The 121,896-nt window shown below is 45.0% G+C and overlaps 1 protein-coding gene across 2 annotated transcripts; it reads right to left on the reverse strand.

The window, feature by feature from the left end:
* Positions 1–47,981: 47,981 nt before the first annotated feature.
* WBP1L (WW domain binding protein 1 like) lies at positions 47,982–115,870 on the reverse strand. Of its 2 annotated transcripts, none has more exons than XM_044297825.1 (4): positions 115,662–115,870; positions 58,143–58,245; positions 52,450–52,611; positions 47,982–50,233 (listed from the first exon to the last, which is right to left on the reverse strand). In XM_044297825.1, exons 1-4 carry the CDS (start codon positions 115,725–115,727, stop codon positions 49,545–49,547), a joined length of 1,020 nt encoding a protein of 339 aa, XP_044153760.1. In that variant the 5' UTR covers positions 115,728–115,870; the 3' UTR covers positions 47,982–49,544. The 2 variants fall into 2 exon arrangements, with proteins under 2 accessions (XP_044153760.1, XP_044153761.1); XM_044297826.1 differs by lacking the exon at positions 115,662–115,870 and adding an exon at positions 82,413–82,714.
* Positions 115,871–121,896: the final 6,026 nt, after the last annotated feature.

Below are 121,896 nucleotides of genomic sequence, written 5' to 3' on the forward strand. Positions count from 1 at the left end.
TCTTTGTAGCGCTTGATGGTTTTTGTGACTGCACTTGGGGACACGTTCAAAGTTTTCCCCATTTTTCGGACTGCCTGACCTTCATTTCTTAAAGTAATTATGGCCACTCGTTTTTCTTTACTTAGCTGCTTTTTTCTTGCCATAATACAAATTCTAACAGTCTATTCAGTAGGACTATCAGCTGTGTATCCACCTGACTTCTCCACAACGCAACTAATGGTCCCAACCCCATTTATAAGGCAAGAAATCCCACTTATTAAACCTGACAGGGCACACCTGTGAAGTGAATACCATTTCAGGTGACTACCTCTTGAAGCTCATCAAGAGAATGCCAAGAGTGTGCAAAGCAGTAATCAAAGCAAAAGGTGGCTACTTTGAAGAACATAGAATATGACATTTTTGTTATGTATATAATTCCACATGTGTTAATTCATAGTTTTGATGCCTTCAGTGTGAATCTACAATTTTCATAGTCATGAAAATAAAGAAAACTCTTTGAATGAGAAGGTGTGTCCAAACTTTTGGTCTGTACTGTGTATATATATATATATATATATATATATATATACTGTATATACTTAACTTGTGTCTGCAGCACGAAGAATGCACAAAGTCAATTAGCCAATGGTCAGATTAACAACTGGTGGTTTAATGGAAACCAGACACTAGTATTATGCACATTTATAATTAACTGCTCGCTGCTCCAGTAAATGTGGCAGATGCTGATGTCAATTATTTTCTCTTGGCTGTGGGATCTAGGATTTTGCTAGAAAGCAGAACATTTCTTATACAAGTCCCCAGTTTTTCTATATGGTTGATTCAAAAATTATCGGCACTCTGTAGAATTTATTTTAATCAACTTTCAGAAAATACAAATACATAATTTTTTGACATAATCTCCCCAGTCACCGCTGTTCAGGTTAGAACGTGTTACGTCAGTTCATTTATGACTGTGGTGCGAGAAACAATGGCTTCCCCACTAGTGATATACACGGAAGAAGAGCAGTGTGCAGTGATTCGTATTTTGTGGTCAGAGGGTGTCTGGTGCCCATATTTAGAGAAGACTTTGTGCACAGTATGGAGAAAGTGTTTTGTGACAAAGAAGTGTGTATTAATGGATAGAGAAGTTCAAGGAAAGTCGCAGAGGTGTGAGTCATAAGGAAGGAACTGGATGCATCCACGACTGATGACAATAATGAGCGTGCACATGAACTGATTCTGTTGTATAGACGAGTGACAGTGAATTATGTGGCAAAGAAGCCCTACAAGGACGTTGATTCACGTCTGATGAAGAGGTGAAGACAGTGGTGCATTTGTGGCTCGCAGCTCAGCCTAAAACATTTTTTCATAAGCAAATATGTTATATGGAGGCTTGTTGACCAAAGGATAAAAATTGCTTCCGCTCAGGATATTAAAGGTCTCAAGAAAGTAGGAAAAAAAGTGTCTTTTATATAAGAGTCTCTGGTCCTGTTGTTAGCAAGCCAGTTAGATCTGATGATCCAAGTTCTTGAAGTCCGCTAAATTTTTCGGCAGAAATAATTGCCAACAGGAAGGAAACCTTCTAAGAGACATGCGACAATGAGAATATTTTTTTTTACTGAACTCTGTTTCGATTCCAAGTGGTACCTTGGAACCGAACCCGAGTTCGGTAAAGGGTTTTTTACAGTAGAAATTAATTTCTGAAGTTATTACCTAAAGTCTCGCAAGACTTTGCGAAGTAATAACTTTGGCTCATAGAAGCCAATACATTCTAATACTGTACGGAGCGCTTGCTCCATACAGTATTCTAAAAAATGCTAATCGACTTTGGATGTTTTATCCGAAGTTGATTCGCTCATCCCTATTTATAATGTCAGAGAGCAGAGATAAGGAGCCCGTCAGATTAGCTGGCTGACAGAACAGAGAGAAAATTCTGATTATAGATCCAAAGTCAATTTGTTAAGAAACTTTGTAATGCTGTTTCCGTAAAACATTAAAATGTATGGGCTCTATGTAGCAAAACTTCATTTCGGCCGAAGTTACACAAGACTTCTGTGAATTACTTCGGTATTTCTATCTGCGTATAACTTTTAAAATAGGAATCAGAAGTTGGCTTTGGTACTGGCTGGTACCTCGGTACCAAAGCAGACTTCTCCTAGGATCTTTAGTTGGTCCTAAGAAGGTTGTGTGAGCCTGTTCAGGAATTCTCATTGTCGCATGTCTCTTAGAAGGTTTCCTTCCTGTTTGCAATTATTTCTGCCGAAAAATGTAGTGGATTTTAAGAACTTTGATCATCAGATCTAACATGCTTGCTAACAACAGGACCAGAGCCTCTTATATAAAAGACCCCAGACACTTTTTTTCTACTTTCTCAGACCTTAATATCCTGAGCGGAAGCTAACCAGGAAATCTTACAAGGGCACTCAGAAGTATGGCAAGTTTCCAGTGTATCACTCTCTATATATAGGGAGCATAGTTTTATTCTTCTGGATGTCATGCCGATGCCATGGAGTGTCAGTCCGGTGACTATTTTTTCTCTAGTTGTAAAGTACAGCAGCATTACAGCTCTCATAGTCAGAATTTCATGTAGGCCCAGTAATGTGTAGGTTATCATACTCATGTAGATAAATTATGGGAGAATCGGTTCTTTCAGAAAACCAACCTTGTCAACCTTCACAAGTCGTTCATATTACTACTGTTATCATAGAGACTGTCTCATGCCAGATAAAAACAGAACATTTATAATAGGTCTTCTGGATGGTGTATGCCTCACAATTGAGGCAAGGGTTGAGCATGTTGCTGGTCCTACATTCAACACCAGTTTTGGTTCATAGACTCTAATGAGTTTATCATATACTTATGTAACACCAAGACACTTAAAGACCTTTGCACAGCATGTGCCTACTCTCATCAGACCCTGTTCCCAGTCCTACAGGCTATATAAATTATTCCTTTATTTGATAGTATCTCAGATCCCTTTTTCCCTTTAAAGGGACACTGACAGGCCCAATAACCATAATTAGCTGTACATATCCATGCACAGGTCTTCTAATGTGCATTAAAAACATATAAGTATAACCCCTGTCCACATTATGAATACAGTAAACTCACGTTTTATAACCTGAAGTAACCGTTGTTCTTTCTGCCCAAGGGGCGGGGTTTCAGCTCCACTTGCGCCCAGCCAGCCTCAGCCCAACCGCCGTTTTGAAGCGCCGCCCAGCTCATCAATATTCACTTCGCTGGGCGGCTTCTGCTGTCCCCGACCTTCCGAGATCCGGCGCATGCCCAATACAAAGCTATGGGCATCGGACTCGCTTTCAGCTTTTGCGCATGCGCCCGGCACCCATAACTTTCTATTGGGCATGCGCCGGATCTCGGAAAGTCGGGGACAGCAGAAGCCGCCCAGCGAAGTGAATATTGATGAGCTGGGCGGCGCTTCAAAACGGCGGTTGGGCTGATGCTGGCTGGGCGCAAGTGGAGATGAAACCCCGCCCCTTGGGCGGAAAGAACAGCGATTACTTCAGGTTATAAAACGTGAGTTTACTGTATTCATAATGTGGACAGGGGTTATACTTATATGTTTGTAATGCACATTAGAAGACCTGTGCATGGATATGTACAGCTAATTATGGTAATTGGGCCTGTGAGTGTCCCTTTAAACAAAGAAGTCAGCAACTACATTTGCCCAGAAGAGATCACAGATTTCCAGAGTTTATTGCCTCACCCCAGCACAAATGGTGAGCTCGGTGGGGAAGATAAATTGTCAGAAAAACTACAGTAGTTGTCTGAGGGGTCTGCCTTTATAATACCTCACAGCTCTGTAGCCATACAAGATGATGGAGGTCATTTTAGTAAAGAAATACACTGGTCCCTCAAGTAACAATATTAATTTGTTCCAAGAAAACCATTTTATGATGAAACCATTGTAAGTTGAGTAATCAGTTCCAAAGCCCCAAAATGTCATCCAAGATAAGAGAAAATAAAGATTGAGGAAAAACAAGAAGAAAACAAAGACTAATAAAACAAGTTCTTGCATATAGCAGTCAGGAATAGCTTCTAACTAGTAACTAATACAAATATTTTACCAGAGAAGTGGCATTGATTGGGTGGATCTGAGTCTGAGGCAGGGGTGTTGCTAGGTTAAAACATTCGGGGCCTAGGCCCCTGATGTTTTGTCCCAGGCCCAGAATGTCCTTTCTGCCAGATAGATACAACTGTATTGCCGTCCTCAGGACGGCAATACAATTGAATCTAATGCCCTGCAAGACCTGAAGGACCTGTGGTGACATCACAGATCATGTGATCAGTTCTAAATGCAGTAGCTGAAAAGGACCTGTGATGATGTCACCATCATGTGACCATTGCAGGAGTGGATGGCTCAGCAGTGAATAGAAGTCCTGGGAAGAAGCTGTGGTGAGGTCTGCTACATGAGGAGAGGTAAGTGAAGGGAGAGGCAGAGCAATGCTGGGAGTTATGGTTATTTAACTGGGACTGTATGTTAGGGCTCAAGGGAGGGAAGTTATTTACATGGGACTGAAAATTGAGGGGGTGATGTTATTTACATGGGGCTGTATGTTGAAGGTGGCTGGGGAGGGAGTGATGTTAGTTACATGGAACTGTATTTTGGAGGGGGCTGTAGGTAGACAGGGATGTTATTTACACGAGACTGGAAATTGGAGGGGGCTGGAGAGGTGGTGTGATGGTATTTACATGGGACTCTATGATGGAGGGAGGGAAATAATGTTATTTACATGGGACTGTATGGAGGAGGGGCTGAGGAATTATAAGTTCTGAGGACACTAAACGGAGGAATATAACTACAGGGGGAACTGCAGGGGGCATTATAAATATTGGGGCGCTTCAAATGAGCATTATAACAGTAGGGGGCAGTATAAATACTGGGGGCACTTTAGGGGCATTATAACAGTAGGAAGCGGTACAAATACTGGGGCACGTCAGGGTGAGCATTATAACAGTAGGGGGCAATATGAATACTGGGGGCACTGTAGGGGCATTATAACAGTAGGAGGAGATATAAATACTGGGGCACTTCAGGGTGAGCAGTATAAAGGTAGGCGGCGATATAACTATGGGGGCACTGTGTGCGCATTTTAAATCCAGGGGACATTAGGCGTTCTTATTACTACTGGGGGCTCTATAAGAGGGACTTATAGATCTGCATTATTTCTACTAAGAGCACTGTGGGGGCCTTATTACTATTGAGGGTTCTGTAGATAGCTTTATTACCACTGGAGGAACAATAGGGGGCTTTATTTCTACTGGGGGCTCTGTGATGGTATTATTAATTCTGGAGGGCTCTTCTACTAATGGAGGCACTCTTGGGGAGCACTATCACTGTTTGGGGCCCGGTAGGGAGCAGTATTACTAATGAGGGCATTCTAGAAGGGAGTTACTATAGGTGGGACTATGAGGAGCACTATCACTATGGGGAGGATTATCTGTATGGCACTCATTTTTCTTCAGAATAGTATTTGGGGGTACAGAAAAGTGAGGAACCTAAGATGTGCGTGTGTCACATTCTGCAGAGACAAAGCGGCTGAGAGAAGTTGTCCGGACGGAATGGAGAAGATGATGACAGAGAAGATCTACATGAGATGAGACGTCACCTGGGAGGCACTGGATGTGAGAGGTATAGCTGTATAGCAAGTACAGTAAAATGTCTTCAGTGCTAGTTTGCTGTGGTGGGGGGTTGAGGTCGGTTGGTCGACTTAGAGAATTGGTCAATATGCATTGGGGCTTGGGCCCCGGATCTTTTGAGACCCTAGCAATGCCCCTGGTCTGAGGCATTGTATGCTGAGTCTAGCTTCAACTTACGATGGCCCAGAAAAGACCAGTGTATCTTGCAAATATTGTATCCTTAGGCCATTGTATCTTGAGGGACCACTGTATAGTGAATATATTTATGCCCAATTGTAACAATTTGTAACAATTAAATACAAACTTAAGTTCTTAAAGGGTTAGCCATAATATGCTACCTTTTCCCATAAGTCCTATTAGGGCATATAGATGTCATATTGGTTTATCTCACGCCTAGAAACCCCTCTTTGTGCCAGAACAGAGAGCGCCTCTGTTATTTGAATAGCGGCATGTAATTTTACAAATGTGTGACTGTCCATGGCTGACGTCGGCGATAACAGCTGATCATAACAGCTGGACTCGTCATTCCTAGAGACAGGTTCTGTTTATGGATAGGCCTCAGACGAATGACAAACATCTGTACAGGATCCTGTGTGGCTACACATAAAGGCTCTGCAGTTCTGTATTATAGGCGCGTAGGCAGGCTTGTTAACCATCCAGAAATTTCTGGACAGTCCGTAAAAATAGGCAAATTGTTCCCTGCGTCTGTCAAAAAGAAAAATAGATGTGTCCATGATTTTTATGAGGCTGGTGATTCTTGACATAATTTTTTGGGTGGTAATTATAATCATTTTACAGCTCAAAGTAAATGCTGTTAATGAGGTCTTATCTGTATATTTAGCTGTAGACATGGATTACTTGTCATTTTTATCATTCACTAGCAGAAGGACCTGGCTTCGCACGGGTATATTTAATCTATTTCATTTAATGTTTGTGTGTGTCGTTAAATAATATCGACAGTATCCCCCCATAACAGTGACCTCTACAGCACCCCGCTCCTTTAACAGTGAACTCCACAGTCCCCACCCCTAACACTGACCCCCACCACAGTGCCCCGCCACTTTAAAATGGGACCTCAACAGCAGCCCATCCCCTTAACTTTGACCTTCATAGCAGTCCGCCCCTTTAACAGTGAGTTTCACAGCACCCCACTCCCTTGACAGTAACCTCCTCAGGGGCCCGCCCTCTTGACAGTGACCTCCACAGTACCCCGCTGCATTAACAGTGACCTCCACAGTACCCCGCTGCCTTAACAGTGACCTCACTGTATCCTGCTGCCTTAACAATGACCTCCACATCAGTTGCCCCTTTAATAGTGCCCCCTGCCCCCTTAACAGTGACCTCCACAGTGTCCGCCCCTTTAACAGGGACCTCCACAGCGGCCTGCCCCCTTAACAGTAACAGCCACATTGAACACCTCTTTAACAGTGACCTCAACAGTGCCCACCCCTTTAACTGTGACCTCCACAGCTCCCTGCTCTTTAATGCTAGGGGCAGGGACGACATGTGTCGAGCGACATTTTGTCTCAACAATTTTTATAATGATAGTCTATGGTGTTGCACTGCAGCATGTGACATGTGACATGCTGCGATTGCGTCATGACAGTTGCAAAAAATCCATCCAAGATGGATTTTCCTGCAACTGTTGTGTCGCAGTATGTCACATGTCGCAGTGCAACGCCATAAACTATTATTATAAAAATTGTCACGTGACATCAATGTCGCGCGACACATGTAGCAGTGTAGTTGTGCCCTATATGTCGTGCGACTTATTGTCGTGTTGCCCTAGCCTAAAGCTGACATACAGCAGTGAAAAAAAATTATGGGTTGTTATGGAAACCTGGAGTAAAACTGTGTGTATGTGGAGACTAAGGGCTATCTTCATTTAGCAGGACCTGGGCTGACGTCACCGCACTCTCCACGTGGTGAGCGCGATTACATCATGAAAGGTCCTTTGGCAGGTCCTGAAAGAAGAAGAAAGAAGAAGATGCCAGGCTGCGTGAACAACAGGATGAGGTGAGGTAATTATATATATATATTTTTTTTTACCCCTAAAACCACATTTTACTAAGCATTCTGTATTAAGAATGCTATTATTTTCCATTATAACCATAAGGGAAAATAATACAGTAAATTGACTTTTAGCATTTTACTTACATCGTCGCCTAGCAATCATGGGTCAAAATCGCACCGCATCCGCACTTGCTTGCGATTTTCACGCAGACCCATTCATTTCTATGGGACCTGCGTTGAGTGAAAAACGCAGAATATAGAACATGCTGCGATTTTCACGCAACGTGATGCGTGAAAATCACTGCTTATCTAAACAGCCCCATTGAAGTGAATGCGGGTGCAATGTGTTCACCTCACGCTTTGCACCCGCAAGGAATTCTCAATGGTGTGAAAGGGGCCTTATACATTCAGGTTTTCTACTATGTAGCGATGATGCCTTCGGGGGTTCTTTAAACATTAACTCCTTATTGGCAAGTAACAGTGTTGCCAAGCAAAGTCCAAGGGGACTTCTGGGACATGTATGACTTTTGACAAAATGTAGATAAAATAAAGGTAACAGTACATGTTAGACAGCTATTACTGCCAACTACTCCTATCTCATTAGCGAGAGGGGAATAAGCTCCTCTGGTGGTGGCTTCTCTCATGTGAGAACAAAAGATAGAGTATGCTGAAATCCAACTTGTCTGATCCTTCTTTCCCTCAACATTTTCTGCCTGCCAAAAATTGGAGAGTTTGGCCAACATTCTTTGTGTATGGCCACCTGCAGTGACTTACAAATAAGCCTCATTGATGAAGTCTGCAGCTGGTTACTGCTGCTATTAGCAAATAACTACGAGGTTTGGACATGATACCCATAATGCTCTTCTTTCTTATAAGCTTGGGGCTGAGGAACGATGAGGTAAGTGGACGAGCACCAGAAGGATGGGTCCTAACCAATATGTATGCCTCCGTTCGAAAACAGAGAAGGAACCCCTGTGGCTACAACATGGTTAGTGCTGCGATGAAAGCCCAGTTTATGTTGTCCTTTCTAGTGTCAGACTAGGTTTCCACAATTCATCTTTATAAAACGTGTGCTCATAAACAGAACATATCATCAATAAGATGTGGCGTGGCGTGGGTTGCCAGCACCCAGGGCAAGCCACAAATTGTGCACCCCCCCTTCCCAGCCTGTGGGCATGTCCCTTTTACAGATAATGTAGCAGATCACTTGCAGTCTTACGTAACTCCACAGATAACACAGTGATAGCTCTCCGAGTACAGATAATGTAGTAGATGTCTCCTGCAGTCCTATGTAACACCACAGATAACACAGTGATAACTCTCTGAGTACAGATAATGTAGTAGATGTCTCCTGCAGTCCTATGTAACACCACAGATAACACAGTGATAACTCTCTGAGTACAGAAAATGTAGTAGATGTCTCCTGCAGTCCTATGTAACTCCACAGATAACACTGTGATAACTCTCTGAGAACAGATAATGTAGTAGATGGGTGTGAGGACCCAGAATTCTGAAAACACACACTGTGTGACCTGAAGTCTGGGGCCGGACTGCAGCAGTGTGGGCCAAATTCTCAATCTCCTCCCCCTAATCCTACCGTAAAACAGATATTTGGATGGACATTACATACATCGCTTTTAAATATACAGTAGAATACAGCACCATACCTGTTACATCCAGTGACGTCTCCTGTGATGTAGACTCTTTCCTCAACGTCTTCATTCGGAGATAAAACCGCCATGATACCTTCTTTCAGCCACTTCTCGTCTCTGCAGATCACTGAAGTTTTTTTTATTATAATGGCCCCCTCTTCATTATTATTATTATAATAATGGCCCCCTCTTTTTTATTATTATTATTATTATAATAATAATGGACCCCTCTTTATAATTAATATAATGGCCCCCTCTTTTTTATTATTATTATTATAATGGCCCCCTCTTTATTATTAATTATTATTACTAGTGGCCACTCTTATTAGTATAATGTCTTCGGTCCTCCTCTCTCTGCTCCTCCCCCATCCACATATTGCCCCCAGTACCTCCGTAATTAGGGTAGGGTAGATACATAAAAAAAATATATATCTCTCTCCATCACAGCTTGTGGCGTCCCGGCGCAGGTGGTTACGAACGCCTCACTGTGCCTTCCAGCGTCGCCTCATCACGTCATCTTGAGAAACCCGACGCAGGAGGTCACAGTGAGGAAATTGTGACCTCCTGCGTCGCTCTACTGCCTCGTATGCTTCAGGCCTAGTGGCCTGAAGCCTATGAGGCATAACGGAGGGGACAGGAGCCGTACGCTCCCGTGGCCCTCATTGAAATGCCTGCTGCCTGGCGCCCCCTGCAATTTTGCGCCCAGGGAAACCCCCTCCCGGCTTCACCCATGCTACCGCTACGCCACTGGGTGACACAACCGATAAGTAAAAGACTCTAGTGGCAATTGACTGGCTCCCAAGTCATCTTCAGATGGGTTGTCTTCTGTTAGATCGTTGGTGGCCCATAACTGTGTCAACGCCTGGAACCAATGAAAGATCCTCTGGTACTTTGATGGACCAGTCCAATCCTGGTCCGTTGTTTTTTCCTATTAGCAAGGTTCCCATTCTCTGCAAAGTGTTCACAAATATCTGAAAGCGTAAATGCTCCAAAGATCTAGCCACCTTTCCCCCCTACCAGGGGAGAGGGTAAAAAAGTGCTGGGCCCTCCTGTCCTGTCATAAACGATGACAGGGTATTGTATGACAGCTTATCCAGTCAGTATACATGAATGATTCACCGAGATTAGGTATACCTCTGTTTTTTTGTTTAAATCAAGGCCATGTCTGACAGGATCAGCTTCCATCAACACAAAGCCAATTGTGTTGTCTCATTTCTTGCTGTTCCTAGAAAGCCTAAAACAAATGCCATTAGACTCTAAGAAAAAACTAAATTATAGTTTGTAGTAGTTTTCAGCAGAGAGCGGAGCCTAGATAATGCAGGAGAATAAGGACGCCCATACACAGGGGTGTAGCTAAAGGCTCATGGGCCCTGGTGCAAGAGTTAGACTTGGGCCCCCCTTCCCTCAGTGCTTTGTGTGTCTTCTTATGCAGCACAAGGGTATTTGGGCCCCCTCAGGCTCCTGGGCCTGGTAGCGACTGCTACCTCTGCACCCCCTATAGCTACGCCCCTGCCCATACACATTCCATAGCTGTCAACCGAACCATCATTTGGCCAACATCTATTTCTCCTGACACCCTCCCGGCTTCCACAAGCCAAATGTGTATGTGTATTCAATTGGAAATTGGACACTTCTGGTGGTGGCTTTACTCCCAGGAGAAGAAAAGGATCAGGCGAAATGAGTATCTTTATGAACATCATCTGTTGGGGAAGACTCTGGAGCTCTCTACACACACTAGAGTGTCAGCCGAACCTGCCTCAAGGCTGGCTGTTGGGCGACAACTATCACCGCTCGCAACTTAGCTTACATGTGTTCTGAATCAGTAGAGGGAAGGAAACCACCTCCAGAGACTTCTTGAGGTTACTTACCTCCCTTGAAAACAAAAGTATTTGGCATATTGAAATCCAAAAACCCGTTTCCCCCATCAGGGAAAAGTCGGGACCTTCCCCATACACATCAGATGGTTAGCTAGTCCTTCTGAAATGAGTTGGTTCAACTGATTTTAATCTAATGTGTATTGTCAACTTTTAACTATACATCCAGACTTTGTATATGAAAGTAAGGCTTGGTATGAATCTCGTAGGTCACTCCCTTGTCTCTAAGGCCCCTTTCACACGGGCGTTACGGGAAAATGTGCGGGTGTGTTGCAGGAACACCCGCGATTTTTGTGCGCAAGTGTAAAATATTGTAATGCGTTTTGCACTCGCGTGAGAAAAATCGCGCGTGTTTGGTACCCAAACCCGAACTTCTTCACAGAAGTTCGGCTTGGGTTAGGTGTTCTGTAGATTGTATTATTTTCCCTTATAACATGGTTATAAGGGAAAATAATAGCATTCTGAATACAGAATGCATAGTAAAATAGCGCTGGAGGGGTTAAAAAAATATAATAATAAATTTAACTCACCTTAATCCACTTGCTCGCGTATCCGGCATCTCCTTCTGTCTTGATCTTAGCTGTCTGCAGCAACAGGACCTTTGGTGACGTCACTCCGGTCATCACATGATCCATCGCCATGGTAAAAGATCATGTGATGGATCATGTGATGACTGTGACATCACCAAAGGTCCTTGTTGCTACACAGAGCTAAGATCAAGACAGAAGGAGATGCCGGCTATGCGAGCAAGTGGACTAAGGTGAGTTAAATTTTGTATTTATTTTTTTAACCCCTCCAGCGCTATTTTACTATGCATTCTGTATACAGAATGCTATTATTTTCCCTTATAACCATGTTATAAGGGAAAATAATAATGATCTGGTCTCCATCAATGATCAATGATCCTGGTCTCCTAGCAACCGTGCGTGAAAATGGCACCGCATCCGCACTTGCTTGCGGATGCTTGTGATTTTCACGCAACCCCATTCACTTCTATGGGGCCTGCGTTGCGTGGATTATCGCACCGCAACGCACAAAGAGGAGCATGCTGTTATTTTCACACAACGCATTAGGCTACTTTCACACTAGCGTTCGGGCGGATCCGTTCTGAACGGATCCGCCCATAATAATGCAGACGGAGGCTCCGTTCAGAACGGATCCGTCTGCATTATATTAGCTAAAAAAAGCTAAGTGTGAAAATAGCCTGGGACGGATCCGTCCAGACTTTCAATGTAAAGTCAATGGGGGACGGATCCGCTTGAAGATTGAGCCACATTGTGGCATCTTCAAACGGATCCGTCCCCATTGACTTACATTGTAAGTCTGGACGGATCCGCACGCCTCCGCACGGCCAGGCGGACACCCGAACGCTGCAAGCAGCGTTCAGCTGTCCGCCTGTCCGTGCGGAGGCGAGCGGAGCGGAGGCTGAACGCCGCCAGACTGATGCAGTCTGAGCGGATCCGCCTCCATTCAGACTGCATCAGGGCTGGACGGCTGCGTTCGGGTCCGCTCGTGAGCTCCTTCAAACGGAGCTCACGAACGGAAACCCGAACGCTAGTGTGAAAGCAGCCTAAGTGATGCGTGAAAATCACCGCTCATGTAAACAGCTCCATAGAAATGAATGGGTCGGTATTCAGTGCGGGTGCAATGCGTTCAACTCACGCATCGCATCCGCGCAGAATACTCGCCCGTGTGAAAGGGGCCTTAGGGAAAAGGCTGCACTCCATCACCTGCTGCAGACTGGCAGTTCTCTGACATTTCCTATTCTTTGCAGCTGCCATGAAGCACACACACACACACACACACACACTGCCACGGTGCTCCATCGTACTGGAAAATGCATTGTTCTTCACCAAACTGTTGTTGGATTGTTGGAAGAAGTTGCTGTTGGAGGGTGTTTTGGTACCATTCTTTATTCATGGCTGTGTTTTTGGGCAAAATTGTGAGCGAGCCCACTCCCTTGGATGAGAAGCAACCCCACACATGAATGGTCTCAGGATGCTTTACTGTTGGCATGACACAGGACTGATGGTAGCGCTCACCTTTTCTTCTCCGGACAAGCCTTTTTCCTGATGCCCGAAACCATTGGAAAGAGGCTTCGTCGGAGAATATGACTTTGCCCCAGTCCTCAGCAGTCCATTCACCATATTTTCTGCAGAAGATCAATCTGTCCCTGATGGTTTTTTTGGAGAGAAGTGGCTTCTTTGCTGCCCTTCTTGACACCAGGCCATCTTCCAAAAGTCTTTACCTCACTGTGCGTGCAGATGCGCTCACACCTGCCTGCTGCCATTCCTGAGCAAGCTCTGCACTGGTGGCACTCCGATCCCGCAGCTGAATCCTCTTTAGGAGTCGATCCTGGCACTTGCTGGACTTTCTTGGACGCCCTGAAGCCTTCTTAACAAGAATTTAACCTCTTTCCTTGAAGTTCTTGATGATCCTATAAATTGTTGATTGAGGTGCAATCTTAGTAGCCACAATATCCTTGCCTGTGAAGCCATTTTTATGCAACGCAATGATGGCTGCACGTGTTTCTTTGCAGGTCACCATGGTTAACAATGGAAGAACAATGATTTCAAGCATCACCCTCCTTTTAACAGGTCAAGTCTGCCATTTTAACCCAATCAGCCTGACATAAGGATCTCCAGCCTTGTGCTCGTCAACATTCTCACCTGAGTTAACAAGACGATTACTGAAATGATATCAGCAGGTCCTTTAATGACGGCAATGAAATGCAGTTGAAAGTTTTTTTTGGGATTAAGTTAATTTTCATGGCAAAGAAGGACTATGCAATTCATCTGATCACTCTTCATAACATTCTGGAGTATATGCAAATTGCTATTATAAAAACTTAAGCAGCAACTTTTCCAATTTCCAATATTTATGTAATTCTCAAAACTTTTGGCCACGACTGTATGATGCTCTTAGTTAGGACACCATAAAAATGGTGACAGATTCCCTTTAAAAGTTTTTTTCAGAAATTCATTATTGATACACATACTCAGGATAGGTCATCAATATCTGATCACAGGGGGGTGCAATTCCCAGCACTGCTGCTGATCAGCTGTTTAAAGGGGTCGCAGTGCTCCCCCGTGAGCCACATCAAAGCCATGTGACTGTTAGACATGACGTCGCTGGTCATGGATTAGGCCACAGTGGTCAGCATATATTAAGCGTGTATTAAGCATATAAAGCTATATTTACTTAGCATTTTCAGAACTTTCCTGGTGTACGCCCCTGCAGTGGCATGCATCATCCATAGGATGCAGTAAAAAACTAATTTAAAGTATATGTTTTTAAGTACTGGTAAAAAAAACGTATACTGGTGTATAGCGCTGTTGTAGAACACACTAGTTTTTTGTGTGTTTGTGGTGTTTTACCCCTTATTGATTTCTAAGGCTACTTTCACACTAGCATTTTGGCTTTCCGTTTGTGAGATCCGTTCAGGGCTCTCAGAAGCGGTCCAAAACGGATCAGTTTTGCCCTAATGCATTCTGAATAGAAAAGGATCCGCTCACAATGCATCAGTTTTCCTCCGATCAGTCACCATTACACTCTGGAGGCGGACACCAAAACGCTGCCTGCAGCGTATTTGCTGACCGCCATGTGGTGTGGAGCAAGACGGATCCGTCCTGACACACAACGTAAGTCAATGGGGACGGATCAGTTTTTTCTGACAATAGAAAACGGATCCATCCCCCATTGACTTTTAATGGTGTTCATGACGGATTCGAAGACATAATACAACCGGATCTGTTCATGACGGATGCATGCGGTTGTATTATGGTAACGGAAGCGTTTTTGCAGATCCGCTAAAAACTCTAATGTGACAGTAGCCTAAGAAAAAACACATTTAAAGCCTCATGTGGTCCAGGTAATGTGGTTTCAATATGAGCACACATCCCTCACACTTTCTGAAATTGCACAGTAAAGTGGCTTAATAAAGTGGCTCTCCGGGCCTGTACCTAAAATGCCTGGTTCAGCTTAGGGTGTTTTCACACTTGCGTTTTTATTTTCCGGCATAGAGTTCCGTCACAGGGGTTCTATACCGGAAAATAACTGATCAGGCATATCCCCATGCATTCTGAATGGAGAGTAATCCGTTCAGTTTGCATCAGGATGTCTTCAGTTCAGTCGTTTTGACTGATCAGGCAAAAGAGGAAACCGTAGCATGCTACGGTTTTTTCTCCGGCGAAAAAAACTGAAGACATGCCTGAACGCCGGATCCGGCATTTTTCCCATAGGAATGTATTTCAGAATACCGGAATGCCGGATCCGTCGTTCCGGCATGCGCATGCGCAGATCGGTAAAAATGCGAAAAATGTACAAGACGGATCCGTCGGTCCGCATGACAAGCGGAGAGACGGATCCGTCCTTGCAATGCATTTGTGAGACGGATCCGCATCCAGATCCGTCTCACAAATGCTTTCAGGCAGCAGCAGATCGGCGGATCCGGCGGCCAGTTCCGACGACGGAACTGCCCGCCGGATCACACTGCCGCAAGTGTGAAAGTAGCCTAAGGCCTCTTTCACACTTGCGTTGTCCAGATCCGGCGTGTACTCCACTTGCCGGATTTACACGCCGGATCCGGAATAACGCAAGTGTACTGAAAGCATTTGAAGACGGATCCGTCTTCAAAATGCTTTCAGTGTTACTATGGCACCCAGGACGCTATTAAAGTCCTGGTTGCCATAGTAGGAGCGGGGAGCGGGGGAGCGGCATACTTACAGTCCGTGCGGCTCCCGGGGCGCTCCAGAATGACGTCAGAGCGCCCCATGCGCATGGATCATGTGATCCATGCGATCACGTGATCCATGCGCTTGGGGCGCCCTGACGTCACTCTGGAGCGCCCCGGGAGCCGCACGGACGGTAAGTATGCTGCTCCCCGCTCCCCACTACACTTTACCATGGCTGCCAGGACTTTAGCGTCCTGGCAGCCATGGTAACCATTGAGAAAAAGCTAAACGTCGCATCCGGCAATGCGCCGAAACGACGTTTAGCTTAAGGCCGGATCCGGATGAATGCCTTTCAATGGGCATTCATTCCGGATCCGGCCTTGCGGCAAGTGTTCCGGATTTTTGGCCGGAGCAAAAAGCGCAGCATGCTGCGCTATTTGCTGCGGCCAAAAAACGTTCCGTACCGGAACGGAAGACATCCTGATGCATCCTGAAGGACGGACTGTCCATTCAGAATGCATTAGGATAATCCTGATCAGTATTCTTCCGGCATAGAGCCCCGACGACGGAACTCTATGCCGGAAGACTATAACGCAAGTGTGAAAGGGCCCTAAGGGTACTTTCACACTTGCGTTTTTCTTTTCCGGCATAGAGTTTCGTCTCAGGGGCTCTATACCGGAAAATAACTGATCAGGCATATCCCCATGCATTCTGAATGGAGAGTAATCCGTTCAGTTTGCATCAGGATATCTTCAGTTCAGTCGTTTTGACTGATCAGGCAAAAGAGAAAACCGTAGCATGCTACGGTTTTATCTCCGGCGAAAAAAACTGAAGACTTACCTGAATGCCGGATCCGGCATTTTTTTCCATAGGAATGTATTAGTGCCGGATCCGGCATTCAAAATACCGGAATGCCGGATCCGACCTTCCGGTCTGCGCATGCGCAGACCTTTAAAACTGAAAAAAAAAGAAAAAAACGGATCCGTTTTGCCTGATGACACCGGAAAAACGGATCCGGTATTGCAAGGCATTTTTCTCACTGATCAGGCATTTTTCTGACATCCGTTTGCATACAGTTTGCCTGATCAGGCAGTCAGTTCAGGCAACGGAACTGCCTGCCGGAATCAAACAACGCAAGTGTGAAAGTACCCTTACTCTTCTGTTGCTCCTCGGATTCCGCGATCCCATCTGGGATTATGTTACCAACCAATTGACTGTGGGTTCTTCCTCTGACACCACAACTGATCGTGTTCCTCTTTCTTCCTGTTCAGCTACATAATGTAGATATAGCTGAACAGGAACAAAGAGGAGCACATCTGGTTGCAATGATGGAGGAAGAGCTCTCAGCAAGTCGGGCTCCCAGCCAAGAGCGGGGAATTGGCAGGCGACTATAGGGTATATACTGTTCAAATTGTCTTCTCTCAACGTTTTATCTTTTTTTCTTCTGTACTAATATATTATGGAAATGTATTATGATCAATTATTAGATGCTGGGTTTACAATTACCTAAATTATTATACTTATAATTTGGTATTAAGGGCAGTGCCCCGTAACATAAAAGTTCTACCCTAACACCTCATACAGAAGTACAGCAAGGTCCGAAAGAAGTGTACAGGTGCCATAATGCCGCGCCATACCACAATGTTGTACAAAGGTGTTACAATAACTCCTGCGAGTCACTTATTTGCTACATATCCAGAAAAACAAGCTGGGTTCATAGTCGGAGTGCCTGTGACATTTGGTTCTACAAAATCCAAGCTATGCGAACCCTTCCCCTCCCCACCATGTCAGCCTTCATCAACACTGGCTGCACAACATACAATGTGATGCCTGTTCTGCATAAAAGCTTCAGACGTGACTTTTACATGAACTCACCAGACTATTGCATCATTGTAGCAGAGAAATAAAAAACTTCCTTGTACCCAAATAATGAAAACGTCCTTGTACCCAGAGCACGTTTTCACGGTGGGCTTGTGTTTTTTTTTTTTATCTCCAGGGTCCTCTGACCTGGTCCCTAGATCAGTTGTCTTCATACCATGGAGCACTTCCAATAAGTCTCTATACACAGCTGATCTCTTTGAAGCAGTTGTTCAGGATAAAAAAAAACATGGCTGCTGTCTTACAGAAACAGCCTGGCCCACACCTGTCCAGAAGTTGTATGTGTTATTGCAGCTCAGCATCATTCACTTCAGTGGAGCTGAGATGCAATACCATGCACAACCGTTAAGGAGACCAAGGCTGCATCCAAGGCATCGGACTCAGCCAGCCAGAATCCTACTCCGTACTGATGAGGAGCAAGCACCCTGAAAGAGCTGTCTATGGATAGGTTTTTGGCTTAGCTATTTTCCCTTGTCATATTCCAAGGCTAATTAAAAAGTCAGACTTTGACTCATAGGGAGCCCCTTCCGCAAGGTGGCACTAGCAACATGGTTCTCTTTCCTTAGAAGATACCTCTTTGCATATTATGTTCCCATGAAGCACTACCTATAAGTCTCCATACCATGGAGTCTCCATACATAGCTGGTCTCTTTAAAGGTTACCTGAGTTTTCAAAAGCAAAGTTTGCATAATGGCTTTGCTTCCTTGTAATCATAACTGTGAAGTAACTGGTGTTTTTGGGCTTCCAAAAAGTCTTTTTCAGGCATATTAGCCCTTGTTTTAACTGCACAGCTAGATGCATTTCTCTCAGAAGCAGTGTCTGTCTCCCTTCTGTTGAATCTGTCAGTATGGTACTGCAGTGACCCCACTTCCCACTAGATTTGTTTTCTTCTGGAGGGCTCAGAAAGCTGATAAAGAGGGAGAGATCAGACTTACAGACACACAGAACGCTCCTATAATCTTTTAAACCATTGTAGAGGCGGTGCTTCCATTAGGCTCAGGAGCTCAGCTAGCTTTGACACCTTCATTTCTATTGAGCCACCTTCTCGGTTATGAGTGAGGGATGTTGCCTAACAACAGGCAATGGATTGCAAATTAGGTGGAAGTGAGACCCTTAATAGCCATCACTTACAGTTTTTTTCAGGTGGATGTAGGCATATTTTTTAAATGAAGTGATTTAAAAATGTGCTAGTTACATCATTCACTATTGTCAGTATTGGGTCCTTGACCTCACTGCAGGGTGGCAGATCGTCACCTGTACACTGCAGCGCCATGGGTCCCAATGCTGGCTTACCTCGCAGGAGAAGCGGGCACCCGTCAGCATACCGCCACATCCGTCCTCACTGCCAGCTATCTTCTGGTACACTATAGCGCACGCGGGCACATCTCTCCCATTCTTCAGGGAATGGCGAGCAGGTTCGTAATCACTGACCCCACCCGGAGGAGGAGATACTGGTATATAGGGCAGCTTCACTTACCATGAAGTGCCTAAGCGTGGTTGTATACCTGGAAACCTCTGGTAGCCTGTCGTCTGCTACTTGGATTATCTGGACAATTGACCCTTGCATTACCTGACTACGAATCTGCCTGCTGTCTTCTGTAAGTTCGCCTGGATTTCTGACCCTGCACTGCCTGATCATGAGTTCGCCTGACCTAGTTTGCCGTATTACTTTAAACTTTGTTTTACCTTTATTGCAAGTGACTTTTGTATGCCTTCTGCCAGTAAAGATCATCTATTCCGTTACTCTGCCTTTGTTGGATTCTGTACACACTGCTTCAGTTAGATGCTTTCTGGGTGACTGGTGCAAACACCAGGGTCCTGACTCTGAGAGTCAGCAATATTGGGCTAATTCCTAGTCCTCTATCAGCTGATCCAGAGGATCCACATCCTCTGGTCCTAACAGTATGCTTGGGCCATGGATCCCGCTGGCTCTATACCTGGAATGTCTTAAGTACTGCAGGAACTCAAATAACAGCGTACCGCCCATAAACAAGTGGTAAATTACTTGCAGCATGTAGCTGCTCACTTTGACTCTCTCGCTACAGCACAGTCTGCACAGGCTCCTACAGCTCCTGCTGTTCCTGCTGCGGTTGCAATGCAGTCAGTTTCTTCTGGACCTCGTTTATCTGTTCTGTCCCATTACAGCGGCAATACGAAAACCTGTCGTGGGTTTCTCAATCAGTGTACAATTCACTTTGAGTTGCTTTCTCATCACTTTCAATCTGATCGAGCTAAAGTGGCGTTCATCATCTCTCATCTCGAGGGAGAGGCCCTGGCCTGGGCGAATCCAATATGGGAGAGATCTGGACCCATCACCAGTAATGTGGCTCTATTTATGGACTCTTTCAAGAAGGTGTTTGAGGAGCCAGGTCGAGCTGCTTCTGCAGCCTCCTCTCTACTAAATGTCCATCAGGGGAGCCGGTCTGTGGGTCAGTATGCGATCCAGTTTCGCACCTTAGCATTTGAAGTGTCGTGGAACGAGGAGGCTTTGGTAGCGGCCTTTTGGAAGGGGCCTGTCCGGACGTATTAAGGACGAACTCGCGGGACGTGATGTGCCTACCTCCCTTGAGTGGTTGGTCTCTCCGGCAATAAAAATTGATATACGGTTTTCTGAGTGGGCTCGTGAGGTCAGTTGGGAGAAAATACTTTTACAACGGATGTTTAGGTCAGATATGTCTCAGCCTCCTTTACACTCCTCCTTTCCGGATCCTAAACCTATGCAGATAAATTGTACTAGGCTTTCGGATGAGGAACGTCATCTTCGTATGTCTTCTGGGCTCTGTCTCTACTGCGTGGTCCGGGTCACCGTGTCCGCAGCTGTCCCCAGAAGTCATGAAAATCCAGTGCTCAGGTTCATTGGGGGCTCTAGGAGAAAACTGATCTATTTTCCAAATACCTGTGATCCTGCTTCTTGAAGGTACCAAAGTATCCATATCCGCTTCCTTGGATTCTGGATCTGCGGTGAACTTCATACACCAAGCAATGGTGAATCAATATCACATTCCTGTACCCCTGCTGAAGAATCCCTTGCTGTTGAGGGAGCCAGTGCGGTTTGTCACTGAGCCGTTTCTCTATATGTTCTACCGGAACGGTCTCATTCTATCTTGCTGGGGTTGCCCTGGCTTAGGATGCACAATCCGGTAATCGATTAGAGCTCAGGAGAAGTTCTTTCATGGGGACAGCTGTGCCAAGGCAAGTGTTTACGTTCCATTCAACCCAAGGTTTTTACATCTCTCCTTAAAAGCTTGGAGGCTCTGCTGGTGGGCCTATCATTCTTTTGCAGATGTGTTTGATAAAAAGGAGGCAGAGATACTACCACCCCATTGTCCCTACAATTGCCCAATTGAACTTCTGCCAGGAACATCTCCTCCTCGGGGTCGTGTTTATCCTCTGTCTCCCACTGAATCGCAGGCTACAGCAGATTATATCAAGAATGATCTAGAGGGTTTATCAGAAAGTCTTCTTCACCAGCTGCGGCAGGATTCTTTTTCATGAAAAAGAAAGATGGGTCTCTTCGCCCCTGTATTGACTACTTTCTAGAAGGCTCTATTCGGCCAATCATAATCTACACCGATCACAAAAACCTGACCTACTTGCAGACGACCCAACGGCTCAATCCTCGTCAGGTTCGTTGGTCTCTCTTCTTTGCCCGATTTAATTTCCAGCTTCAATTCCGGCCTGCTGACAAAAATACCAAGGCTGATGCTCTCTACAGATCCTTCGAAACCATGGATACGGAAGATGAGCCCCAGTTCATCATTGAACCAACTAAAGTAGTTTCAGTGGCTCCAGTTAACATATCCAAACTTTCTCCAGGTAAGATCTTTGTTCCAGAGTCCAAACAAAGGAAAGTTTTACTGTGGGGACATGCGCCCAAGATTGCTGGCCATCCAGGTCAACATGGGACCTTGAATCTCATCTCCCGACATTACTGGTGGCCATCCATGTCAACGGATATTAGAGACTTTGTGGCTTCTTGTACCTTGTGTGCCCAGAACAAGTCTCCTAGGTTGAGACCTGCAGGTCTATTATTGCCAGTGCCTAAGGTCCCCTGGCAACATATTGGTATGGACTTTGTGACTGATTTGCCTGTCTCTAATGATTGTAAAGTCATCGGAGTTGTCGTTGACCGTTTTTCCAAGAGGTCACACTTTATTGTACTTTCAGGTCTGCCATCTGCTCCTCGTCTGGCTGAGCTGTTCATTCTGCATATTTTCCACCTGCATGGATTCCCTCTCCACATCGTCTCGGATAGAGGGGTACAATTCACCTCCCATTTCTGGAGATCGTTATGTAAGTCTCTGAATGTGTCTTTAGACTTTTCCTCTGCTTACCACCCACAGTCTAACGGCCAGGTGGAGCGCATTAACCAAATACTGGTCAACTTCCTGCGACATTTCACCAATGCGCATCAAGAAGATTGGGTAAATCTTCTTCCCTGGGCAGAGTTTGCTCATAACAGTCAAGTCAGCAAAGCCACAGGTAAATCTCCATTTTTTTGTGGTCTACGGTCAAGATCCGAGTGTTCCTCTTCCTATGCGGCCTTCTTTGGGGATTCCTGCGGCAGATTCTTGTGTGGAGCAGTTCTCTCGGGTCTGGTCTGACACTAAGAAATCTTTTCGTAGAACAGCAGATCAGATGAAAAGGTCCGCGGATAAGAAACGCAGACCTCCTCCTCAGTTTGCCATTGGAGACAAGGTATGGCTCTCTTCCAGAAATATCCGCCTAAGACTTCCCTCTTACAAACTGGCTCTGCGATTTTTAGGACCATTTCCAGTAATCAACAAAATGTATCCTGTTGCCTACAAGCTCAAGCTACCAACTACCTTGCAGATTCCCAACTCATTTCACGTGTCCTTACTTAAACCAGATGTCTTTAACAGGTTTTGCAAAGGCACTTCACAGAACCCTCCTCCTGTCACTACGGATAATGAATTCGAAGTCAAGGACATCCTGGATAGGAAGATTAGCATGGGTAAAACCTTTTATTTGGTGGACTGGAAGGGCTACGGGCCTGAAGAGAGGTTGTGGGAATCTGCAGAGAATATTCATGCCCCTCTATTACTGAAGACATTTCTCTCCAGGTCGGCTAGTTGGAGGAGGGGGCGTAAGAGGGGGGTGCTGTCAGTATTGGGTCTGTGACCTCACTGCAGGGTGGCAGATTGTCACCTGCACACTGCAGCGCCATGGATCCCAGTACTGGCTTACCTCGCAGGAGAAGCAGGCACCCGTCAGCATACCGCCGCTTCCGTCTTCACAGCCAGGTATCATCTGGTGAGCTATAGTGCACGTGGGCACAACTCTCCCATTCTTATGGGAGTGGCGAGCAGGCTCCTAATCGCTACTGGTACCAGGTTGTATACCTGGTAACCTCTGCTGAAGCCTGTCGTCTGCTACTTGGATTATCTGGACTTTTAACCCTTGCATTACCTAACTGAATCTGCCTGCCGTCTTCTGTAAGTTCGCCTGGATTTCTGACGCTGCACTGCCTGACCACGAGTTCGCCTGACCTAGTTTACCGTATTACTCTGAACTTTGTTTTGCCTTTATTGCAAGTGACTTTTGTATGCCTTCTGCCAGTAAAGATCATCTGTTCCTTTACTCTGCCTTTGTTGGACTCTGTACACACTGCTGCAGTTAGCTGTGTTCTGGGTGACTCTAAAAGTCAGCAGTCAACAATATTGGGCTAATTCCTAGTCCTCTATCAGCTGATCCAGAGGATCCACATTCTCTGGCAGTAACAACTACTAAATGAAATGAAATTGTGTGAAAGTACAGTGACCCTTAAAGGAGGCCTATAACCCAGCCAAAGCTAAACCAGTTATAATATTCAGTAGGTAATTGTCATTCTTTTTTAACACCATCAACTCCCTGCAGTACAAAGTGGTACAAAACATGGATGGATTTACACTGCAGAGCACTCCCCTCAATAACAATAAAGGAGTATTCCAGGAGTTGATTTTCCTATTCTGATCGGGTAATTCTGGTCATGGGATCGTTTCTTCCTGGCGTGCTAGATCACGTGCCATACATCTGCAGTGTCCCACTACCCACGTGGGTACTGCAAAGTCGTAGTGTTATGCTTTGTATGCTTTATATAACCTGTTTTATGCTGCAGTGCATCTTTATGCATAATCCCTGCCTACAGGTGTGTTAGATTCCATTACACTGAGCCTACCACTAGAGGGAGACAACACATCCCATATATATATAGCCCTGCTCAGGCCTAGTTAGGTAGACAGAGTGTGTGTCTTCAGCCCTGAGCTGAAGTGGTCCACATCTTGCTCAGAACTCTGCCAAGAGTTAGTGGACATCAGCTAGAAGTTTAGCTTCAGAAAAGGATATTAATACAGAAAGCACTAAAGGAAGAGAGACCCAAAGGGTTACGGCCATCGCTATACGCGCCTTAGGACCTTTGGAGTTAAAAGTGAAGGATTTACCAGCCTCCGGCAACCTCACTAAGGCTACTTTCACACTAGCGTTCGGGCGGATCCGTTCTGAACGGATCCGCTCATAATAATGCAGACGGAGGCTCCGTTCAGAACGGATCCGTCTGCATTAAAATGGCAAAAAAAAAGCTAAGTGTGAAAATAGTCTCGGACGGATCCGTCCAGACTTTCAATGTAAAGTCAATGGGGGACGGATCCGCTTGAAGATTGAGCCACATTGTGGCATCTTCAAACGGATCCGTCCCCATTGACTTACATTGTAAGTCTGGACGGATCCGCACGCCTCCGCACGGCCAGGCGGACACCCGAACGCTGCAAGCAGCGTTCAGCTGTCCGCCTGTCCGTGCGGAGCGGAGGCTGAACGCCGCCAGACTGATGCAGTCTGAGCGGATCCGCTCCATTCAGACTGCATCAGGGCTGGACGGCTGCGTTCGGGTCCGCTCGTGAGCTCCTTCAAACGGAGCTCACGAGCGGACCAGCGAACGCTAGTGTGAAAGGAGCCTAACCTGCACTGCGATAACAGGGACCAGCGTAGAAATCCTCTACCAGTAAGCATAAAACTTATATCATTAATAGCCTGAGAGACCGACATCACACCTGTGAGCAGTATACCTTTTACAGCTTTACCTCTGTCCCTCTTAAAGAGACTGTATTTCATATCTGGATGTACTAGAGACTGTTTTATACTTGGATGTAACCGTTACTAGGAGAAACATTCAGTAAAAGTTATAAGCTGGATTGCACCATCCTTGTCTCAGTCTCCAATTCCTCATTTAACACTACAGAAAATGGTTGTACCACCATAAAAGGTACTGGTGCCACGACTACAAGGGACCTTGCCATAGGCACATTAATACAAACCATCAAGGGCACCTCAAACCACCATCCGGCCTGTGTCCCTTTCAACAGAGTGTGCCCCAGAGAATTCCTGTGCCGTTCTCCTAATCACTTGTGCAGGCCTGCCCAGGGACGACATAACCGTGAGTAACCAGTAGTGATGGGAAGTTCGGCTCTTTGAGCTGAATCGGTTCATTTGAATCAGCTCATTCAAATGAACCGATTCATGAATCGGATCTTCGGTTCACTTCATGAGCCGGCAGAGGCAAGTGAACTGAAGATCAATGCGCATGCTCAGCTCATCGAATCTTCGGTTCACTTGCTGAGTCGGCTCTCAAGTGAACAGAAGGTCAGAGGGACTCGCTCCTGGCAAACACAGCTCTGCTGCAGTGAAGCAGACTGTGATAATTGTCTGAGAGTGTTAAAAGAATCGTGTCACCGAGCCCCTACCAGACTTCCTGCTCTGCTACATGCTAGATTAATGCCTGCCCCCCCCGGCGGACGGACTGACTTACGGACTTACAGGGAGCCGCAGAGCAGGGAGCCTGGCAGGGACTCGGTGACTCACGGTTCTTTTAACTCAAAAGAATCAAATGAGTCTCTGACTCATTCGATTCTTTTAACTAATAGACTCAGACGATTCTCTGAGTCCCTGCGACTCCCCCTGTGCTGGGAGTCAGTGCTGCAGCCTCTGATTGGTTGGAGGGCAGGGAGGGGCGGGGCTAGCGTCCACTGTCGGCTCCTATTTCACTGCCTGCTGCTGCCTCTATGCTGATCTGACTGAGCCGTTTCATTCGGATCGGCTCAGTCAGAGGAACCGACTCTTCCGGATCAGTGAACTGAATCAGCTCAAAAGAACGATTCGTTCATGATCCGGACATCACTAGTAACCAGAACTGTATTTACCTCGGCCTATCTAACGCTCACACTGTGACCTCACATATAATTTCCCTGTCTGGCTGGCTCACGGCACATCCACGTGTCACCCAGCAATCCCTGTATCATTGTGCATATAGACATTTCTGTCAGTCACTAAGTAGGACCACCCACTGGACTCCGAAGCACAGCAAGAGCAGGGATTTCAATCAATATTATACAGAATATTTTCCCACAGAACTATATATTAATCTTCTCAGCTCATCCTGCTCTATATCATGATGCCGTCAAATCAGACACCATGTTCAACATGACAAGTTTTTCACAAAAATCCTGAAAGTAGATAACCACATCAAACAAATGAGTCAAAAATATTAGAATTGTCCTTTATTTAATGAGGAAAATGATCCAATATCACACAATTTTTTTTATGCATGTAATTGAAATTTTGTACAATGTACAAATCCACTATAAGTAGCAACTAATATAACATGGCATAACATCTAATCCAGATGACAAAATCGAGAGTGCTAAAATAGAAGAATACCCTAGGCAAGATTCTTTCACATACAGCCCTTATCAACTGTCACTCTTCACAATACGTTTTTGGAAGAATATCAAGGCACAAACAAAGGAGATTTCTGAGGATCTCAGAGGAAGAGTTAATGCTCATCAGGCAGGAGAAGCTTACAAAACCATCTCTAAAGAGTTTAGATTCCACTAGTCCACAGTCAGATTGTGTACAAATGGAGTAAATTTCAAGACCATTATTACCCTCCCCAGGAGTGGGCAACAAATAAAGATCACTCCAAGAGCAAAGTGTCCACAAGATCACAAAGTAACCCAAAGTAACCTCTAAGCAACTAAAGGCCGTTCTCAGCTTAGCTATTGTTAATGTTCATGAGTCTACCATCATGAGGAGACTAAACAATAATGGTGTGCCAGGCAGGATTGCAAGGAGAAAGTCGTTGCTCTCCAAAAAGTTGCTCCTGTATTATGTTTTTGCTGTACAAAAATACCTAGTATCAAATAGCAATTTTTTTCCATTTTCCCCAGTGAATACATGGAGTGCCCATTCTACTGTAGTGAGTCGAAGGTTCTGTTATTTATTCATTTTTACTGTAATGATTATTTGAGCCGTGTTGATGGTTTTGGTCAATATTTTACATTACTTCCAGAAATGAACATTCCTTAACTACAGAGAGAGTCAAATGTTAAACCTTTCATCTATAGCACCAGAATAATTCTAGACTAGATGGCCTTCTAGGCCACATATAAAATAAATAGGATTGTACTGTCATATGTCACAGGTGACACTAAACCAATAGGTTTAAACAATCAAAATTTAGTTAAAATGTATTATTAAAAATAAAGTTGACTTCCACAGTAGCAGAAATCAGTGGTGGGCTGGGGACTTAAAGTTGTCTTGGGAAAAAAAAAAAACTAACAGTGGCCCCATGTTGTAGGCGGATTCAAATTGACAGAAGGGGTGGCAACACAAGTAAGCGGGATCAGCAATACAACAGTGCAAAATACCGTCCCAGCAGAAGCACATGCCACAGTACAGCACAATATATCGAGCTGTTCCTCTGTGGTGGCCATCACTAGCTGCCAGTTGCAGGGGGCTTAGGAGAGGAGATATTGAATTCAGGTGGGCTTGTGCAGTCTCTGGCCAGGTACATGAGTACCCAATCCTCACAGCGTTAATTACTGCTGAGAGTTCATTATGTACCCGGTCAGCGGCAGAGAGGAGGACTTGCGTGGCCCCCTGGGAAATTCCCCTATACGGTCTATGGCCCTGGCAGAGATCCATGACAAGGTCAGATATCATACAGCTCAATGCATGACCTCCATTATATATATTATATAACTTAGCTTTTTTTTTGTATTCTTAGCTCTGCATTTCAAAAACCATAACTTTTTTTCCCCATTGACATAGCCAGAAGGCTTGTTTTCGAGGAACGTGTTGTATTTTTTAATGGCACTGTTTTGAGGTACATCTGATGTATTGTATACAGTACCATATATATATATATATATTTTTTTTTTTTTTGGTTGCCAAAACCAGTTTTATTTTTATGCTTTCACTGTGCATTATAAGCAACATGATAATTATTTTTTTTGCACAAGTACCGTTTCTCTGCTGGCCTTGCCACTTTCCCGAAAAGGGTGAGGAGCCTGCAGCCACCGATTTCAGTTTAGGTGCATGGACTGCCGGATCCTGCACCTACTTTATGATGAGGCATATGTCTCATCAGAAATCAAGCACAGAATCCGGTAGCACGCCTGGTTATCTTAGCCCAGTATACACCATGTATAAAGTACAAGGGCAGTAAGTAAACTGCAATACCAGACCAAGCCCATGGACAAGAGTGGCGCTGTTTAACACACAAAAAAAGCAGGCCTTGTTTTCTAAATATACTTTGAATCCTGTAACTACATTACATCTTTTTTTTTTCCTTTTACCTTTGAACGTTTATTTTAGGACATCCTCAGATGTCAAATATAGAATAGTGTCATCTTGAGAAAAAATACTCTCCCGATACCTACTAATAGGGCTCGTTCACACGAACATTTGCGTTCCGTATTTGGAACCATTCATTTCAATGGTTCCGCAAAAAAAAACAAGAATGTACTCCGTATGCATTCCGTTTCCGTATTTCCATTTTTCCGTTCAAAGATAGAACATGTCCTATTATTGCCCGCAAATCACGTTCCATGGCTCCATTCAAGTCAATGGGTTCACAAAAAAACGGAATACATACTGAAGGTACTCCATATGTCTTCCGTATCCGTTCCGTTTTTGCGGAACCATCTATTGAAAATGTTATGCCCAGCCCAATTTTTTCTATGTAATTACTGTATACTGTATATGCCATACGGAAAAACTGAACCAGAAACACTACTGAAACAAAAAACGGATCCGTTAAAAGCGGCCTGCAAAACACTGAAAAAGCCATACGGTCGTGTGAACGAGCCCTTAGGAAGACTATTTTGTTTTAAACTGACATTTGACTATGATACCTTAGGATGTCGTAAAATAAACACTATAGAAATAAGCAATAGTTGCATGTCGTTAGTTTCAGGCCTCTTGCACACTAACTTTTTTTGCGTTTACGTTCCGTTTTTTGCGTTTCTGTATTTCCGTTCAAAGATAGAACATTTCCTATTATTGTCCGCATAACTGACAAGGATAGTACTGTTCTATCAAGGGCCAGCTGTTCCGTTCCGCAAAAAAATGGAATGCACACGGATGTCATCTGTATTTTTTGCGGATATGTTTTTTGCGAACTATTGGTGCTCAGGGGTTCACTTCTAAGATGCTATTTCTGCCCTGTAAATAGTTGTAAACATATGTGATGCTCCGCTACTGAGACATTTGAATTAGTATGGAGACCAAACCTGAACAACAAGTGCAATCAGAATGTAAGATATAATTCATTTTCTGTTACTTCGATAACAGATTACAGTATAAAGACAACATCTGACTTTTTCACTGGTCAGATCTTGTAATATTTATACTGGATGTACCAGCTAACCAGGTTTCACATCACAAACTTTCTTCACTGGTGAAACATGAGTTTCACATACTGTATTTGCTAGCTAGATCATATACTCAGAGGAAATCCTCTCCTTAATAGCAGTTGAGCCTCCAGCTCAATTGCTAAGGTATCTGCCTCACATACAGCAGGTCTTGGGGTCAAACAAGCACTTGTAATTGCACTGCATCTCTGAGACTTCCAAGAAGATGAGCACTGTCATTTTGAAGAGTTGGACCCCCACGATCAGATACTGATGACCTATCCTGATAGGTCATCAATATGTACTAGTTGCACAAACCCTTTAAAGTGTAACTGTCATTTCATTTTTTTAATGTGTAGGGGCAACGAGTGTCCTCTTAGCAACCCTCTGTGGGTTGCTAAACAATATCTGTCTTCAGCATTCTACTGCAGGATAACTATGTAATACAGAGGATTCTCAGCCTGCCTCTGGTCTCCCGGCCCCACCGTGTGCTCCTTTCTACCTTCCATGAGCATCTCTGGTTAGCAATAGGAAGAAAGGGAGAGGTGTGGGACTGCAGTGTTTAACGCTGTGCTCCTGTATACTTACTATCAGTGCAGAAGGCTGCAGCCCTGCTCCTCTGCCTATCTTCCAGTGCTAACCAGAGATGCACTGCTGCCAATGATCAGAACATAAACTGTCTGCAGGAAAGCATGTAACGTTAGTTTTACTAAGCTCTATTACACATAGGGACACAGGTCTGGGTATAGAAGCAGAGGGGACAGGGAACCCAGAGGCAGGCTGAGAAACCTCTGCATCATACAATTAGAGGATTGCTAAGGGGAGACTTTACATACCGTTTCCTAACAAAAAAAAATATAAACATTTGTCAATAAAATGTATTACAAAAATACTTACGCTCACTGTCCATACAAAAATATGAAAAAAATGAAATGACAGAGACACTGCTATAATCTATGTGTCTGGAATTCTTCAGGCCTCATTCACACACAAAACCTAACCACAAACAGCAAATAGAGTCCCGACTACTCTGAGTATTCTGCCCTGGATACAATGCTCCTAGGAGAGAATAGATCTGTTGTACGGCCTCTATAGGAACCTAAATTCCATGCCAAGACATATAGGAGGTACAGTATAAGCTCATTGCACGTTTTAAGCGCTAATATATTATATATATATATATATATATATATATATATATATATTATATTTCACCTATACCTTCTTTGGGTGGGAATACTGGATTTAATTACAGCGAGAATGTACCAACATACTTTCATCTTCTGTATACCCTGTACTTGAATCATTCACTGTTTGAAAACTTCTGCTTAGAAGAGGCACCAGATCTGCGAAATTACATTCTTCTGTTACTTGCATGAGTAATCTGTGTTTAGTTCCTTCACGGTACACTTCAGTAAATCTCTATCTAGCGCTCCCTCTATATCCATCGCTCTCTTGCTCACTACAGATATAGAGATATATATATATATATATATATATATATATAGATAGATATAGATATATAGATATATATATTGTAACAACTCGGGGTCACTTAGCTCTCCTGGATCGCTGTCTTCTCACCCTAGACGGTTAGCACACCTCAAAAATACACTCCAACACTGCAGATTTGGGTGCAAACTGACCACGACCAGCTTTAGGCTCCATTCAGACGTCCGTAACGTGTTTTGCGGATCTACGGTTCAGCAAAATCACGGACATCGGCAATGTGCGTTTCGCATTTGAATGGACCCTTATTGTCACTTTTACAGGAATCAAAACATAACTCAAACATTAACCCTCGGCCGTCTGGCCAATGACTACACAGTAGTTTCCCTCTCTATCGGGATCTGAGTCTACCACCCAGCTCCCCAAAACACCACTCAGTGCTCACCCCACACAGGGTCAGAGGGTCGCTCCTTGCTCCCACAGGCCTTGGCACAGCTTACTTCTTCCTCAGGCTGTGAGCCCTGATTGAGGAGCTTAGCCCACCTTTAAGGCCCCTTTCACACGAGCGTGACGGATTAGGTCCGGATGCGTTTAGGGTACGTTCAGTGAAACACCATTTTGCAAGAAAGTTCAGTCAATTTTGTCTCCGATTGCATTCAGTTTTTTTCAGCGCACGTGCAAAGCGTTTTGATGTGTTTTTCAGGCGCGTGATAAAAAAACTGAAGGTTTACAAACATCTCTCAGCAACCATCAGTGAAAAACGCATCGCATCCGCACTTGCTTGTGGATGCGATGTGTTTTTCACTGAAGCCCCATTCACTTCTATGGGGCCAGGACTCCATGAAAAACTCAGAATATAGAACATGCTGCGTTTTTCACGCAACGCAGAACTGATGCGTGAAAAAAAACGCTCATGTACACAGACCCATTGAAATGAAATGAATGGGTCAGGATTCAGCGCGGGTGCTATGCTTTCACGTCACGCATTGTACACGCGTGGAAAGCTCGCTCGTGTGAAAGGGGCCTTACCTTATCTCCTCAGCTGGCTGCTAATTATCTTAATTACCAGCCTAGCTGCTGCAGACAGTGGGAAAAACCTATTTCCCAGCCTTTCTTGTTCTTACCCAGCTTCCTCCATTTTAATGGCCCTCTGGCAGCTCCACTGCCACATTGGACTGATTTTTTGTAGGAGGCGTGTCCCTTGCTGCAGCACTGGCCAATCGCAGCGCACAGCTCATAGCCAGTCTATGTGCTGTGCGCTGCGATTGGCCATTGCTGCAGCAAGGGACACGCCTCCTACAAAAAATCAGTCCAATACAACAGACAGAGCTGAGACACCGGAGGCTATACCGGGCGAACGGAGCGGCGCCCAGGCATACTAGTAAGCGCCGCTCTGCCCACAGATAGAGTTAGTTTTTAGTTTGTATACGAGTGAAAGGTCCTCTTGAATCTCACCGTTACATACAGACTGGTTGATAATTTGCTTTTCAGGACCTACACCTGGACCAATAAGCAGAGTCTCATTGGCCCTCTCAGACCCATCATTTCTCTCAGATGTCTCCAGGACATCAGCTGGCCGGATATCATGTACAGAACATAGTGCTGCACCCTGTGTCACTACAACAGGCATATTACTCTTTTGCCTGTATGAGGACTCCCTCTGACCTGAAAACTCTGTACCTAGTGAAGACGGCTCACATAGTACATCCTCCCGATATTGGTCATGCTGCCCTAAGGGCACTTTCAAACTAGCGTTTTTTTTTCCCGGCACTAAGTTCTGTCCTAAGGGCTCAATACCGGAAAAAAACTGATCAGTTTTATCCTAATGCATTCTGAATGGAGTGAAATCCGTTCAGGATGCATCAGGATGTCTTCAGTTCAGTCACTGAACGGCGTTTTGGACGGAGGAAATACCGTAGCATGCTGTGGTATTATCTCCGTGCAAAATTCCGGATCAGTTGCCGGAATGCCGGGATCCGGCATTAATTTACATTCAAATTAAAAATACCGCAATGCTGGATCCGTCCTTCCGGTCTGCGCATGCGGAGACCAGTAAAAATGGGGAAAAAAATTGAAACGGATCAGTTTGGCCATATGACAGAGAGACAGATCCGTTCTTGTAATACATTTGTGAGACGGATCCGCGTCCGTCTACAAATGCTGTCCGGATCACTCTACCGCAAGTGTGAAATCAGCCTAAACCTTCTAGTTGGTCTAGCTCAGCATTGGCAGCACAATAATCCTTTACCTTCTCTACATTTGTCTCCTGTTTCTCTTGTACACCTTCCTGAGACATTACCCAGAATTCATTTCCATCCTGGGTGCATGCTATAACCTGCAGGCTACTGTGCAGATCAGAACAATGGGGCTCTTTCTCAGTATCACGCATGTTATCTTCCATGAGCATCTCCTCTACATGAGGTTAGTGACCTCTCTCTCTGGAAGGTCTAGCATTTGTTCTCTCTCCATCATGGCGTCATATTAGCATAGTTCTTATCTAACACTTAACTAAAATAAAGACCAAACCCAAATATGGTGCAAAATGGCCGCGGTCATTTATTAAGGGTTAAAATTCATAATAAACCAAATTTAATAAAATAATTAATCAATTCATAGATTACTCAAACACCATTAAAACATCAGTAAAAACCACAAGTGTCCCCCCAGTGAAGCTGGGTGACTAACCCCACCCCCCCCAACTCAGGACCGCGACGTCAAAGGGGAGGGCGGGCGGCGGTACGACGTCTTCTCCACTTCACAGGTTCGGCGACTGACAGCTCTGAACCCGCTTGACAGCTCCTATAAATTCCCGCCACAGAGAACAGCTGGCCAATCATGGGAGGGGCAGAAAACAGGTACCCCAGATACAGGTAAGCAACCATCGTCCAATCAGACTCCGCCAATAGATTCTCCTCAGGTTAGCTGAAAAACAAATGGCAGAAAGAAAGCACAAAGCAGGGAAAAAAGGATAGAACCTAATATAATAAAAGAGAGCACGTAAAGTACAGTTAAACCCATCATCCTCAATGACACCATAGTGGGACTCCGGCATCCGCCTCTGTGCCCACTGTCATTATCACACAGCTCATCACCATGGGCTTGTGGAAGTGCCATTTCAGCAATTGCAAACAGACATTCAGTAGTTAACTCTCTGACCACTGACAGTGCTGAGCCTCTATCCTAACTTGGCTCCTTACACTCAGTATGACTCACCCTGAGCTCCGATACCTGAGGGTCATCCCATACAATCATCCATCACAACATGCACCCCATCACTCTCCATAACCATATCTTCATTGTTACCACAGGCAACCTGGTCTACATCGCTTGTAACATCAGTGACTGGGACACACATCACATCTCCATCCCCTTCGGTGGCTTCCCTCTCAACCTAGGAACAAGCAGGGCCGGTGCAAGGATTTTTGCCAACACAAGCGAAGCTACATTTTGGCGCCCCCCCCCCCCCCCCGCCCGGATGGCCCTGGCCCCATCCATGATCACAACATTACCCCCTATTGTGTCACATTTTACCCCCCCCATGGCACATCATTCCCCCCCCAGCCCCCGGCCGAGCCTTCCTGGTGGCCTGGCCCCATTCCCATGTCACATACAGTGACATACTCAGAGTACAGACATTTACATTGTCCCCCCAGCCCTCCCTCCATCATGTCACGGTCACACAAACTAGCGCCAGAGCAGAGGCGCTCAGGCTTAGCACGGCATCAATGATGTGTTTAAAAAAATTAATTACAAAACAACAATCATTAATATTGGGGGGGTGGCGGCAGGCAGGGTGTGTAATAAATCTTTTTAAACACATCATTGATGCCGTGCTAAGCCTGAGCGCCTCTGCTCTGGCGCTAGTCACTGTGTGCGCTAGCCTAGCCCTTTGCGCTTATGGGCACTCATCTCATCATTTTGAATTAATTTTAAATCAAATGATCTCATATTAATTATTATAAAATAACATTCAAAATTAAATTCGGACCTACCCTAACAAGTCCTGACCTGTCCTGACCACGTCTCCTGCTGCTGGCTGCCAGAGTGCATCTGACTCTGATCTGAATCATCTGATCTAATCATACTAGCGGGCGCGGCTGCCTGTGCCTGTCTGACTCAGACACAATCAGTCAGCTCGAGCCTCGCCTATGGTACCTGCGCTACCTACAGTGGCGACTCTAGGAACAATATATAGGGGGGGCACAAAGATACCACAGTCAAAAATGGGGGGGCAAAAACAAAATAAGTATATATAAATAAGATTACAAAATACGAGAGAATTGCGGTCTGCAGGGATACAGTTATAATAAAACAATTTACTTAGAAAAGAAGCTATTCAGTCGTCTGCTGTGCCGTCCTCTGCTTGCTTCCACGGATTCTTTCCCCTTCTTTCTGTCTCTCGTCAGTGCGCAGGCAAACTGTTATGGTGGATCTGTGGAAGACACACTGTTATGGGGGCATCTGTTGATTACATATTATGCCTCTCATATCAGCCCCCATGCCTCTCATTAGCCCCTATATCAGCCCTTATGCCTCATTGGCCCCCATTATTCCTCTTATTAGCCCCCATTATGCCTCTTATCACCCCCATATCAGCCCCCATGCCTCTCATTAGCCCCCATATCAGCCCCTATGCCTCATTAGCCCCCATGCCTCAATAGCCCCTATTATAAGCCATTATGCCTCATTAGCCCACATTTTGCCTCTTATTAGCCCCCATATGCCTAATTAGCCCCCATTATGCCTCTTATTAGCGCCCATTATGCCTCATTAGCCCCAATTATGCCTCATTAGCCCCCATATGCCTCTAATAGTCTAAGTAGCCCCCATTGTGTCTCTAATTAGCCCCCATTGTGTCTCTAATTAGCCCCCAATATGCCTCATTAGCCCCCATATGCCTCAATAGCCCCATATGCCTCCAATTAGCCCCCATATGCCTCCAATTAGCCCCCATATGCCTCCAATTAGCCCCATATGCCTCCAATTAGCCCCCATATGCCTCCAATTAGCCCCCAATATGCCTCATTAGCCCCCATATGCCTCAATAGACCCATATGCCTCCAATTAGCCCCCATATGCCTCCAATTAGCCCCCATATGCCTCCAATTAGTCCCCATATGCCTCCAATTAGCCCCCATATGCCTCATTAGCCCCATATGTCTCATTAGCCCCATATGCCTCATTAGCCCCCATATGCCTCTAATAGTCTAATTAGCCCCCATTGTGTCTCTAATTAGCCCCCATTGTGTCTCTAATTAGCCCCCAATATGCCTCATTAGCCCCCATATGCCTCAATAGCCCCATATGCCTCCAATTAGCCCCCATATGCCTCCAATTAGCCCCCAATATGCCTCATTAGCCCCCATATGCCTCAATAGCCCCATATGCCTCCAATTAGCCCCCATATGCCTCCAATTAGCCCCCATATGCCTCCAATTAGTCCCCATATGCCTCCAATTAGCCCCCATATGCCTCATTAGCCCCATATGCCTCATTAGCCCCCATATGCCTCCAATTAGCCCCATATGCCTCCAATTAGCCCCATATTCCTCCAATTAGCCCCATATACCTCCAATTAACCCATAGCCCATATACCTCCAATTAACCCCCATATGCCTCCAATTAGCCCCCATATGAGCCATATGCCTCCAATTAGCCCCCATATGCCTCCAATTAGCCCCCATATGCCTCCAATTAGCCCCCATATGCCTCCAATATAGCCCCATATGCCTCCAATTAGCCCCCATATGCCTCCAATTAACCCCCATATGCCTCCAATTAACCCCCATATGCCTCCAATTAACCCCCATATGCCACATTTTTTATAAAATAAAAAAAACACTTACCTCTCCTGCTCCTGGATGGACGCCACCTGCAATTTTCTCCCTCCTCAGTCGACTGTGCTCTAAACTGGCGCGCACAGCGTGAGGTCACAGAGCGCCCTCACGCTGTGCGCAGCCCTGCACAGCCGACAGCCGAGGACCAGGAAGTGGTAAGTACAGAGCGTTCACCACTTCCAGGTCCTTCGGTACTAATGAGCGCTTCCATAATGGAAGCGCTCATTAGTATTCACCTGGGGGAATCAGCGGGGGGGGCACCTGGGGGAATCAGCTACCTGTCGCCGCAGCGCCGCTCTCACACCAGTCACGCCCCCTGTGCAGGTGACTTGAGGCAGCCTGAGCCGGCCGGCACACGCAGGTTGGGGGCGGGCGGGTTCACTGATGGCGGCGGCGCTGCAGCACAATTAAGTGCTAAAAAAAAAAAAAAAAAAAAAGCCATTCATTCATTCTTCCGCCCTGCGCAGGGCGCGCCCTAAGGCAGCCGCTTGGTCTGCCTTATGGTAGCACCGGCCCTGGGAACAAGCGAGGTCTGTGGGGATCTCAGCTACTACATCATACAACCTGCAGGGGGCAGTGTTTCTACTGCACACATATTTCTACCATGAACATCCTGCCCAGTGTTCTACTCCAGGTTACTATTGACCAATGACACCCATAAGGAGTTTTCCCAAATATCTCTGGCTCATTACTAGGCAGGTCACCAATGAGGGGAGACCACATCCATCAGTGCGCAGACCTTACGGATATCATCCAGGCACTCAAATGTATCACCTACATTCACACCAGTATGATCCTCCATATCCGGCACCATATCACTGCTTGACTCAACTGGCTCTGAGGTGTTAGTACTTAGGACACCAGCAGACATATAGGGTTCAGCATCACACACCTCCCATCATCACACCACAGAGAATCCAGGCTCTTTTCAGCATTGACACCTGCTGCACACACAGTCACTATCAGCGGCCTCCAAGGAGGTCCCTCCATGATCCACCACTGGTTCTGTACACCCTTCCAGCATACAGTCACTACCAGATATTTTCTCTTCCCACATTGAGCTCACTGACTTGACACTCATCTCGTCAGGTACAACTGACTCCTGGTTGCCACTAGCAACCACCTTAGTTTCACAGCAAACTGACATGGCAGCATCGCTCTCTGAGCTGCTATTATTCACAGCACATATCACATGTACCGCTCCTGTCATTATCAGCCCTGACCTCTAGGGGCACACATGAGCTAATCTCACATTGGACATTTCCTCAGTAACCACATCTGCCTCCGATTTTACAACATTTTGTCAACCTCAGGGTTGATGATCCTGCCTCCTCTTACGCAGGTTAGCATAGGATCCCTGAGTTTAGCCATCCCAAAGTTACCTCTTGTAACTGACAATTCAGGAAAAGCAGTGACTTCCAATCCCGCAGACCCCTGTGAGGGAGACCTCTCAGCCGGCTTACCTGCCAGTTCACACACTGCTTTTAGCTGAATGTGTACAGAGTCCTAGAGAGGATGTGCGGGGGTGCCGTAAAGCTGTTGCCAGGAGCAACCAACCACTACAGCATGCAGCTGTTCAGCACCAGAGGGAGGGCTGCTGGAGAGGCTGTCAAGTGGGAAAGTGTGCACCGGATTGTCCTTTAGTCAGGAGGCCAGAGGAATTACGTAAGAAGACATGCAAGTTGTTGGTGGGTTGGAATCCCACTATGGGATTGGTACGGATGGTCTCCAAAGAGTGTCATGGGTACGTTGGTTGCCCTTAGCAACATCACATTTTCCTCTGAAACTCCAGGTACATCACAAAGTGTCCACTCAGCGTTGAAGACTCTCTCTCCAGGGCCAACTGCAGTTACGCCTCCAAAGCCTCCCGCTCTATATCAAACCACACCATTTCACTTTGGGTACATCCCATCTGTTTGGCAAGGATTTCCTGCTGTTTTATCTGCCACAACCGTCTGTTATATTCTTTCATGAGACCCAGCAAACAAGTGCACTTTAATCAGAGACCACAGCCTCCAGGTGTCTCTGTCTCTCTCTAGAGACAAACTCAGAATGCACATTTCTTTTGCACCGCAGACATCACAGTCGGATCAGCAGACATCACAGTCTCTGTAAATTGAGCTTCTGGCCCTTTAAGCTCCACACAGCAATTCCTTGCAAACAGCTTTTCCACAATAGGCTTCTGGCCATTTAAGCTCTGCAGCACCCAGCTTCGTGTGCCACTTTCATACCATAGCATACCTCCACCACATGTGACAACCCTGGGTCACTTAGCTCTCCAGGATCGCCGTCTTCTCCGCTTAGACAGTTGGCACACCTGAAGACGTCACTCCAGCTCCCTATATATATGGATAGATAGAGAGAGAGAGTGATCTAGCTCTATATCTCTCTTTATAAATACAAAGTTACAATTCAATAAAATAAAAAATTGAAAAATAGAAAAACAGCAGGACAGAAGACCCTTAGAAGAAAAAAAAGAAAAGAAGCAGAGACCCCCAAAAATAAATCGCACCCCACAATGATAAGTATTATATAATGCTGGGTACCAGTAGTCCCACTCGCATCACTCCTCACCCGAGCCTGCTCACACACAGAGCGGGTACCGGTATTCCCACTCCCATCACTCTACTCCCAAGCCTGAACGTTGTTGGCGGCTTCCGGTCACCAGGGGGAGCTGCTGCAGTGGAACAAAGCTGGAACAGCAAGTGATGTGATAGTAATGCACCTTTGATGGGAGTGATGTGTGTGGGTCCATCCAAGGAGGTCTGGTGAGTGAGTGTTGATAAATACCAGTGAATGTAGACTGTTGTACAGTACATGGAAATAGGATCTCAAGAAATTCATGATAGAATTCAGGGTTTGGAGACTTCTGCTGATGTTCCAGAATGTAATGACATGATTATATTTGAATAAATGTTGTTTGTTTGTTTTTTAACAATAAATGTGTGATTGTTGTTCATGGAAAAATAAGACATCCCCCGAAAATAAGCCCTAACCCTTTTTTCGGAGCAAACAATAATATTAAAGACAGTCTTATTTTTGGAAAAACACAGTATCTATCTCTCTTGGATGTATATCTGTATCCTCTTTATCTCTCTACCTCTCTCTCTCGCTCTTTATCTCTATCTATCCTTTTACAGAAAAGACTGGCATTCCCATTATCCAAGGCTTGCCCTGCTTATGTATAGCACAGTATAGAGTATTCCACCAGCACACTCATTTACAAAAGTTTATGTTACGCTTTTAAGTGAATGAACATATGCCTTGTACATGCGAATGGACAGTTGAACAGTAATACAGCCTCAATTGTATTTTCCTAAAAAACTAAGTCTCATTTTAGATGTTCAGATAGAGTCCAGACGTAGGGGCCTCTAAGAATCTAGGATCACTGTGAAAAAATCCTGGCATTGAATAGGTCCTTTTGTGTAAGTTCTGTGAGATGACCAGTAATGGCTGATGTTACTGCCCATAGGGGTCATTATCCGGCTTTCTACTGAACCTACCAGTTGAAACCAAAAGTTTACATACACTATATAAAAAGACACATATGCATGTTTTTCTCAATATCTGACATGAAATCAGAATAAACCTTTCCTGTTTTTGGTCAATTAGGATTACCATAATTATTATTATTTGCTAAATTCCAGAATAATGAGAGCGAATGTTTTAAGGTATTTTTATTTTTTTTTACTTTCTGCAAAGTCAAAAATTTACATACAGTGCATTGCAAAAGTATTCACCCCTTGACTTTTTTCATATTTTGTTAATATTACAGCCTTAAAGGGAACCGGTCATCAATTTATGCTGATCTCACTGAGGGCACCATAAAATAGTGACAGAAATGCTGATCTCAGCGGTGTGTTCCCTCATGAGCTAAAAGTAAAAAAGTAAGTGGTTGCTAAGAACCGGCATCATAATCATTGCAGCCCAGGCCTTGAAAAGAGTCAAATCTACCTGAGAAGAGTCCTGGTTATTCATAATCTCCTGCTCTCCCCGACCATCTGCTGATGATTAGCAATTCTCTTCTAGGGAGAAAGAGAAAACTAGGTAGAAGACTGTCAGTCATCAGCAGGTAGCGGTATCAGAATACACTCAAGGCGCAAAATACACCGGCCAGGACACTCGCATGAAGAAAAGGAATCTTAAAATTTTATCTGACATAAAAAAGAAAAAAAAAAAAATCAATAAAGAAGATTCCTTTCCTTCATGCGAGTGTCCTGGCCGGTGTATTTTGCACCTTGAGTGTATTCTGATACCGCTACTACTTTGCCTTTTGGAGAAAATTGGGCATTTCTCTCCGGAACCTTTGGATACTACGGCAGCATAAAACCGACAAGTGGACGCACAAATTTGCACAAAAACTGCTAAACCTACAGTAGAGATGTGCCTATTGATAGCACAACTTTTTAAGGTGAGCCTCCATTTTTCTGTTCTATCAACTTGCCATAATCAATTGGAATATACTACCCTATGGCGCGCTTTCATTATGCTTTCCTCGCTACTGTACGCCTATACATATAAACCCCAGTTATCAGCAGGTAGAGCAGGAATTCATGAATAACCATGACTCTTCTCAAGTAAATTTAACTCTTTTTTTAGGACCAGTCTGCAATGATTGTGATGTTGGTTCTCGGCAACCACTTACTTTTTACTTATAAATGACAGACCGCTGAAATCAACTCACCTGTCTCTACTTTATTCTGCCGTTAGTATGGGCAGCATGGGCAGGTGATGACCGATTCCCTTTAAGTTCAATGTTTTGTTTATCTGAATTTTATGTGATGGATCAGAACACAATAGTCTAAGTTGGTGAAGTGAAATGAGAAAAATAAATAAAACTATTGTTTAGAAATAGAAAAACAGAAAATTGTCATGTGCGTATGTATTCACCCCCTTTGTTAGGAAGCCCATAAAAAGCTCTGGTGCAACCAATTACCGTCAGAAGTCACATAATTAGTGAAATGATGTCCACCTGTGTGCAATCTAAGTGTCACATGATCTGTCATTACATATACACACCTTTTTTGAAAGGCCCCAGTGGCTGCAAAACCTAAGCAAGGGGCATCACTAACCAAAACACTGCCATGAAGACCAAGGAACTCTCTAAACAATTAAGGGACACTGTTGTTGAGAAGTATAAGTCAGGGTTAGGTTATAAAAAAAAAAAAAATCCAAATCTTTGATGATCCCCAGGAGCACCATCAAATCTATCATAACCAACTGGAAAGAAGATGGCACAACAGCAAACATGCCAAGAGACAGACGCCCACCAAAACTTATGGACCAGGCAAGGAGGGCATTAATCCGAGAGTCAGCACAGAGAGTAACCCTGGAGGAGCTGCAGAGTTCCACAGCCGAGATTGGAGTATCTGTACATTGGATGATAATAAGCCGTATGCTCTGTAGAGTTGGGCTTTATGGCAGAGTGGCCAGAAGGAAGCCATTACTTTCAGCAAAAAACAAAAAGGCATGTTGTGAGTTTGCGAAAAGGCACGTGGGAGACTCCCAAAATGTATGGAGGAAGGTGCCCTGGTCTGAGGAGACTAAAATTGAACTTTTCGGCCATCAAAGAAGACGCTATGTCTGGCGCAAACCCAGCACATCACATCACATCACATCACCCAAAGAACACCATCCCCACAGTGAAACATGGTGGTGGCAGCATCATGCTGTGGGGATGTTTTTCAGCAACTGGGACTGGGAAACTGGTCAGAGGTGAGGAAAAGATGGATGGTGCTAAATACAAGGATATTCTTGAGCAAAACCTGTACCACTCTGTGCGTGATTTGAGGCTAGGACGGAGGTTCGTCTTCCAGCAGGACAATAACCCCAAACACACTGCTAAAGCAACACTTGAGTGGTTTAAGGGGAAACATGTAAATGTGTTGGAATGGCCTAGTCAAAGCCCAGATCTCAATCCAATAGAAAATCTGTGGTCAGATTTAAAGATTGCCGTTCACAAGCGCAAACCATCCAACTTGAAGGACCTTGAGCAGTTTTGCAAGGAAGAATGGGCAAAAATCCCAGTGGTAAGATGTGGGAAGCTCATAGAGACTTATCCAAAGCGACTTGGAGCTGTGATTGCCGCAAAAGGTGGCTCTACAAAGTATTGACTTTAGGGGGGTAAATAGTTATGCACATTGACTTTTCTGTTATTTTGTACTATTTGTTGTTTGCTTCACAATAAAAAATAATAATAAAAAGTCTTCAAAGTTGAGGACATGTTCTGTAAATTAAATGATGCAAATCCTCAAACAATCAATGTTAATTGCAGGTTGTGAGGCACTAAAACATGGAAAAAAGTCAATGGGGTGAATAGTATTGCAAGTATTTTATTAATATTTGGTACCATTGCCCTTAAACTATATGACTTGGGTCGAAACGTTTTGGATATCCTTCCACAAGCTTATCACAATAGTTGGTCGGAATTTGGGCCCATTTCTCCTGAGAAAACTGATGTAACTGAGCCATGTTTGTTGGTCACTTTGCTCGCACCTGCCTTTTCAGCTTTGCCCATAAATTTTATATGGGATTGAGATCAGAGCTTTGTGATGGCCACTCCAAAACATTGACTTTGCCATCATTAAGCCACTTTGTAACCAGTTTGGCAGTATGCTTCGGGTCATTGTCCATTTGGAAGACCCATTTTCATCCAAGCTTTAACTTCCTGGCTGATGTCTTGAAATGTTGCTTCAGTATTTCTACGTAATCTTCTTTCCTCATGATGCCATCTATTTTGTGAAGTGCACCAGTCCCTCCTGCAGCAAAACAACCGCACAACATGATTCTGCCACCCCCGTGTTTCACAGTTAGGATGCTGTTCTTAGGCTTCCAAGCTTCTTTTACTCCAAACGTAACGATGGTCATTATGACCAAAAAGTTCCATTTTAGTTTCATCAGACCACAGGACATGTCTCCAAAAATGTAGGTCTTTGTTCCTGTGTGCATTTGCAAACATTTTTTATGTTTCTTTTGGAGTAATGGCTTCTTCCTGGCACAGTGGCCTTTCAGACCATGTTGATAAGTGCTCGTTTCACTGTGGATATTGACACAATCTTACCAGCTTCAACCACCATCTTCACAAGGTCTTTCTTTTGTTCTTGGGTTGATATGCATATGTCGGACCAAAGTACATTCATCTCTGGGACACAGAACCCGTCTCCTTCCTGAGCGGTGTGATGGCTGGACATTCCCATCTTGTTTGTACTTGCGTATAATGGTTTGTACAGATGAATGAGGCACCTTCAGGTATCTTTAAATTGCACGCTAGGTTGTGCAAGTCCACAATGCTCTTCCTGATATCTTGGCCGATTTCTTTAGACTTTCCCATGATGCTACACAAAGAAGCAGTGTGTTTCAGGTTTGCATTTAAATACATCCACAGGTGTGTCTCTAATTAATGCAGATGTTGCCAACAAACCTAACATAAGCCTCCAAACACATGACTGCATCATATGGGCAGTCCAGCATTGTTTAAAGACATAGTAATCTTAGTGTAGGTAAACTTTTGACATTGCAGAAAGTAATAAAAAATGCCTTAAAACATTCTCTCTCTCATTATTCTGGCATTTGGCAAATAATAATTATGGTAATCCTAAATGACCAAAAACAGGAAAGGCTTATTCTGATTTCATGTCAGATATTGAGAAAAACATGCATGTGTGTCTAGTGTATGTAAACTTCTGGTTTCAACTGTACATCCCACTAAGTTGTTCATTGTAATTCTAGGATTATATTCATGAACCTGGTGAGTAGCGCTACAGGTCACAACCAGATAAGGGAAATGGTGCATTGTAGGAATGTGAGGAAGGTCAGATATATACTGATATTTAAATGGTAAACTAGAAAAAAAAATATTATATACACACACACACACACACACACACACACTCACCTAAAGAATTATTATGAACACCTGTTCTATTTCTCATTAATGCTATTATCTAGTCAACCAATCACATGGCAGTTGCTTCAATGCATGTAGGGTTGTGGTTCTGGTCAAGACAATCTCCTGAACTCCAAACTGAATGTCAGAATGGGAAAGAAAGGTGATTTAAACAATTTTGAGCGTGGCATGGTTGTTGGTGCCAGATGGGCCGGTCTGAGTATTTCACAATCTGCTCTGGGATTTTCACGCACAACCATTTCTAGGGTTTACAAAGAATGGTGTGAAAAGGGAAAAACATCCAGTATGCGGCAGTCCTGTGGGCGAAAATGCCTTGTTCATGCTAAAGGTCAGAGGAGAATGGGCCGACTGATTCAAGCTGATAGAAGAGCAACATTGACTGAAATAACCTTAGTGCCAATTGGCCATCGTTTAAATGCCATGGGCTACCTGACCATTGTTTCTGACCATGTCGTTTCCCTTCATGACCACCATGTACCCATCCTCTGATGTCTACTTCCAGCAGGATAATGCACCATGTCACAAAGCTCGAATCATTTCAAATTGGTTTCTTGAACATGACAATGAGTTCACTGTACTAAAATGGCCCCCAGTGTCACCAGATCTCAACCCAATAGAGCATCTTTGGGATGCGGTGGAACGGGAGCTTCGTGCCCTGGATGTGCATCCCTCAAATCTCCATCAACTGCAAGATGCTATCCTATCAGTATGGGCCAACATTGCTAAAGAATGCTATCAGCACCTTGTTGAATCAATGCCACGTAGAATTAAGGCAGTTCTGAAGGCAAAAGGGGGTCCAACACCGTATTAGTATGGTGTTCCTAATAATTCTTTAGGCGAGTGTGTATATATATATATATATATATATATATATATATATATATATATATATATATACACACACACACACACACATACACACACACATATACACACACAGTTGTGTTTAAAATTATTCAACCCCCACTGAAATTGAGTGTTTTGGCCAGTTTGACATTGATTTTGATCATTTCAGTCATCTTGTTTACAATAAAATCAAAGAGGCACTTGTAAGTCAGACAAATATAACATAACATTTATAATGAAATAACCACAAATGTCTTTTCTGTGCTCACATCATTATCAGTTTTATTCAACCCCCAAGTGACATTCTTAGTACTTAGTACAACCTCCTTTTCCAGTTATAACTGCTTTTAAACATGAAGCATAGCTTGACACAAGTGTCTTGCAGCGATCTACGGGTATCTTCGCCCATTCTTCATGGGCAAAAGCCTCCAGTTCAGTCACATTCTTAGGCTTGCGTGCTGCAACTGCTTTCTTTAAGTCCCACCAGAAGTCTGGTGACTGCGATGGCCACTTTAAAATGTTCCAGCCTTTAATCTGCAACCATGCTCTAGTGGACTTGGAGGTATGCTTGGGATCATTGTCCTGTTGAAAGGTCCAACGTCTCCCAAGCCTCAGGTTTGTGACGGACTGCATCACATTTCCATCCAATATCTCCTGGTACTGAAGAGAATTCATGGTACCTTGCACACGCTGAAGCTTCCCTGTACCTGTAGAAGCAGCCCCAAAGCATGATTGACCCCGCCATGCTTCACAGTAGGCAAGATGTTCTTTTCTTCATAGGCCTTGTTCTTCCTCCTCCAAACATAGCGTTGATCCATGGGCCCAAACAGTTCTAATTTTGTTTCAGCAGTCCACAGAACACTATCCCAAAACTTTAGTGGTTTGTCCACATGACTTTTGGCATACTGCAGTCGACTCTTCTTATTCTTTGGAGACAGCAAGGGGGTGAGCCAGGGAGTTCTGGCATGGAGGCCTTCATTACGCAATGTGCGCCTTATTGTCTGAGCTGAAACTTCAGTACCCACATCTGACAAATCTTTTTTCAGTTCCTCAGCGCACAGCAATCAAAGTCAGCATCTTCTTTCTGCCACAACCAGGTAGCGTTTCAACAGTGCCCTTTGCCTTGAATTTGCGAATGATGCTTCCTATGGTGTCTCTTGGTACGTTTAACATCTTTGCAATCTTCTTATAGCCATTGCCCTTCCTGTGAAGAGAAATCACCTATTCTCTTGTCTTCCTGGACCATTCTCTTGACATCACCATGTTTGTATACACACCAGTAAATGTCTAGAAGGAGCTGAGTATCACAGTCCTTTTAAATCTGCCTAATTGGTGCTTATTATGCTTGATTGCTGCTCCTTGACATCCACAGGTGTTTTCAATACCTGATCGAAAACACTTGAATGAACCTCTGTTCTTAAGAGTGGTAGTCTTTAAGGGGTTGAATAATTGTGTCAATGAAGAAATCACAAAAAAAACAAAAAACATTTAATACTGTATTACAAAAACAATTGGTCATTTTAGTTGCATTTGGTTCTTTAAAAAGTCCTTGTAAGATTTCATTCTGAACACAATTACAAATGTACACTAAATTCCCTAAAACCCTTTACAGCATTGGGGGTTGAATAATTTTGAACACAACTGTAATAATATGTGTATATATATACACATATACACACACACACACACATCCATACATACACACTATATTTTATGGCATTTTATATATACCATATTTACTAATGCAAGAAAGTACATTGTTTTCCTCCCAGAACAATACCAAACTAATATAAACAATTTTACAGCCAAAAGATAGGGTATTAGGCGTTTCCAAAGTTATAGAGGAATCACTAAAAAAGAAAAAAAAAATTTGTTGAGATATTTAAATAAAAAAAACACATACAGGGGTAGGGACATTACCATATGATGTGGCCAGGCAGTGCGATAACATCGTGTATCTTGGTTAGTAATCGCCGGTTCCTCAAATTCTTTATGCACTCTGACTGCTGGAGCTGGAAAGAAAGGGTGTGTGGCTCAGTGGCTAAAGATCACAGCATCAATTTCCCAGGCAGGACTATAGAGGAGATTTGACCATGTAAGATCACCATGCAGTCCCCCTTAGTGCTGTTTTAGCCACTGGTCCTAATATTAACTGGTTAAAGACCCCTCTAACCAAAGAAGCCACTATGATTTGAGGCTACTGGTTATATGAGCTGATTAGCCTGAAGCCACTGCCTATTCTGCTTGAGTGGTAAAGCTCTTCGTAGTGCGAGCTGCTCTCAGCTGTAGGTTTGAGGCTGGCAATTGTATCAACTACTTAACCTAAACCCACTGCCTGTTCAACAAAAATAATCAGGCTCCTATTAATGTGAACTGCTCAACGCGTTTCTCCTAAATGTTTAGGGTCATCAGGAGCCATAAAGGAGCGTGATGCTAACTGACCTAATGTATAGACTCCGCCACCCTTTTCGTGGCGGCATCTCCGGCGCTAGTATGACCATATAGCAGAAAGCAATACAATACAATGCACCATTTTAATTTCAAAAGTCTCATTTTATTGTCCAACAAAATGATGAAATCCAGTGGAAGAAAGTTGTCAATGTCAATCCATGTTGCCACAGATATTTCAATGCAAATTTTAGAAGTGCACATTACAAAATAATGTAAAATTAAAAAGTTTCCCTAAGCACAGAGCATTGCTCAAGATAGAAAATAAGAAAAAAAACTTGCACTTTCCATGAGGCAATTTGTAACATTCAACCTTCTTAATGGTGTCGGCCAACAGTAACGTTTGTGGACCGGTGACATTCTTTATGCATATAGACCCCCTCTTGTACATTTTATAACGAAAATTCCCATCTCCTGAGGAATCGAAGGGAATGTTCAACAAAACCAAATGGTCTACAAAACGTACATGCGTCCTTATTGTAGCAGTAACATCTGAACCTTACGGCATGGAATACATACTCACATAGGCATGCGTTTCCATAATGAATCACTGTGTGACCACATGACAACATATTTTTTACCATCAGTCTTTAGTGGTCAATGTAAAAATTGCATCGGCTTTTACGTAAGAGAAAACACTGCTTGCTGTGCTCATCTTGGACAATGGATGGAGAGCTGGTGTTATACCGGGTGTATCATCAAACCAAGTCCACTTTAAGAAAGAACCAGTGCTGAATCATTATCGTTGTGACTTCTAAACCATGCAATAATCTATGTGCGCTACAGAGAGCACCAATGAGTGGATGGAGAGGCAACCATAGTAGGTTCTTAGCAGACCAGCTGCTTTGGATTTTATTGTGACGTCCATTCAAGAAAAAAAAAAAAATAAATTGTAGCTTTTTTGAGGGACAAAAGCTTATATTTAAGGCTAGAAATCGACCAATGTCCTACAATAACTAAACACTACCTACTTGAGGTGAAACGTGTATATGTGGAATTCCACTATGTAACAAAGGTGTCATCTCTTCGTGGAAGCTATCTAGTTAGGGTTACTTGGAATTAATAGTGTGTGCAAGTAAACACCCTTCCCCCATGCTACAAAAACACTGATGTACCCACTGCGCCTCTGGCTTTATATTTGTTCTCATACTTTCATCACAATACTGCGCATGTCTTCTGTCCTTGCCACAACTCTTCCAGTTTACGAAGCTCCATTTGCATTGTCTAATCTGGACGTTATTGGCTGCACTCACTCTAATGGAGGAATCATTTATCGAGTTGATTTCTTCTTATAATAATCTGCATTACGAGCGATGGAACCGGGAGATGACCTTTTGCTTATCTAACATTATTACGTTAATCAAGTCCAGACATTTCTCATACTGAAGCCCCCACCTGAACACTTTAAGCTTCAGCATCTACTCTTATTGTACTAGTCTTCCATCACCAAAACGATCATTACCAAAGCCCCATCTGAAAAAAAACAAAGGCATTAGTAAAGCACCGGGCATGTTTCCTTACTGCAGCTTTGGTAGAACATTTCCAAGTCTTTTAATGCACAGGGCAATGGAAAATAAAAAAATAAAAACTCAAAAAAAGAAACTGGTCACTTGTTTGTGTCCTTCTGTCTTAAAGGGACATTTAGTTTTAGCCACGGGAACTGCTACTGTTATGAGAATTTGAGTCTTGTTGATTAATTGTGTTTAGCAAGCTCAAAGGCTGACGTGGCAAAGGCGGATGGTCGTTACTATCACACTGATCAAAAATCCCTTCTTCTTCGTCCCTGTGGGGACGAGCATCACAAGAATTGCAAGTGTCACAGAAGTTTTCCCCTGTGTCATCAATTAAGTCATCAAGTTCTTTAAAGTCATCATGATGGCCTCTATTGCACAGACAAACTTCAATTCCTGAGTCACCAGTGAACCTCCGGTGTCTCCCAGGAGTTTTGTCTTTGCCATCAAAGCTGTCAGAGCTATAGTCCTTCAAGAGTTCTTTAGAATCCTTGTCTAAAAAGGACACTTGGTCGGCCATCTCATCTAACTCTGCACCACAGGCAGGATCATTGGAAGCATGGCCATTTGGCTTGTTTGCTACTCTTTCCAAACATGTTGTAGAAGGTTCACAGTCCACAACGCTGGGTGGTCTTGTGCCACTACAACTTGCTGCAGCTGGTGAGCTTGTTTGGCTGTTCTGGGTGTTTCGTACAGCCTCAGCCATTCCTGAACTTGAACATGCTGATACGCACTGTTGGTGTAGAACAGTGTATGGTGGAGGTGGGGTAGGAGGTCTGTTGACCACTTCTTCATAAGGAGGTAGCAAATAATTTGGCAAAAATCCTGTGAAAAGAGAAGAAACCAGTGGTCATTAAACTATACAGTTTATTTTTAAGGTAAAGTTCTGCTGGATCTTTAGGGGGCAAATTAACTGTTGTTTCAAGTGATTTTTCAGAATCAGCTTTCATTTGTGTGTGTGATATATATAGATATATATATATATATTTATTTATTAAAGGGGTTTTCTGAGACTTTTGTGATCATTCGGTGTCCGACACCCAGGATACCGAAAATCAGATGTATGAGAAGGCACTGGTGCTCACAGTAGCGCTTGTAGACGTTGGTCACATGGCCTAGGCACAGCTCATCTCCATTGAAGTGAATGCAATACCAAGCGCAGCCACTTTAAAATGGATAGACCTGTTCTTGGTGAGCTGAGAGAGGTTGGTGAGCAGCGAGCGCCAGTGCATTCTCAAACAGGTGATTAGCAGGGGTCCCGGGTGTCGGACCCCACCATTCAGATACTGATGACCTATCGAGAGGCTAGGTCATCAGTATAAAAGTATCGGAAATCCCCTTTAACACTATGACTAACCAGTAAATGGCTTGTAGCCTGCATTTATTACCAGTTTTCTTCTTTGCAGACTTTCCAATTGTCAACTTCACCTGAACTCAGCTACAGGAAGGGTGGAAACGATACGCAATGTCGTCTCCCATAAACTGTACACAGAGATGGTGGATGGGCAAAATGATTTTCATTAAAATAGATTTGCCAAGTACCCAATATTTATATTAAGGATAGATTCTACCGGTTCCGGATTTGTTCAGAATTTTTGAAAAAGTTTGGATTCACACAAAGCCTTACTTTGAGTTGAATGTTAATTTGGAGGTCTCTCTATGGTCTACTTTTGTTATAATGATGATCTTATCCTGAGGTGAATAGGAAGGAGCCGTACCATTGAAGTGATTTGTTACAGCAGAGCTATAATTACACCTGCTCACTGCTGCACGGCTAGTAGGAAATATTGAGGAGAACACAGCACGCGTATCAGCGCTGCGTTATCTTTACACAACTGATCTGCAGGGGTGCCTTCCAGTCTTTTACACACAGTAGCAAAACTAGGAAAATAGCTAAACCAGCCTCACATCTACAACTAGCTATTTCAAGTCAAATGCCCTTTATAAAAGAGCAAAAGCAGGGAGATACAGCTTTTCTAGTGGCAAGGCCTTGAGGGAAATCTCTGGAGGGTACTATTTCTATTATGGAGACCAGTTAATATAGATTATTGTAGACTAGACAGTGCTCCTCTTGATTTTTGGGGAAAATATATTTATCACATCTAAGGTTAGTTTCACACTAGCGGCAGGGGACTCCGGCAGGCTGTTCCGGCGGGTGAACAGCCTGTCAGATCTGTCCTGCCCCTAGTTCACGTGTGCCCCCGGACTCAGCGCTCTGTCCCCATTGACTATAATGGGGCGGGGGTGGAGTTCCAGCGGCAGTACAGCAGCGCACGCCGAGAGAGGCAGCCGGACTAAAAGTACTGCAGGCAGTCAATAGTCAATGGGGACGGAGCGGCAGTACGGGGGCACACACGAACTAGCAGGCAGGACGGATCCGACAGGCTGTTCACCCACCGGAACAGCATGCCGGAGTCCCCTGCCGCTAGTGTGAAAGTACCCTAACATCTGCTGGCATCAGATAAGTTTAGGAAAGCTAATTTGAAGATCTTTCCCAAAAACCCAGAGGAGCACCATCTGGCCTACAAAATACCATGCACATTTACTCTGCATACTAGGGGCTCTCCATAATTAGAAAGAGTACCCACGTAGAAAACGTGTATATATATTGAGAAACACATGATAGTTTACGGTCTCTCTCAAAAAATTCGGTGAACCTGAAATAAACCGACTCTTGACCGGTTCCCTCATCTCTAATAAATATAGTGAATACATATGCTAGTAAAATTTATAATCCACATAGTCAATGTTTGCTGTTGCATTACGTGCATCCAGTTCACGGCATCGATATTAAAGGGTCACTCCAGGCAAGACTGATATACCGTATTATGCCTAGTGCAGGAGGAGGTGTGCATAACACATTGAATGTAAATATCACCCCCCACCTCAGGCCTTGCATAACAGTGTTTTGCCTGTAGTGACCCTTCAAGACATATCTGAGAAGTAACTAAATGTTCAGACATAAAAAAACCAAAAAAAACTGTAGTGGTCAAAAGTTTAAACCTAAAGCTATTAATAATAGATACAGTAAACAAACTTACGAAAGTAAAATGGCACAGAAGAGTAGCTGTGAGCTTCACGATAAGCTATAAGGTTAATCTCGTGCTGCCGCTGCTGTGCTTGGAGCCTGTGCTTAGCTCGCCGATGGTGGCATACACAGCAACAGCTGAGTATGATGATTATTGTCCACACCAGCCAAAACCCTGGATGGGGGAACAGAAACGCAGGTCCATGACATTAGGAGATCAGTCACGATATCGGAAAACAAAGGCAATAATTGTGAATGAACATGGCAAGGCTTACTTCCTATAATTCATGCCAAGAACTGGGGTAAATCATAGTGCAGGTCTACCCCAGGTCATATCCCATGTAGATGTGCTGTTCTGCTGCACGGACAGTTAAAGGGTGACACAAGGTATTAGGAAGGCCTGCACTGCCCGATAAATTAATTGCATCTTAGTGCAGTTCAGTCTGGACTAAGATCGGGTGTATGAAACGTAAATTCTCCCCACGGTGTTTAGAATTTCTCGAATTCTCTAGCACGCTGAAGCACTGTCTGCTTATCGTCCAGGTCGTTCCCCACCACTCTTATCCTAAAAAATGGACAACTTTTGAGGGCACGACCCCATCCATTAGTTTCTTCCATTGTAACACTGTGTGCCTGTGCTGCTTTCCTGATTGCAAGTGCAGATGTAAACCGTTTGGCGGTTTTTGTGCAACCGGATGGGAGTGGCAGGGTTCTCCTTGGAGAAGACACGGATAACAAGCAAAGAAGCACTTCACAGTGCTAGAGAATTGTACGGAAATTCTAAAAACTATGGAGGAAATTCATAAATTTCCAATACACTTTTTTGGCTTACAAAAAGTCACAAAACTGGTGTTTTAATGCCAGTGCAACTTACTTTTTTTTTTTTTTTTTCTCGTTGCAACTTGCATTTTATGTCAGTTTATGAAAAGGGTGAAGGTGGAAGATGGGTAGGCCACACGACTAGGCACAGTATTCATTTTAATTCCAGAAACTGCCGTAAAAATAAACTGAAATGTTCAGCTCCTTGGGGCATGCTGGCGTTTAGAGGAGGCATGTCATTTAGGACAAGGCCTACGCCTCCTCCAGCAGCACAGGCCGTATCAAGACTGATGCAGCAGACGCCAATCTTGATAAATCAGGGCCACAGTATTAGCAAGTTACAACTTCTACCCCCCTTTTGTACACGTTATACCATATATAAAAAGTAGCCAATCATGCTACCCCCAAGCCAAAAGGAAAAGGAACAATTATTAGGCCTACCTATTGCACCACTACCAATTATGAGAACTGGGGCCCCTGAAATAAATGAAGAGGCACGTCGAGATTGCACACTGCCGCTACATTCATCTCTATGGGAGACAGACAAGAGCTGTACTCAACCATCTCCAGAACTCCCAAAGAGATGAACAGAACATAATTGTGCACGTCCGACCTGCCACTGTGTTTACCTGGGGATTTTCAAAGGAGAATAGAGTCTCCCGTTCTCTTGATCGATGGGGGCCCCATGGTAAAAAAAAAAAACAACAAAAAAAAAACACTGATCTAATAGTTTTACTCTAACCTGTGGATTGGGATAATGTGCTACCACGGAAATAACACTAATCTTCTTTCAAATATTAAACTTCTGTTCATTATCTGCATTTCACACAAAACTAATTCGGTCCCTGTTTTTTCCAATCCCCCCCTGCAAGCTTTGTTTCTTTGAATATAGCTAAAAGGGTAAATTAAACGGTAGATTGCACCCAGTGAATTGGTTGTAGAGTGTTGTACAGAAACAAGCTACATGGACAACTCTTGGTGGTACTCACACTGGCATCATGGGTTCTTACATAGTTCTATTTTGTAATGGATCCTGATGAATAACCTGCACTTATAATTGGTGATACAAATATTTTGTTGGACAACCCAAGAAGAGGAGCTTTCTAGGACCCGTCTGTCAGATTATGGGGTCCCCACCAATCTGAATGTATCGTTTACACAGACATAGCAGTTCATGCATCCGGTAGACTTCTAGCAGCTGAGCCCCATTCACAGAGCTGCAGTACCACATACGGCCACACCTGCATTCATGGCGCTGTGCCTGTGTGAACACCAAAGGAGCCATGTTATCTGTGGAGGTCCTGGCACTTGAACCCTACCAGTCAAAAGGAGAGACCATCAATCTAAAGCCCTAAAAATTACTTGGATTACGATTGAGCAAAGATAAAAGGGGGTCATTTATGATCAGAAATAAGTCTATAGTAGGCCCCCGTTCATGCAAGGTCTAAAAAAGGGGGGCGTAGCATGGGCAGGGGACAGGCCAGTGCCTCTACATAACGTCAGCGGATCCACTGCCAGCGCAGGGGCTTATTAAGGCTGGCGTCTAAAACGCTGGTCTTAACAAATGACCCCCTAAAATTTGTGGATTGAACAGAAAAAATAAAAAATAATCAGTAAGACAGAAAGGCTTAACTCTAGCAGACCCCGCAATGACAAACTCTACAGGCTCATTCCATGATCTGGACCAGCAATGAATAGCTCAAGTACAGACTGACATTTCCCCAATATATATCTACTATGTGTCCTTACAGCCTAATATTCTGTGCGGGGGTTGGTGGAAATTCTTCCACATTAAGCACAGTATCTACTTTTATACCAGACATCCACCTGCTGGCATATCATATTCTTTAATCCCCAGCCACTTCAATGCGATTTGCTGATAACTTCACAGGGGAATATATTATTCCAGGGAACATGGTTATAGTTAGTTGAAGCAGTTTGCTGATCATGAGAAGTCTGGAACCGTCAGCTCTTGTTTACTAGAACTGATCATCCACATACTTTGTACACCCTGCACAGGGGGAGGCACCGAGGGGGCGCCTCAAAGTGACCGGCTCTCCTTAGATCACATTACATTCTGCCCAGAAACATGAGGGACACACATACATCATAAAATTCTGTTAATCTGGAATAGACGGTAATTGCTCTGTGCTGGACTGCACAGAGAAACAGAAAAGAAAGACAGACAGACAGAAAGGGAGAGAAAGAAAGAAAGAAAGAAAGAAAGAAAGAAAGAAAGAAAGAAAGACAGACAGACAGAAAGGGAGAGAAAGAAAGACAGACAGGGAGAGAAAGAAAGACAGACAGACAGACAGACAGAAAGGGAGAGAAAGAAAGAAAGAAAGAAAGAAAGAAAGAAAGAAAGAAAGAAAGAAGAAAGAAAGAAAGAAAGACAGACAGAAAGAAAGACAGACAGACAGACAGACAGAAAGGGAGAGAAAGAAAGACAGACAGACAGACAGAAAGGGAGAGAAAGAAAGAAAGAAAGACAGACAGACAGAAAGGGAGAGAAAGAAAGACAGACAGACAGACAGAAAGGGAGAGAAAGAAAGAAAGAAAGACAGACAGACAGAAAGGGAGAGAAAGAAGACAGACAGACAGACAGAAAGGGAGAGAAAGAAAAGAAAGAAGACAGACAGACAGAAAGGAGAGAAAGAAAGAAAGAAGACAGACAGACAGAAAGGGAGAGAAAGAGAAGAAAGAAAGACAGACAGACAGAAAGGGAGAGAAAGAAACAGACAGACAGACAGAAAGGGAGAGAAAGAAAGAACAGACAGACAAAGGGAGAGAAAAAGAAAGAAACAGACAGACAGACAAAGGGAGAGAAAGAAAGAAAGAAGACAGACAGACAGACAGACAGAAAGGAGAGAAAGAAAGAAAGACAGACAGACAGACAGAAAGGGAGAGAAAGAAAGAAAGACAGACAGACAGACAGAAAGGGAGAGAAGAAAGACAGACAGAAGGGAGAGAAAGAAAGAAAGACAGACAGACAAAGGGAGAGAAAGAAAGAAAGACAGACAGACAAAGGGAGAGAAAGAAAGACAGACAGACAAAGAGAGAGAAAGAAAGACAGCAGACAGACAGACAGACAGACAAAAAAAAGAAAGACAGACAGACAGAAAGGGAGAGAGAGAAAGAAAGAAAGAAAGAAAGAAAGACAGACAGACAGAAAGGGAGAGAAAGAAAGAAAGACAGACAGACAGACAGGGAGAGAGAGAAAGAAAGAAAGAAAGACAGACAGACAGACAGACAGACAGACAGACAGGGAGAGAGAGAAAGAAAGAAAGACAGACAGACAGACAGAAAGGGAGAGAAAGAAAGAAAGACAGACAGACAGACAGAAAGGGAGAGAAAGAAAGACAGACAGAAAGGGAGAGAAAGAAAGAAAGACAGACAGACAAAGGGAGAGAAAGAAAGAAAGACAGACAGACAAAGGGAGAGAAAGAAAGAAAGACAGACAGACAAAGGGAGAGAAAGAAAGACAGACAGACAGACAGACAGACAGACAAAGAAAGAAAGAAAGACAGACAGACAGAAAGGGAGAGAGAGAAAGAAAGAAAGAAAGAAAGAAAGACAGACAGACAGAAAGGGAGAGAAAGAAAGAAAGACAGACAGACAGACAGGGAGAGAGAGAAAGAAAGAAAGAAAGACAACAGACAGACAGACAGACAGACAGACAGGGAGAGAGAGAAAGAAAGAAAGAAAGACAGACAGACAGACAGAAAGGGAGAGAGAGAAAGAAAGAAAGAAAGAAAGAAAGACAGACAGACAGACAGAAAGGGAGAGAAAGACAGACAGACAGAAGGGAGAGAAGACAACAGACAGAGGGAGAAAGACAGACAGACAGACAGAAAGGGAGAGAAAGACAGACAGACAGACAGACAGGGAGAGAAAGAAAGAAAGACAGACAGACAGACAGACAGACAGACAGGGAGAGAGAAAAAAGAAAGAAAGAAGACAGACAGACAGACAGAAAGGGAGAGAAAGACAGACAGACAGACAGAGAGACAGAAAGGGAGAGAAAGAAAAAGACAGACAGACAGAGACAGAAAGGAGAGAAAGAAAGAAGACAGACAGACAGACAGACAGACAGAAAGGGAGAGAAAGAAGAAAGAAGACAGACAGACAGAAGAGGAGAGAAAGAAAGAAGACAGACAGACAGAAAGGGAGAGAAAGAAAGAAGACAGACAGACAGACAGACAGACAGAAGGGAGAGAAAGAAAGAAAGACAGACAGACAGACAGAAAGGGAGAGAAAGAAAGACAGACAGACAGACAGACAGAAAGGGAGAGAAAGAAAGAAAGACAGACAGACAGACAGACAGGGAGAGAAAGAAAGAAAGACAGACAGACAGACAGAAAGGGAGAGAAAGAAAGAAAGACAGACAGACAGACAGACAGACAGACAGAAAAAAGACAGACAGACAGAAAGACAGACAAAGACAGACAGACAGACGGTAAAAAAAAAAGGGAGGGGAGAGAGAGAGAGAGAGAGAGAGAGAGAGAGAGAGAGAGAAAATAAAATGAGGCGAAAAAAAAATTGGAAAATGAAAAAAAGATAAAAGATGCAGAAAGGAGAATAAGAACAAAAGCAGAGGAGAGGGAAAGAAATAAAAAAGGAAATAAAAAAGCAAGAAGAAAGACAAAAAATTAAAAAGGAGACAGGAAAGAAAGAGGAGAGTGAGAGGGAAAAAAAATGGGAAAGAGAAAAAGGAGACAGAAAAGAGAAAAAGGAAAAAAAGAAAGGATAAAGAATTCAGTAGACAGAGCAAGATAGAGAGAGAAAGTACAAATGAGACACAGAAACTCTGAAAATGACACACACAATGATTGTTAATGATGCAAAAATTTTAAACATTCCAAAAAATAAAAAAAAAGAGAGACTTACACCACAGTTCATAATAGTAGTTGCAGCACTGAGATTGTCCACAGCAGTGACCCGTTTCACATATGTAACTCTGATTGTTGACTCCGATGCAGATTTCCTTATCCTAGAAAATGAAAAACACCCGTGTAAATGTATAGATGAGAAGAAAGCTTCACCGTGCACACTATATGAACGTACAAGCATCGGATTTCCTTCTGCATACTACTATGCTTACTCTGTTTTTATTAAGTATTTCAAGCTTTAACATAGTCACAATAGATGGACAACAATTCGAAGATGATCCAGTCCTAGGATCACGCAGGATACGAAGTGCAGTGTTACAGATAAAAATGTCTAACAGAGTTGTTATGTTGATTATACACAAGAATTTACATGACTGTAAATACTGAAATACGGATGTAGCAGGGTTAACACACATGCTTTATGAGACATGTTATCTAAACTAAATGCAACTAAATGCGTTAAGCAATTGCTTTTCAATGGCTTTTGTTTCAAGATAACATGATGAGTTAGGAAATTTGAGTTGAGTGTATGTGTTACCCCTGCTACATCTGTATATGCTTATGCGTACTATATCATACAACAATAAGTGTGCGAAAAGATATGAACACTATCTTCTGTGGTCAATGCATTACATTACTTCTGAACCTAGGCTCGGGTACTTGAGCAATTAAGTAACTGAAATCACTAAAAGGAAAAAAAAAAAAAAAAAAAATAAGGAAAAACAAGGGGTGGGGGTGGGAATGGAGTAAAGAAGGAGGGAAAAAGAAGGGAAGCATAGAGGAAAGTCTAATTTAGTTTAGCTTACGGAGGTCCCCAGCACAGGCTCTGTATGAGATGCCAAAGTAGGTCTTAGCATATGTCTAAATTCTGGAGAGTTTAAGAAAGTGAGTAGAGGGTGACATCTGTTTACAAATATCTCTGACCTTCCCTGTTGGTCTGCTATCAGCTCTTCCATTCTTAGAATATATCTCAGTTCCTTGGACCACTCATGCATAGTGGGTGGGGACCTGGATTTCCAGTGTCTGGGAATTTCCTGTCTGCTGCGCGAATGGTAATGTCTTAGGACTTCTTTCTTGACTTGGGCCAAGGAACGGGGTACAAGATATAATAGTGTTATTTGAGGAGTATTAGGAATTATCTTTCCAAAAAACTTGGCGTATATCTGCAATACTTGATCCTAGAACGAGCGTATTGCCGGACAACTCCACCATACATGTATTAGGGAACCTATCTTTTTCACATCTCCAGGACGTCTCTGGGACTGAGGGAAACATGTGGTGTAGTGTGGTTGGAAAGTAATACCATCTGGAAAGAATTTTGTAATTTTTTTTCTTTAACCTGCGCCGCCATCGATATTCCATGGGAGAACGTACACATCTTCACCTCCTCCTCCGTGAACCTAACCTGTAGGTCCAATTCCCATTTGTCAAAGAATGGTGCTCTAGTCCCACTGTAAAGATCTAAAAGAACCCCATATAGCGTGGACTGGACACCTCTATCGCTCCCTGATTGTAGGTAAATTTTATCAAAGTCTGTCAGAGGCACCGTCACCTCTTTGGAGAACGTAGCCATAAAAAAGGAGTTTAACTGAGAATACCCTAACCAAGAAATCGCATAGCGTTTTGGCCTAAGTCAGCAAATGAGGCCAGTTTCCCTGAGGTCAGAACATCTTTTATTCTTAAAAAACTATCGTGCACCGTTCTAATGAGGAAGGACAATGGAGTCAGTCCCGGAGTAAATGCTGGATTACCATGTAATGGAGTGATGGGGCCTGGTCTAAAAGTAATCCGATTTAGCTATCCAGTCGTCCCAGACTGCCAGTGCGTGTTGCAAAAGAAATGGCCAGTCTTCTCTAGGAGGTCTATCTGCTAAGGTGATCCAGGGCACGGCTTTGAGGGGAAGCGGGGACAGAGACTGCTCCAAAGTGACCCACAGGTTCTTGTGCATCCAGGACCTTTGTTTTATTAGGACCTTTTTATTCAACCTAGGCTTATTGGTATTCCAAATAAACCTAGTTAGAGCTTTTTGTATGTCCAGAAAATACTTCTTCGGAGCATGAATAGGTATAGTTTGGAATAGATATAAAAACCTCGGGAGGATATCCATTTTGACAGTATTCATGCGACCAAACCAATACAGGTGTTTCAGCTTATACAATCGAAGGTCTTCAAGGGTTCTCCCCTGCAGTGGCAAGTAGTTCAAGGGGAATAGTAAGTGTAGGGATTTGGATACCCAGGTATGTCAAACTTTGATCTTTCCATTTGACGGGGAAATTATTTTGGATATTTCTGTTTGGGGGAGAGAGATGTTTAATAATTCGGTCTACCTTAAAATTACTAAGATGACTAAATCTGTTGAATTCCTGGAGCAGTGATGGTAAGGAAATATGGGGGGAAGTGACAGAGAAGGAGATCATCAGCATAAACTGCAAGTTTGTGGTGAGAATTTGGGGTTTGTATGCCTTTAATATCGGGGTTGTTCCTAATTGCCATTGCTAAATGTTCCATCGTCAAAACATAGAGAAGAGGAGATAGGGGACACCCCTGGTCGTGTGCCATTATGGATGTCAAAAGCCGGGGCTAAAATTCCGTTGGTTCGCACCCGTGCTGACATTTGAGTATACAGAGCTGTCACCATCTCTATATATCTGCCACCTACCCCAATTTGTTTTAGTGAAGCCAACATGAATTGCCAGTGGACTCTGTCGAATGCTTTTTCAGCATCCATAGACATCAGGCACATGGGAGTTTGCTGCTTTTGGGCCTGTGCTATCAGGGTGACGGTACGGATGGTGTTATCTCTTGCCTCTCTCCCTGGAACAAATCCTACTTGGTCTTTGTTTACAATTCCAGGTAGGACCATGTTTATTCTATTTTTGAGAATATTTTAATGTCACAATTTATCAAAGATATCGGTCTATAATTACTACAGACAGTGTGATACTTATTTGGCTTGGTATGGCCACTATGTGGGCTTCAAGAGATTGTTTCGGGAATGGAAACGTTGGAGATATACTATTAAAAACTTTAGTGAGGAAAGGGAGGAGTAGTTCATGATTTAGCTTAAAAAGGATACTAATAAAGCCATCCGGGCCAGGGCTTTTCTTTCCATTAAGTGAGGAGACCACTGCCTAAACTTCTGATTCTGTGAAAGGCTGGTCTAATTCTGCACTCTGTTCTATTGAGACCTCAGGCAAAGCCGTCTCTTTAAACATAAGAAGAAATTCGGTCCTCGAGATCTTGCTGGGGCATATCTGCAAATTGTCCTTTGATGCTATACAAGGAGTTGTAATATGTTTTAAAAACTTCTGCAATGTGGGAGGGGTGATGTACTGCCTGTCCCCTGTGATCTTTGACCTCTGGGATATAAGTTTGCGTTAGCCGGGGGTGTAACAATTTAGCCAGCGCGCGTCCGCACTTATAAGCACTGTCATATAGAAAACTGCAGAAACGCTCCCTCGTCTATGGCTTCTTTTAACTTGTCCTTTACTTCGGTTAGCCCAGTCAAAATAACTGGGGTTAGGGCCTGTTTGTGTAGGGATTCTAATCCGTGCAAACGCTCCGACAGTCTTTTAATATGTATTTCCCATTCCCTTTTCAATCTGGACCTGTGTTGTATAAAGCGTGCCTCTAATCACACATTTTAGTGCTTCCCACTGCAGAGGAGGAGCCATAGTATCAGAAGAGTGGGTCACAATTAAATCTTTAATAGCTTTATCGCCTGACTACAAACCATATCTCTCAGCAGGGAATCATTAAGTCAATCCTACTGTACGAGTCATGGGCCAGTGAGTAGAAAGTATAGTCCCATTCCCCAGGATGCAATATTCGCCATACATCTACTAGTCGTCTACTGTGTAGGACCGCTCGTACCCTGGGAGTGGTTGATATTAATGACCTACCTACGGAAGTGTCAAGTTTCGGATTCAAAGTCAGATTGAAATCTCCACCATGAAGGATAACATCCTCTATGATGGAGTCCAACCTAGACACAATGGAAGCAAATGTCTTACCCTGCCCTGAGTTTGGCAGGTATACATTACCAATTGTGTACGTTCTCCCATGGACTGCCAGCTTGACAAAAACATATCTCCCTTCGTTACATATTCGGGAATCTATAACAGAACAAGAAAAGTATTTGTGTAAAGAAATGGAGACTCCTTTGGATTTAGCTTCCGGATTTGTGCTGTGAAAACAAGTGGTATAGTTTTTAGATCTAAAATGTGGGACATGGAGTGTTTTAAAAAGTGTATTTCTTGCAATAGTATAAATCATTTTTTTTTTCCTTTTTAAGTTCTGACCATATCTTTGATCTTTTCTCTGGGATGTTAAATCCCCTAACGTTTAAGGAGACAACCTTCATAGAGCCTGGGGCGGCCATGACGAGAATTGACAGCTTCTAACGGATCGGGGGAAGGGAGGGAAGAGAGGGGGGGGACCCAAAATAAAATTAAACTAGTGTTTGAACACTAAAAGGTGTATATACTAATATACCCTCAATATAACCTTGGTTAAGAGAGCCCAACATAAAATGTTTTACCTAACTGGGGTCGGTCTTCCAAAAGGCAGGTGAGGAGAGCACCACGAAACTATATAATGAGAATGCTAATCTAATACCATTCGTCCTCTTCGTTAAACCAAAATAGTCTAATTATTCTGGCCGGACAAGCCTAACTAAACTAAATAAGGGTCTATTAAAAGAGCAGCCAGCAATCTGCCGATGACTGTTGTAAGCCTCAACTTCCTTCCCGGTCTTTGTTAACTTAGTATAGAATTAAAGATTATAACAGCAGAACTGAAGAAAGGGCACCCTGTGTGCCAACACAAATAAAAAGAGGCACTCCCAACATCTACATAGAGCTAATATATAGAAGCCAACAATACGGCGGAATCCATGTTAAAAGCCTTTTTCGGACTTGTGTTGATTACATCGGAGGCCTCTGGGAGTTGAGGATCTTCCTTGGCCCAGGTTTGTTTGCCTTCCAGACCGAGAATCTGGATGGTAACGGTGGGGTAGCGTGCCACTCAGGAAGGGTAATTTCAGGCAGCCCGAGAGCCGCCAAAAAGTCTGTCAATTCAGAAGGATCTCTTAACTCGAAGAGTCGCTCGTTACGTCGGACTATTAGCTGAAAGGGATATCCCTATATATATATATATATGGTATCTCTCTTTCAAGCATTCCAGTAGAGGACGTAACGCTTTCCGTTGTAGTAAGGTGGAACGGGATAGATCCTGTAGCAAAGAAATGCGAGTACTCAATCGTAGGTTTATTCCGCATTTTCCTCAATTTCCTTTCACAGTATAGTAATGCAGGCGACAAATAACGTCCCTTGGCTTGGAGGGATCCGGGTTTGGAGGCGCCAGTGCCCTATGAGCCCTGTCAAGTTTCAAATCATCTGAGATAGATCTATCCAGGATTTTCTTGAAAATGTCCTGTAAGGTGGGCACTAAATCTACTGTAGTTATAGACTCCGGGAGACCCCTGATCCTACTGTTGTTTCTTCTATTTCTGTTTTCAGAATCTTAATGTAGACGGTAACGTTGACTAATGTTTTGATCACTAGTGTCTTCCCTCTTTTCCAGATAATGGATTCTGGTTGTTAATTTATCCTGGTGGGATGCCACTGCCTCCACCCTCTCTTCAATGATTTGTAGATTGATGGAAATGGAGTGTAACTCTTGCTTGTAGGAGGTTTCTAGGCGCACAATAAAATGCTCCATTTCTTGTCTGGTCTGCAGTTTTTTCTACATGCTCCCTCCAATCCCCGGTTAATTCATCTTGTTCCGGAGATGTTGGGGTGGTGTCTGAGGCTGGGTGAGACTGCTCTGAGCGCTGTGGCCGGTGTGCAAGATGGCAGCAGTTTGAGAGGAGGGAAGGGCCTCTGGATTCAGCAAGAGTCCCCTCTGTTCTTCCTCCACTGCTCCCGTGCCCTGCATCTCAGCACTGCAAGCAGTTACCTGTGGTAGGTATGGCAGTTGGGGCTTGTGTGGCTGTATCTGTGCTGCAGCGCTTGTTTAGTGTGCCATGGAAGAGAAGGCAGCAGCGTGGAGATTGCGGCCTGTTACTGTCTGCCCTTCCTGGGCAAAGAAGTGCTAGATGCCGCCTCGTGCTGTGTCTCATGCCGGAGCTGTTGGGCTGGCCGTGGAGCCCTTTCTTGTCCGGACCATTGAGGGATCGGTAGGTGCTGGAGCAATCGCCTGCTTGTAGTGTTTTAAAACATTGTGGTACAAGCACTTTGTCATACAGATGTTTTATAGAAAAGTAAAATGTTCAGGTCTCCAGTGAAGCTGCATGAGCGGCATTCTGTTTTTATGAGTACACAAGACACCTACTTTGAAGCACATGAGGCAGGAGACCATCAGCTGCATATCTGGGAATTCCTCCATATGGATCCCAAAGATGCGTTTATCCATGGGTCATATTTCACATACAACCCTGGGTATGTGGGAATTTCTAGTGAGTGTTTAAAGAAAGATCTCCATTTTAGACTTCCGTAGACTGCATTTACACTTGTGACCAGAGGACCGATAAAACTTTTCCAGTATTTTTGAAGGTAAACATAAAGCTGCCTGCTGTGTTAATCTTCCATACAGATATACAGAGATCCCAACACAATCCACAAAAGTATACAGCAAGACAACAAAAATAAAAAACCCACACATCATCCACCTATGATCTTTAGAGTAAACAAGAGAGTTTTCCAATGTCATCACCAACTCAGTCTCATGTGCGTCAAGAGGAAAAGAAAGGGTTCCCCATGGACCTGGCCTCTGACTAAGTAAATAAAGAAAAGCAAAAACATGAGATCTGTTAAACAAAAAATAAATAAAAAATACAGCAAAATAATACAAAAGGCCATAAAACACCATCACACAAAATAATGTTTTCCAGTCCAATTCCACTATATCAAATAACGAAAACCCACAATGTAATGACTGAAGACAACAATTCGTGCTTACTGTTCCACAGGAAAGAACTTCTAATCAATCCTCTACAAATGGTTTTTCCTGGCCGTTTATGAAGAGTTTGGTAAGCAATCATCTCTCTCCTCGAGAGTCCCTGTTTGGTCGAACTAGAAAAATATCTTAAAGGGAGTCTTTCACCTAATCTGAGCATTTTAGACCGCTCAGATCAGGTTATAGACTCTTTAACCCTCATTACGATCATACCTGTCTCTTATGTGTCCCTCGCCCAGATAATAAAAATAACACTTTTTAAACTTATGCAAATTACCTTCTGAAGGTGCCCAGGGGCTGCGTTACTGGGCGATGTGCCCAGAAAAACACACCTCCAGCCGGCGGACGTCACGAGCGGCACCAGAGGACGGCGGGCTGGGAACTGGCCCGCACCTGCGCACTGCTCTGCCCATTATGGGCAGAGGAACATCCTTTCATATTGCGCATGCGCCGGCTGACTGTCTTTAGTTGTCCGGCGCATGCGCAATATGAAAAGCTGTTCATCTGCCCATAATGGGCAGAGCAGTGCGCAGGTGCGGGCCAGTTCCCAGCCCGCCGTCCTCCGGTGCCGCTCGTGACGTCCGCCGGCTGGAGGTGTGTTTTTCTGGGCACATCGCCCAGTAACGCTGCCCCTGGGCACCTTCAGAAGGTAATTTGCATAAGTTTAAAAAGTGTTATTTTCATTATCTGGGCGAGGGACACATAAGAGAAAGGTATGATCGTAATAAGGGTTAAAGAGTCTATAACCAGATCTGAGCGGTCTAAAACGCTCAGATTAGGTGAAAGACTCCCTTTAAAAGTGGTTCCGTCACCCGGATCAACCCTATCCTACTAGGCATATAGCCTGGTCGGGTTGATGACGCCGATTAAAATGATACATGTCTGATGTCTGTCGGTGGTATTGTTACGTGAACTTTTTTAATTATGCAAATGAACTATTCGAGCACCAGGAGGTGGGCTTATGCGGTTCAAGCACTGCTACATCGACGCCCCTGGTGCTCCATAATGATGCCCCTCTACTTTTCATCATGCCCCCCTGCCTTTAGATTGAAAGTGCTAGGCCACACTCGTGCACACAACATCTTTGTTCGTCGGGATGAAGCCGAAGATGTGCATGCGCTGTTCTGAACACAAGTGCGGTCTAGTGCAAGAACTTTTCCTTCCCGAAACTCCGCTGCTCATTGATGCATGTAAATCCACCTTTAGGCCTCTTTCACACAGGCGGCACGGATTAGGTCCAGATGCGTTCAGGGTGCATTCAGTTAAAAATGCGCAATTTAGCTCTCAAAATAAGTCCGTTTTGACTGCGATTGCGTTCAGCGTTTTTTTTTTTTCTCCTCGCGCGGATGACATCAGGATGGCATGCATTTTTCACGCGTGTAGAGACAGAGGGGAGGGGGGGGGGACCGCAACCCTCCTCGAGTCACATGTTAATTTGAAAGACATAAATACCCCCAGCATGCTCATCTGTTTGGGAGGATTTAATCTATTGTGTGGAGTGTTTGTCTTGGTTCCTTAGCAGGATGTCAGCTTTCTCATTATCATATCCTGACCATGTGCTTTTGCACTGGCTTGTGTGCTTTGGATAGTGGAGAGAAATGATTGAGGAGGAACCGCAGCGAAGGAAGAGGATGTGGGTTCATCCTATTATTGCGCAGAGGGCTTGCAAAGGTCAGTTTGCAAGTCTGTATTCAGACCTACGTGAGCACCCTGCCAAATTGCATAATTACTGCAGAATGTCCATTCCCACCTTTGATCGGCTTTTGTCAGAGTTGAGGCCTTCATGTACGCCAACATGCGGCGTTGTGTTCCAGCTGAGGAACGGCTCATAACTCAGGTATGCAAAAATGTGTACAGTTCTAAAGACATAAAAGTAATGTAGTTACGATATATAGATGACGTAAAGTTGCATATGAGCAAAAGAAAGTGTATGGTGATAGTGTTTTCATTGTTTCCTGATATTTTTTTTCCCCACAGGTTTTTGTCAACTGGAAATTCATTTACATTCCTACATTTTGCATTTCGCATGGGGACCTCCACAATAGCTGGGATAGTAAGGGGAACTTATGCCACTATTTGGTTGCGGCTGTGAGCTCCTGTGCTGCCACAACCTACAAGGCAGCAGTGGCTTCAGATTACCCAGGGCTTCAAATTTCCAAACTGTATTGGTGCCCTTATATTAGGAAGCATATATACGGGTGAAGAAGCCACCGAACTCAGGGTCCTGATTCTATAATTATAAACAGTTTTTCTCTATAGTTTTGTTTGCCTTGGCTGACACAAACGACAGGTTTAAATTTGTAGATATCAGGGCCTATGGAAGTTCAGCAGATGCTTGCATCTTCCGGGCTTCCAGAATGGGATGGTGGCTTCAGTCCAACCAACTGGACATTCCCCAGGCAGCTCCTCTGGGCCCCCCCCCCCCCCCTGCACCATACTTTTACGTCCTTTCCCCAGATGAGGATTGGATGAGAAAAGGCGCACATTAAATAATAGATTAAGCAGGGCCCGAAGGTTTGTGGAGTGGGCCTTCGGGATCTTAGCCAGCAAATGGCATATCTTTCTTTCGACCATCCAGCTTGCCCTGGAAAATGTAAATACAGTAATAAAAGTGTGTAGTTCTCCATAACTACATTTGCATGTAGGAGGCTACTCCTGATGAAGATGCGGACGTCTTTACTGCAGCAGCCCATGGAGACCCCTCTGAACTTGGAAGAGCTGGTTCAGCAGGACTGAGGCCTCTTTCACACTGGTGTGTGCGCCGCAATACACAAGCTCAGTCCGTGGGGCAGACGCAGCGGATCTAGGACCCATTCACTTCAATGGGTCCGCGATCCGGCCATTCCGCAGATAGGACATGTTCTATCTTTTTGCGGAACGGAAGTACGGGACAAAACCCCATGGAAGCACTCCGTAGGGTTCAGTTCCGCACCATTCCGCATCTGCGGACCCATTCAAGTGAATGGGTCAGTTTCTGTGATGCGGAATGCCCACGGAACGGCACCTGTGTATTGCGGATCCGCAATACGGCAACGGGGCACACACGCTAGTGTGAAATAGGCCTGAGAGTGAGGGAATTATTTTCTGATTATTTCATGTCTCCAGCTGGTTCATTTCCTTTTTATCCACAGCAATCGTCACGTGGAGCTACATATTTAAAGCTGACTATAGAGTGTATATATCCTGGATGGATCGTGTTTTTAGTTAGTATTTTTCTATTTTTTTTAGTTAGGGACTCGCAAAACAATGAGGACCGTTGACGTGGGTTGAGAGCTTACATATTTTGCAGACATCCTGGGGGAGATTTATCAGAACTGGTGTACAACAAGCTTACAGTATTTTGATAATTCTCCCCCATATTGTTTTTACAAATGTCTGTGAAACATGGACTAATACCTCATTTTTAGGAAGAGAGCAATGTAATGTGCAATCTCTGAGAAATACGTATTACCTGTTACAATAATAGTATTTGGCCAACTTTATTAAATGTTAACATATGTAATGTAAAAATTAAAAATAGTTTTTCCATATGTGTACATTATAGTCCTTGATCTTTTGAGCCCTGATAGCTCTTGTAATGAAGAAGTTCCTATTTTTGTATGTCTATTTCAAAGAAAGGGTATACTCATTCTATTACTTTAGCACACAGTCAAAAACACCCTTAGCGCACATTGGGTCTGTAATGTATATGAAAAAATGGCAACGGAGGGATATGTTGAATGTGTCTGTATACTATACACAAATAAGCATGTTTTCATTAATAAAAAGCCATACAAGTAAACAAACAAAAAAGTCCTTTATTATAAAGTTGAGATTTATCACCTTTATATTATGAGACTACATTATACCCTGTCCTGGTCAAAAAAAAACTAAATAAAACACATATTTACAACAAAAAAAAAAGGTTGTGGGTGAGGATGGGCCTCCCTCATACTGTGGGCCATGGTAACTGCCATGTGAAGATGTACTTGGCTGTTGCGAAGGGCCAGGTTGGGAAGATGAGGGGGCCTGTTGGCAGTAAGTGGACTCTCCACTATATGTAGGCCCATAATGGCGAGGTCGCCCTTGAGGAGGGTATTCTGGTGGGTGTGGGTACACATCAGGAGGTGGCCTTGGCACAGGGCCAGTGATGTTCCCATTACTATGCCAGTTCTCCAATGCCCGATAAATCTCTGGATGTATCATTGGGAGGAGTGGCTGCCTCCAGAACAATACCTACTGCTGATTGTGGAAGAGTCCGTAAATGTGTCGCCAGACTCCTCACATAGAGGTCGACATCGTCCTCATGCCGTGCGCTCGATAGATAGTCCAGCACCTGAGCATTGACTGCCATCTCTATAGGTAGAGCAGGTCTCTTCCGCCGTGTCTGGACTGGCAATGCTGGTTCCAATTCTAATGGAGGAGGAACAGTCGCCTGGGACACACTGGAGGCTCTCCCTTCAGCACTGTCTGTAGGAGGTTGGGATGAGGGACCTTCCGCCTCACATGCACTGGAGTGTTGCTCCAATGTCTCCTCAACGTTGTCCTTCGTTCTTCACAAAAAACAAGACAACATGTTAAATATGAGGTCTGTAAGTTAACATTCAATATTACTAAGCACATAGTCATACCCTAATGTTTCATGGCCAAGTTTTACAAAGAATCTGCCCCCAGCATCAAGTTGAGAAATAACGATATGTAGGGGCCATTCGATAGTACACATAGTGATGTTTAAAAGGGGTTGCCCATGTTCACCTCTGAACACCGTTTAAATACACTTGTGTCATAGATCCATGTTTCCTAAGCTACAATACATGTTTTGCTAGCACAGAATGCATTTCCCACATTTTGCTCTAATATTAGAGATTAATTTTGGCAAGTATAGCAGTTTGATAGAAAAAGTAGGCCAAACCATTAGGGGAGTGGACATTTATAAAACAGGTGTAATAAGTATTTAGCACATTCCTTTTTCATTTTTCAAACCTCAATTGGAAAATTGAACAATCAGATTGGTTGCTATGGACAACTAAGGCCAGTTATACTTTACACAAGTGGGAACAATCTACACCATTATGGGAAGCACAAATCTGGCCAAACAAACTAATTTCACACCTACACATGACAGATGGCTGGATATTATTCCAAATAATTAATAAAACAAAACATCAATAGAAAATTGAAGGGTAAACCATAGAGTTATATTATATGTACGTTACATACTATAAGTTTAATTACTATTAGCATCATTCACAGATTATGAAGATGTTATTTACGGGCGCAAATCCATGATGACACGTAGTAACATAAGCTGCTCCTTAGACATATAGGGGCATTTCTTGGTGAGCCCAGACCCACTTTGGGTGTGCATAACTTCCTTGCGGAACTGGTCCAGACAGCTCCGCCATCTGCTTTTAAGCTCTTCAACTAAAATGTGGGGGGGGGGGGGGGGAAAATACAATCAGAAAAAAAAACTAACAAACAATATCTGTACTGTACGACATGTGCTGGGCCCCCTTCCCACAGGGTACGACATGTGCTGGGCCCCCTTCCCACAGGGTACGACATGTGCTGGGCCCCCTTCCCACAGGGTACGACATGTGCTGGGCCCCCTTCCCACAGGGTACGACATGTGCTGGGCCCCCTTCCCACAGGGTACGACATGTGCTGGGCCCCCTTCCCACAGGGTACGACATGTGCTGGGCCCCCTTCCCACAGGGTACGACATGTGCTGGGCCCCCTTCCCACAGGGTACGACATGTGCTGGGCCCCCTTCCCACAGGGTACGACATGTGCTGGGCCCCCTTCCCACAGGGTACGACATGTGCTGGGCCCCCTTCCCACAGGGTACGACATGTGCTGGGCCCCCTTCCCACAGGGTACGACATGTGCTGGGCCCCCTTCCCACAGGGTACGACATGTGCTGGGCCCCCTTCCCACAGGGTACGACATGTGCTGGGCCCCCTTCCCACAGGGTACGACATGTGCTGGGCCCCCTTCCCACAGGGTACGACATGTGCTGGGCCCCCTTCCCACAGGGTACGACATGTGCTGGGCCCCCTTCCCACAGGGTACGACATGTGCTGGGCCCCCTTCCCACAGGGTACGACATGTGCTGGGCCCCCTTCCCACAGGGTACGACATGTGCTGGGCCCCCTTCCCACAGGGTACGACATGTGCTGGGCCCCCTTCCCACAGGGTACGACATGTGCTGGGCCCCCTTCCCACAGGGTACGACATGTGCTGGGCCCCCTTCCCACAGGGTACGACATGTGCTGGGCCCCCTTCCCACAGGGTACGACATGTGCTGGGCCCCCTTCCCACAGGGTACGACATGTGCTGGGCCCCCTTCCCACAGGGTACGACATGTGCTGGGCCCCCTTCCCACAGGGTACGACATGTGCTGGGCCCCCTTCCCACAGGGTACGACATGTGCTGGGCCCCCTTCCCACAGGGTACGACATGTGCTGGGCCCCCTTCCCACAGGGTACGACATGTGCTGGGCCCCCTTCCCACAGGGTACGACATGTGCTGGGCCCCCTTCCCACAGGGTACGACATGTGCTGGGCCCCCTTCCCACAGGGTACGACATGTGCTGGGCCCCCTTCCCACAGGGTACGACATGTGCTGGGCCCCCTTCCCACAGGGTACGACATGTGCTGGGCCCCCTTCCCACAGGGTACGACATGTGCTGGGCCCCTGAATATATGCTAATGTTCAGGAAAACTATATTCCAATTTGAACTTACCAAGAACATGCCGATTTTTCTCTGCAGTCTTTGTTCAAACATTGGCAAAAAGCTCTTGAGTAATCTCCAGCCAGGCAGCTTCCCTTTTGTACCGGTCATGGTACTCAGCAGAGTGTGTGTCCCAAATGCAGGTCCTCTCCTGCACAAGGACGATCATTTTCTCCACGTCCAGAGGTCTAGGGATTTTGGACATCTTGAAGTGCAAGGGCTGGCAGAAATGTTGGAAGCTGCTCCTCACACTGCAAACGCTTGAAAACCGCCAACTTCCTGTGTCATGTGACTTTACAGTTGCTAGGTTACATATTTTTTAAATTGCAACGCCACGCAACACATCCGGATACAATGCGTTTTTCACCCAGCCCCATTCACTTCTATGGGGCCAGAAAAACGCAGAATATAGAACATGTTACAATGTTCACGCAACGCAAAACTGATAAGTGAAAAACAACGCTCATGTACACAGACCCATTGAAATGAATGGGTCCAGATTCAGAGCGGGTGCAATGCATTCACCTCACGCATTGCACCCGTGCAGAAAACTCGCTCGTGTAAAAGAGGCCTTATCCTCAGGATACACCAACATCACTTGGGCGGGGCTCCAAGTCCCAGCATGCCCGCCGATCAGCTGTTTTAGGGAGCCGCTGTGCTTACTGGAGCTCTGGTGAGTGATGCAGGTTCCGGTCAACTTTCCATGGACATCGCTGTACACTGTATAATGGCAGTGCTTGGTATTATAGCTCAACCCTATTGACTTGAATGGGACCAATGTACAGTGATGTCACTGGCCTAGGAAGAGGCTGCGGCGCTGAAAACCTCTAACAGCGGATCGGCAGGAGTCCCGGATGTCGCACCCCTGAAGATATGACACTGATGACCTATCCTTAGGATAAGTCAAATATATTTTCCTGGATAACCCCTTTAAAGGGAACCTGTCATCAACTTTATGCTAACCTCCCTGAGGGCAGCACAAAATAGTGACAGAAACGCTGATTTCAGCTGTGTCATTTATGAGCTAATAGTAAGTGGTTGCTGAGAACCAACATCATGATCATTGCAGCCCAGGCCTTGAATGGGATGTTGGTTCTTGGCAACCACTTACTTTTAACTAACAAACCTCTAAAATCAACTCGCCTGTCTCTGCTTTATTCTGCCGTTAGTGTGGGTAGCATAAAGTTGATGACAGGTTCCCTTTAAAAACTCAGACAGACAATGTTTCTTTTAGTAAACTATTTTAGGCTTTACTCCTAAAAGGGTTGTCCATGATAATTAAAAATCTTGGACAAGCCCTAAAATTGCTTAAAAATAAATTTAAAAAATCCTAGTCACTCCATGCTGCTGTGTATAAAAAAAATAGCAGTGTGACATACTGGTACACGACACGTGACCACTACAGCGGTCTACAGCTGAGAACAGTGATTGACGGCAGCAGTAACAACCTGTGTCTTAAAGTGGTTGTATGGGACTTACTTTTTGATGACCGGTCCTTAGGATAGGTCAGTGATGGCTAATAATTGGCAATGCAGCTGGGGTGAAACTACAACTCCCAGCATGCTCCATTCATTTCTATGGAGTGTGTATCTTGGGAGTTGTAGTTTCACCACAGCTGGAGTGCCGGAGGTTAGCCATCACTGGGATAGGTCATCACCCACAGATCAGCAGGGGTCCAACTTCCGCTGTTTTCACAAGCTCGGGCGCCAAAACTATACAGCTCTGTTAACTGTGTACTGGCCAGAACTTGAGCTTGGTTAAAGACCTGATTTGTGGGGGTGCCAGGAACAAGACCCCCAAAACAATCTAAAATTGATGTCCTAACCTAAAGATATAAGTTCTAAACAACCCTGGCAATACACATAAGACAGTGACCAGAACACTTATTTCTCCTGACACCACCATAAGCCTGCATATTTAGGTCAATGGGGAGGCATTCCAGATTTATATTTTAGGAAGGAATCCCTAACACAAACACTAGAGATCCTTGCAGCTTACCAAGCACAGCGCCATCCATTGGATAGTGGCTTTGCTTGGTATTGCAGCTCAGCCTCATTCACTTGAATAGGACTGAGCTGCGCCTAGGCCACGTAACCGTGATGTAACTGGCCTAGGAACACGCTGGAGTGTTGTGGCCTCTTCAAACAGTGGAGCTGCCAGGAGTCAGACCCTTGACAATCTGATATGGATGACATTCTGAGAATAGGCCATCAACATCAGAATTTTGGAAAACACAGATGTATTAAAGCCCCTTTACATGGGCTGACCTTGAAGGCAATTATCCCTGCTCACCAGAAGAGGTGAGAGCTACATTTACATGCAGCAATCATCTGCTCTGATTGCTACTGTGATCACTCGTCCTCATAGAAAATCAGATCAGATTGGCGGGGGCCGACTCTTGGTCAGCTGTTCAAGGAGGACGCACCGCTCAGTGAATGCTTAGACCTCTTCCTAGGTCGATGACGTTACTGTACATCCGTCACGTGGCCTAGGCGCAGCTCAGTCCCATTCACATAAATCATATGAAAATCAAATAGACAGCGCTGTGCTTGGTAAGCTGCGAAGACAAAGCAGCACTCACTGGCGCTCCTGTGGGCGCAGCAGCCTCTTCAAACAGCTTAGTGGCGGGGGGAGCTGGGAGTCGGACCCTGCTAATCTGATATTGATGACCTATCCTGAGGACAGGCTATCAATATCAAAATCCTGAATAAGGCCTAGTTCACATGTCAGTGTCTGTTCCACATCTGTGAAAAAAGCACCCGTGTTTCATCCATGAAGGATCTGTGTGTCCGTTATTACCCTCAGTGTGCGCTAAGCTGAAAATTAATTTCCAAAGCATCTGTCTTCAGTGAAAAAAAACGGACGTAACATTGATGCCATCTGTGTTGTGTCCAAGATTTACACAGATCCACTGCATCGCGGACCAGTAGTGCACGTCTCTGAATTTATTTTATCTTAACTGACACGGATGACCAGTAAAAAACAAACAAAACAAAAAAAACACTAGTATGTGCACAGACACATTAAAACAGTACGTGTGCCCCCCGTGGAAAATGCAGACAACACACGTCAGTGAAAAATGGAAATGTGGACGAGGCCTAATCCCTTAGTATAAAGTCTCACGCTGGGTTCACACCTGAGCGTACTGGATGGAGCGCTCCATATGCGCGATTCTACGGGCGTCTCACATACGCGGCTCCTGTGCAAGCGAACGCCCATTGTCACGCGTTCCCAGAAGTATATGTATTGGAACGCGTGACACTACGCCCCAAAGAAGCTCCTGTACTTCTTGGGGCGCAGGGCGTTTTACAGCGCGTTCGTACGCGCTGTAAAACGCTCAGGTGAGAACCATTCCCATAGGGAATCATTGGTTCTTGCATGTTGAGCGTTTTACAGCGCGTAGGAATGCGCTGTAAAACGCTCAGGTGTGAACCCAGCCTTATTCTTACCTATGTTTTCCTGTAGTTTATTTTTATTTTTTTTGCATACACACTCGGGCACAGCCTGCACATTACAGTTATACTTTTTTTTTCTTTTTTTATAAACATATAGTAAAAGCCATTAAGTAATTGGAAACATGCAAACAAACAAGGCGGCCCGCTGAGAAGCCTCTATCCTAGGAACTTTACACTGAAGAGCATGTGTTAGGGAAAGTATGTCTGAAAGGAGGGCTGGGAAGCATGGCTGTGCTAAATGTGCAGTTCAGAGAAGGTTCGGGACAAATACTTGGCAGGGCTCCTATTCCCGATTGGGAACCAGCGGAGTCATTCGCTACTGCTCCCCTTTCAGGCCACGGCCTGTAAAATTATTTACTTTCTTATTTGGATAGTGGCTGCTGAGCTCACCGAAAAGTCACAGGGCAAGGTCTTTCAGCGGGACCCAAAACTGTGTTTTTTTTTTTCTACTTCTGCTGTTTAACCCTTCACTGCAAGAGTTAAAAATTAAAGAAAACATAAGAAAAAAAAAATAAAAAATAATGAAGAAATTTAGCTTGGAACTCACATCTAAGGGCTCATGCACACGACCATCCATATTTTTGGTGGACCACAAAATACATACGATGTCAGTGTGCATTTCCTATTTTGCGGAACGAAACAGCTGGCCATAATAGAACAGTCATATCCTTGTCCGTTACCCTGGGTTCACACCTGAGCGTTTTACAGCGCGTTCAAACGCGCTGTAAAACGCTTAAGACATGAAAACCAATGCTTCCCTATGGGAAGGGTTCACACCTGGGCGTTTTACAGCGCGTACGAACGCGCTGTAAAACGCCCGACGCTCAAACAAGTACTTGAGCTTCTTTGGGGCGTTTTGACGCGCGTTTGTGGCCATAGGACACTGCAGTCAATGACACAAACGCGCGTCAAACGCGCGTTTACTATTACAAAAAACGCGCATAAAAACGCGCGACAAAAACGCGCGTTTGAGGAACGCTCAGGTGTGAACCCAGGGTAATGCAGATAATAGGAAATGTATCTTTTTGCGGACCAGACATATGGAAACTGAATGCACACGGAAATTGTAATTAATGGTTCCGCATATGGTCCACAAAACCCCCCCCCCCCCAAAAAAACGAACAGAACGGACACAGAAAGAAAATACATTTGTGTGCATGCGCCCTAATAGTGAGTTTTTTGTTTTGTTTTTTTAAAGGGAGGCGACACCTTGGGTCGGGCTTAGCAATGCACACAGCTGTGAAACAGCCGCCGAGATTTTTTGTTAAAACCGCTTGCGGCAAGAGACATTTTTGAGTTTTGTCAATAGGGGTGGGGCATGGGTGTGGCCTATATGCTGCATCAGTATGAGGGCTCATGCACACGACTGTATGTATTCTGCGTTCCGCAAAACATATGGATGACATCCACGTGACGTCCGTGTCACATCCGTATTTTTTGCAGATCCATTGTAATAACGCCTGTCTTTGTCTGAAAAACTGACAAGAATAGGGCATGTTCTATTTTTTTTTGCAGATGGATACAAAATGCACATTTCCGATTTTTTGCGGCCCCGTTCAAATGAATGTTTCTGCATACAGGTTGCAAAAAAATAAAAATAGAACTGACACGGACAAAAAAATAAGTTTGCGTGCATGAGCCTTGACATTTATGAACCTCTAGGGAGGCAATTTCATCTTTGCGAAACACAGGTTTGTTAGGGCAGACGCACGAAAAAATAAAGCCAGTGCAGTTTCTGATGCAGATTTTTTTGAGCCAAAAAGTAAGAAGTGAATCCAGGAGAAGTTGAAGTCCTTTAGGGGTTAGGGCACGTTCACACAATGCGATTTTAGTGCGGAATTTTGGCACCGAAAACCACGTCGAAATGTCGCTGAAAACGCACCGACGGCTGTGTCCTTTCTGCCCTTCAAACATTTCAAATGGGAGACAGCCCTGCGGATTGCAGAGCAGCCTCAGCACCACCTGTCACTGAAATTAGTGGAAGGTAGAAAGGATGTGACTGCCGGCAAGGTTTTTGGCGAAACTTTCGGCACGGCTGTCCACTCCATAATTTCTCTGTAAAATCTGTTGTTGGGAACATCCCCTAAGGGTGCATTTACACAACAGTGTCCGTCCATGTGCAGCCATGCTGAAAAAGACAGGACGTGTCCTATCTCTGGCTGCAACATGCGGATCGTGGACCCATTGAAGTCAATGGGTCTGCACCGGGACGCGTAGTGCACACAGTCTGTGTCCGTGTTTTGTGGTCTGTAAAACGTGCACCTTTATTTTCAATCTACTTCTTTGGCTCAAAATAAAACAAAAACATTATCAGAAACTGCAGTGGCATTTTTCAAAGAAATGCTGTGTGTGAAACTGCTCAGTAGGGTGTTTTCCCATATAGTCTTTTATTTTTGCAGTTTCCACTGCATTTTTTTTTGTAATGCAGCTAGATGTTAAAGTCTATCGTGCAACTGTTCCTGTTTCACACTTGCGTTGTTGGATTCCGGCAATCTGTTTGCAAACGGATACCATTTGTAGACTGATCCGGATCCGTCTCTCAAATGCACTGCAATACCGGATCAGTCTCTCAAATGCACTGCAATACCGGATCAGTCTCTCAAATGCACTGCAATACCGGATCAGTCTCTCAAATGCACTGCAATACCGGATCAGTCTCTCAAATGCACTGCAATACCGGATCAGTCTCTCAAATGCACTGCAATACCGGATCAGTCTCTCAAATGCACTGCAATACCGGATCAGTCTCTCAAATGCACTGCAATACCGGATCAGTCTCTCAAATGCACTGCAATACCGGATCAGTCTCAAATGCACTGCAATACCGGATCAGTCTCTCAAATGCACTGCAATACCGGATCAGTCTCTCAAATGCACTGCAATACCGGATCAGTCTCTCAAATGCACTGCAATACCAGATCAGTCTCTCAAATGCACTGCAATACCAGATCAGTCTCTCAAATGCACTGCAATACCGGATCAGTCTCTCAAATGCACTGCAATACCGGATCAGTCTCTCAAATGCACTGCAATACCAGATCAGTCTCTCCAGTTGTCAGCCTGAAAAACGGATCCGGTATATATCTTTTTTCACACTTTAAAAGGTCTGCGCATGCGCAGACCGCAAAACTGGATCCGCTTTTCCGGAACACTTGGGCCGATCTGGCATTAATGCATTTTAAATGGGAAATAATGCCGGATCCGGCATGTGTTCCGTACAGTGACTGAACTGAACACATCCTGAACGGATTGCTCTCCATTCAGAATGCATTAGGATAAAACTGATCAGTTCTTTTCCGGTATTGAGCCCCTAGGACGGAACTCAATACCAGAAAAGTTTAACTCAAGTGTAAAAGTACCCTAAAAAACAGTACAATAAATAAAAAACAATTATATATAAAAAAAAATTGAAAACACAACCTCCCTCAAAAGGGGTAAAAACACACCACGTAACTTTTTAATCACAGACTAACGAAAAACAAAAAACAAACAGTCTGAAGGAAGCCTTATTATTCTCAGACATAACAGGCTGAACACTATGAGGCATATAAACAGGAAGCACATGTTCGGCAATGCACCTGAACAAAATGACTTCTCAGCCTTATCCCAATTATAGAACAGATATAGAACTTTAATAATGAAACCCAGTTGTACCACCGGCCAGATTGTCACCATTCCTAAATGTCCGCAAAATTAGGCAAGGTTTTTGCCACAGTATTACCACAACTGTGGTTCTCTTACAGAGCATCTGTCAGCAGATTTGTAACTATGACACCGGCTGACCTGTTACATGTGCGCTTGGAAGCTGAAGGCATCTGTGTTGGTCCCATGTTCATATGTGCCTGCGCTGCTGAGAAAAATGATGTTTTAAAATGGGTTGTCCGAGTTATGACCCTCAGTGAAATCTGAGAAAGTAGCAACTGGAGATAAAGTGAATTGTAAAGTCCTTTCATTTGCCTAGTTAGAAACATACAAAGAACAAAAAAATAACTCAGACGACCCCTTTAATATATGCGACTGAGCCTCTAGGAGCAACGGGGGCGTTACCATTACACCTAGAGGTTCTAATCCCTATGCACTTTGATTGACAGAACCAGACGAGCTCACTTTTACACCGCCTGGTCCTTTCAATCAATGTCCAAAAGGTTGTGGCAGTTGCAGAGAGAGCAGAGCCTCTAGGTGTAACAGCACCGCCCTCGTTGCTCCTAGAGTCTTATTTGCATAAACAAAAATGTATCAGACTACAGCAGGGCATTGTGGGAGTTGTAGTATGTTCTTAAAGTGCAGGATGCACATGGATCACATTCGTATTTTGCGGATCCACAATTCGCGTACTGCAAAAAACACATACAGTCGTGTGCATGATGCCCAAAGGTATGTCCACACGTGGTTTTTTGCTATGCGCGTTTTTTTGTATGCTTTTTTTCCTCAGTTTGACACACCCTGCAGTTTCCCACCCTGCCTATTTTCAAAGGGACTCTAGATGCGGATTCCACGTCAAGATTGGACAGGTTACTTCTTCCAGAGCAGTGGTTTTTAAAACCACTAGTGGGAAAAACAGGCGAACATGTGGATTCTTCACTTACGTCAATGGGAAATATTTGAATGCATTTTTGGCGTTGAATCCTCACCCAACTCAGCGCCAAATAAATGTCGTGTGACCATACTCTCAGGCTACAGCCACACGTGGCAGCTTTCCATAGAGGAATCTATGCTTCTGCAGAAAAACCTGCACCACATTTGTGGCACACTGCATGTGTTAGATGTGGACTTGTGGATTTTGGTTCAGATCTGCCCTGAGAATTGTTAACGATGAAAGCTGCAGCATCAATTAACGTGCTGCAGATCCTTTCCGCAGTGTATGGCTGAGATTTCTTAAAACCACTTTCCCATTAATGTAAAACGCTGCCGCACACAAATCCGCAGCAGCAACTCGGCAGTACATACATCCTGTGTGGACACCCTCAGGCTGTGGTCATACGTTGCTGATTAGTACAAATTTGTTGTACAATAGCAGCAAAGTAGATGAGAATTTTTAAATGTGTGTGTGTGTGTGTGTGTGTGTGTGTGTGTGTGTGGTGTGTGTGTGTGTGTGTGTGTGTATGTGTGTGTGTATATATATATATATATATATATATATATATATATATATATATATATATATATACACACACATATATGTATATATATATACACACACATCCACACATATACACACACACACATATATGTATATATATATACACACACACATACATATATATATATATATATATATATATATATATATGTATGTGTGTGTGTATATATATATACATATATGTGTGTGTGTGTATATGTGTGGATGTGTGTGTATATATATATACATATATGTGTGTGTGTGTGTATATATATATATATATATATATATATATATATATATATATATATATATATATACACATATACACACATCCACACATATACATATACACACACACACAATGTGAAAAGCTGCGGAATTGCAGATTTGAAATCAGCCGCATGTCAGATTATACAGCAGATTTCATCCTTTGCAAATCTGATGCCATTTCCGTGGCAAAAAAATTCACATGCAATACATGCAGAAGTGCAGCAAAATATACAGTGGATTTTTCCGCTGGATTTTCAGTCACTTGTGAACCCAGCGGGGGAAAAAAAAAAAATCACAGCAGTGAAAAAGCCAGCAGATTTCACCCTCCCTCTATTGAGAAGGGTGAAATGCGCTGTATATATTGACATGCTGCGGATTTCAAATCCACAATACTGCAGCTTTTCTGCTGTGTTTTTTTTTCACGCAGTGCGTGGATGAGAATTACGCTGTGGTTCTTCGGCACGAGAATTCCCACTGAAAAAAACACGTGTGTAGTCCACAATGTGTGCCTTAGGGCTGTATAAGATTACACAATCTAACAGGCGATAGTTGGGAGGGAAGTGTTCCTTCCCGGCAATCGCGATCTGCCTCCGGCAAACAAAGGTTTTTAAGCATGCTCAAAAACCTTGCTTGTTCAACAGGTAAGGCCAAGTTCACACATCAGTTATTTCCATCGGTTATTGTGAGCCAAAACCAGTAGTAAAGCCTAAAACAGAAATCAGGTGTAATAGAAAGACTTGGTTCACAATAACAGATCGAAATAACTGAAGTGTGAACTCAGCCTGATTGATGGCAGTATTTACACTGCCAGATCATCGTGAACGCTTGTTAACAGTCTAAGGCAGGGATGGCCAACCTGAGGCCCTCCAGCTGTTGCAAAACTACAACTCCCAGCATTCCCAGACAGCCTACAGCTATTAGCCTACAACAGGGCATGGTGGGAGCTGGAGAGCCGCAGGTTGGCCATGCCTGGTCTAAGGCTACTTTCATTTTGGAGCATTCCGTTCTGTTCAGTTTTGCCCCCATTGACAATGAATGGGGACAAAACTGAAGCGTTTTCCCCCCCCCCCCAGTACTGAGACCCTGTGACGGATCTCAATACTGGAAAATATTAACGCTAGTGTGAAAGTAGCCTTATACAGGCTTTAGATGTCAATCAAATTAAACCTTCTCGTATGTTGCACCAAAGCACGAAATGTCTTTTTTCTCTTGATCACGAGAGCTTTAGAAGGGCTCACTAGCACCCCAACATTCCCCATTTATCAGACTGTCCATCAGCAGGGACACCTACTGACCCACGTGTGGCCTCCTCAGGCTCCTTATCCCAGTCTCTCATGATCTGCAGTTCTGAGACCCTTCAGAAACCTTTCCATACATAACTGAACGAGGAGTTCTTATCACTCGCTGAAAGCCCCAATTAGTGACCGGGCTCGGGTCACATAAGGGCAAGTAAAAAACAAAAAGACGTCAATCCCTGCAACGTGCTGCAAGAGCTGATTTTGCAAGACTGTAAAATTACATATCGAGAGGAGGAGTTGTAATCTTGCCAGACCTACCTAAGCAGTCTCGTTGTACTAAGTAAGATACGTGTCTACAGACAGTCTCCTGAACAGCGGGTGACCAGAAGACGCCCGCTCGCGTCTGCGTTGAGCAAGACAGTGCAAACTTCCCTGAAGTTTAAATTCCAGTCCGAGGTTGCAGGGTGACAGCGCTTCCGTGATCACGAGTTCGGTGTCGTCTGGGGTCCCTTACCTGTCTCAGGCCTAGAAGAAAAGGCATCCTGCTGTCTCATTCTCCACAACAGTGTGTGATCTGACAAAGAGCTCCAGCAGCAGCGCTTCCTCATGAGTACTGAGCAGCCGCGCCGCACTCCTATCTAAAAAAGACCTTTATTGGCAGGCACCATTAAGTAAACAGGGTCCCGGGACACAGTATGCACCGGCTGCGCTCCACTCCCTAGCCTGACAAATCCGAGATAGCTGCCAAGCTGGAAATGACATCACTTCACAGAGCAAAACAGCTGTTCATTAACCATTTCAGGACCAGCGCCGAGAACAGCACTTATCTAACGCCCTCCAGAAGGAAACAATGCGACTCACCAGTCACTCAATTACCAGGCGGAAATGTAACGCAAGATCCTTAAATCATGTAAAAGGGGTTTCTCAGATTTCAGAAGCTAAAATCTGAGGCTAATGATAAACGACGCGCCACCCACCCGATTAAGGGCTCATGCACGTGGCCGCTGCGGTCTGCAAAACACAGATACGGACCGCGTGCGTTCCGCATTTTTCAAAAACGGTACGTCCCGCCCTCTGTAGAACAGTCCTATCCTTGTCTGCAAAAGGACAACAGGACGTTTCCTATTTTGGAGCGGAACGGACGTGCGAATGCAGACAGTACATGGTGTGCTGTCCGCATCTTTTGCAGCTCCACTGAAATTAACGGTCCGCATTCGATCCACTAAAAATGCTGATCGGATGCGGACCAAAAACATGGTTGTGTGCATGAGCCCTAAGGGTATGTTCACACGTGGCGTAAATGCTCTGTATTTGCGGACCTGCATTCGGCAAATCCGCAACCTTTAAATTATGTTGACGCGCTGCCAAAAATCTGCTGCATTAGGATTTTAGGGGTATGGCTACGCAGAGTTTTTTCGGACAAGGTTTTGAGGCAGATCTTTTGCCAAAGTCAGAAATGGATTCGAAGGAATCAGAAATAAAGGAAGGAAGGATGGCAGATCAGTGTCAAAACCTTGTCTAAAAAACTCTGCGTGCCTGTACTCTAAATCTGCAGCTGTCAATTTATGCTGCAGATATCCAGTCTTTGCCATGCATAGGGAGAAATGAAAAGTGCAAATCTGCACCAAAAACTGGATCAAATCTGCAGCCTAATTTCCATCGTGCAATGTGTGTTGCAGCCAAGATCACCATGTAGCCCCAGCCCTATAAACAGGAGGGACTGTATTCATGTTGTATGTCAAGTTTTAAAGGTTGTTGCAAGTCCCATTTTACGACATATTTGTGACTTTTTGGCATTATCCGCCACCCTTGTCTTTCCACCAAATGTGAGTAGGAGGGGGTGGGCCCTCTGCGCTCCACCTAACTAAAAACAGATATGCAAGAAAACTGGGGTACATCCTACCAAAAATCTATGTCAGCTCCCATGCTGGCTTAGATCTCATTTGAGGATCTCGTCCTCAGCTCATGGTTTCAATAATTGGTACACGTACAGACAGAAAACGTATCCCATCAGGGTTTTCACAGACATGGCAGACCAGTGGCGAGAGCGCAGATATTACAAGCATGGAGGTCACTGCCGCAGTGAGGTAAGTCGCTCTAGAATAAGATCAGCAGGTTACCAAACGATCTCCCTCGCCGATTTTTTTAAGTCATATCTTGGGCTGTATGGCAGCTAGGACCTAGATCATGGTCTTATTTTAAAGCTTAGATTCTTAGCATTAAAACGTAGCTTATATCACTAGGTATTACACCACATGAAATATAGTCATTAGTAGAAAGGAGGTATCTCATACTTCCTTAGTTAATAAAAAGTACTGCTGCTTCATGTCTAAAATAAAATACTGGCATTGGTCTCCTGCTGGTTATACCAGCTATGCCGGTGGTTAACTGGCCGGGTGGCACCCCTGCCTTCATTGCATATAACATACTAGCCCTGACATGCTTCTTCAATGCTATATTTGGGAATTCTTTTACAGAAAAAAAAAAAAAAAAAAAAAAAGGACGTATTACATTCTTAAACAACATGGCAGGAGACCGGAACAACAAAATAGTTGACTGGATTAGAAAGGTTGGTCAGAGTTGATCACGTATACCCAACAGATCATTTCACTCTCCGCATTAAATGTGCATTTTCCACAGCTAAATCCCAGGAATGCATAAGACGACCGAATACATCAACATGTTATGAAAGTGTAATAATGAGGTTAAAAAGCCTATAAATTCACTCTCAGGAGCTGGTGATTATTGTGAGTACAAGTCGTGAGCCGGGTACTACAAAAAGGGCAATGAATAGATTTCCCACAAAAGGTGCACAAGGAGGATCAGTGCTGTGCAAACCTCAACAGCATGACCACAAGTCCATTAACACAGGGGACTCAAGGACCCCCATTTTTGTGGTCAGTGGGGTTTGCCACAGTCAAAGCCCCAGCATGTGTGGATAGGCAGTTAAAAAATGCTTGTGACCCTTTAAGTAGCATCACTATTTATTAACCAGAGCTCTCACCATGTTTATGCAATTGCACAGCAACAGTCTGTGCATGCACTGGGTGACAACTGCTGAACCCCTTTAGTTCTTAGTTAAAATACGGCTTTTGCCAAACAATCCTTTAAGGGTGGCCACATACATAAGGGCATCATGGTCAGTCAGTGGTTAGGAGCGGTGCCTGGCAGTTCTGGGGTCCTAGGTTTGAATCTGACCAAGGACAACATCTGCATAAAGTTTGTATGTTCTCCCTGTGTTTGCGTGGGTTTCCTCCGGGTTCTCCAGTTTCCTCCCACACTGCAAAAACATACTGTTAGGGCATTAGATTGTGAGCAATAATCATTTCTGTAAATAAATGAACGTAGGCAAAACTCGCCAATTTCAGCAAGACCGGCCAACTATACATGTGTCCTAGTGGTGCCCAGACTCTCCCCCGATGTCAGAGGCTAAAGAAAGATTGGAAATCTGAATTATAACAAGCCAAAATTATTTTGTTTTAAAAAGGTCGATTTATAGAGGTATCCCCCTCTCCCTATGAGAACACATGCATATATATGGGGAAGTGGGGGTCAGGAGAAATAGCCGTCAGCTAAACGCTTGCTGTTGTCTCAACTGCTATCTAATGCCAGCCTATGTTTCCTAATGTAGCTTTCCTCAGTGCTGTAGCTAGGTGCCACGGAAGGTTCTGGCCACATCTGTGGTGGAGGCTCCCCTAGGAGCTGCCATCAAAGATTTCAGTTATTGTGAAGGGAATAAAAGCACAGTATGTAATATTCATTTTCCAGTAAACCAATGGACACTTCAGCAGAACATGATGGAACTCAATGGGATCTGGCACAATGCCGTGGGGTCCAGTGTGACAGAGCTGGTAGAGAAGTGAACAGAGCCTAAGGGTAAACTTAGACGCAATGGATGTAACTTTTTTAAACTGCAGAGGCTGAAATTGACAAACAGAATACCTGATATACCATCGAGCAGGGGTCAACAACCTTCAGCACTCAAGTTGCGGTGAAACTACAGTTCTCAGCATGCTCCATTCAATTCTATGAGAGTTCTGAGAAGAGCGGAGCAAGTATACAAGCTGGGAGTCGTAGTTTCTCAACAGCCGCAGTGCCGTAGACCATGGTACAGATTTTAAAGTCCACAGCACAAACTAAAACTTAGAACGTCTCATGTGGACACTGGGATTTCTGCAAGCAATATGGCGGGCAGAGGCTGGTTTAGAAACTTTATATCAAGGAGCTAGATTCATCTAGTGGTGGGTAAGGTGAGACTGTCCGCTTTCATTGCTTCGGATGGTACGTATAAATAGAGAATTGTGCTCAAACATATAAAAAACTAGTTATGCGTCTCGTTCTACATCACCCAACATGTTTGTGTCTAAAGATTACCCAACATAAAGCGATTGGATCAAGATAACAGATATTAGTAGCAACTTATTAGTACCTACATGTTAAGGCAAAACAGAAATTAAGAAGTAGTGCCAGGGCAGAGTCAGGCAGAGGGAGAGGAGTGTCTGCTGTGTAAATATAGAAGACTGCTGGAAAAAAATAAAATAAAATGTCCGCGACTTGTGAAGTCGACTAAGTGTGTAGCCACAATAACATTCACGATCACCACCCAGCGAGATATTTATAGAGAAAACAGATTAAGGAGCTCTGGGACGTTTGCAGTAAATAGTGAACTGAAAATGGGAGGGGAGGGAGGGTAGATAGATACCGACAAGAAGGAAAATGGGCACAGTCATAACAATCATGGGAAAATCAACTGGACTTAGGCAAAACAGCGGCATTTATAAATAACTATTGTGCCAGCGCCCAACACCCAATGTGATCTTTTATATGGGTTACATGAAGTAAAAAATACATAGAAATGGGCTGCTATAACTTAGTGGACTGGTCATGATGAGTCAGTCGTCTCCTGGAGAAGCTCCATTAAATTTAGACATTGTATAGCTATTCTAATAATTCTAAAATAACATGAGTATACCCCATCTAAAAGGCCTCCTAAAATGTCAATTAGGGAGCTGATACATAGTCTGCCGTGTGTGTCCCTCCTCTTAAAGGAGTTTTCCAGGAATTGATATTTATCCTCACGATGGGTCATCAATATCAGATTGGTGGGGTTCTGACTCCTGACACCCCCACGGTCTGCTGTTTGAAAATGCGCGCTGATCTGCAAGTGCTTAAACATCTTGTTAGGCCAGAGATGCCACAGTCCATCGGTCACATGGTCTAGGCACAGTTCAGTCCCATTCAAGTGAATGAGCTGAGTAGCAATACCAAGCATGGCCACTATACAATTTACAGCGCTGTGCCTGGACAGCAGCAAAGAGACGGTAGCACTCACCAGAGCTCCACTGCCTAGTCACACAGCTAATCAGCGAGGGTGCTGAGAGTTAGATTTCTGACAATTTGATAGTGATGACCTATCCTGAGGATGGGCCATCAATATCGAATTTCCCTTTAAAGGGCTATCCTAGGGTCACATACCTGAGCAAAAAGTCACGTGACTCATTGCTCTGCAAGCCTAAACCCTAAAAACATTAGAAGTATATTGGCCAAACTAGTGATGAGGTGTCACCTATGTGTCAGATAGCCCAGTGACATGACGCTTTGATGACAAGGCACTGCTGCGGTCAGTCATTGGCTGCAGCAGTCACGTGACCTGTGTTAAACTGGATGTTGACATGGGGAGACCCGTGATCTGAAGATGGAGCCGGTACCCAACGGCGGTGATCAGGAAAGTATGATTATCAACGCAAGTCCGGCCACGCTTGGGGGAGGGGGGGGTGGAGGTATACATGTAAAAAATATCCAACCACTTTAATAATTCTGGTGGGTGGCAAATGGCTGGTCTTCGAGGCCCCAGCAGGACTGGGACAAAGTATTTCGGTGCCCTAGGCAGAGCAGGCAATTTGCCCCCAAATAGTCGCCCCCATAGTAATAGTGCTCCCAGACTGCCCCATTAGTAATAGTGCCCCTAATAGTGTTAATACTCCCCATGAGTGCCCCTATATTAGTAGCAATGCCTACATACTATGCCCAATAATAATAATGCCCCTACAAACTCCCCAGAAGTAATATATGTCCCCAGTATTTATAAAGCTTCTCCTGCAAAGCCCCCCGTAGTGCCAGTAGATAATGCTGCCCCCCCCCCCCCCCCCCCGTAGTGCCGGTAGATAATGCTGCCCCCCCCCCCGTAGTGCCGGTAGATAATGCTGCCCCCCCCCGTAGTGCCGGTAGATAATGCTGCCCCCCCCCCGTAGTGCCGGTAGATAATGCTGCCCCCCCCCCCCCCGTAGTGCCGGTAGATAATGCTGCCCCCCCCCCCCCGTAGTGCCGGTAGATAATGCTGCCCCCCGTAATGCCGGTAGATAATGCTGCCCCCCCGTAGTGCCGGTAGATAATGCTGCCCCCCCCCCCCCCGTAGTGCCGGTAGATAATGCTGCCCCCCGTAATGCCGGTAGATAATGCTGCCCCCCCGTAGTGCCGGTAGATAATGCTGCCACCCCCCCCCCCCGGTAGTGCCGGTAGATAATGCTGCCCCCCCGGTAGTGCCGGTAGATAATGCTGCCCCCCCCGTAGTGCCGGTAGATAATGCTGCCCCCCCCCCGTAGTGCCGGTAGATAATGCTGCCCCCCCCCCCGTAGTGCCGGTAGATAATGCTGCCCCCCCCCCCCCCCGTAGTGCCGGTAGATAATGCTGCCCCCCCCCCCCCCCCCCCGTAGTGCCGGTAGATAATGCTGCCCCCCCCCCCGTAGTGCCGGTAGATAATGCTGCCCCCCCCCCCGTAGTGCCGGTAGATAATGCTGCCCCCCCCCCCCCGTAGTGCCGGTAGATAATGCTGCCCCCCCCCCCCCCGTAGTGCCGGTAGATAATGCTGCCCCCCCCCCCCCCGTAGTGCCGGTAGATAATGCTGCCTCCCCCCCCCGTAGTGCCGGTAGATAATGCTGCCCCCTTCCCCCGTAGTGCCGGTAGATAATGCTGCCCCCCCCCCCCGTAGTGCCGGTAGATAATGCTGCCCCCCCCCCCCCGTAGTGCCGGTAGATAATGCTGCCCCCCCCCCGTAGTGCCGGTAGATAATGCTGCCCTCCCCCCCCCCCCGTAGTGCCGGTAGATAATGCTGCCCTCCCCCCCCCCCCGTAGTGCCGGTAGATAATGCTGCCCTCCCCCCCCCCCCCGTAGTGCCGGTAGATAATGCTGCCCCCCCCGTAATGCCGGTAGATAATGCTGCCCCCCCCCCAATGCCGGTAGATAATGCTGCCCCCCCCCCCCGTAATGCCGGTAGATAATGCTGCCCCCCCCCCCCCCCCCCGTAGTGCCGGTAGATAATGCTGCCCCCCCGTAGTGCCGGTAGATAATGCTGCCCCCCCCCCCCCCCCCCCCCGTAGTGCCGGTAGATAATGCTGCCCCCCCCCCCCCCCCCCGTAGTGCCGGTAGATAATGCTGCCCCCCCCCCCCCGTAGTGCCGGTAGATAATGCTGCCCCCCCGTAGTGCCGGTAGATAATGCTCCTCCATGCCATGCTCCCCTGTGATATGGCGCCTGGCCGGACAACCACCGCAGCGTGCAGCAGTTTGTGTCTACCGGAATACAAACCGCAGATGTGAAACTAGCCTTACCTCACTCTCGTTCCTCACCGCCGTCTGTGATGCAGGCCACAGCGTGATCTGCAACCTCTTGTGCAGTTCTACTGCCTCATAAGCCTGAGGCCTAGGAGGTTGAACAGCTGAAAATGCTGCTGCGATTGCGCCCCCTGTTATGGGTACTGAGGTGGTTTCCATCCTCGCCTATCCATTGTCCTGGCGCTGGACCCCAGTCCTAATGCTTTTCCCCCTTGATTTATACTGTATCAAGTATTCTGGATTGTCAGACGACAATAGAAAAGTGTGTAAGTATAATTACTGACCATACAAGTGTTAATTACTTGTCAGTTATACTATTACCCGAGTACCCTGCATGTGAGCAGTAACCCCGTCAGTGGACGGTCACCCACCTCCCATGTCTTTCCCTGACGGCTACATTCACCTCTCACCATCACAGCGCAGGCGCTTCCCCAGTATCCTCTCACGCCTCCCTACGAGATGATTTTCTGATCTAAACCGTATTATTGTAACAAGTTAAACTGACACCAATTACGAGAGATAAAGGTTTATTGAAGTCTCATCCTCAGGTCATGGCTTTACTAATTGGTATGGAAGGTACATGTACAGACAGAGGACGTATCCCGTCAGGGTTTTCATAGACATGGCCGACCAGTGGCCGAGCTCAGATATCACAAGCATGGAGGTCACTGCCAGGAGAATGGCCAACAGAACTGGAGTGATGACACATAAAAGAAACCACCACTAATCCTCTCCCCCCATGGTTGTGCAGAGTTCTGGGGAGATAGACGTTTTCTGTGTCTCTCACTGGGTGGCAATCGATGAACACTGCATCCGCACTGCGGCAGTTCTTGGAAACCGTCAGAATGTGCAGAATCAAATGTCCCAGGAAAATAAGTCCAATCAGAGTGAAGCCGGCGACACGAGGAGCTGGGAAGAGCCGGGATACACAGGCAAAGGGTGGAAACTGAAGAAAACATGCACAGGACCCAGAAGAAAATCTGCGGGGGGCTCATCAGCCGATGGCCACTAGGTTTCCTCCACATGATCGCCCTGGGGATGTCCTGCTGCTCCATTATAGCAACAACTTCCTTTACCAACCGGAATCTTCAGAAGTGAAGAACAAAATCCTACTGAAGAAGAGATTCCAGACAGAAAAGTCTGATGCTTCTCCCCAATCAACAAGATAGGCCTCATGCACACGACCGTTGTGTGCATCCGTGGCCGTTGTGCCGTTTTCAGTTTTTTTCCTCGGACCCATTGACTTTCAATGGGTCAGTGGAAAAATCTGAAAATGCACCGTTTGGCAGCCGTATCCGTGATCCGTGTTTCCTGGCCGTGAAAAAAATATGACCTGTCCTATTTTTTTCACGGCCAACGGTTCCCGGACCCATTCAAGTCAATGGGTCCGTGAAAAATCACGGATGCACACAAGATTGTCATCCGTGTCCGTGATCCGTGTCCGTGATCCGTGTCCGTTTTTTCCTATCATTTCAATGGCAAACTTGACTTAGATTTTTTTTTCATTTTTCATGTCCGTGGATCCTCCAAAAAACAAGGAAGACCCACGGACGAAAAAACGGTCACGGACCTACGGACCCCGTTTTTGCGGACCTTAAAAAAAAAACGGTTGTGTGCATGAGGCCTAATGGTGAGGCAAGTCATCTCCCAGTACATGAGCACCACCTATTATGATGCGGCTGCTTCTATGGATTATGAGGCGGCTGGGTTCCATCAGGTGTCCCCATGTAGCCGACTATCTACACTCCCTAATACCGTAATAGGCCCAACCCTGTTACAGGTAGGCACGATGTCAAGCCATTTGCCACAGACACTCCTAAACATGGCTTGCTACCAATTCACGGCAAGTTCACTTGTGGGGCAATTGTCGGTTAAGTAGCGTCCCATTCATAGTGCCGAAGGGTTGGCCAGCCAACGCATTTTAGGTGCGTCAAATATGGAAATGTAGAAGAATGAGCAGACTAGGGCTGCACGATATGAGAATTTAGTGCGATTGCGATTAGGGCCCTAAAAATTGCGATAACGGTATGCGATGCAATATTTTAAGGGAATTGTGCAAGATGTCTATTTGCTTGGATTTTCAAGGCAAAAGCACACAGATTACTGATAATGCTTAAAAACAGTTATGCTCAACTCAAGAACTGAAATGCTCAGTGTTTTTCAAAATAAAACATCTTTTACTAAATTAAATAACATATTTGCATTACTGCAAAAGTACCAAATACAAAACTTGCCATTTTCTTAATAGCACTGCACAGAACAGATAAAATAGAATAAATAAAAGAACATTTGTTCATTAAAATAACGACTTGCCTCCAGCCCCTCCTCCCTGCCCATACTGTAACTGATGTATCGCCGGCCGCGCTGTGCAGCATAGCGGCCGGCGATACACCCGTCTCAACCGCGTAAAAAAAGTCAACCATCGCTTTATAAGGCGCACTGCCATTCCCCCCCCCCCCCCCCCACACTTTTGGGGGGGAAAAGTTTGTCTTATAAAGCGAAAAATATTGTACTATAATTGCAGCATTTTTGGGTCGGCCAATTGGCGATTGCGATATGGCGATTACTTTGGCGATATATTGTGCAGGCCTAGACCAGACAAAAATTAACAAACATACATGCTTGAACCTATCCCCAGACCCAATCGTAGTTAAAACCTAGTGACAATCCAAAAGTTGTCCACCCGAATGGCCAGCTCTTTCAATTCAGATTTTTCGGATAGTCTAAATGGTAGTGCTCACTGCAGACTACTACACATAATACCACCCATGAAGTGGTGTAATCAAATTACTAGCACCAACAAAAGTAATCTCTACAAGAACAGTTCAAGCTGTGCCCACCACAGGATAGGGGTAAGGGTCTGATCAGAAGGGGTCCGACTGCTGAGGCCCCCCACCAATCACAAAAACAGGTCTGTGTTCCCCTGTTTGAATGGCACGGTGGACATACATGCACACTGTCGCTCCATTCAGGGCTGAATGTAGTCCTCTCCTCAGAGGTCAGCACTAGAAAAATCTTGTGGATTTTCACAGCATATTTCTGCCTTTGCACTCCACAGGGACAACAAGGAACATGTTTTTTTTTTGCCTTGTGTGTACATACCCGTAGGGGAGAGTCACAGGGCACAGCTTTATTGCAGATGTTTCATTCATTTGAATGGGGCTTGCTGAAATCCATGCATAACCCTGTGTAAGCAAACAATGTTTCAGTAGCAGAAACTTCTGGAACAAATCTGCTGTGTGTGAAGGATACCCCTGGGTTCTCTTAACATCCGTGTCACGGTTTTCAATATAAACAGAAGCTGCAACTCAGTGCCGGATGCAGTGGTATGCCTAGGGTGTTTGGCATCCCCTCACAGTAGTTTTGTACAGATGTGTGCCCCCTCCATTGTAGTAATAATGCCCATTGCGCCCCCTCCATTGTAGTAATAATGCCCATTGCGCCCCCTCCATTGTAGTAATAATGCCCATTGCGCCCCCTCCATTGTAGTAATAAGGCCCTCTTTACCTCTGTATTAAAAAAAAAAAAAAAAAAAAAAAAACACAGGGTACTTTCACACTAGCATTTTTCTTTTCCGGTATTGAGTTCCGTCCTAGGGGCTCAATACCGGAAAAAAAAATAACTGATCAGTTTTATCCTAATGCATTCTGAATGGAGAGCAATCCGTTCAGGATGCATCAGTTCAGTTCCTCTTACATTTTTTGGCATACTGCAGTTTTCTCTCCAGCCAAAAATCCTGAACACTTGCCGGAATGCTGGATTCGGCGTTAATTTTTATTGAAATGCATTAATGCCGGACCTGGCCCCAAGTGTTTCGGCAAAACTGAACCGGTTTTGCGGTCTGCGCATACCTTTAAAATTAAGAAAAGATAATAATTACCGGATCAGTTTTTCTGGATGACAACCGGAAAGACGAATCCAGTATAGCAAAGCATTTGTGAGACTGATCCGCATCCAGATCAGTCTCACAAATGCATCTGTTTGTGTCCGGATTGCTGGAATGCTGCCGGAATCCTCTGCCACAAGTGTGAAAGCACCCCAACTACTCACCTTGTCCCGTTCCTGTAGCTCACATACCTCGCTTCCCTGCAGGCACAGATCGCTCTGCAGCACTGTGTGGGTGGAGATTATGCAGATTTCCAGGCTCCTGGCTCCGCCCATACAGGCCGGCAGCGCCTTCTGTGCCTGCAGGCTGAATGGTGGAGCGGGGAGAATTCTTCCTACTTCACCATTCTGTGTGCCGCTGGCCTGAGGGAGGGGAGGATCACGGGGAGCTGAGTGGTGAGTGACTGGACCGTAGCTCCCTGCGCTCCAGCAATGAGCACTTTCATCTGTATTGATGGAAGCGCTCATGGGGCGGACCGCCCCCCCCCCCCCCCCCACTTAGTACGCCACTGGCCGGATGTCACCGGCTCAGCCTTCGATCCATGTCAAGGTATGATGTGTGATTTTTTTATTTATTTTTTACAGAAATTGTGGCAAAACAACAGTTTTGGAAAAAACTGTGGCGAAAATTACAATTTCTAAATAAACGCGTAAATAATTACATATTATTTAGACCACACGTTAAAGGGGTTGGCCCATCTTATATATTGGGGGTAGGATATGCCCCTAATGTCCGATTGGTGCAGGTCCCAGAGGACCTTAGAACAAAGCCCGCGAAGTGAAGGAGAGCAAACCACGCATGTGCAGCCGCCCTTCATTCATCCCTATGGGAGTGCCGAAAGTAGCCGCTATTTTCGGAAATCCTATAGAAATAAATGGGAAGCGCAAAATGTATGAGATGGGCCAACCCCCTTTACCGAGCACCAGGTATTCTCGTGTCTGTGAGCCAAGCTTGGAATTCACACCAGTTGCGATTAGAAGCCACACTAAGATTTGCCACCAGCAGCGTGCCGATAACTATACCGCAGAAACACAAAGAAAAGTAATAAAATATATTAAGGCCTCTTTCACACAAGCTATTTATCCGTCTGCATGCGTGTTGCGAATGTATGGCATACGGACTGAATCCTGACCCAATCATTTCAATGGATCTGTGTACACATCATCTTTACGTTCAGGAAATATCGTAGCATCTTCTATAGTGTGCGTTTTTCACGTCATCCTGGCCTCATAGAAAAGAATGGGACTAGTGTGTAAAACAGAAGGAATCCGGATGCAAGAAGTTTTTCACTGATGGTTGCTAGATGTTGAGTGTTATCCTTCAGTTTTTAAGATAAACACTAACGCAATATCAGAGAAAACTTATTCAACTTGCATGCGAAACCGACAGTTTTTTCTCTAAACAGACTCATTCAATATCGTTCCTGTGAAATAAGGCCTCCTTCACAACTACGTTTAGAGCAGTTGCGGTTTTTGACCTGGATTATTTGCCAGGTAGCGGCCAGATTTCTGCCGGATCCCATTATAGTCAATGGGGCCGACTAGCGCTAGTTTCACACTAGCGGTTGCTACATCCGGCAGGGAAAAGCCTACTGGTCCTCTCTGCATCCGGCATTGCCATCTGGCCCCATTAACTATAATGGGGACCGGCAGAGATCCAGCCACAACTCGACAGACATGCCGAGAATCAGCTGGATAAATACCGCTGCGCATTTGCTTTCCACATCTTCCCATGTGCTCTCCGCACCCATATGTCTGTTCCGCAAACAAGATAGAATATGCCCACAAAATGCAGACCACGAACCCACTGGATTCTCTGTGTCCACACAAAAAAAGAAAGAAAAAAAAAGCGGAATGCACATGGACCGCATCTGTATTTTGTGGTTTCACGGTTTAAGGACTGAAAAATAGACAGTCGTGTGCATGAGGCCTTAGTAACAATTAGTCGGCACATGACTATGAACACTTCCAGCACACAAACTATGATGTTTGAGGCATTGCAGCTATTTTGGTTATATTGCTTCATACTAAGTGGTTAAAAAACCCTCCAAGATTACAAAACAATAGGCAGGCATCGAGCCAGCAGAGCCACGTGACAAACCACGTCACGGCTTATTACTCGGCGTAGGAGACCTGCACAGGAAGAGATGTAGACAACAAATTGTCTACTAGACTGTAAAATCACTGGGCACATTAGACACAGTCTACCAAGGTAAAGGTAATATACTGTATGATTAAGAACAATCAAATCACATATTATGTAGGATCTAAGGCCAGGTTACACTCTTAGGCCTGGTTCACACCAGTAAATCACAGACTTATATACATACACACAATGTCAATGGTGAGCAGGTAAAAAGATAAAAAATAAAAAAAAATAATGGAGAACGCAGCGCGCGCACAGCTGATCAGCGGGGGTGCTGAGAGTACGCGCACCACCATTTTGATACCGATGAACTAGTCCGATGATAGATCATCAGTGAGAAAACTGGACAACCCCTTCAAGATCATTCCTCTCCATATGGACATCATAAGGAGGGCGAGGTCCCCTGCTCGGAACCCCATCCTCCTCTAGAAACCAAAATGGAGATCTTCTCTTTAAGAGCAGGTCACGTTCTGACGGACGCGAGCCATCCTTGTATCACGGTGGCTGCTGCAGGGTAAAGTCCTTGCTGTCTGTTCTTTCCCCTGGCAGGATCAGCTGTTTGCAGTGGGCGCCAGGAGCCAGACCCAAAGAGACTATGATATTATGATGAGACATCCCCTTAAAGGGGTTGTCCACTTATCCAATATTGATGACCTATTATCAGGATCAATATCAGATCAGCGGGGGTCCGACTCCCGAAACCCCTGATGATCAGCTGTTTTTCAAAGGTTTACCGGCAATGCAGCTTTTTTGTCTAATACTAATGCCAGGGAGGATGTAGATGGCACGTAGTCTCCACGATAACACGTACATGGCATAATTCAGATTTGAACTCACAGTCATCCACGTCTCAGTAGTGCAGCCTCACTGTCTAGTCCTATAATTCAAATAAGCATATTTTAAATTTGTCAAGTCAATGAGGCAAAGCTGCAATACTAGGCCTGGTCCACCAAGAAGAGGACTTGGTGCTCACCAGACCACTGCAGCTCTTTTAGTCAGCTGACTGGCGGGGGGGGTCAGGAGCGACGGACCATACATCAATAATCCCAGTGCCAGATCAGTCGCATCCCCATTTACCGCGGTGTCCGTACGGTTCCACAGAGGAGTGCCTACACGTAATGGCTGTGCATCTAACTTAGGGCTCATGCACACTAACGTATTTTATTTTGGTGTCTGTTCCTTTTTTTTTTTTTTTTTGCGGACCATATGCGGAACCATTCCGTTCAATGGGTTAGCAAAAAGAAAAAAAAAAAAAAAAACACGGAAGGTACTCAGTGTACATTCTGCTTCCGTATGACCGTTCCGCAAAGTATTAGAACACGTCCTATTATGGTCCGCATTACGGAAAAGGATGGGACTTGTTCTATTAGGGGCCAGCTGTTCCGTTCCGCAAAAAACATAGGATGCATACGGACGTTGTCCGTATTTTTTGTGGGTCGCATAATACATACGGTCGTGTGCATGAGCCTTTACCCTCAGAGCTTGTGGAGTATTTACGTAGCCGCTGTCTTGAAGGAAAAAGGACAAACATTGCAGAGTAACCAGGCAAGAATAATAAATCCCCTATGGAATATCCTCGCACTGCAATAATTGGATTAAACCAGAACAAAATGTCAGAGTGTTTTCCAGCACTCCTCATTAAACAGGACGACTCCAGGACACAATGACTCGCCCTCTAATACCCAACGGTGTAGGAAGGGAACAATACTGATATATACTAGGACACTATAGCCATGACAGATATAGTGCGGTGGAATGAAGGGAACTAAATAGTGTTCACAGAAAGACTAAAGTACAGCATTGATTCTTTAAAGGGGTCGTCCACCTATGACGACCCCTTTGGCAGGCCCACTCCCCACCGGACCGGTAGAGGGAAGCATATCTACCTGCTGCCTGTAGAGCTTCTCTAGAGTGGATGGAGGCCACGCGATGTCTCCCAAGAAGAAGCTGACGAACAGGAAACCAGAGCGCAGTGGATAACAAGAGCCGGAACCGAGCGGCGGGGAGCTGAAAAGTAGGTCTCCCTCCACAAGGTCTGATGGGGAGGAAAGGGTTGCCAAAAAGAGCTGGACAATCCCTTTAAAAAGGAGAATATTTCAATGAAGATTAAAAGGGGTTGTCCAGTGCTGGAACACCTCTACAGCCAAACAATACGTCACTGGCTGCGACCCAGTGTAGACGGCAGAGCGGCGGTGCTGGACTGGAGCAGGTACAGAGAGGGAAGGCAAGTTTCTTTGTTATTATTTTCTGCAAAAGACCAGAAAACCCCTTTAAGCTGCCGTACACATGAGACTGATTGAGCCAAACCTGCTGATTTTGGTGAGAATAGCTGACTAATGTGTAGTGGGGGGCAAATCCCCATTTAAATGCAAATGTCGGGAAAGAAAAATGATCAGGCCATTTGATTTACACATGTCCGATCCTTGTTCTCAGGGCAGAGGAGCTGCAGCCATAGGGGTCCGATCCCCTCTCCCTCTTCAGAACGCATGCATGCTTGGTCAAGCTGAGTGTGCACACCTATGGGGAGGGTGGGAGGCAGCCATCTTAACTTAAATGGCCTCCTTCACTGAACGAGCAGCCGACTGTCGGGAAGGAAAATTTCAGTCGGCCCATCTAAATACACCTTTAGGGCTGTTTCACACGAGCAGATGCCGTGCGCGACATGCGCTTTGTGAATGACAGCCAAGACCCGCTGCGGACAGAAGAAGCACGGAGCAGTAACATGATTGATAATGCTCCGTGCCTCTCTGTGATCTTTTTACTACAAAATCCCAGTGAGATAAAGTGGTCACTGTGATTTTACAGTAAAAAAGGTCAGAGAGGCACGGAGCATTATTATTCATGTTACTGCTCCGTGCTTCTTCTGTCCGCAGCGGGTCTTGGCTGTCCTTCACGCAGCGGATGTCCCGCACGGCATCCGCTTGTGTAAAACAGCCCTTAGTCCTTCAAGAACCAGCCACAGTGTTGTCGGCATACAAATATAAGCCATATGCCGCCCACATTCTGTTTTGTTCTAGTGTTTCATCACTTTTGTTATGGCTTTCAGAACCGCTCCAGATGGTCTTGTTTGCGCATGGAAGCTGAATATTGCACAAAATCTCCTGCTCTTATTCAAGATGTCTTTTTGAAATATACAAATAAAAGGGGGGCACCACAGGGAGGCCAGCCTCAGTACGAGGCATGTGCACTTTTAATAGCTGCCACAAAATATAAAGACAAAAATGAACTATAAAACAGATCTACGTCACACATCACCTAATTCGACTCATGTGATGGGACTCCGTAACATCGGCCGGTGCTTTATCACCATTTCATGAATGTGCTTACATGGCCTCCCTTCCATCTGTGGCCAATACTCGTGGTCTTCAAGAGGACCTGACACAGTGTTCTCCAATCCTACGATAGTGATGTTCTATATATAACCCTCTATTAGCAGAAGCAATCCAAGAAATTGCTGCTTCTCCAAAAGATGACCTGACCACAGGGGGTCCAGCTCCAGCTGCCTAGCAAACACAGGGAGCTCCTTTCAATCAGAACTACCCCATATAATCCTACATACCTTGCACCTTTTTGTCATACTTTAAGAAGTTCACTATGAACCCCTGCATTCCCAGACACATAATGGTGTACAGTGCACATAGCAGCACCCAAAACAGTCACTGAGGGTAGAAAGCCCAAAAAAAAACAAAAAAAAAAAAAACACACACATTACCTTTTGAAAATATCCCCAACTCAAGCATGACCGTATCTCTGTATACACACTTATCACTTATATAGGGAATGCCATCACTGATTAGACCGCACCTGGGTATAGCTGAAGTCAGAAATAACAGATATAGGCCTCATGCACATGACCGTTGTGTGCACCCGTGGCCGTTGTGCCGTTAGACGTTTTTTTCTGCGGCTCCATTGACTTTCAATGGGGCCGTTGAAAACTCGGCTTGTGCACCGTTTTTACACCGCGCCCGTGACCCGTGTTTCTAGACCTGTCCTATTTTTTTCACGGCCAACGGTTCACGGGCCCATTCAAGTCAATGGGTCAGTGAAAATCACGGATGCACCCAAGATTGTCATCCGTGTCCGTGATCCGTGTCCGTTTTTTCCTATCATTTCAATGGCAAACTTGACTTAGAATTTTATTTCATTTTTCATGTCCGTGGATCCTCCAAAAATCACGGCAGACCCACGGAAGAAAAAAAACGGGCACGGATCACGGTACAACGGAACCACGTTTTGCGGGACGTTAAAAAAAAAAACGGTCGTGTGCATGAGGCCTTAGGCTAATTTCACACCTGCGTTTAAGTGCGGATCCGTCTGGTATCTGCACAGACGGATCCGGACCTATAATGCAAACGCTTGTATCCGTTCAGAACAGATCCGTTTGCAATAATTTTTTAGTTTTTTTGTTTGTTCATGATAATGCAAACTGATCCGTTATGACTTACATTGAAAGTCAATGGGAGGCGGATCAGTTTTCAATTGCACAATATTGTGCAAGTAAAAACGGATCCATCCCCATTGACTTACATTACAAGTCAGGACGGATCCGTTTGGCTCAGTTTAGTCAGACGGTCATCAAAACGCTGCAAGCAGCGTTTTTGTTTCCGCCTCCAGAGCGGAATGGAGGCTGAACGGAGGCAAACTGATGCATTCTGAACGGATCCTTATCCATTCAGAAATCATTGGGCCTGAACTGATCCGTTTTGGGCCGCTTGTGAGAGCCTTGAAACGGATCTCACAGGCGGACCCAGAAACGGCTGTGTGAAAGTAGCCTTAGGCCAAAAACACATCTGTGCCCGGCCTTTCCAGCAGAGAATGCCGATTCTTGGCCGGACAAAAACAGTTGCGTGCAGCGGCTTTTTGGCATATTTGCCAGGTAGACATGGACTATAATGGGGTTCGGTGGGCAGGCGGCAGTATCCGGCAATGCTAGATCCGGAGAACTCCAGGCTCCGGGGTGTGCCGCAGATGTGAAACTAGCCTAAAATGTATTTTCCCACAATACTATACATCAATCTGCTCAGCTCCTTCTGCTGTGTAACATGCTGCCTGCAGGTTGCATTACATTTTGTGGCGACAGGTCCTCACTAGGCCTGTCATCAGTAGGGTTGCACTGGGTATTGAAAAAATTGGATTACACTTACCGGTAATCTGTTTTCTTTGAGCCTATGACGGCACCCCGGGAGAGACCACCTGTGTAATCCAATTTTTCCCCTTTGCCTATGACAGCACCCCTAGAGACTAGGCAAGAATTCAATCTAGGGCGGGACAACAGCTTGAAGCACCTTACGGCGAAATGTTAGAAGAAAGCTAAAATCTATAGTGTTTGAAAAACAAATCTGCTCTATAGAAGCACAAGCCCTCTCTGCCCACAAAGTGAAGACTCATCTAGTAGCGTGAGCTTCGAATCCCAAGGGTGGAACAACTCCCCTGGTAGAATATGCTAAGGAAATTGCTTGTCTAATCCACCTAGCAATGGTCTGGGAAGAAGCAGCAGAGCCTTTCTTTGCACCATGGAATAAAAGCAACAAAACGGTAGAAGGACCTCCAAGGCTGAGTGACCTGTAGATATTGAATAATAACCTAACATCTTAAACAATGGAATTCAGATTCCCTTTTATTTTTTGGAGAAGCGCAGAAGGAGGGTAAAACTATCTCTTGGGAATGGTGAAACTGGGAAGAGACCTTTGGTAAAAAAGAAAGATCAGAAGAAAATCAGCACCCGATCCTCCAAGACCACCAAGTAGGGCTGGTCAATGGAAAGTGAAGCGATCTCACTAACCCTCCTAGCGGAGGTAATGGCTAAGAGAAACACAAGTTTAAGAGAGAGCATCTTTGGGGAAATCGTACTAATAGGCTCAATAGGATCTGAGGTGAGAGCTGAAAGCACCAAATTTAAATCCCAGGGAGGCACCCTATTTTTACAAACTGGGGTCAACTTACATACTGCAGTCACAAATCTCTTAACCCAAGGATGTTCTGCTACAACTCAAACAAGGCACTTAAAGCTGAAATCTCCACCTTTAAAATGCTAGGTCTAAGCTTTTTTCTCCATCCAGCCTGTTCAAAAAAAAAAAAAAAAAAATCTAATACAAGTGGAATGTCTGGAACATCTAGCACATCCACTGGTCTATTGGCAAATCTGTAGAAAGCCGTCCAAACTCTCAAAATAGATATTAGAAGGGACTGTCTTACGACTTGCCAACAGAGTGGTGATAACATCCTCAGAGAGCCCTCTCGATCAAAATTTTCCTTTCAACAGCCAGGTGAAGATTTTTTACTTCAGGGTGAAAAATTGACCCCTAAGCCAGAAGTTCCTGGGATTCGGGAAGAACCCAAGAGGTGGCCATCGACATCCTGCAGAGCCAAGAAAACCAAACCCTCTTTGGACAAAAGAGAGCTATAACTATCACTGTGGCGCTTTCTTTCCTGATCTTTGTGAGGACCCTTGATAACAGCCTTAGTGGGGAAAGGCCTTTGGAAACCTTCTCTATTAATCCTGGGACGGAATGACCTCCTAGGGGGGTTGCTGACCGGTAGAGGAAAAGCCCTTTTTTCTATCAGAGGCCTTTTCAGTAAATAGTCAACGACTGGTCCAAATAAGTAGTCCCTTTGACACAAAATGGCACAATGTCTAGCCTTAGAACTAGCATCCCCATTCCAGCCTTTTAACCAATGCTCTACGGGCAGAGTTAGATAAAGCAGAAGCTCTGGCAGATAACCTTAATGAGTCCGCAGAAGCATCGGCCAAAAAAATCCAAAGCATTATATATATTATATTATATTATATATAGTAGGGAAAGAGGATGTTAACTGTTCCCTAGAGATACCCCTTTAATGTGAGCTTCCTACTCCCCCGTCCACACTTTTAGGGATCTAGCAACAGAAGTGGCTGCAATAGCAGGTTTAAAGGCTGCCCAATTCTTTTTAAATTAAATCTCTGCTCTTTTGTCCATTGGATCTTTAAGAGAACCCATATCTTCAAAGGGAAGCGCTGCTTTCTTGGTCATCTTGGCTACCGGGGCATCAAGCTTTGGGGGCTCTATCCCAAGAAGCGGAAACTTCTTAATCGAAAGAATATTTACGCTTGACAGAGGAAGGAATAAAAAAACTTATTATCCAGCTTCTCCCACTCTTTTGCAATGACTGCTTGAATATTTTTATGCACGTCAAAAACCTTCCTTCTCTTGGGGCCCAGACCCTCAAACATAAAGTCATGAACTGACTGCGGTAGCTTTTGGTCTTCTAAGCCTATGGTAGTCCTTACTGCTTTGACTAGGGAGTTAGTGTTCTCAGCATGAAAGAGCGATTTCCTTGCAGATTCGTCATCAGAAGACTCATTAGATTGCCATTTCCCTCTTCCTCCAATTCTGAAAGTAAATCACTGTCACTGGAGGGGGAAGGGGAGGGGAATTAGATGTGGCTGCAGAGGTACTATAGCGGTTTTTAAGCAGATTGCTAACCAATTCTTTAACCTCTTCACTGATCATCTGCTTGATGCTGCCCATCAGAGACGGAGCTTCCTCCTCCATTAACTTGCTCACACATACTTTACAAAGGGGTTTAGCCCAGGTAGAGGGTAGCTTCCTTTTAGACACAGCACAGACCTGCTCTTTAGATCTGTAGACCTTCCTAGAAGACTCACACCTACATATAGAATATGACCCCCATGAGTAACATACAGCAGAAATATATCGGTGTACAACCCCTCTTAACCCACCGTGGTACCAGAGTGCAATTGGTGGTTTAAGCACGCTGAGTCTGCTCCATGCTCAAGCAGGAACTATCAGCCAAAATGGAGGAACTGCCAGCCTCGTCCACACCGGCATGGCAGTGAGCCAACTGGGCTTTTCTCTCCGGGTGCCCATGCCGGTGTTCCATTAAAAGTTGGTACCTGTTAAAAGTTGGTACCCTCGTCACTTCCGGTACGGACGTCAGGTTGAAACGAAGGTGTGAGCTGAGAGCTCGGCTCCTCATTGGCTGACGCTGAGGCGTGTTGGCGCTTGCGCAGACGCAACATGGGTACCATGATTTCACAGTAGCGGCTGTGAACGCGCAGAGGGAGGGAGGGAACCTTGGATTTACGGCCCACCACGCATGCGTGAATAGGCTTGGCCGCAATGTAAAATTTTGGTTTATAGGACCTGAGGGAGGGGAGGGACGCAGGGAGGGGGGGGCGGGGTTTGGCCGCTCTGTGATTGGTCATTCAAGGTACCATACTTTAACGGTGCACATCATGCAATCGGAGCCGAGGGAGGGGGCGGAGCTTGGCCGCTCTGCGATTGGTCATGGGGGTACCGTAATTTAACGCTGCACATCATGCCTAGGAGCCGAGGGGAAGGACGCAGGGAGGGGGGCGGGGTTTGGCCGCACTGTGATTGGTTATTCGGGGTACCATAATTTAACGCTGCACATCATGCCTAGGAGCAGAGGGAGGGGGGCAGGGTTTGGCTGCTCTGTGATTGGTCATTGGGGGTACCATACTTTAACGGTGCACATCATGCCTAGGAGCCGAGGAGGGAGGGACGCAGGGAGGGGGGCGGGGTTTGGCCGCAATCTGATTGGTGCACACTGCTCGTAACATGATTGGATGGGTTTGTAGATTTTCAAAAGTGTGACTAACGGCCATTTCTTTCAGACTCGTTGGTGGAGCTAGTCACAGCAGCGTGGATTGATCTGATTTAGATAATTTCTGACAGTGTTTATTGCAGTAAGTTATAAGGTTTACTAGGATATAGACCAAGCTCTGGCCCCTCCCTGCGTCCCTCGGCTCCTAGGCATGGCGTGCAGCGTTAAATTATGGTACCCCCAATGACCAATCACAGAGCGGCCAAACCCTGCCCCCCTCTCTGCGTCCCTCCCTCGGCTCCTAGGCATGATGTGCAGCGTTAAATTATGGTACCCCCATGACCAATCACAGAGCAGCCAAGTTCTGCCCCCTCCCTGCGTCCCTCCCTCCCTCAGCTCCTAGGCATGATGTGCAGCGTTAAAGTATGGTACCTTGAATGACCAATCACAGAGCGGCCAAACCCCGCCCCCCCTCCCTGCATCCCTCCCCTCCCTCAGGTCCTATAAACCAAAATTTTACATTGCGGCCAAGCCTATTCACGCATGCGCGGTGGGCCGTAAATCCAAGGTTCCCTCCCTCTGCACGTTCACAGCCGCTACTGTGAAATCATGGTACCCATGTTGCGTCTGCGCAAGCGCCAACACGCCTTCGCGTCAGCCAATGAGGAGCCGAGCTCTCAGCTCACACCTTCGTTTCAACCTGACGTCAGTACCAGAAGTGACGAGGGTACCAACTTTTAACAGGTACCAACTTTTAACGGAACACCGGCTTCCCCCCCCCCCCCCACACTTCCGGTCTACAGTGTCGGCTTCATTCCACTGCCAGAACCCAGAAGTACTAATCCCCGCGCGTGTTGGCAGCCAGACATGTTATCACGGCTGAAACCCCCTTAGACCAAGAAGGAGAACGGAGTGGGGTAGGAGAGAGAAGGGGGGCCCAGTTTTTTTCTGCGGCTCTTAGAGGAGTCTTACGCTGCACGGGATAACCCTCCCAATACTATAACCAAGTCAGGGCTCCCGCAGCTCAATCATCTTTTAGTGGTTCCGATCCCACCTGTCCCTTAGGACAGGAAACAGAACTGGGGATAGAGGGGGTGGACCCCATTTTAAAGCGGTTCTGCTTTCCTGTCCTGAGGAGGTGGAGGCGGTCTCTCCAGGGGTGTTTTCATAGGCGAAGGGGAATTAACAATACTTTTTTTAAGCTTGCTGTTTTCTTCCAAAAACAGCACCACACCTCCCCACAGGCTGTGAGTAGTACTACAGCTTAGCCCCATTTACTTTAATGGAGCAGAGTTAGGATATCAGACACATCCCATGGGCAGAAGTGGTGCTGCTTTAGGGAGAGGGAAAAAAAAAAGCATGCAGGTTTTTCTAATCCTGGAGAACGCCTTTAACATTGCTTTTCCAAATCTGCTGCAAACAGCGCAATAAGCCACTTACTAATCTATAGTAATTAAGGGGTTACAGCACCAGCCCTTGGTTCGTACAGTCCACTCCCCAGGTTGCATTGTACTCAGGCCCTCAGTATGGCCACACGACCATACCGATCACACTGCGCATGTGTTAGTCTCCCATGCTCAAAGGAATCTGCAGATAGATGGGTTGGGTCACGTGCTCCTGATTCAGCGGCCATATTGAGGACCAGATCAGAGTGCAAGAGAAGTCATAACTATATATATTAGTACGTGGCCTATGTTGCTGGAAAGGTACTACCCCTTTAAGGGTCCATCACCCAAAAAAAAAAAAAAAAAAAAAAAAAAAACAACACACACACTTCAAAATCCCATTCAGTAAAGTACATAATCTAGACACTACAGTGAGTGATATTGTCCCATGGGTGAACGCTCTACAAATAAGCTCAGGACAGCGCGGTCCTGTCTATAAGGACACAGATGCGGCCGGGCTTGTTGTTGAGAGTGCATCGTTGCGGTTGTTGGGTGTAGACAGGTTGTTGGATAATCTTCATTTCAAACAGGAGGCGAGCACAAAGAGTAAAGCAAACAAGCCCCAAGCAAAACCACCACAAATAGTCTGTACGCCACGACCTGCGCACCAGCAGGATCACGTTGCAGGTCCAGCCACATACATAACAGAGACACACAAAGACCATTTTCTTGCCATCGCAGCTTCAAATTAGGCCGTGCATGGTGAAAGAGGAGCTCTGCCCGTATGTTCTATCAGGATGTCACTGAGGTAGGTCCCTGCTCGGAACAACCTCCCTCTCTAGAAGCTGCTTTGTCGGGCTCGAGCTGCACATGTATTACATGGATGAGCATTTATCAAAATGACGGCCATGTAGTACCAATTTTAGAGGGGAACTGCGTCACCAAACTTCAGAGACAGGCGCACTCTGATGAGTGGACCCCTTTAAGATGGCCATTGAAATAGTAGATTTCACTTGACAGACCCAGTATGGGCACATACTGGCAGCGCTTTGCAAGATCTAAGATTTGAAGTGATTGCTGTGGATTAAAATCTAGCGTAGCATAGCCGTGAAGAAGAAGAAAAAAGAAGAAGAAAAGCATATCCTATTATGTCCTTTTTTGCCACAGAAACCTTGACGGGTGGCCGGTCGTAAATTGGACCTGCTGCCTGGCACCATGAAAAGCAGCTTATCTCCTTTAAGAACAAAGGATTGAGCATGTTCTAATTCAGCATGACCAATCCTTCTCGTCAGTGATCTTGTCAAAAATTGGTAGATTTGGCCAATGTTTCTCTAACGTGTATGGGGAACCTTTAGGGACTTTTTTTTTTTTAAACCCCACCACAATCTATATATTTAGTGTATAACTTCCTAGATCATCCTTGTTACTCAATAGACACAAATACAGAGAGTTCTTTGTCTGCAAATACAACATTCAACCAGAGTCAAGTGTCCCGTAAGGGGGATGCCAGTCTTGATAAATGTCCCTCTGTGTCTTTCCTGCCATTCACACCATCACCGCATTGTGCTTGTTTTTCTCAACAGGTCGGTCCCATTGTTGTACATGGGCGCTATGCCACCTAAAATGTAAGGGAGGAAAACAGAATCTGCACATTTCAATCCGAATAACCCCCTTTTATAATATCGCAAAACAGCAAGTTGCAGAGAAGTTTTTGGTCACCCAATTTTTTTCAAATATTTTCTATCATGTGCCATGTCGCCCCTACCCTATGCACCACACTGATACCTGGACACTGCACACACATTTATAAAGTAGTGCCCACAAGCAGCCATCACAGCCCGAGCTTAGCACGACTGGCGCACACGTAAGATCTGTCTGACCACAGGCTCCCACCATTCAGACCTGTTTGTCTTCCTAGCACATGTGCACGCACAATGCCCTCTTTACTTTGACCAAATGACCCCTATCTGAAAAGTTACAAAGGAAAAGAATCAATCACTGTCGTCTTATCGCCTCCCCCATGTCAATAAAATGTGGCAGCCTGTTTACAATCCCATTATTCCGAGGTTCTGTCATTCCCACACCCAAATTCCGGTGCCGTTCCCACTGCAGAGACCTTGTTAACAGAAAAAATAAAAAACACACACACACACGGAAAGCCCATACATGTATGTGCTATGCAGAGACCACCAAGATTCCTACAAGACCCCTAGGCACTAAACACACATGCAGATCTAAAAACCGCACCGCAGGTCAAGATTCCACTCTAGACAATCGGCGCAGTGCGGGAATTATTTTTTTTATCCCATCCACTTGGCTACTACTTTAAAGGGGTTGTCCGGGTTCAGGATTTAACCTGGACATAAGCTCCCCTTCACTCCTTTAGGCCTCATGCAAACGGCCATTGCCTGTATACAGTCAGTAAGGCTTGATTTAAATCATAGTTTTTTACATAAAGATTCATATTTGGACAATTTTTCTGTTGTACTTAGGAAGGAGAAAAATAATTACCTTAATAATAACAATTCAAATAGGATTTATTCAACTGAAAAAACAACATTACAGCAAGTTATTTGCTTGAACATCCATGTTTGTTGCAGTGTTTGCATTTTGCACGCATGCCTGCCTTACCGATAGGTAAAGGAACTTCATTAAAATATTGCCAAACTGGGTCTCTTTTACGGCCTGCTGCCATTATAGTTTTTTTCCTCCAAGGAAAGAATTTGATAAACCTCAGGTCATGCACACAAAAAGATGCAAAGACTTGTCTGTCTGTGGCTGTGCAGTACTGTGCTCAGAAAGTTTCACTTTCATTTCTAAAGTACTCCTTGTCTGCTTTTCCTCCTTACACTTAGTTTCACTTTCTTCTTGTGCAGATCTATTCCACTCCAAACAATCAGAAAAATATTGTTTATATTCTATTCACTGAACTTTAAACTTAGCACTGAAGGGGTTGATTCTGTATTCGGTTCGGTTTTTAGAAGTTAGGATTAAGATCTTTTTCTCAACTCTTTTCATGTTATAAATTCAGTTTTGAGAACTCCAAAATTAAACCAAGCATCTGTGATAATATCTTGTAGGCAGAGAAACTACCCAGTAATCTTACAAAAACCTCTGGAAGAGCATGACATTGTGAATGGATTAATGGAATTTAACAAAAAATTAAACATATACAGCCTTATTCTACATAATTAAAAAAAGTAATCTTTATTTCATAATGAAATAACCTTTGGATGGTAATATATTTTCCTCAAAAAGCATTTTATATAAAAAAAAAAATCAGATTTAAATAAAAAAAACGGATTTTTTTGATTTAAAAATAAAATAAAAAATCATTGATTTTTATCCACCCTGATACAGAGTGTCCGCAATAGACAGGCACCAGCCGTGTGCACCCCGCATCACGGATGCGGACCCATTCACCTGTGTGACCAGCACCTATCTTCAAAATAGGAGGTCCTGCCATCCCACCTGGCTTAAGTAGACGCTAGATCCAGGCAGACAATGAGTGAAGAGGTTCTTGTACGCGGCCCTTTCCATTCGCTATGACTTGCAGTTCTATAGCTCCAATACAAGACGCGTGTGGCCACCTCTTAAAAGGGCTGTCCCACCCCGGGCCAGCTTTTAATACAGGTTATTCCCATCTAGGCCATGAAACCCACAGATAGGACAACCCCTTCAATTCATTCTCCACTTGGATGTAGTGACCGGAGTAGGAACGGGAGATCTGGAGATATAGTTGTGGGTGCCTGACATTTCTATAGAAGCCAAGATGGGAATACTAATTTAAAGGGAACCTGTCACATTGAGCTGGAGGCAGCAGATTATAGAGCAGGAGGAGCTGAGCAGATTGATATATAGTTTTATAGGAAAATATTCATTAAAACCTGCAATTTATCAATTTCTATCTCCGCTTTGAAGACCAGGAGGAGGTCCTATCAGTGATTGACAGCTATGTGTGTATACAACGTCATAGAGGGAAGGCTGTCAAACACTGATAGGACCGCCTCCTGGTCTTCAAAGCGGAGATATAAATGGATAAATTACAGGTTTTACTGAATCTTTCCCCATAAAACTATATATCAATCTGCTCAGCTCCTCCTGCTCTATAACCTGCTGCCTGCAGATTACATTGCATTTTCATGGTGACGGGTTCCCTTTAAGTAATGAAGATAGTTTTACACTTACAGAAATTTGGCAGTGACCACAGACAAATCTGTTTACAGACAGACAAAAAATAAAAATAAGTTCATGCAAGACAATCCTTTCTACATGGTCACCCGGGCGTATAGCATACAACGGCGGGGTCTCCGCTCTGTATAGAAAGTACGCCATCTGCTGGTCAGTCACCATGGGAGCAAATACTGCGTCCTGACTGATAAATAGAATTTTTGGTGGAAAACCAAAGCTAGACATTTTCACACAACATACGTTTTTCACAGTCAAGGCGGAATTATTTCTCTCTTAGAGGCTCATGCACACAAACGTATTCGCTTTCCGTGTCCGTTCCTTTTGCGGACCCATTCATTTCAATGGGTCCGCAATTCAGTTTCCGTATGTCCGTTCCGCAAAAAAAAAATATGTCCTATTATCCTCTGCATTACAGACAAGGACAAAACTGTTCTATTAGGGGCTGGCAATTTCATTCTGCAAAATACGGAATGAACACAGACGTCATCCGTATTTTTTGCTGACAGCAAAATACATATGGTTGTGTGCATGAGCCCTTAGGGAGATGAAGTTTTTATAAAAACAGCACAAAATCTCAAAAAACATGAATGTAAGCACCAAGCAGGCTGATGCATCGTACCTACACTGACACATTAGCAAACTACCAGGGCAAGCAATAGAGTTGTTATATTCATATATGTAGCTGACAGAGGTTTGTCTAGATCGGCTATAAGCCTGCAGATGTTTGGTTCAGTGGATAAAGGGGGTCCAGGTACTGCCTCTGAAATACTGACACTAAAATGCAGCGACTAGGGCTGGGTTCACACACAGCTGTATTGTGCGACATTAAAGAGGACCTATCACATCCGTTTTAGCAACTACTTGCATTCCCCAAGTCATCTTTTCATATGACTATGTTGCGCTGTTCCTCTGTTACGCTGGGTTCAGACCTGAGCGTTCGCAATGGAGCGCTCTGTATGCGCGATTGTACGGGCGTTTGCAATCGCGCATACAGAGACAAGCGAACACCCACTGTCGCACGTTCCCGCTGAAGTCTATGGACGGGAACGCACGACAAGACGCCCCAAAGAAGCTCATGTACTTCTTGGGGCGTCGGGCGTTTTACAGCGCGATCGTACGCGCTGTAAAACGCTCAGGTGAGAACCATTCCCATAGGGAATCATTGGTTCTTGCCTGTTGAGCGTTTTACAGCGCGTGGGAACGCGCTGTAAAACGCTCAGGTCTGAACCCAGCCTTAGTCCTATGACAAGTTTATGAATAAATTGCCAACTTGGTCTTACCAGTTGGGTGCGTGCCCCTGCAATGTCTATCACTGGCAGTACTGATTGGACAGGGTTAGGCCTCTTTCACACAACCGTTTCCAAGACGGATCCAGCAAAAACGCAGATGTGAAAGGAGCCTTTATGCTAACTGACAATTTGGGCCCACGCGTACGGATCAGGGAAATCCCTCTGCAGTTCAGTCTGAAATATTTACTATCTACACACTGGATTGATGGAGTCTGACAGCCCCTGTTGTCCACCTGAAAATAGGGGTTTGTATGGCGTGTTGGCTGAGCATGCATGTTCGCTTGCCAAACAACTGTATGGGGAAACAGCTAATGAATACGGATAAAGGGAAAAAGCATACCCAAAGGGTCTGAATCACATGGAGGTCTAGTATGGGATGACAGTAGGCTACGGGGACCATAAGGGTCAAAGGTTTAAAAGTAATATAAGGAAGTATTACTTTACTGAGAGAGTAGTGGATGCATGGAATAGCCTTCCTGCAGAAGTGGTAGCGGCAAATACAGTGAAGGAGTTTAAGCATGCATGGGATAGGCATAAGGCCATCCTTCATATAAGATAGGGCCAGGGGCTATCCATAGTATTCAGTATATTGGGCAGAGTAGATGGGCCAAACGGTTCTTATCTGCCGACACATTCTAGGTTTCTATAATAGATCACCTTAGCACTGTGTGCATGCGTCCTTAGGCCGCTTTCTAAAGTCCATAATACAAGCGCATTTCTGCATCATGCGACGGTGGTATCGCAAGCGACGATGGGGACCTGGGATCAGCCGTTTCTTTAACTGGACAGAACGGACATTTCTGCTGGTGCAGGCGACGACTCTCCTCCTATCCACACGCGTGTAAGCCGTGCGTTATCCGCTGCTGCTACATACAACACATCAGGTTTCAAATCGTCGAATGCCTCCATAAAGGCAGCGCAAAAATCAACAATGGCTGAAGTCATAATTATGATCAAACAAGCCATATCGCCGAGCCCCAGAAGCGGCTGATGTAAGATATTTGCACTTGTCAATGATAGGGATGTGACCTCCACAGAACGAGCCATGGAAGAGGCTGTGCAGGATCAACAGATCACAGAGCAACAAATTAAAAGGGGGATCTCCAGGGTTCTGCAAACCAAGTGTCATCAGAAGTCTAATCACAACTTCTGCAAACTTCTAATATACTTTTCCTTTCCATTCCTCACAACCTTTTTACATTTCTGCTTGATCTGTGAGCCTACAGTCACGCCATCACGGCAGGACAACCTCTTACGAGAGGTCCCACAAGCCGAGCTGCACATCCACCTTCTTCAGCTCTATTGTAGGAGTAGAGCAGCCAAAATGTGGGATCTATCATATGACGGACGCCAATGGCGCAGACGGACTCCTGTGACTGCAAAGGGGTCCACCGAGTTTGTTATTTTACTGGACAAAAAGAGTGCTGCATGCTGTGCTATTCTGTCCGGCACCTAACCTTACATGTCAGAGCGAGTTTTCCTCCTGCCTCGGCAGGGCGAGTCTGAAAATATACAAGATTATTCATATTCAGTGATAGCTACCAGAGATCTTGAAACTAGTTAAAGGGGTTCTACGAGCTTTCTTGAAAATCTTGCCAAGTGCTGACCTGCGGATAGTCTGCTTTATCCCGCTGTCTCCGCTACGCTCATGGGACCACCAGGACTAGCTGCAGGCGCTTCCACTCGGGTCACCCCGTCTATGTATACAGTACATGCAGCTCAATAGGAACATTCGGGAACACACCCTGTCAGGACGTAAGAAGAAGGGGATAGGGGATGACTATTAGATAAGTGGGGGTTCTACCATTGGACCCCCATTGTTCATGAGGACAGGGGCCCCTGTACCCAGTGGAGCCTCACTGTTCATGAATGGAGTGACCAGTCAGATATGTGTGCAGCCCCTTCATTAACGGAAGTTACAAAAGACTGCCGAGTACAGCGCTCAGGTATCGCTCGAGCTCCCATAGGAATAAATGGAGCGGCTGTGCGCATGTCCGATCCGCCATACAATCATTCTGGGGGCTCCACTGGGTTCGGGGCCTCCCTTTTTGTGATAGGTGGGGGGTCCCACCCTTAGGACTCCCACCGATGTATTAGTTATCCCCTATCCTGTGGATATGGAATAATTTCATATATAACCGGAATACCCCCTTAACCTTTCTGTAGGCCACAATTCACGAGAATGTGGCCAAAACATTGTCCTTTTGGCATTAATTGGACCAGTATAGCGCTTTCTCAACTGTATTGGGAAAAGCACCTGACTGCGCTTCCCAACGCATAGGGCCACCGCTAAACCATACATAAAGGGTACAAGCCACGGCTGTGCAGTTTAGGTTTTTAATTAAAAAGGGTTTTCCAAGATTTTAATACTTATGACCTATCCCCTGTATTCCTCAGGATAGATCATCAGTATGTGATCGGTGGGGGTCCGACCCCCGGGACCCCCCCCCCCCCCAATCAGCTGTTTGAGAAGGTGGTGGCACTCATGCGACTGTGCTTGGCATGGCAGCTCAGCCCCATTTACTTCTATGGGGTTGAGCTGCGTCTAGGCCACGTGACCAATGACCACTGGCCTAGGAAAAGCTGAGAGAAGGCTGTACCGCTGCCTTCTCAAACACCTGATTGGTGGGGGTTTTGGACCCCCCCGATCACATACTGATGGACCTAGCATCAGCATTAAAGTCTCCAAAAATCCCTTTAAGGATAACTGTTATATTTTCACTCAAAATTCAATTTCATATATGTTGTTGCTGCTGTGGTGATAATCCATAATCACTAATTATTGTGTTCACATACCACTCGTTTAATATGATTCCGTCCATAGCAACCGCTCCTCACAAGACTTCTTTCTGATAATCTTCTAAAGATGGCTGCCGATGCCCTTACCCTGAGGCTAAGACCGCCCTAACTACCCAGAATTACTTAGGATCAACTCGGGAACGCGCAGCCTCATCCCAACCAATCGGCTTTTCCCACAGTTAAACACGCCCTCTTCCTCCTTGGCGCTTTATTTGTCCCTAGAGCGGGAATTACATCGCTCCTCCATCTTCTGTATATACAAGATAGGAGACGGAGGACACCTACCTGAAATGCCTGGGGGAGCAAAGAGCAAGCTGCAATCATTAGGTAATTCACTACCTAGTGAAAAGTATTGACTAGGGCACTAAAGGCGTACTTCGTGAGACCAAGCCAATTCGGTAGAGATGAGCGAATTTCCGCTTATGAAATTCATTTGCGATTCATTTACTGGTAAAAGCAGAATTGTGTTATGGATTCCGTTACCACGGACCAATAACGCAATTCTATGACGAAGTGCATAACGGAATACCTTTAGAGGCATTCAGTTATTCATTCCGTCATAATAGTAGTCTATGGCCTGCATAACGGATTCGTACAGTTTCCGTTACGCAGGAGAGGACTCCCCTGGATAACGGAAACGGGACGGATCCATTATGCAGCCCATAGACTTCTATGATGGAATGAATAACGGAATACCTCTAAAGGCATTCGTTATGCATTCCGTCATAGAGTTGCGTTATGATCCGTGGTAACAGAATCCATAACGCAATTCTGCTTTTACCAGGAAACTAATCTCAAACAAATTTCAAAATATGAAATTCGCTCATCTCTAGTTTTCGGCTTAGCAGTTACTGAATTATGCCGCAGATTTTCCACATGAAAATCTATACATAATACACACCATGTGCATGAAGCTATACGTGGTACACATTTGTTACTGTTTTTTTTTTAACCTATGGGTCACAGAAGCCTTCATCAGATGTGCACGCCCTGAGCGCACCGAGCGCACATGGAAATGTGTACAGTGCCGAACTTCCACAGACTTTAATGGACAGACCGGGTCAGAGACTGCATCCCCATCTATTAGGCTTATGTGACGTATAGTCGGAACATCCCTTTTATCCACTTTTACATAAAAGCCCTTTAACAGCCAATTTAGAAAATGCAAACAAAACAATAATGGCGCCATATACCGCATTCAACAGTAATATTAGTCACCGTTAGGGATGAGCGTACTTGTGTTTCAAGTTCAGCGTATCTAAGAATTCTGTTATGGATTCCGCTACAACAGATCATAACTTATGGTCCGTGGTAGCGGATGCCATAACGGAATTCTTAGATAATCCAAAACCTTGTACGCCGAACTTAAAAACACAAGTTCGCTCAACACTAGTCACTGTACAACGTATGGACATGGCACAACGTGGCAACTTTGGACCCGCAATGAAGATGTATCCAAAAATGGGCGAAAGCGGCGATCCTAGGAATGTACATGGCGGCACTATGCGCGCCCCACAACAGAGATGTCACAATATCCAGGTGTAAGCGCGCCACAATGACGCTCTCCAACCGCAGTTGACGCAAAAGTCACAGATACCTACGTCCACTTTTAATAGAGTCCAATTTATTATTACAAAGGGCGTAAATCGCTGAAGGCTCTCGTGGTCATAGCAAAAATAAGTGACACCAGCGCAGAGTATTTCCGACAAGTGTCACCACATTGTGTGATCCCCCCCAAAAAAAACATCACATGACTCAAACCATGCAACAAATGCATCTGTGACAGCCCAACCTGGCACAAACAGCCTGTGACATTTTGCCTGCCTGCTTCCCTTCTCCTTGCCAGGACTCCCAAGCTCTGTGCAGGAATGTGACTCCCTGCACCACTTACCTGGGGCTCCATACTGCCAGACGTACTGCTGGGGACAGCCATAGACAGCAGGAGAGACATCTTCATGTCCTGTTCCCTTTCTTGTCCCCGGCTCCAGTCCTTCCTGTGCGTGCTGCAACACAACAGCCCAACCAGCCCTGCAGCAGCAGCTCACAGCCCAGCGAGGCCACCTAACTTGGACCTTCACTAAAGCCTGGCAGAGCAGCACCGCCCACCTCCGTGACCGCAGGCGCTGATTGGTCGAAGGCGGGGGATGCAGTTTAAAGCTAACAAAGAGCGCCTCGCTGATTGGTGAAGAGCTGGATAGGAAGTGACCTGTGATTGGTTAGTGAACTGTCCGAGTTCTGCCGCCATATTGAAGGTGGCATAAGAGCTAGATGTTTTTCTTCGAACAGCGTTTTAAAAAAATTTTTTAAATGGTTTTATTAATAATTCCCTGGAGTGTGTTATGCTTTGTGAGTTCATAGGGAGAATATGTTGTCGCTGAGTCAATGCGTGCGTATAATGCTTCACCATCTTCTTTAGTACTGCGTTTAAGTCACATGCTGCGTTTTTGTCGCGGTTTGCCATGCGGTTTTGTAAGTAGGACAAGAAAAAAATTGTTATAAGAAGTCCAAAACATTAGATTCTAATACAGCCTCGATGTTTAATATATAGGGAGCAGTCAGGTTTTGTACAAGGCACCTCCAGGGCAGTTTTATCCGTTTATTTACACCAATAATTGACCTAATCTTATTCTAAGCATACCTGCCAACTCCACTGGAATGTTTGGGAGTTTCCCAGATAAAAAGGAAACCTTGGTTTCCTAGAAATGCTGGTAATAAGGCTACTTTCACACTGGAGTTTTGGTTTCCATTTGCGAGATGCGTTCAGGGCTCTCACAAGCGGTCCAAAACGGATCAGTTTTGCCCTTAATGCATTCTGAATGGGAAAGGATCCGCTCAGAATGCATCAGTTTGGCTCCGTTCCGTCTCCATTCCGCTTTGGAGCGTTTTTGTGTCAGTCTGATGAAACTAAGCCAAACATTTTCGGATCCGTTTTCCCTGACACAATATGGCACAATAGAAAACGGATCCATCCTCCATTGATTTTAATAGTGTTCAAGAGGGATCCGTTTTGGCCATGTTAAAGATAATACAAACTGATCCTGCGTTCGGTGCGGATCCGCACAGACCGATCAGCAGCGATAATGCAAACGCTTGTATCCCTTCAGAACGGATCCGTTTGCATTATTCTTTTTAAAAAAAGTCTAAGTGAAAACGGATCCGTCCCCATTGACTTACATTGTGTGTCAGGACGGATCCGTTTGGCTCCGCATCGTCAGTGTTTTGGTGTCCGCCTCAAAAGCGGAACAGAGACCAAAGCAGCCAAACTGATGCATTCTAAACGGATCCTTATCCATTCAGAATGTATTGGGGCTGAACTGATCCGTTTTGGGCCGCTTGTTAGAGCCCTGAAACGGATCTCACAAGCGGACCCAGAAACGCCAGTGTGAAAGTAGCCTTATCTGAATGGATGCGTTTGTGCAGATCCATGACAGATCCGCACTAAATGCGAGTTGTAAAGTAGCCCTGCACAGCTCGCCGCCATCACGAAATTGGCAAAGTATGTGATTAAAGCTATGTTCCCATAAAAAAGATTCAGAATGGAAATCTGCCTCTGGAGACCATATTTATGAAGAACCCAGAGCCATACGAAGGTACGGCAAAGTGGGCATTGCTGGTGGTGTATTCGGCCAACACCAGATTCAGGAAAGCAAATGATGTGAACACTTTATAAAGGTAAAGTATAGGATCTACGGTATATATAAACAAAATGCTACATTTACTATATACATATAAACAAGAGGCGCTTAGCAAATATATTTTGATCAAAAATATCTGTGCCCATCTGCGACAGCAAGGTGACCTCAGTCTGGATGGGAAACTATTTAAAGGGCATCTGTCAGCAGATTTGTGCCTATGACACTGGCTGACCTGTTACATGTGCACTTGGCAGCTGAAGGCATCTGTGTTGTTCACATGTTCATATGTGCCTGTATTGCTGAGAAAGATGAAGTTTTAATATATGCAAATTAGCCTCTAGGAGCAATGGGGGCGTTCCCATTACACCTAGAGGCTCAGCTCTCTCTGCAACTGCCGTGCCCTCTGCACTTTGATTGACAGGGCCAGGCAGTAAAGGGGAACATATTTTGTTTCCATGTCCGTTCCCTTTTTTGCGGCCCGTATGCGGAACCATTCAATTTAATGGGTCCGCAAAAAACAGAAATTACTTAGTGTGCATTCCATTTCCGTATGTCCACATGGCTGTTCCGCAAAAAAGATAGAACATGTTCTAGTCTTGTCCGTTTTGCGGACAAGGAGAGGCGTTGTTACAATGGATCCACAAAAATAACGGATGGAATACGGATGTCTCACGGACGTCATTTGTGTTTTTTGCGGATCTGTGTTTTGCAGATAACAAAATACAAACAAGATCACGTCTGTCCCTGACTTCTAAAGTCTTGTGCTGTGTATTTCAGTATCTGGTGTAGGAGCAGCGCAGGAAAGAGGTGCGCAGTACAGAAGAGGAGTACCAGCGACGCCCCCATTGCTCCTAGAGGCTCATTTGCATATAATAAAACATCATTTTCTCAGCAATGCGGGCACATAGGAACATGGGACCAACACAGACGCCTTCAGCTGCCAAGTGTCATCTCTATGCCATACATAAAGGAGTTTTCACCTGCATTCTTACTTTGTCTCGCAGGATGTGCTGATTAATCCTCTTTCGGTTCTTCGTTTTCGCAGTATACACGTGGAGGTACGGCTGCCTCCATGTTGGTTGCTGTATTACTGACTCATCCTTCCCACAGGCTGTATCACTAAACCTGTCTAATTAATATGCACATGAAAATGTGCTGCAAGCGAGTTGAATTTTTTGCGCTCGTCTCCATGAAAGCAGGCAAATTGTGGCGCAACTCACCGCTCAAAACAGAGACAGAAAAGTACGACGGTCCTGTGGTGGCGCAGAAATTAGACCAAAATTTGGCGCCAGATGAGGCGCACCTACATAACTAGGATGGAAATTAGGGAACTTCTGAATTTGTCTGGAAACTCCAAACAGGCGCAAAAACTGTTGGTAAATGAGACTTAAAAAATAAGGGCTCATGCAGACAAACGTTTTTTGCGTTCAGTATACTGGCCGTTTTTTTAGTTCAGTATGCGTTACTCATACTGAACCATTACTTTCAATGGGTCAGCAAAAAAAATGAAGTTTCTCCGTGTGCATTCCGTTTCCGTATTTCCGTTTCGTTTAAAGATAGAACATGTCCTATTATTGCCCGCAAATCACTTTCCGTGGCTCCATTCAAGTCAATGGGTCCGCAAAAAAAAAAAAACTGAACATATACGGAATGTACTCCGTATGTCTTCCGTATCCGTCTTCTGTTTTTGCGGAACCATCTATTGGAAATGTTATGCCCAGCCTAATTTTTTCTATGTAATTACTGTATACTGTATATGCCATATGGAAAAACGGAACGGAACCGGAAACACTACTGAAACAAAAAACGGATCCCGCAAAACACTCAAAAAAGTCATACGGTCGTGTGCATGAGCCCTAAGACAGTTGGAAACAGGCTTTTTACTCCTGAAAACAGGCAGCGCCACTTTAGTAAATGTGCCCAAGTGGGTACAGGCGCTGTCCGTGGAGAACACCGCACAAGTCCATGAGTCACTAGCAGTGTGAACAAGGCCTAAGATCACATAGAGGTATTCTCCCCTTGATGTACATATGTAATGTGCTTCTCAGGAGATTTTCTGTTAGGGCTCATGCACATAAACGTATTTCTTTCCATGGCCGTTCCGTTTTTTTTTTTTGCGGACCATATGCGGAACCATTTATTTCAGTGGGTCCGCAAAAAAAAACGGAAGGTACTCCATGTGTGTTCCATTTGCGTATTTCCGTTCCGCAAAGAAATAGAGCATGTCCTAGCATTGTCCGCATTACGGAGAAGGATAGTACCGTTCTATTAGGGGCCAGCTATTCCGTTCCGCAAAATACGGAATGCACACGGACCTCATCCGTATTTTTTGCAGACCGCAAAATATATATACGGTCGTGTGCATGAGCTCTTAAAGATTAGAAACCATTCAGCTTCTGTCGGAGATGTAGGACCTTCCTGCGCCACATTGATTGATATGACAATTGATATGTTGTTTTTTTGTGTGCGTCCGTTCCGTGCATTGGATACCGCAATGTATCTCAGCCCTGCATTGTATACAGCCGCTTCTTTCCGGTCCCTATAGCAACACATGTATCTGTCAATCATCCCTTGCACTATTCACTCCGTAAAGGTTAGAAGGGCCGGTGCAGCAGGGCAGGCGCGCGGAGAGTCCCGCTGGGCGTAGGCAGTTTGTTGACTTGCAGAAATCAGCTGACTTTGTTTAAAGGGACAGGATGTGGGAAGTCTTCTTCAGATATTTTGCTTTCCTATAAAGGGTTTTGCTGTGTGTAGACATAACACGCAGTGCCGGTCTACTTCCCTGACTACAGAAATCCGAACCGCCTGCTTATGAAGGCTTGTATTGTTTTTCAACTATTTTTCCTCAGTGTTGCTCAGGCCAAAAGCTGGAGTGACTGCGAAATACAAAAAGGCACAAATCAATCCGTTAGGCTACATTTATACGATAGCGAAAAAAAGTCAGTTTTTTTGGCCTCATGCACACGACCGTGCCGTTTTTTGCGGGCGCCAGCAATATAAATGCCTATTCTTGTCCGCAAATCGCGTACAAGAATAGGACATGTTATATTTTTTTGGCGGGGTCGCGGAACGGAGCCACGGATGTGGACAGCACACGGAGTGCTGTCCGCATCTTTTGCGGCTCCATTGAAATGAATGGGTCCGCATCCGAGCCGCCAAAACTGCGGCTCGGATGCGGACCCAAACAACGGCCGTGTGCATGAGACCTGAAAGGACATAAAAAAACTGACCCATTCAATTGTAAGGGGGCTGTCAATCGGTGAAAACTAACAAAACAGAACGGGGTAGATTTATCAAAACTGATCCAAAGGAAAACTGGTTTAGCTGCCCATAGCAACTAGAGATGAGCGAAGTATTGGACAATTCGATTAAAAAAAAATTAGCTTTGTGACGAATTACTTCATCGTGAAGCGCATTTCTTTGTAGTGGGTGCAATGACAGAGAATGGCGATTGTGCCACTCTGATGCCGCGTTCATAGCTGATTTCGGCATCTGAAAGCAATAATAGAGTGTAAAATATTTTTAAAATTTAAAGGGGTTATCCAATCCTATACAATGTCCACCCATATGCTGCCCCCCCCCCCCTCCACGCTGAATATACTTACCTAGCTCCCCGCTCCCTGCGCCGCTCCAGGTACCCGCACCGCCACTCCTGCTTCTTCCAGTGCGTGGATGAAAACATCCGAAGTCGCGGGAAGCGACAGCCAATAGCAGGCCGCGATGGGAGCGAGCCTTCCTAGCATCGTGGGTGACGCTAGGGAGGCTCGTTCCTGTCGCAGCCTGCTATTGGATTCCCCCCTTCCCCATCCCCGGATGTTTTAATCCACGCATGGGGAGAAGCAGCAGCGGTGGTGCGGGGACCAGGAATGGCGCGGGGAGCCAGGTAAGTATATTCAGCGTGGGGGGGGCCGGCATATATGAGGGGGATTTTTTTAGGATTGGATAACCCCTTTTAATAAAATTATACTAAGGCTCCATTCACACATTCGCAATTCCATTCCGCATTTTGCGGAACGGAATTAATGCGGACCCATACATTTCTATGGGGCCGCACGACCCCGATCGATATTGCGGACCCGCACTTCCGGGGGGTCCGCAAGTCCGATCCTGAAAAAAATAGAACATGTCCTATTCTTGTCCGCAATAGCAAACAAGAATAGGCATATTCTCTTAGTGCCGGCAATGTGCGGTCCGCAAAATGCGGAATGCACATTGACGCTGTCCATGTTTTGCGGATCCGCAAAACACACATGGATGTGTGAATGGACCCTAAGGGCTCGTTCAAACGAACGTTTTTTGAGTTCCGTATACGGGCCGTTTATTGCGTTCCGTATACGGTCCATATACGGAACCATTAATTTCAATGGGTCTGCAAAAAAACTGAATGTACTCCAGAAGCATTCCGTTTCCGTATGTCCGCAATTCCGTTCCGCTAGATTTTTAGTCTTGTCCGCAAATCACGGTCTGTGGCTCCATTCAAGTCAATGGGTC

The sequence above is a fragment of the Bufo gargarizans genome, chromosome 6, assembly GCF_014858855.1.
Source record: "Bufo gargarizans isolate SCDJY-AF-19 chromosome 6, ASM1485885v1, whole genome shotgun sequence".
Classification (NCBI taxonomy): Eukaryota; Metazoa; Chordata; class Amphibia; order Anura; family Bufonidae; genus Bufo; species Bufo gargarizans.

Coding starts and splice junctions, on each gene's coding strand:
- WBP1L (XM_044297825.1), bottom strand. CDS start 115,727: ATGAAGATGTCTCTCCTGCTGTCTATGGCTGTCCCCAGCAGTACGTCT. Junction 58,246..115,661: donor CTGGCAGTATGGAGCCCCAG/GTAAGTGGTGCA, acceptor TTCATTTTCTAG/GATAAGGAAATCTGCATCGG. Junction 52,612..58,142: donor CTACTATTATGAACTGTGGT/GTAAGTCTCTCT, acceptor TCCCCCATCCAG/GGTTTTGGCTGGTGTGGACA.